At 44.7% G+C, this 144179-nt stretch overlaps 1 protein-coding gene and 1 pseudogene across 1 annotated transcript; one reads left to right on the forward strand and one right to left on the reverse strand.

Moving 5' to 3' along the window:
- Window positions 1–2960: 2960 nt before the first annotated feature.
- Window positions 2961–86256, reverse strand: TSPAN18 (tetraspanin 18). Its single transcript, XM_072618133.1, has 9 exons — window positions 86137–86256; window positions 38275–38362; window positions 29108–29183; window positions 25923–26117; window positions 20203–20277; window positions 15680–15778; window positions 13549–13731; window positions 8491–8574; window positions 2961–5456 (listed from the first exon to the last, which is right to left on the reverse strand). Exons 3-9 carry the CDS (start codon window positions 29168–29170, stop codon window positions 5409–5411), a joined length of 747 nt encoding a protein of 248 aa, XP_072474234.1. The 5' UTR covers window positions 29171–29183; window positions 38275–38362; window positions 86137–86256; the 3' UTR covers window positions 2961–5408.
- A 3057-nt stretch (window positions 86257–89313) lies between these two features.
- Window positions 89314–90830, forward strand: LOC140509967 (adenosylhomocysteinase pseudogene; annotated as a pseudogene).
- The last annotated feature ends 53349 nt before the right edge of the window (window positions 90831–144179 follow it).

Genomic DNA, 144179 nt, shown 5'->3' on the forward strand with positions numbered 1-144179 from the left:
ACACACACACACACACACACACACACACTTGCCCAAATACACATATGTATACAAAGAAGGCATAGGAGTAATTCTTTATTGTAGAACATAGATTCTCAGAGCTGGAAAGGACTTTGGAACACCGAATATCAGAACTAGGAACCTGTAACATAGAATGCCAATTAGAAAGAATCATACAAGATCAAAGATCAGAACTGGAACCTTAGAACATATTGGAAAGGATCCTAGAACATAGAATACTAGAACTAGGAACATGTAATATAGAATGCGAATTAGAAACAACCATAGAAGATAAAACATCTGAATGTCAGCATTGGAAAGAATCCTAGAATATGGAATGTTAGACTTGGAATACACTTTAAAATACAGCATGTTATACCTTAGGTATAATAACGTGGGGACCTTAGAAATGTGGAACATAGAACGTCAGAGCCAAAACTTTAGAAGAGACTATTAGAGTTGAAAGAGATCTTAGAATGCAGAATGTCAGAACCGGGACTTTGGAACACAGAACCGGGACTTTGGAACACAGAATGTCAGACCTGGAGTAAGCTTTAGAATACAGAATGTTATACCTGGACTGGGACCTTAGAAACACAGAACACAGAATGTCTGAACTGGGCACGATCTTAGAGCACCTAGAAGAAACCTTATAACATGATGAGGAAACTGAGGTCCAGAAAGGGAAAGGGATAAGGAATGAATCAATATCAGAGTCAGGACATGAACCCAGGTAATCCGAGTCCAGTTTTTATCACCATAACATATTCAGCTTGACCACACATTTTTACCCCCACTCCCATGACATGCTGCTATTTTTGTAGCCATGAAAAGAAAAGCTTTCCCATGGAACTTGAGAGATGATCCAATCCAAAGTCCTCATGGGAAGTGGTCTTCCTTTCCATTGCCCCAAGGGCAGTTACTGCTCTGCCTCTTAACTAACTTAATTAACCTTGGGCAAGTCAAAGTCAATGTCTCTGAGTCTCTCAAGTCAATTTCTCTGACCTCAGATTCTTCTGTAAAAATGTAATAGTTGAACTGTATTACTTTGGGGATCTCTTCCATTTCTCGATCTATGACTCTGTGTCATCTGCTTTAAAAGCCAGGACTCTTTGCCAGGAACCCAAGCTGCTTGGATACAAACATTTGTGGGAACTTTTGGATGGGTTCATGAGGATCTTCCAGCTTTGCAGGAACTAGTGGGGTAACAATGGTCCAACCTTATGAGTAGAGGGAGGAAGGGGCAAATATTCCCACCAATGGATCCCTTTGCCTTCCAAACAAGTTCACAACCCTAAATGCACTCTTCCAACATTCCTTTAGAGACACCAAAGGCCTTTTCCATAAATAGAACATCGTCTGGGACAGGAATTGTGAAAGTTGCTCCTTGTCCCCCCTCATCCCCTATCTCATGGGATTAGTCGATCACATAAGCTCCAGTCACCCCTCAAGGCATTAAGGGGATGGGACACAGCAATTTGGTAAGAAGAACCTTGGACTGGAAGACAAGAGATTGAGTTTACACAGCCTTGGGCAAATCAATTTATCTCATCATTCTTCAGTTTCCTCAGTAAAATTAGGGGGTCAGACGGGACAGATTTCAAAGTCTCTTCTGACCTTTAGTGTTCTAGCTTCTCAGATTGCTTCTAGCTCTAATATCATATTTTTGTTCTAAAGTCCCCTCCAGCAATGACATTTCATGTTCTATATTCTCAAGTCCTTTCCAGATCTGACCTCCTATGTTGGTAAAGTCTCTTTGGGTTCTAGCATTTCTATGTTCTAAGATCTCCCTCTGGCTCTAACGTTCCACGTTCAATGTTGTAAAGTCCCTCCCATTTTGAATATTCTTTATAGTTAGGCACCTTCTAGCTCTGACATTCTGTGTTCTAAGTAGGGGTTCTTCGTCTGGGGTCCATGGACTTACCAAGGGCTCAGTGGATAGACTTCAAGGGCATCTATGAACTTGGATGTAAAAAAACCAATTACATCTTTATTTCTATGTATTATCTCTTTATGTATATTTCTACATATTATTGGTTTCCTTTGTAATACTACTTAAAAACATTATTCAGAGAAGGCTTTACAGACTGCCCAGGATGTCCTTGACCCTAGAACCCTTGCCCTAAGGTCTCTTCTACTGCTAACATTCAATGTTCCAAGATCCTCTCCATGTGATACATTCTGTATTCTGTAGTTTAAGCTCTATCTCAACTGTAACATTCCATTTTCTGTATTGTAAAGCTTCTTCCATTTGGCCTACTCTGTGTTAGAAGGTTCCTTTCAGTTCCGACATACTTTCTTCTATCTGCTAAGGTCTCTTAGGGGTCTGACATTTTATGCTCTAAGGACCTTTCCAGCTTCTCCATTCCATGTTCTAACATCTTTTCCAACTCTGACATTCTCTATTTTAAGGAATTTTCCAGTTTTGCCATTCCATATTCTAAGTTCCTTCTCAGATGTAACATTCCATGTTCTAAGCTTCCTCTCAGATCTGACATTTCGTGTTCTAAAGACCCTTTCAGATCTGACATTTCATGTTCTAAACTCCCTCTCAGATCTGACATTCTGTGTTCTAAGGACCCTTCCAGATCTGACATTTCATGTTCTAAGGACGCTTCTAGCTCTAACAACCTATGTTCTAAGGTCCCTTATAGCTCAGGCATTTTGTTCTAAAGACCTTTCTGGGAGGTTTCATAGGATTGCAGATTTAGAACTGGAAGAGGTCTCACAGGCCATTTATATCATTTTGCAGATGGAGAAACTGAGGTCTAGAGGGATTAAGTCTTTTGCTCAAGGACCCACAGGTCAGTCACAAGAGACCATCAGGGTAAAGCCAGTGCTCTTTCTTGTTTCCCCTTGCCTCCTGTTTCTAGCTTGCAGGACAGTCCCTCCTACTCTCTGCTTTCCACCCCCTCCTTTCCAAGACTCCCAATCAAAAGCAGCCTGATTCATGGTCACCATTTATGTATGCAGTTATTCATTTATTTATTTTGTAAGAAACCGACACAAAGACCAGTGCAGAACATTCAATGCATGTTCTGTTTTATATTACAAAAAAAACTCCCCAATATAAAAAAAGCCAGATGGGAGGGAATGCATGATAAATTAGCTCTGCTATCTACTCCAAGGAACATTTACAGTTTTCAAAATAGACTTTCAACGTATTTCACACGGCAGGAGACTGGGCTGGGGAAGGCAAGTCAGGAGGGCCCCATGGCACTCAATCTCTAGGGCCTCCAAACAGACAATGACAGAGAGAAGGGAAAAGGGGCAAGTCAGGACTTGGGGGGAGAGGGGGATGATTACTAAAAACAAGCAGCAGCAGTAGCTCCAGCTCCGGGCCTGGTGGGGACTCCAGAGCCTGCCCCCACCCTTCCCGCCAATGTGTTCTATCTTTCTCCAAAGAGTCAGTAGCTTCTGAAATGGGCACTGGTTTCTAACACAATCAGTAGCCTACGCTTGGATGAAATCTCCCACCAACCCCACTTTCTCATCCTCGACTTCCATTCCCCTTTGGATAGGACTGGGTAAAGGCTCATTTGAGTAAGGGAAGAGGTGGAAGGAGAGGAGAAAAGCCTCCCACTTGCCCCACTCTGAGTCTGGTCTAGATAGTACGCCACCATCCCCCCAACTCCACCCTGTGCCTGAGAGAGGAGCTGTCCCGGCTTATTCTAGGGTCTCATCCTCCCTATTTCCTCAAAACAAAGGCTTTTGGGTGCTCCTGTAGCCTCTGCTGAAAGCTGCTCCTTTTCTTTGCTTGTCAGGGTCCTTGGAGGGGGGATTGTTTTCACTTCTTGGGCCTGGATGACATCCCCACAGGGGCCCTCTTGGACACAGCCTTTTCCTCTAGCCTTATCAGGAGGAGGGCAGTTGAATGGACAGTCCATGGGGAAAGCGAACCCAAAGGAAGCAGGCAGAACCTCAGTGCACATTTTTACCTGTGGCAGGAGGGGAGATGTACATGCACCCTGAGGTTTCTACCCTGCTGGGAGTAAGACTTCTGAGGGCAAAAAAAGCCCAGTGTTGTTGCTGTGAGGACCAGAGCAGAGTATGTGCCTGGGAGGGAGGTCAACAGTGACCGCCATCGCCATTGCTTCCAGAGATGGGGTGGACAGGCCAATGTGTGTCCCCAGGAAGGTGATGTGGTCATTTCTAAACTGTGGAGCAAAGCCTAGTCTTAGCTCTGGAGGGAGGAAGTGAGAAGGGAGAGGAAATACTCTTCTGATTTCACTTCCTCTAGAGCAAAGCTGATGTGGGAGGGAGGATGTAGGGGACTTGAGGGTGGAAGGAGGCAGTAAAGAGAACTGAGGACACTTCTGTGGGTGCCCTCGGGACCCACTGCTCCAAGCCTTGGTGGCTGGCTAGTTTTGTTTATGACCTCCAGTAAGAGAACCATGGGATAGAGTCAAAGAGACAGAGATTTCAGATCAAGTCTGTGTGATCTTGGGTAAAGCACCCAGTGGCCCTGAGCTTCATCTGCACAAGCTGGTCTTCCATCTCCCGACCCATGATCCTATCAACTGCTTTCCCCAACACTGTGAGAGAACTGGGGGTGATGGGGTGGCCAGAAGTAAGGTGGTGATAATTATCAACCCAGGGCTCTTTCTTAGAAGTAACAGAGACTAACTCCAGTTTCTTCTATCTAAAGATCCTCAAAAATCCCTTCCTTAAGACATGTCCTTCTCCTTCGATCCCTACCCCCTGCCTCCTGTCCAATCCCTCCTCCCCAGGTGAGTTCCAATTTGAACTTTCTATATGACACAGTATTTCCAAGATTTCCTGGTTTTAGCGTCTTCCCAGAAGGGCAGAGTTTTTGTGGGCCTTCTCAGCTTCCCTCCTTCTACTTCCTGCCTTGGGGCATAAGACCCATCCATTGCTTCTGCCCCTTGCTATTTCCTAGGCCCCAGTTCCAAAGATATCTTGCCTCCTCTTGGCCTGGTCAAATGTGGTGGCTGTGGTCCACAAGACTGGCCCTGAGGGGTGGTCATGGGGTCTAGCTGTACAAGGAGAAGGAACACTGGGAGATACTTCCCCACCACCATGCTGCCAACACTCCTTTGGTCTTCAGTGCAATCCACACCTGGTTGGCTTCTGGCTCCTGGTCCTTGGACAGGGTGCCCTTAGGGAAAAACCCGGTGTTCACGTCCAGTGCGCAGCACATTTGATTCTGGGCTATTTCCTTGGCCAAGTATATGTTACAACAATCTTTTCTTTTCATTTCTTCATTTCTTCTTGTTAAAAAAAAATAGCTATTTACTGCCTGACTTCTTCTCACCATCCCCACCACCTGCCCCCTGCCAGTTTTGCTTTGTCTGGATCAGGCAGGCAGGCAGGGGTGGGGACCGAAGGGAGGGGAGGAGGCAAGGCAGGGTTAGCAATCACCAGGAATGGGAAGGGTAGGATCCTCTTTACTGGATCCCTCGGAAGAGGCACATGGCAAAGATCATGGCAAACAGCTGTGAAAAAGAAAGCAGGAGACAGTCAGGCTTTGGCTACTGTCGAGCCAGAGCCCAGAGCCACCTCTATGTGAAAGTGGAGGAAGGATTTGGAGGTTGTGTCCTTTGCCCCATCACTCCATATTCCATATCATATATGAGATATCCTCATTATCCACCCAGTATAAGCTCTTAGAGGCAGGAACACTTTCATTTTATTCTGGGTCCCCACACTCAGCACAGTGCTAGCACACATGAGATCTATTATAAATGTTTGTGAAATCGTATTGAGTGGAATGTGCTAGAATGAGAAAATTTCCTGAATGTGAATTTCTCAACTGCCTTATTTTGCTAGGGACCATCCTCTGCTCTGGATGAGAAGTTGTCAGCTAAGGCAATAGGATACAATGGAGAGTGAATTGGCTCAAAAGTCAGAGGGCCTGGGTTCAAATCTTGCCTCTGACACTCACTATCTATGTAATCTTGGACAAGTCACTTAAGTTCCCTGGGCCTCAGTTTCCTCCCCTGTAAAATGAGAAGGTAGCTCTTTGATCTCCTGGTTCTGTGCTGCTCTCATCTCTGGGCACCAAGAGATCTCAGGTTAGTCCTTCCCAGAATAAGTGGAGCAGAGGGAGGTCGCATGGATCTCTAACAAGCATTGTCAAGCCTTGGTTGGATTACCTGATGAAGGAAGCTTTGGGGGACAACAGCAGACAGTGGAAACTGATTGATGGTCTTCCTGAGGCCAAATTTGGGGAAACTTGAATTTTTCCATTTCCTTGAATAGCAATTTGAAAGTGTGAGCTACAAGCTGTACTGTTGCCGCTCACTAAATCTGACAGCTTTGGAGACTGGGCATTCTCTTTCCAAAAACTACTGGATGATATTTCTTGATTAAAAAACAAATTGAAGTGAATTCACACTGATATTGCCTGCTTAGAGGGTTTTACACCACTGCCTGGAAAGACTGAGAATGCACAGGGAGTGGCTTGGTGAAGGTTAGGTATCACTACTCTGGTTATTACTCTGGTTAGATATCACTACTCTGGTTATTTGCTCTGCCAGGCTATGGCTCCCCTGGGCCTTTGGGCCTGCCAAAGTAATAGTTTTTCAATGATCTGGATCCCCTTCTCTTGCCTCCAAGGCCAACAAGCTGAGAGGGAAGAAGAAGGGAGGAAGGTAGTTCCACTGATAGAGACTTCATCTGACAGATAACATTACACGTACAGGCCAGATTCACTTAGTCCTTTTGAAGGGGAATATTTAGCCTTGTGGACAGGATCTGATAGAGACTCACCTCTTAGTCAAGAGCAGAGGCAAAGAAACCAAGTTTCTTGGGCATGTCGAACTAGCTTTAACAAACAACTATTGAATCTACTCAGTGTTCTAATGGCCCAGGCATCAAAATAAGGTAAGGGTAAGAACAAAACATTCAGGGCAAGAGCCATAGAAACCTCCTGGGAATGGCTGCGATGGGAGAGATGGCAAGCCAGGGTAGGCTGGCCTAAGCCCAAGAGTAGAATCTCTGAGTCTCAGACATGGGCAATGCGAAACACACGGGGTTTGGGAGTCAAGAGACCTGGATTGGGACCCCAGCTCTGACAATGACTGCCTGCAGCATTTAACTTCTCTGAAACTTGATTAATTTATCTGTAAAATGGGAATACTAATATCATGCCTCTCTCGTCAGTCCATGGTAGGGTAAGCACCTTGTAAACCTTAAAGTCTCTAGAAAGGACCATTGTAATCCTATTTCTTTATTCTGGTAGAAAAGGGAAATGGTAATGGGGACCAGGGCGCCTTTGAGTCAGCCATGCCTGCCAACAGATGAAGCCAAATTATAGTGACAAGGAAAGCCCTGCCAGTTATATACACCAACCTCTCCCAGGGGCATTAGAAAAAAATGCTTTTGTAAGCCTCAAAGCTCCATGGGTATGTGAATTGCTAATATGATTAATAATGATTATTATCTCAACAATAACCATTATTAACTCCATCAGAAAGATGGGAAGAGTGAGAGAATAATGATGTGACAGCTTCACTCTGCCTCCCTTCCTACAAAAGCCCTGAGAGGCTAAAGTTTCAGCTGGAAGGGATCTTAGAGGTCTAGAGGGCAACACCCTTATTTTACAGATAAGAAGACTGAGGCCAAGAGGAGGCATGACTTGCCTAGGATCATACAAGTGACAAATAGCAAAACTGCTGAGTTCTTACAACTTCAAGTTGAGATCTCTTACACCATATGGGAACTGAGATCCAGAGGTGTCATGAGTAGGCATTGAATAAAGGGATGCAAGCTTTTATCCATCTCTAGGTCAGGAGAGTCTGGAGGAATCCCTCAGGTCAAGTGAGGGTTGGTGGTAGCTACTGTCCCAAAGAACACTGGGGTCCTGGGGACCTAGAGAGAAGAATATCTCAAGAAGGATGAGGGGGGCTCAGCCTAAAAGATCGTTGGCTCTCTTTTCCTATGGGGAAGTCTTTTTTTTTTTTTGATGGGCCTCTACTTGCATGAAGCTCTGTCCCAGCCACACCTTGGGGTGGCATATGGAAGACTCAAGTTCAAATCCAGCCTCAGACATTTAACTTGCTTCATGATCCTGGGCAAATCACTTAAGCCTTGTTTGCCTCTGTTTCCTCATCTGTAAGACAGAGGCAAGAACAGCCCGCACCTCCCAGGATTGTTTGGAGGATCAAATGAGCCAATGTTTGGTACATGGTAAGCACTATATAAATCTAGCTATCACTAATCTGTTATTATCTTAGAGGCCACTGAACGCAACCCCCTTATTTTACCAATAAGGACAAGGGGTCAGAGAAGTGACTTGCCCGGGGTCACTTAGTTAAGGAGTATCAGGAAGTCTTTGAATTCTTCTGATCACACCATCTATTTGCCACTTAGGCGCTGGAGGGAGGGACAGGTGCCATGGTGGTCTTGGGAAAGGAAATCATGAGGGCAACAGGGTAGGAAGGCCCAAAGCTCCTGTTGAGTGGGCACAGGGTGTGTGTGGGCGGTGCCACCTGGACACAGAGGCACGTTGACGTTGACACTGCTTACCTCAATAGCCAACACTCCGATGGCAAGAGCTCCAGCAAGATATACATACGTCTCAAAGGAATTGAGGATCACAGTGTAACAGCCCTAGGAGGAAAAAAACAACAGGGTGAAGTCAGCCCTGGCTCTAGAAAACTCTGTTTTTCATTGAAGAATGAATGACCCCAGACTAAGGATCTCTCCAGCCTCAGGAGCTGCATTGAAGGCAGAGGCCCAGAAGCTGGCAAATGCTGCCTAGAAAGCTGCTGACTAGATTCACACAGGCAGAGGTAGAGTGGGAAGGGCCCTACCTTAGGGGCCACATAACTCAACCCTACCAGAGCACACTGGACAAGTCACTGTCTGGGCTCTGCCTGCAGATCCCCAGGGAGGGAGCACCCACCGCCTCTGGAGGCTGCCCACTGACCATCTGACCAGCTCTGATCATTACAAAGTCTTTCCTGACATCAAGCCCCAACTGTCCTCTTGCAGCTTTTGCTTTTCAGAACAAACTGAACACACTGAATCCCTCTCTCATCAGTCAGCTCTTCAAATAAGTGAATATAGTTACCATGTCTTCCCCTCCTCCAGTCTTCACTCCAAGTTAATTATTCCCAGTTTATTCAAACAATCCTCCAATCCATGGATGCCAAGATCTTTCCCCATCTTGGCCGACCTCCTAGGGATAACCCCCAGCTTAGCAATATCTGTCTTAAACCATAGCTCCCAGAACTGAACACAGTAGTGCAGGTGAGGTCTGATCAGGGCAGAGTAGAGTGGGAGCCCACCCAGCACTTTATCAAGGAATACCCACTAACACAAGGTGTAGGGGAGGGTAAGGAGCACAGAGACAGGGCCACAGGAGAGACCAATGAAAACAATCAGATGCCCCAAGCTGACTACTGGGGCACAAAGTAACCTCACTTGGATCCTTTCATTAGAATGGCGTGACCATCAAAACAATCACCTTTCTACTCTAAGGGCTAGACTAGAACCACCATGGGCTAATTCTGCCTTTTTTGGTAAGAAGTTGGTGACAAGAATACAGGTCATTCTCCAATTGGTAAATGGTCAAAAAATATGAACAGGCAGTTTTCAGAGGAAGATATGAAAGATATCTGTAGTCATACAAAAAAATGCTCTAAATTACTTTTGATTAGAAAGATGCAAATCAAAACAAGTCTGAGATGCATCACACCTATCAGATGGGCTAACATGACAAAACAGGAAGATGACAAATGTTGGAGAAGATGTGGGAGAGTTGGAACACCAATTCATTGTTGCTGGAGCTGTGAGAAGATCCAACCATCCAGGAGAGCAATTTGGAACTATGCCCAAAGGGCTACAAAAATGTACATATCCTTCAACCCAGTAATACCGCTTCTAGGATTGGATCCCCAAGAGATTATAGAAATGGGAAAGGGTCCCACATGTACAAAAATATTTACAACAGCTCTCTTTGTGGTGGCCAAAAACTGGAAATCAAGAGGATGCCCAACAATTGGGGAATGGCTGGATAAATTATGGTATATGAATGTAATGGAATACTATTGCGCCATATGAAATGATGAACAGGAAGACTTCAGAGAGACCTGGAAAGACTTACATGATCTGATGCTGAGCAAAAGGAGCAGAACCAGGAGAACTTTGTGCACAGCAATGACCACAGTGTGTGAGAGATTTTTCTGGTAAACTTGGAACTTCATAGCAATGCAAGGACTTAAAAAAAATTCTCAATGGTCTTTTAAGGCAAAATGCTTTCCACATCCAGAGAAAGAACTTTGAAATTCAATCGCAGAACGTAGCAGATCATTTTCTTTTGTTTTACGTTTTGGTTTGTTATATGATTTCCCCCATTCATTTTAATTCTTCTACACAATGTAACTATAGTGAAAATGTATTTAATAGGAATGTATATGTAGAACCTATATAAAATTGTATGCCATCTCAGGGACAGAGGGGGGAGGTAGGGGAAAAATAATCTAAGTTATATGGTAGTGATTGTAGAATACTGAAAAAAAATAAAATTAATATTAAAAAAAAAGCTGGTGACAAGCAATTTTGGATGGGGAGAGACAGGTGCCCTCCTCTGGGACACTGGCAGCACCTGCTGCCTTCTTACTCCATAGCTCCAACTGCCCTGCCTTCTTACTTGTGGCAAGAGCAGGTCTGTCTTCTCATCATTCCCCAACATCACAGATGTTCTTCTAGAGGAAACCTCTCCCAATCTCTTTTCATTCTGGTGTCTTCCCTTGGTGTAGTTTTTCCAGTCATATAGTTTATTTGTATGTAACTGTATTTGTTACATACAAATGGGAGCTCCCATTAGATAGATGTCTTTCTTTGCATCACCAGGGCTAGGCACAGTGCCTGGCACACAGTAGGTAATTAATAAATGTTTGTGGACTGATCGAGTGAGATGCAACCCCTAATCAAGGCAGCAGTGGAAACTGGCATGGAGGTGGCAGGAGGGACTCTTCAAGGCTCTTCACAGGTGGCACATTAAATGAGGAGGGAGGCCTAGAGTCAGATAGCAACATGACTTGTGCCAGCTTGTCCACTGTGCAGACCAGACTAAGCTGAGTTTGAGTGACCCTGGGCAGTAGGGAGCAGGCAGACAAGCTGTTCTCCAGTTGCTGAGTCCCCACCCACAGCTTGGTCTTCCCTCCAAGACTCTTAGGCTTGGTCCCTCCCCCAACTCCTAAATCCCCTCCAAAACATCTGTTTAAAAGGCTGAGGTCTTGGGTGTGGCCCTTCTTAGTGCCATGGCAATCCAGTCCCCAGAGTAACTGAAAAAGAAAAACAACAGTCCTCTATTTTCCTGAAGGAAGACAGAGGGGTTGGTAGTTTCTGGGCTATGCTCTGGGGTCCTGGATGTAGTTAAATCTAGAGGCTGTGATTAGGCTGGGGGGAAGGGAGAGGGAACAGGGCTATGTCTCCTCTTTGAGATCTTAAGATCTAAAGTTAGAAGGGACATTAGAGTCTGTCTATGGAAAGAGACCCAGATTTGGATGTCAAAAGAGCTGGATTCAGGTCTAGTGAGTGTCAGGGTGACCTTGAACAAGTCGCTACCTCTCTGGGCATCTGTTTTCCTCAACTGTAAAATGAGGAGTTGGACTAAATGACTCTAGGGTCCTTCTTTAGCTGCTAGCATTTATAGACCTCTTTAAGGGTTGCAAAGTCCTTCTCTATATTATCCCAATAGAGGAAGGAGGGAGGGAGACAGAGAGAGAGAGAGAGAGAGAGAGAGAGAGAGAGAGAGAGAGAGAGAGAGAGAGAGAGAGAGAGAGAGAGAGAGAGAGAAAGGAGACGAGAAATAGAAAGAGATAAACAGAGAGTCAGAGGGAGAGATAGAGAGAAACAGAAAGAAAGAAAAAAAACCAAGATGGACAATGTGGGTAGGGTTGGGGTGGGTGGTGAGGAGGGAAAAAAAAAACTCCACAGGCTTGGTTTCTAAATAAAGACTAGAAATTCCCATTTCATTTGTTTGTTTAGACAAACACAGCTGGTATGGCCCCAGTGCCTGGTCCCGGTACACTGGAATTTTGTTCCACAAAGCATGAGGGCCTAGCTGGTTGAAGGGTTGGGCAAGATAGGAAAAAGCAGCCAGAGCACAAGAGAGGGAGCATTGGCTTAGAAACCAGAAACCCTGGGTTGAATCCTGCCATCACTCCCCATTCAACCTTCAGGCAGGCACTCTCTCTCTCTTGGGTTTTGATTTCCTAGCAGCACAATGAGAGAGCTTCAGGTAGAGCAGGAGCTTTGAGCCTTTTCTTGTGCCATGAACTTCTTTCAGTCTGGTGCAGTCTGGACTCTTCTCAGAAGAAAGCTTTTACATAATTGAAGGAAATGCTAACTCATTGGAGACTAGTGAAAATAAAGACACATGTCTTTTCCTGTTAAGTTCATGTACCCTTTGAAAGCCATCCACAGATCATTTGTGAGTGGTCTAAGTTAGATGCCCTCACCAGTCCCCTCCAGTTCTCATGTTCCAAGTCCATGTGCCAATATTCTATTAGAGCGATTCCAAAATGGAACAGACTTCTGGAAGGGCAGCAAGTTCCTTCTTAGTGGAGGCCTTCAAGGAAAGGCTGGATGGCCACTTTCCTTTAAGAGAATTCTTTTTCAAATATGAGTCAGACTAGACAGCTAACGAGAGTCGGACATGATTCTGACAACAGCCAGCAGACAGATAAAAAGACTAGTCCCTATTCCTAATAAATCCATGAAGCACGTACTAATTGTTGTGTCCCCACTTTAAAGATGAGGAAACTGAGACTGGAAGAATTAAACTGTGCTGACTTATAGTCACACAGCTAGCAGGTTTGTGAGACTGGATTCAAACTCAGGTCTTCCTGATTCCAAGACCAGGAGTCCAAACGATTCTTGTTCAGGTAGTGAGTTGTAGTGCAGAGTTACCAAAATCTCTTCCAACTCAAAGATTCTGATTCTTTGAAAGTTTAAGTACATTGTTTAAATTCACTGATTCTTATGTGCAAGAATGTTTACCCCGGGGGGAGAACTCTACCTTTACTCTGTGGAGAACAAGGAAAGCTGCCAGGATCTTACAAGTCTGAGATCAAAGGTTCTGTTCCTTATCTCAGTGTCTGGATTGTATAGAGTTCAGATCTTTTCTAAGGTCTAGGTTAGATTAGACGGCTCCCAAAGTTGGTGGCTTCAGTTATCCCTGAAATTCGAGGGTGTTGTGAGCAATCAGGTGTGATTTCCCTTAAAGAAAATGTGTCCCTTCCAATGAGTTTGGTCATGTTCATGATCAGTTTCACTAGCCTGCCTAGTATGAAAGTGGGACACACTGTACCTCCACTTTCCAAGGTCTCTCCTACCCCATTATAAACTGGAGTCCCTGAAGCAGTTCAGTATCTCTTTGGCACACTGGATGTCTGCACACATAGCTTCTACATTGGGTCCAATAGCTTCATATTTTCACCTGGTCACTGCTTCAATATTTTTTGTCATTTGCATACTCCCAGCTTCAGGCATTTAAAGAGATACCATCTGTCTCTCCTGGCCCCTGCCCCCCCTTCGTTTTTCTTCCCAGCTGTGAGAACCTGTCTGTTCTACCTGTTTGTTCAAGGAATGATCTCTTCCCAAGAAGCACTCCTCCCTGTTGACCAGGAGGCCATCCCGGCTCTGGGGCTCTCTCCGGCAGCAGGCCTCTGGGACCTCATCCCCATTAAAATTCAGGAGGCGGTAAACTGGGGCAGCCTTAAAGTCTTCGGGTCCATTGACCCCACAGCAACCAAACTAAACACACACAGAAAACAAGGAGATAGTTTATTTGGTGGAGACTCAAGAATGAACACCAAAACACCCAACATTTATTAAATGCTCAGTCTACAAGTTCTTACACCTTTCAGGGGAGAGAGCAATAAGTTATCTCTTTCATGAGAGAGGGTGGAGTCTTAAGACCTGAGTTCAAATTCCGACATGACTACTTACTACCTGGGTAATTTTGTGTAAGTCTTTCCCCTTCTCTGAGGCTCACTTTCCTTCTCTGTAAAATGAAGGTTCTAGATGATGATTTCTGAGAATCCAATCAGTTCCAAAATTCACAATATTTTTCTGAGGCAGAATTGGAGAGTCTAGGGGAGGATGGAAATACAAAAACTGGCACATCTCAGGGATGCATTTAAGCACCAAACCCCAGGAGAGTAGCCATTATCTTACAAATCTGAGTTCCCAGGCCTTTTTCCTTACCTCTGTGTTCAGGTTGCACGTCATTTAATCTCTTTGGGCCTCAATTTCTTCCTTTCTAAACTGAAGTCATTGTACTAGGGGACGTCTAAGGTCCTTTCCAGCTTGGCTAACACTCATCACTTGAATTTAGATGGTACTTTAAGGTTTGCAAAGCTCCTTACAAATAGCATTCGTTTGATCCTCGCTACAACCCTGGGAATGAGATGATAATACTATCCCCACTGTACAGATGAGGAGATGGAGACATAGACTAAGTGCCTTGTCTAGACTCACACAACTAATCAGAGTCTGAGGTCAAATTTGAACTCTGGTCTTCTTGACTCTGGGTACCAAATGCTATCCATTGCACCAACTGGCTGATAAAAATATGAAATGGATTTGGTCTCTGAAATTGATGCTAATACAGGACAAGATAAGAGAAAGTGAAAAGGAGTTAGTGCTTAACTGGAGGAGAGAGTCAAACTTTTCTTTGTTGATTGGATCTCCATAAATCTTTCCTTTCATATCTAGGGGTTGTGGAGATAGGGTCCCCCTTTTGGTTCTTCCTCTAAGTTGACAAGTGAGAGAAAATGCTCAGCATGGGAGCAAAGGATTTGGAGCCGACAGGGTCCCTAGAGACCATTTCCTCCAACCTCCATAACTGCATTAGAAAACTAAGGCTTAGCTACTTGCTTAAATCACCCAGCAAGTAAGGAGCAGAGGTGGTGTTTCCAATGAGGTCTTCTGACTCCAAATCCCAGCATCCCTACAATACCATGAGTGCTGCTGGTCCTCTGAACCCACCCCAGGATCCACATGGAGGGGGCAAAGTGACAATAATCTGAGCAACTACATAAACTGGAGAAGTTGGGGAGAAACAGCATGGGTGGTGGCTATGGGAAGGGGGAATTGAGGACCTACAACAGCTATCCCAAGGGAAGAGACTCAGAAAGTGATGAAGCGGAAGATGAATCAAACAAAGACATTCTCTGCATTAAGAAGAGCCCAAGAGGAAACTCTAAGAGATGAAAATAACTGCACATTAATTACAAGGAAAACCCAAGAAAAAAGAAGAAATTAACCACAAAGACACCAAGAGTGAATGGAGTGCCAATGAATAGATATGAGGAAAGAGAAAAAGGAGTAATAAAAGAGAGTAAAAAAATGAAATTGGAGCTTGTGAGGAAAAAAAACTAGGAAGGAGAATCCATGGTTTAGAGCAGAAACGTCAGACTCATTGGCCACAAGCACAGTAAACTGCCCAGTGAAGGTCAGCCAGATTACAGTGTAATTGGGAAATGCTTAACAAAATACATAGAAATAGAATACAACATAGGTAATGTCAGTTTGTGGTTTTCTAAGTCAATATTTAGCATCCAGGGATCCCTTTCTATTTGATTTTGGTACCACTGACTTGAAGGACAACCCCCAAAACCTTATTAAGAGTAGCAGATGCCCAGGGGGCATACTGCTCCACACTGCTACAGATGCAGCCATATCTTCTTAAGAGACTCACGGTGATCATGACTGAGTTCCAGGTAACGGAGAAGACGTCTGTCTCGTTGCTTCCCTGATAATGCTTGGTAAGCTCCTTGGTGAAGAACTCTCTTGTTAGCTAAGAAATAGAAGGAGAACAGGAGATGAAGACCCCCCAGACCCATGCCCAAAGTCCTCACTATGCCTGAGCTCTCCCTGTCTCTCCTGCCTCTCTCAATCTGCAAGCGCAGGTAGACACTGAGGCAGGAAACTTCTGCTCCTCTGGGGAATTGGACTGATTCAGTTCAATAAATGAAATGCATTATTAAGCACCTGCTGTTTGCCAGCCACTATCCTAGGCACTGGGGATATGAAAACAAAAGACTTTCTGCTCTTAAGAAATTTATGTTCTTTCTAGTCAAGAGAATCTGAGGTAAGGCTTCTTGGGTCTCTAAGATGACAATTTGGGGTGTTGTCTCTCCCAGCCTCATAAGATAATTGCTTTAAATCCAGAAGGGACTTAAAAAGCCATGTAGTAAAATGAGTAGTCTTATTTTACAGGTAAGGAAACTGAGGCCTGTGGAGAGTAAATGACTGGCCCAAGGTCATACAACCAGTAAATATTAAAGGTGATTTAAAAGCAGGTCCCCTGACTCTAGGACCAGTGCATTATTCATTAGGCACAAACCTAGCACCTGACTCTACCCTCCCTATAAGGCTGGGAAGGTTTGTCTGGGAGGGGACGGACCTGGTCATAGGTTTTCATGAATAAAGCAATCAACGAGCCAGCATTGGCTAAATGCCCCCTGTGTGCACAGCCCCATGTAGGGCCTGGGGGATAAACCCTCAGATGACCTCCTATCTGGTAAGGGGACAGGCATCAGGGTTGCTCTCCTGCAGAGAGTCAAGCACATCTCCAGGTCCCCTCCAACCCAGGTCTGAAAGAAACCAGGCTACAGAAGAGCTGGGGACCAAACTTCCTCAGGAATTTCACTGGGCACCTTGTCTGTACATGGTCTACACTTCCTTCACTAATGCATTTATCATGTAAAGTTCGTGCCTTTTTCTACAAGAGTTCACCTTTAATGCCTCATCATGATGTTGGGGTGACCCTGGAGGATTGGAGATTTGACTGGGGGAATACAAGCTTTGGCAGGGGCTACCAAACCAGAAGGACCTCAAGGACATGCTAGGTTAGTCTGTGAGGCGAGAATGAGGTTCTTTCCTTCCTTTTCTCTCTTGCCCCCTCCCTTTTTTCCTTCTCTCTCTTTCTCTCTCTCCCTTCCTTCCCTTCTTCCCCTTCCTTCCTTCCACATGGTCACAAGTGTTTGTGAATATCTTCCAAAGTACATATGTATGTGTTAGCTTGTTTATTGAAATGGGTATAACCCTAGAACTTGTGAAATTGTCCTAGACTTCGGGAACCATAGAGCATAAGCCCCTTGATGGTTGGGTTCTGATTTCCCCTTGTATTTGTACCACCAGTGTCTGAGATAATGAGTTATTTGAAGTCTGTCACATGGAAAAGGGAATAGACTTATTCTGTTTGGCCTCAGGGGACAGAAGCATGAGCGACCTCCACCAATGGGAATCAGAGCTGGGAGCTGTGGCTCAAAAGAACAATGGGACAAGAGCCTGGCTGGGCAATATAATCAATATAGGGAACTCTCTCCACCAATGTCTCTAGCTGTAGGGAGGTGCCCAGAACATTTCGAAGTTATGATGTGCCCAGGGACAATGTCATTCCATGTCAGGCAGGGCTAGAACCTGGGTCTTTCTTGCTTCAAGGATGGCTCACTGTCTTCTACAATCCTTGTTTCTCTCAGTAACAGGAAAAAAACCCTCCTAACAATTTCGAGTCATCCCAAAGTAGAGTGGGCTGCCTGGAAGAGCGGTAGGCTCCCCCATGACTAAGGTCTTCGAGGGGAGACTGTGTGATCACTTATCATGCCTATTGAAAAGTTGATTTCTGTTCAGTTAAAGCACTGAGGAGGAAGGAAAGAAATGGCGTTTTTAAAGCACCTACTACGTGCCAGGACTGGATGTCTTCCCAGGTCCTTCCACATCTGAAATCTGGGAGATTCTTAAAATGATATAAAAACCTGAGCAACTATTGCTTGTAATGACCACGGTGACAGAGGAAAGCTAACAGGATGTGGTTTAAATCAGCCCCTGGAGCTCACTGATTGAGTGGTCACGGGCTGGTCCCTTCACCTCTTAGGCTTCCCAAGTGTGTCTGCACTTGGAGGAGCTGCAGATCTACAGTGGGGGGAGAGTTTTCTTACTGGGACGTCTTTACACAGTTCCAGATAATAATATAAATACCTACAATTTTTTTAAAAGTATGAGACAGGGTTTGAACAAGGGTCCTGCCCTCAAGCCCAGGACTCTTCCTATAACAATAGACTGAAGAAATGCTTGAATGGGACCACAGAAGTCATCTACTCCAATCACCCTTCTTATACAGGTGAGGAAACTGAGGCCCAGGTAGGTTAGGTGCCTTGTCCAAGGTTACTCAGGCAGGAAATGTCAGGTTTTGAACCTTGATCCCCTAATTGTGAAGCCATACTGTACTGGCAAACACTCAGGACAGAGAACCAGAGCCACAGGCAAAACTTCAGGACTTTCTTCTAGTCTGAGGGTTCTGTGAACTTGCAAAAAACATTTTATAAATACTTCAAAATCATTGCTTTTCTCTGTAATACTGTTTTATTTCACGCATTAAAAAAAAAAAGTCTGAGCAGGAGAACATAGGTTTTAACAAACTGCCAAAGGGGTCTAGGGCACACTCACACACACACACACACTCACACACACGCACACTCACACACACACACACTCACACACACACACACTCACACTCACACACACACATGCACACTCACACACACACACTCCTATAGTAATTTCTCACATCCCCCAACCTGTTTTTCAATCTGGCTGTCCTTGGAAACCCTCACTTCACCCTCTCTACCTGGGGTGGGGGGTGGGGGTGGGGGTGGGGGTCTCCTGTTGGCCCTAGTCCCTAAATTAGCCACCAGGTGGCACTGTCTGAGCATGGCAGCCCCATCTAGGGCTAGGGAAAGGGTCAGTCTCATGGACAAGATTTTAGGTCCCATCCCCTTCAGTATCCAAATCAGCCTTTAAAGTTGCAGTGCCCTGACTTCGAGTGGCATTGTACTCCTGGCTTCTCATTCACCCAAGCACCCGGGACAGGAGAAAGGGCACCTGTCAAATCCTTAGCATTTGTGCCTGGTCCCCTCACTGTCCACTAGATGGCTATCCATGGCTGCCAAATGTGGACACGGGGAAACCACCAATCTACTCACTCCTCTGACAAAGAATCTGATTTCTGAGTGATTCAGATCCAGTCCCCCTCAGCCTTCATAGACTTTCAGTGTTCCAGTGGGGGAGGAGGGAGGAAGGGAATGTTCCCACTCTGCCTGGGCTTTTGTTTCTCTTTTTGGTCTGTCTCCTAGGTTGCCCTAACTCTTCAGAATCTGATTTTAGATGGAGCAGGTATGGGATGAGAGATAGCCTGGTAGAGTGGACAGAAAGCTGGCCTCGGAATCAGGAGGTCCCGAGCTCCCGTCCCATCCCTGACACACACACTGCCTGGGGAAATGACAATTTGTCAGAGCCCCAGGTGGCTCTCCAGACTAAAACCTGCCAAGCAGCTGCCGCTCTCCATCAGGAGAGGAAAGGGGGCTCCTTACACTAATGAAATCATAGGTCTTGACCAAAAAAAAATGCTATGAATCTTTTATTTCATTGCTATAATTAAAAAAATCTCACATTTCTAGATAACCTCAAGGTGTACCAAACTGTTTTTTTCCCTATAATAATCCAATGAGGTAAGTAGTTCACAGACGAGTCTGGTACAGTGAATAAAATGCTGGGCTGATATAGTTAGGAAGGCTCGGATTCAAATCCTGCCTAGGACACCATGTGGGCAAATCATTGAACCTGGGTTTGATTTTTCTTGTCTGTAAAATGGAGATAATAATATCTGCTGTAAAGATATTGTTATTATAGTATGGGTTCCCAAACTTTTTTTTTGCTCATGGCCATAGTATTGTTCTTTGCCACAGGGAATTCTGGCCCAGCTCTGAAGGGAGAGGAGGGAAATTCTCATTCTCTCTCTCTCTCTCTCTCTCTCTCACACACACACACACACACACACACACACACACACACACACACACACACACCCATCCGAAGATTTGAGGTATGATTTCCACAAACTCTGTGGCATCTTCCCCCCCCCCCCCGCCCAAGAAATAGCTAATGCCCAGGGTGGTTATGAAGCACAGAGGAGATCATGTGTACAAAGTGCTACGTGAATGTGAGCATTATTCCCATCTTATAGAGGAGGAGGCTCAGACAGGCTAAGTCAAACAGCTAACACGACACCTGAGAGATTCAATCCCAGGTTCCCCTCAGCCTCTGGTCCGTTACTCCATGATGCCCTGCTGGGTCAACCCATGTTTCTGGGGAAGAAAGAGGCAGCCTCTGGGGGTGTGGGGGGATACATTCACATGAGGAACCCTGCACAGTACTTACGTTTTCTCTGAAGATGAAGGCTAGGATGGCTGCTGAGAGCTCTGCCAGGAATATTAACAAGATGAACAGGAAAAACTGGAAAGATGAGAGAAGAAAAGCCAGGTGAGCTGCCAGCCAGAGAGGAGCGAGGGTGCACCAAGGCCAAGGTGAATGACACCAGCTTAGCACTTAGCTCTCCTCAGGCCTGGAATGACTCCCCCCTCCCCCCGCTTTGTCCCCTGATTCCCTGATTCCCCTGGTTCCCACCTTCTGCTGGAGCCTTGGCCTCCCCCCTTCCCTTTGTGGGCACTCTTCCACTTAGCCCGTTGTAGGACCATGGCTATTTGCTCGTTATTTTCCCCTTAGGAAGTGAGCTCCTTGAGGGTACACCTCAGTGCTTGGCACAGCATCTGGCATATAATGGGCACCAAATTAGTGGGAGTTGACCGCTTGACAGATGCAAGGGACCTCAAAAATCCTTTAGTCCAACCTCACCTGGTTTTACAGGTGAGAAAACTGAGGCCCAGAAATGTTAGATGTTTTGCCCAAAGTCACAAAACTGGAAGAATTAAGATTGTGCAAACCCATGTCCTCTGACTTCAAGCCCTCATTCCATCGTACCATATGAACTCTGGATCAGCAGAGAGAGATAGAAACAACAAATGGAATTTGAAATCCAGGATAAGTGAGAAGACAATAGGAAAACACCCAACTGATACTTCAGTTAAGGGGAAACCCACTGACACCTGAGGCTAGTACTCCATTCTACTTTAGGGTGGGTGACTGAATTATTAGTTCAAGCCACCAAGCTCCAAGGAGCTCCACTGTAGTATAATGACAGAGATGGCAGGTGTGATCAACGATTTAACATTAATGATCTTTGATGGAATGTTGAGAATAGGAGGGGTAGTGTAAGACTGGAGAAGGGCAAATATCTTGATTTTTTTAAAAAAATGTACATTATAGGACAGTAGACTAGTCTTTGAATCCATGCAAACTCTGCTATATATTATTAAAGAGGTGGTTAGTAAACACTTAGGAAAGGAAAAAGAAGAGGTCAAGTTCACGTAAGGGGTAGCTTCCTGATAGAAATATCCCAAAATGGAATGATTTGTCTTTGGAGATAGTGGATCCATTTCTTTCCTCACTCTTGCCCCTGTTAGAAATCTCCCCATGGAAGTTGAATGATCACTCATCAGAGATACTGTGGAGATGGTTTTTCAGGTCTCCTTCTGGTTATGATATTCTGCAAGTTATTGCTTCAGAAGTAGCCAGTGTCAGAGGCAGATATCTCTCCATCAAGAAGGTTTAAGAGGTTGAGTGCTCTTGCCTCCTTTCCTCTCCAATCAAAAGGCTTCTCTGACCATATATTCATCAGGATGACTGGAGATGACCCAGGATGAGGCAATTGGGGTTAGGTTACTTGCCTAAGGTCACACAGCTAGTGAGTGTCAAGTGTCTGAGGTGAGATTTGAACTAGGGTCCTCCTGACTCCTGCACTGGTGCTCTCTCCACTGTACCACCTAGCTGCCCTTAACGAGGTGTATAGAAAATATATACAGAGCTTAGTCAAATTTATAAGAAATACAAGCCATTCCCCAGCTGTTAAATGATCAGAGAATAGGAACAGGCAGTTTTCAGATGAAGAAATAAACGTTATCTATAGACATATGAAAAAGTGCTCTAAATGACTATTGATTAGAGAAATGCAAATTAAAACACCTCTGAGGTACCACCAAACACCTATCTGATTGACTAATATGACAAGAAAGGAAAATGATAAATTTTCAAGAGGATGTAGAAAAAATTGCAGCACTAATGCACTGTTGGTGGAGTTGTGAAATGATCCAACTGTTGAGAGCAATTTGGAACTATACCCAAAGGGCAGCCAAACTGTGTATACACAGAGAGCATAAAAAGGGAAAAGTACCTACATGTGCAAAAATATTTATAGCAACTCTTTTCATGGTGTCAAAATATTGGGAATTGAGAGGATGCCCATCTGCTGGGTTATATGGATGTAAAGCAATACTATTGTGCAATAAGAAATGATGAACAGGCAAATTTCAGAAAAATCTGGAAAGACTTATATGAACTGATGCAAAGTGAAATGAGTAGAACCAGGAAAACACCGTACACAGTATCAGCAACACTGTATAATGAGCAACTAGGAATGACTCAGCTCTTCTCAGTAACACAGTGATCCAAGACAAGCACAAAAGACTCAGAAAGGAAAATGTTATCCATATCCAGATAAAGAACTGAAGTGTTTGAATACAGATTGAAGCATATTTTTTCACTTACTTTATTCTTCATCATGGGTTTTTTTTTCTTTTGATCTATTTCTTTCACAACTGTAACTAATATTGAGATATGTTTACATAATAATACATGTATAAACTATATAAAACTGCCTTAGAAGAGGGGAGAGAAGGAAAGGAAGGGAGGAAGAAAAATTTGGAACTCAAAAATCTTGTAAAAATAAATAATAAAAATTTTCTTGAGATGTAACTGGGGAAAAATAAAATACTATCAATTTCAAAAAAGAAAAACAAAACAAAACAAAAGGCTTCTCAGTCACTTTTCTCTTTGTCTTTTGAGATCTTCCTCCTGCCCCCTCCCTTCAGGTATATTTGCCTTACACTGGTATACTTTGACTCCCGTTAAGACTGAGGTTGCCCCTAGCAACCAGCAGATTTTCCTCTCTTCCCTTTGGATACAAGCTGTATGAGAAATAAAGTGCCTCAGAAATGACTATTTAAAAAAGCTTGTGTCCCTATTGGAGCAAGGCAATATTTTAAGACAAGATTAAGTGTAAAAGTTCAGATGTATTTAGAACAGATTTCTGATAGCTACACTCAGAGCCAAAGAAATGGAAGAGAAGCACTTTAAATATCAACTAATCACCTGCCTTCCCAGAGTTGATGAGGCTCCCTGAGTCTTTAGGTGGGACACATGGATGGTATAAGGCACGGGATCCTGGTTGCACACTGTGCTTCCTCCAGGGCTTCAGACTGATATCACTCTGGTCTGTCCAGAATAATCACTTCCAGTTGATGACCAAAGAACTTTGCTCCTGTGCACTTCTGGTCTGACCATAGGGTTTCCAGACTCTGAGAATCTGAGTGTGAGGTCTGAAAGCTGCTAAGCTGTCAAAGTCCAGCTGTTCCCGGTACTGTCAACAGCTGAATTAACACATGCTACACCTATACTCAGATGTTCTTCAAAAGAAGCAGTATGGCATGGTGGATAGAGCCCTACACGTGCAGTCAGGAAGACCTGGGTCAGACAGTTGTGTGGCCTTGATTTAATTTTTCTCCTCCTCAGCTGTAAAATAAGAATAGGACCTCCTTCCCAGGATTGTTTGGGGGATCAAATGAGACAATGCACGAGCAGTAGTATGGGAAAGTTTACTGGATTTGGTACTGAGTTCAAATGCTGCCTCTGACACTTGCCACTTGCATGCCTATGATTGTCTACTTTTCTGAACCTCAGTTTCCTCATCTGTAAAATATAAGACTTGTACTGGATGACCTTGAACAAGTTGCCTTTCTTCTCTGGACCTTAGTTTCCTCATCTGTAAAATAAGAGGGTCGAGCTAGATGACACCTAAAGTCCCTATAAGCTCTAAAGTTCTGTCATTCTATGGTTCTGGTATATGTAGCAGGTATGTCCTAGTGAATTGGGAGCTGACCTCAGAGCCAGGATAACCTGGGTTCAGGTCGTGCCTCTGATATACACTGACTTTGTGATTTGAGGTGACCTGTGTTAGCAGGACAGAAGGAAGGAGAGTGACCTCCTGACCTTCCCGAGTACACAATTATCCAGTAATGATGCTTTGTATCTCACTCACACCACCCTAGATCTCTTCCTCCTTCCAGTGTTAGAGAGGAATCCTCATGAACTTTCTCCTCTGCAGCCACTGACTGACTCTGCCATGAGGCTGTCCCGGAACACTCAATTTTGTATTGATGTATTATTGATCTATCTGATTTCACACAGCATGGGTAGGGCATGTTTTCAGTTCACTCTGTTCAGAGGTTGGCAAATGCTTGAAGGACATTGGCCCAGAAATGTTTTATGAGCTCTTGGCCACCTAAAATGACTCTCTCTTCCCCATTGGCTCAAAGACCAAGGCCAACAAAAACTTCCATCAATGCTTCATGAAGCACTGAATGGTGCCCTCAGGGCTGCGGAGGTGGCATCTGACCAAAATGAGGGGGGCCCTCATTCCACACCTTCTCTTCCCAAATTTCCTCAGTTTTCAAGCTCTAAGATTCAGGTTTCTTTATGGCAGTGTCCTTGTTGATCAATGTATTGGTGTAATACAGTGGAAAGAGTACCTGGGAATTGGAAGATGGAGGGCTTGAGGTCACATCAAGACCGAGCCTTTGAGGTCTGGCACATACAGGGCATTGTGACCTGGAAAAGTCACTTGATGTCTCAATGTTCTAGGTAACTCTAAGCCCAGAAACTGCAGAGCAGGTGCCCATCTGCACTGGTAGAGGGAGTTTTTAAAAGACCAGAAGGGACCTTAATCCAACCCCTTCATTTTACAGTCAAGGCAACAGAGATGTAAGGGGAGGATGGGACTTGCCCTAAGATACACTGGCACATAGCAGTGGAACTCAGAACAGACATCAGGTTCTCTGACTTCCGGGCCAAGGTTGCAGTCCCAGTTAGCTTGGCTCAGTGCCATGGCTAGAGGCCACATTCATGACTCCAGTCAGCTGTCTTTCAAATGTGGGCTATTAGCTACAAAAAAGGTGAGAAAAGAGAGTGAAACATCTTCCATAAACTGATGGAAAAAACCGCTCTAAGACCAGGGTTGAGTCCTAGCTCAGAAACAGCTATGCAGCCTTGGACGAACTATTTCCTCTTTCTAAGCCTCAGTTTCCCCATATGTAAAATAGGACTTGAGCAGCTAGGCAGTACAATGCAGGGAGTGTCAGACCTAGAGTCAGGAGGACCTGAGTTCAAATGTGCCACCCTGGACAAGTCATTTCACCTTGTTTCCCTCAGTTCCTCATCTGTAAAATGAGCCAGAGAAGGAAATAGCAAACCATTCCAGCATCTTTGCCAAGAAAACCCCAAATGGGGTCGCAATCAGACACAACTGACTGATTACACAACAACAAAAAATAGGATTAAAAATGCCGGACAAATTTGTGGTGGTGCTCAGAAAAATAATAACACATATATCTGTGCAAACATATTACATGTAAGGAGAGAGTATGACATAAATGTGACTTATTATTTTTCACAGGCCTGTGATTTCATCAGTATAAGGATCTCCCAGTGGAAAATGTTCTCTTGTAATACAAATCATCATCTTCTCTGGCATTTAGAGTCTTAGAAGAGGTCTGCATCACTGAGAGGTCCCACAACCGTCTGGGATCGAACAGCCAGTGGGACAGAGGCAAGACATTGATCAAAGGCTGCTTCCTCTGGGAATCCCAGACTGGGAAGCCAATGGCACACAACCTGGTGAGGGATGAAAGGGAAGATGGAGCTCATACTCCTTCCATCTTCCATGGAGCCCAGTGGCACTGATTATAACCTAACCTCTGCAATGAATGGCAAAACCTAGTAAGTGAGAGGCAGACACTGAGTCTCCAACCCCAAGTCCAGGATGCTTCCCATTCTACCATGATTTCCTTCAGGCTCACAGGTGCCTGGAGATGGAGGGGAGGATTTGAGGATTAACAAGGAGGGTGGATGTCAAAGGGGCTCATACTTACAAAGAGTAGTAAACACTTGTTTTCCCGGATGGCTCCACAACAGCCTAGGAAACCGAGTAGGAAAAGCAGGGCCCCCATGGCCAGCAGGATGTAGGCACCCGTGAAGAGGAGGGGGTTAGCGGCCACAATCTCTCGAAATCCAGTGGGATCCACCATGACCCAGATCCCGACGCCCAGCAGGCAGGCACCCCCCAGCTGCTCCAGGGCCCAGCAGAGAGGAGGAAGGGGCAGGGGAGGGACAGAGATAGAAAAGAGGTGGGGGGGAAGAAAAGGATGCAAAGTTTAAACATTCTGCTCGTGACTCCTAGGACCGTGCTTTCCTGCTGGGGAGCCAGATGGGTTAGTTAGCAAGAGGGGCCCACATCCTGAGTGGCGGATAAATTAGGAACATGGTTTATTAGGCAGAAATTCAATTTGCACCAGGAGTCTATTTCCCCAAGGTGTTCTCTGTTACTTTCTTTTCTGTCTTCTTTTTCAAATAGCTACGGTAATTTGGGGCTTTTAACACCTACCTTAAATAAAGCACCTACCCTTGAAATGCAAGCTGTGTGCTGTGATCTCCTCCTGCAGCTCCAATGGGAGCTGTTCTCCTTTAAATGGCCTAGCACCTTCCTTCCTGCGATGACTGTGGGTCTTCATTATCACATGAAAGTACTAGGGAGAGCTCGGTTGCTGCCCTCTTCTTTTAGGAGGGTGATGGAGGGCTACGGTTTAACTGTCTTAGGAAACTCCTAGGAGTCAAGCCAGCCATGCAGATGGGCACCTGCTCCACACCTGAGAATCAGTTTCCTGGGGGCATTGAGAAGTGAATGTTCGCCTAGAGTCGCACAGCCAATGTCTGCCAGAGGCAGAATCTGAACTCAGATATTTCTAACTGAGAGCATCTTGGGGGCACAGGGGAGAGAGCACCAGGCTTGGAGTCAGGGGGACCTTGACTCAAATTCAGCCTTAGACATTTACTAGCTGTGTGACCCTGGGCAAGTCACTTCACCCTGCTTGCCTTAGTTTCCTTATCTATAAAATAAACTGGAGAAGGAAATGGCAAACATCTCCAGTGTCTTTGCCAAGAAAATCCCATACAGGGTCATGGAGACCTGGACGCAACTAAATGGAATGATATTTCTAACTGAGATCGACTCTCTATTCATTGAAACACAGATGCCTCCTTGTCTTTTTCAATTCAATTCATTACTGGCAAAATATCTACTTCATGTAAGGCACTGTGACATGTCAAGAATGCAAAGATGAAATGACATAGACCCTGTCCTCAAAAAGCTTATATTCTATTGGGGAAGGGGGTATGTCTGACGTATAGAGGGGCAAGAGAAATACAAGGTAGGGAGTGATGAGAGAAAGGAGAGACTCAAAGTCCTTTAGGGTCATTTGGGGAGGGAGAGGTCACTTGTAGCTGAAGGGGTCAAGGAAGGTTTCATGGATGAGATGGAGAGGATTCCCCAAAATGGAGATGATGACAAAGTGTTGTTTCGAACACATAACAGGCACTGCAGCTCTCCTCCAGGATTTTGCCCAATGGCTGGAGTGCACTCCCTTCTCACTTCCACCTTGCCCCCTTCTTCTTTAGGTTCCCTTAAAGTCCTGGCCAAGTTGTACCTTCTACATAAACCCTTTTTTGCTTTCCCTAGGTGAATACCAGATGAAGACCTTGTGTTTTTTTTTACCCTAGAGGCAACAGAGGAGTGGCATAGAAGGTTTCAGAGCAGGGCGACGATATAGTGAGATCTGTGCCTTAGGAAGAAAACTTTGGCATCCATGCAAAGTGTGCTGGTAAACATTTAAGAACCAGTTTCTCCAAAAATGTAGCAGGACTTATTTTGAAATTTAGTGTGCAATATGAACAATTTCTCCCCCACTTTCTTATCTCTAAATAATCAACAAATCATTAAAGCAAGTCCTTATTTGTAACATCTGCTGATTTCTGAGGTACACTTGCTCACACAGAACATTTGACAATCATCTCTCCTGCACCTCTCTGAGGCGGTTCCAGCACATGCCTGGATTTTTCTAGGACACTTGAGGATCTCTCTCCCCAGTTGGACTTTAAGCTTCATGAGAGCAAGGACTGTAAGCTATTCATCTTTGTATTCCTCATTACACCCTCTACCCATGTCGGCTGCAAATGATGATGATGATTTACAGTTTTAAAAGCTTATCTTCTTTCTCATAGCATCTTCTCCCACTACTAAGCTCTGGACCCCCCAAATCCCAGTCACCTCAACTGGGGCCAGATCTGGGGCCATTTTGTTTCCTTCTGGGAGAAGAAGGATATGGTAGGAGGAGTTGCCTGAATGTTCAATGGCCCAGTTCCTGTAAGCATTCTGTGATGACTGATCATTGAATCTAACTGAATGTAGAGCTTGAAGGAACCCTAGAATATGGAACACAGAAGGTGAGTGCTCAGGGGGCCTTTATGGAGATCATGGAGTCCAGCCATTGTACAGATGAAGAAAATGGAGGGAAGGGAAGGGGGAAGGAGAGGGAAAGGAAGGGGAGGGGAGAGAAGAGTAGGAGAAGGGAGGGGAGGATCTTATCAAGGTCCACAGCTAGAACTCAGATCTCTACTTTCTTGAATGTTCTTTACACAGAATATGGGTAACTGCTGCCTATCTCTCCCTCAGAGACTGCCTCTTCCCCTGGTGAGGGCTTTCTCCAAGATGGTCCTGAATCCCAGCCTTGATAGCTTGAGGATCTGTGACTATTTGTTATCTGCCAGTCTAGTTCTTGGACAAGGAAGCTCTAGGTTGAATCCCAATTCTGCTGCTTAGAATGATAGAATCACAGATTTGAAAGAGACCATACTGGTTGTTCCAGCTCTCATTTTGTAGATTTGGAACCTGAGGTCAAGGGAAGTGAGGTGATTTACCCAAGGTTGCTTATGTGACTTTGGACAAATTGCATTACTTCCTTGGGGCTCAGTTTCCTCACTTGTAAAATGGAACATTTGGACCAGATGAGTTCTGAGGTCCTTTCAGGTCTCAATCTATGATCCTATTATCTGCTTCCAGCACAGAAGTCCCTAGTTCCTTGGCCCCGTTGGCTCCCACCACTGGGGAATAAAAGAATCCCAAGTTCCTTCAAACATGAATATTTTAAGAGAATCGCTTGTTCTGAAAGCCTGGAAGAGACAGAGGGAAAGCGATCGAGGGGAGGGTTCCTGGAATACTCACAAATATGAAGAAATTAAAAACAAACATCAGATACTTCATGCAGCTCAGGCAGTCGCCCTCCATGGTGCTCCTCCGCCTGCAAAACATCAAGGCAGCCCTTGTGGCTCTGTCTGTCTGCTCCTCCCCAGCGCCCCTCCCTTCCCTCCTCCATGATGCCCTCAAAGGAGAGAGAATGAGGCCTGGTGGGACTCCTGGCCCTGAGGATGCAAGGCAGGGCCAGACCCCAGGCGAGAAACTGGGAGAGCTGGAAGGGACCTTAGGAGGAACAGAACATGGCATGTTCTAGCTGGGAGGGAGCTTAGAATATGGAACACACAAAACTATGTTCGTTCCAAACACAGCACTTCCTGTACATTATTTCATTTGAACCTTAAAATGAACCTGTGGGATAAGCACTGTTATTGTTCTCATTTTACAGATGAGGAAACTGAAGCTCTACAGAGGTTAAGTGACTTGCCTAGGGTCCCATAGCTAGTCAAACCCAGGTCTCCCTGACTCCAACGCCAGGTATGTCAAAGCTGAGAGGGGCCTTTACAAATCATCAGGTCCTTATTTTTACAAATGAGGGAACCCTTTGATATCCTTACCAGCACCCAACTTAACTGTTCTGAAGCCCTCTAAACACTCAGAGGGACTCTGTAAACCCGGGCAGCAGGTCCTACGCATTGCATGTGCAAACCAACACACACAGAGACACATTCACGGACACACATATGCACAGACACACGCACAGACACACACATGCACAGATATACACACAGACACACGTATAGACAGACACTTGCAGACACAAAGACACACACACACAGACACACACAGACGCATGTATTTTGGCTGCACATTCCTAATGAAAAGGCAGCATGGGGTATACACTTCTCCATCCCTCTCCCCTCCCTTCGGCAGCGTTTCCCACCCCAGACTGCATCCAATTACATGCTAAATTAAGGGGGGGAGGAATTTGCACTCGATTCAAGCAAAACCCCCATTCTAGGCGGCAGCATCAGAGCCTGGGGATTGATCCTCTCGGTGCCTTGCCTTCATTGTTTCTGCTAATGCACTGGGTGCTTGTCCAGCCGCCCTCGGGGGCTGCTCGTGGCCATGGTAACTGCTCAGTTTTCAAGACGCCGCCAGGCTGCCCGGCTCTTCAGAAACCCACTTGGGGGGAGCCGGCTGAATCAGGTGAAGGCTCCATGCTCTAATTTGGGGGTTGGTCCGTTGCACGGCAACCCTGGGTCTGGCTGCCTGTTTCATTCTCCTCTCAATGAACCTTTCCAGTCTTTATTTTTCCCCTCTGAAAGATGTTGGGGAAGGGAGGAGAGGGGAGGGACGTAAGTGTTGGTACAATCTTGGCTATGGGGCTCAGAGAACTACAAAGGGGGAGGGCAAGGTGTTGAACCCAGGCATTCTGACTCTGGGTTTGATGTTTTCTTTCTATTATGACAATTGTGCAAAAATCTAGCTGATGATGTACCTCAGTCTTAACCCCTTTTTAAGGACCGTTGTAGTGCTTGCTTTGGCTACACAGCTTCCCTTAGTTAAGACATTTTACTACCTAGTGTGTGTAATTGACCCCTATGTGTAATTCATTTAACCAGCCTTGGTCTCAGTTTCCATGTCCATAAAATGAGGAAGATGGACTAAGTTCTTTCTAGGTCCAAAATCACATCGTCCAACCCCTATCTGCCGAATAGAGGGTCTGGTCTGGTGAGTATAAGCAGCGGACCCATATGGATGTTGCTCCAGGCTGTTTCTGGAAGGATGTGAGGATGGAGAATGGAGGGGGTCAGCTCTGCACAGTAATCATGCAGATTTTCTGGGTCTGCTTCCTGTCCACTTACTGTGTGGTGAAGAGGGGCCTTTTGGATGCTGGCTAAGTCAGAGATGAGAGCACATTCAAAGGCTTACTTGAACTTCCTTGTTCCTATGGAAGTAAGGTGGAAGGTGAACTCTGAACTTTGGAAGGCTGATAGGGGCAGGGCCATCTCAGGGCAGCCTGTGTCTGCTCTGGGGGCTGCCTCCTGCTTGGAGTTCCTTTCCTTTGCTTACAGGGACTCATGACACTTTTCAAAGTCTAGGAACTGAAAACCATAATAGACTGCTGGCAGCTGAGTCTGGTGCAAAGGGCAGCCCTGAGGGACGACAGCCCAGGAGATGTTCCACTCTGCAGCAAGGGAGTACCTCCAGCCATCAGCTAGGCCTCATCCAGAAGTGAACTTGGTGGGATAATTGCTTTGTATGAGCACACCATCCTGTGTAGGAGTTCCTCCACCAGACCTGACAAATGGTTGACACTCTATGACCCTATGATTTTCCTTAGGTCATCTGATCCAACCCCCTGCCTTGGGGCAGGGCCCAAAAAGTACCTGGAAATGACTGATGCCTGATCCCACAATTACCTAAAGTGGCCACAGTTCATGATGTCCTTGTCTCTAGGTATTTAGCCCAGGGGTCCTAGAGTTCTGCCATTTTTGAGAGCGTGTGTGTGTGTGTGTGTGTGTGTGTGTGTATGTGTGTGTTCGTTCTTTGTTGCTGAAGAAGACCATGCCATCAGAGAAATGATGACATGACTTGCCCTTGACTTTGTTTTGAGTGAGGGAGGGCTGTGCAGGTCACCAGCCTCACTTCTCCTCCAGAGCCATCTGAATCCAGTGACCAGATATTCATCAGGATGACTGGAGATGACCCAGGGTGAGGCAGTTGGGGTTAAGTGACTTGCCCAACGTCACACAACCAGTGAGTGTCAAGTGTCTGAAGTGACATTTGAATTCAGGTCCTCCTGACTCCTGCCCTGGTGCTCTATCCACTGCACCACCTAGCTGCCCCTTTTTGAGAGCAGGTATTGAATGACACCCAGAGAAGGTGATGGCAGACCACACCAGCATCTCTGCCAAAAACAAACAAAAAACCAAAACAAACAAACAAACAAAAACCCCAAAGAGTCTGACATGACTGAAATGAGTAAACAACATTGAATGAAACAAAGCTTCCATGGGTGGAAGTGTGCAGGAGGACTTTGTGAATAAGGGCCCCTCAGCTGCTGAGAGTGTTGGTGGCTGTTCACCAGGACTCTGGGGGCAAAAATGGTGGTTCTTGGCAGAGCTAGGAAAAGGTGTTGAAGTCTCTCACTAGTAGGTATCAACTAGCTCAGGAATAGATCACTGTACTCTTAAACCTGGCAAAGGAAGGGCAGTGCAGAGTGGGACAGTGTCCAAAGAAGGACCATCAGCATATTTAAAGGATTGGAGATCATGTCATGGGAGGATCAGCTGAAGGAAGTGGGGATGTCCAGCCTAGGTAAGAGAAGACCCAAGGGAGACATAATAGTTGTCATCAAGTGTCTAAAGGACTGTCCTATGGAAGAAGAATTAGCTTGATCTTCTTGACCTCAAAGGGAAAAACTGGGAAGAAGGGGTGGAAGGTGGAGAAGGGCAAGTTTAGGGTTGATATAAGGAAAGATTTCCTAAGAAGGAGAGCTGTCACCAGGGGGCATGGGCTGCCTTGAGAGAGAGAGGAATTTCCACATGACTGCAGGGCTTTGAGCAAAGACTAGACCACTCACCCAGGATGCTATCAAGGGGCAGCTTGGGTTCAACGGCAGCCAACGTCCCCATTTTACTCTTAGATTCTGAGTTTCTGTAATTTTTACCTAAGTGCCCACGGTACAAGAGTAACTAAAACCCTGGCAATTCATCCATCTATCCATTCATCTATCCATCCATACATATATACATCTATACATCCATCCATCCATCTACCTATCCATCCATCCATCCACCTACCCATCTATCCATCCATTATCCATCCATCCATCCATCCATCTAGCTATCCACCCATCCATCCGTCCACCCACCCATCTATCCATCCATTATCCATCCATCCACCCATCTATCTATCCATCCATCCATCCACCCATCTATCCATCCACCCATTCATCCATCCACCCATTCATCTATCCATCCATCTATTCACTTTAGTTCAGCTGTTTATCACTTCTTCTCACAACCGTTTTAATTTTTTCCTAATTGTTCTCCCTGGGGCAACTAAGTGACTCATTGGCTAGAACACTGGCCTCAAATCAGGAAGACTCACTTAACCCTGTTTGTCTCAGTTTTCTCATCTGTAAAATGAATTGGAGAAGGACATGGCAATTGCCATTTCAGTATCTTGGCCAAGAACACCCCAAATGGGGTCAGGGAGAGTCAGACTTGACTGAAAATGACTAAACAACAATTGTTCTACCTGCATCTAGCCTCTCCCTCCTCTAATCCATCCTTCACACACCTGCCAACGGGATATTCCTAAAACAGAAATCTGACCATGTCCTTCCCCAGTTCAAGCACTTCCAGTGGCTTGAGCTATGGCCTCCAGGATCAAAAACAAACACCTGCGTTTGCGTTTAAAACTCTTCACAACCTGACTCTGGCCTGCCTTTCCAGGGAGCATAGTGCTCCCTTTCAGGTGTTCTTGCACACCTAGAATTCCATCTCCCTTCTCCATGTCTACACACAGGCAGCCTTTCAAGTTTGGAATTCACTCACTCGTCATCTCTGTCCTTTGGAATGCCTCACTTCCTTCAAAGTACAGTATCAACTCCTCAGTACAAGACACTTTTCCTGATCCTCTTCCTTCTTCCCCTCTTCCTACAACTGCCAATGTCTCCTCCCCAATTTACCTTCCATTTACTTTGTATGTATTTTCTATGTTATTATATGGCTTTACTTATAGAATATAAGTTCCTTGAGGGCAAGATCTGTTTCCCTTTTATGTTTTTATTTCGAGAACCCAGCTTAATAAGTGGCACATAGTAAGTGTTTATTAAATGCTTATTGATTAAGCTATCCATATTCTGTGCAATATGGGCCTACTATGTATAATCTACTCCACAGAGTTCAGGAGGGAGATACAAGGATGAATAAGGGATAGTTCCCGCCTCTTCTATGACAGATATAAGCTATGGATGCAGAAAAATATCTGTTGTGATCAAGGTTCTTTGTAAATAAATTTGAAACAGAGCCATGTGTTATCATCAGACTCAGGAAAGGTGTCCCTGAAGGACCCATGCTGCTCTGTCTGGCTCCTTTATCTGTGCCATTGAAGACAGCCAGGGCCTTATTTGCAGGTCCAATGGACATATGCTGTGTCTTTCCTAGGAAGCACATGGTGTTTCTGATATAGAGATCAATTAATCAATTAGTAAGTGTTTGCACAGGGCACAAGACACTGAGCTTGGCACTGGAAAAAAATAAAGGACAAGCATCTCCTAACACTCCCTGACTCCATAGATCTTACATTTTATTAGGAGACATGGTAACTTTTTAGTAGAGATGAGGTGGGTGAGAGAGAAGGAAGAACTCTGGCTCTCTGAAAGGGAAAATTGTGGTTTCTCCTGGATAATCCTGTCTTGGCTTGAACCCAATAACCCAGTACTACTGGCTAGTCAGGGTTGGAGGGGCTAGAGGAGGGAGGGACATCTGGAAGTATTAGATGGGAAGTCCAAAATTATTTTTGTTAGACCACCACGCCTTTCCTCTAAGGGTCATTCCACCCCTCACTCCATAACTGATTAGGCGAAAATAGGGGATTTCTGGTGGGGACCCGCTGACATCTTCCTTGTTTCTTGTAAGAGGAACCTTTTCATTTATTAATTTATCCTTAAAGAGAGAGGTTTTGTTTTATGAAAGGCTGTGTGTGTGTGTGTGTGTGTGTGTATGTGTGTGTGTGTGTGTGTGTGTGTGTGTGTGTGTGGGTGGGTGTGTGTGGGTGTGTGTGGGTGTGTGTGTGGGTGTGGGTGTGTGTGGGGGGGGGGTGTTGGGTTTTAGCTCAGTTTAGAGTAAGGAGCCAAGAGCTTTATCTTCCCTGGTGGGAATTACAAGTTCCCTCCTTTCCCGTCCCTTCCCTCACTTTTAAGTAACCCTGGACCCTTGGAGCTATTGCCAGAGAATTAAAGGCCATTTAGTGCTCCCTCTTTAAATAAACCCTGGCAGCTTTTGTTTTTTCCTCTTCTAAAAATAAAAGAATATGAGTCCAGTGGGGAGAGGAGGGAAGGAAGTAGAGGGGTTCAGATATACAGGAAAGACAAAGCCTGAAGGAGGAGGCCCACAGACTTAAAATGGGGAGAGGCATTCTAATGTCCTCTAGCTGGTCTCCTTGACCCTGGAAAGCACATTCAGTCCACCCAGAATGGATCAAAGATGGGTTCAAGTTTTAAGAATTTTTGTCTAAAGTGACCAGAGTGGGCATTTAAAGTTATGCTGGGCAGGAAGGGTGGGTGGGCATGCCCCTGTTTACTTAGTATGGCATGAAGTTTTATCTCATGTAAATCCTTTTCCTTCAACTCCAGAATCAAACCATTGGCATTTTAGAGTTTCTCATCCTGGAAAATGGTATTTGGGAAAGAACACTGAATTTGGAGGCAGCCGACCTGAGCTTGAATCCCGACTTGGGCAAGCCTCAGTTTTCTCATCTATAAAAGACAAGATGATCTGTAAGCATGCATCTGGCTCTGCCATTCTTAAAGTGTCTTCAAGCTCTGAAATTCTGGGTTCCACATGCAGTTGTCAAACTGATATTCCCTTGAAACCCAGCTCAAGAAGTTCTCAATAGCTCTTTCTTGCCTTTATGATCAAATACAAACATCTCTGTGGGGTACTTAAAGCTGTTCACAAACTGACTTCATTGTCTCTTTCCCATCTTCTTGCTCCCCCACCCTGCCTCATGCATTTGGTGCTCTAACCAAAAGGGTCTATTTGCTGTTTCCCCACATAGAACATTCCTTTGGTCATCTCCATGCTCAGCCTCTTCACCTCTGCGTCTTGGAACAAGTAGCTTCCCTTCAGATCTAACTCCAGCGCCCACCCCTCTTTTCCTGGGCCCCTAGAAGCTGGCGCCTCCCTCTCAGAACTGCCTTACATTTTATATCCTATCTCCTTGTTGACACATATCGGGTTCTGGAGTAGAATGGAAACCCCATGAGGTCAAGGTCTATCTTGTTTCGTTCTCTGTGTCCTCAGTGCTAGGCACAGAGTAAGGAGATGCTTAAATAAATGCTCACAGATTTTAAATGAATTAAAAATTCTAACAACAGTCAAGTAGGTGATTCTCGTCAACCTTCCATACACAGAGTAAATGAGCTGTCCCCCAGCAGTCTTGGCTGAGCAAAGGAACCTCTGAGAACTTTCTAACTGCATGCCTTGGTAGCCTGCTTCTTCTGTGCCAGCCTGGGCCAAACCACTCTACACACAATGCAAGGAATCGCTTTCCCCCACTTACACACACTTAACAATAGAAAGGCATAATAAACACTGAGCTATACAAATCCACCCCCCGTATTTAGTACGTATTGCATTTATTAGAGGGGCCACTTCCTTTTTAGCATCTGGGCTCACTGACTGGGGTAATAAAAGATCTCACACAGAAGTTTTTCACGAATCATAGGAAGGTAGGGTGGATTGGTGGATGAGGTGGCCTAAGAGGCAGTGGGGCAGTAAGGATGCCTGAGTCTTGCCCTCTCTCCCTTCTAGGAACTTTGCCTTTCAGGGTCTTGCTTTCTTCTTCTTGAAAATGGCCTGCTCTTTTAAGGGGCACATTGGGAGGAGATTATAAGGAAACCGTAAAGTAAATAGTCTGAAGGTTTTGGATAAAAGGGGTTTGGGGGAGAGGAAGGGCTAGCTAAAAAGGAGAGGCACCATCTTCTGGGCCAAAAAAACAAGTCATTCCTAGGTTTCCTCCCCTGTACTTTGATTTCATAGAACCAGAAGAGGTCAGCAGTGAGCTAACTCTCCAAGTTCAGGCTCTATTATGGGGGTGTTAGGGGTGGGTAGGAAGTGTTGAAAAGGATTATGGGAATCTGTGACAGAATTATAGGATGTAAGAGTGGGCAGAGAACTTTGCCATTCATTTGTGTTTTCATTTGATCCCTCTTATTTTTACCTTAGGCAGTTAGATGGTGCAGTGGATGGAGTGTAGGACCTGGAGTCAGGAAGACCTGAGTTCAAATCTGACCTCATTCACTAGTTGTGGGCAAGTTACTTTTAACCTTGTTTGCCTCAGTTTCCTCATCTGTAAAATGAGCTGGAGAAGGAAATGACAAACCCCTCCAGCATCTTTGCCAAGAAAAAAATCAAATGAGGCCACGAAGAGTCAGACATGACCAAACAGCAATTCTGACTTCAAGTTCATTCCAAATATCTTCCTCTCCAGCTCAACCTAAAGAAGTTTAGATTACAGAACACCAGAGCTAGAAAGAACCCTTAAAATACGTAACATGGAATGTCAGAGGTAAGAAGATCTTTAGAATTTAGGATATAGGGTTATAAGGAAACTTTGTAATACATAATATCAGAGTTGGAAGAGAACTTGAAACAGAATATCAGAACTGGAAGGGGTATGAGAACACAGAGCTCACAAAGTCAGAGGTGTAAGGGCTTTAGGACATAGAATGTTGGAACTGGAAAGGATCTTAGTGTATACAACATAGAATGTCAGACTATGACAGAGCAGACTGAGTTGGAAAAGGAAGCTAGAACATAGCCTATCAGAACCAAGATTTAGATCCCAGAACACAGAATGTCAGAGTAGAGTAGAACATAAACGTTTAGGCTGCTGGAATTGGGCAGGATTTTAGAATATCGATTGTCAGAGCTGGGGGAAGCCTTTTGGGCACAGAATGTCAGAACTGGGACAGACTCTAGAATACAGAATTTTCTGGGCTGGGAGCCTCTTAGAACACAGAATACAGAATGTCAAGGTAGGGATAGACTTTAGAAAACAGAACATAGGATTTCATAGATGGGACAGATTTCAGAATACAAAATACATACTGCTAGATTTGTGTGGGGTCTTAGGACACAGATTGTCAGAGGTGAGAAACTCCATAGAACATAATATATTAGAGCTGGGACAGACTTTAGAATATAGAACATAGGATATCAGGGCTAGGAGAGACTTTAAAACTTACTGTATAGACTGTTAGAGCTGAGTGGGGTTCTAGAATATAGAATGTCAGAGTTAGGAGGAATTTTAGAATACAGAACATAGCAGGGACCAGCAGAACTGGGAATTCAACCCAGTATGCTAGACTCAGGTCAGTTTTCTTTCCACTAGACAATGCTGTCATGTTGAAGGAAGGAAAAATAAGTAAAATAAGTTAAAAAAATCAGAGAACCCACCTTTAGAATGCTTGAGGCTTCAATGAGACAGTTGACTCTAAAGGGTCCAAAGGATTCTGGTCTATTTCTATTATTAGCCAACCTTGACCTAGGAGAGAAAATATTCAGTTACAATAGAAATTTAATAAAGGGTCATTGTGTTCAATACAGTTTATGAAAACCTCCCTTAGCACTAATAAAAAGCTGTCAGCATCTAGTGGTCCAGGAGCCCACCATTCCAGACCAGGAGCTGATACCATAGGCCAAGTGCTGGATGAATCACCCCATCTTCTTGTGAAGAATTGGGGCATCATTACAAAATTGTAACCTACTGTGACATGACTATACAAAATAGACAAGAGAGGAAGAAGAGAGAGGAAGGTAAGGGTCATGGGTTTCAGAAATGTAAGAAATCCAAAGCAAGTCTGAAAAGCTATCTGAGGTTGATAGGTAAAACCACAATCCCAGGTCAGAGACCAAAAGGGTTTCAAGCTTCACTCTCCTGCCTGTTGGTGCAATGAAAGTGGGTCTCATATTTTTAACTTTTAGCAAACCTCTGTATGGTAGCTAGGTAGCACAGTGGATAGAAAGCCGGGCCTGGAGTCAGGAAGATTCATCTTCCTGAGTGCAAATCTGGCTTCAGACACTTACTAGCTGATTGACCCTGGGCAAGTCACTTAACCTTGTTTGGCTCAGTTTCCTCATCTGTACAATGAACTGGAGAAGGAAATGACAAACTGCTCCAGTATCCTTGCCAAAACACCACAAAATGAAGAGCCGAACAGGACCGAAATGATTCACTAATGAAACAAAAAACAAATTCTGTGCCTCAGGTAAAATTCCCTCTTACTTATCTACTAAGCCATAGACTGGATGCATGATCTGTGTCATTTATTCTATCTAGGACCCTGCAGGGACTTTCTCTATGGGGAGTCTGGGCTATGAAATCACAGACACTTGATGCATTCATGTATCGTTACTATTGTGCTGCTTTATAGTGTCGTGGAGGGAACACTGCATCTATAACCCTTCTGTGTGGGAGTAATATTGATCCTTGCCTAACTGACCTCAGGTATTGTTAGGATCAGATGAAACAAGAGATGTGAAAGCTTTGTAAACCACTAAAGGACTATTTAAATGCATTGGTTCCGATGATTGTGGAGTTTCCCTGGAGCCCAGGCGTCTTTCTCCAGACTCCCTGAGAAGTTTCTATTCTTTTTTCATTTCCTGGTCTGAGCACAGTATGTGCCCTCCAGAAGTCTGTCTTCTTGCTCATTCCACCCATCTTCTGAACTGACTTCTTGTTTTGTACTCTGTCCATGCAGTAACACCCAGCTTCCAGGTCCAGATCCCTGGATTCTCTTTGTTCATCACGTAAGGGGAGGCAGCAACATGCAGTTCTCTCCACAGTATGGAAAAGATGGCTTGTCACCCTATTTCCCCAGGTCACAGCCCCCATTAGAAAGGGAACAGAAGGAAGGCACATACTTCACGTAGTCAATCTCTGTATCAAGGGACCAAAGGGAGAGGCAGACAGTGACAGCAGCAGAAGACAAAAGGCAGGAACTCTGGGTAAGCTTGGGAGAGACTGAGTTCGTCCACTATGTTTCTTCAGACTCATTCCAATCAAACCCCAGGTCCAATTCATTCAACAAACATTTTTTGATACAGTCTTATGTATAGAATATTATGCCAGATGCCAGGCGAGATAAAAAGTTTGGATAAGATGTGGCTTCTATACATGACAATAATAAACAGCAACATTGATAATAACAACAAAGTGCTTTACATGTCATTTCATTTCATCCTCACAATAATCCTGGTTATTATCTCCATTTTACAGATAAGGAAACTAAGGCAAAGGGAGATCAAGTAACTGATTTGCCCAGGGTCATAGAGCTAGGGAATGTCTGAAGCCAGACTTGAACTTAGGTCTTCCTGACTCCAAGTCCAGTGCTCTCCATACCATGCTACAAGCAGAGAGACAGGACAAGAACATAGATCCCTATAACAAATGTTAGTACATGATAACAGCATTATAGATGGACAAAATTGTTGGGCTTGGAACTAGTAAAATTCATCTTCAGGATTTCAAATCTAGCTTCAGACACTTAATAGCTGTGTGACCCTGGGCAAGTCATTCAACCCTATTTGCCTCAGTCATCTGTAAAATGAGCTGGAGAAGAAAACTGCAAACCACTCCAGTATCTCTGCCAAGAAAACCCTAAATGGGGTCAGGAAGAGTCAGACAGGACTGAAGCAACTCAACAACCCAAAAGGACAGTGTGCTAGGTGTGCTAGGCTCAGGTTCCAGTCAGGTCTGTTTCCTCATCTGCACAATGTCTAGAAAATCATTGTAGCACCTACCTCATTGGGTTGTTGTCAGGCCAAATAAGATAATATCCCCCAAGGCTCTGTCCTGGGCCCCCTTCTCTTCCTCCTCTACATTGCTTCACTTAGTGATCTCATCAGCTCCCAGGGATTCAATTATCATCTCTCTGCTGATGATTCTCATACCTACTTATCCATCCCTAATCTCTCTAGTGACCTCCAGTCTTGCATATCCAACTATCTATTGGACATCTCCAGCCAGATGTTCCATAGACATCTCAAATTCAACATGTCTAAAACCGAACTCATTAGCTTTCCTCTCAAGTCCTCTCATGTCTGTAACTTCCCTCCTACTGCCAGGGGTCTCATCATCCTCCAGTCTGTCAGGTTTACAAGCTAAATGTCATCCTAGACTCTTCACTCTCCCACCCTCCATATCCAACTAGTTGCCAAACCCCATTGATTCTAACTTCACATTTTTCATCGACTCTCCATTCTGTCCTGTGACACTGCCACTACCTTTGGTACAGGCCTTTATGACTTCATGCCTGAAATACTGCAATGGCTGTTGGTGGGGCTGCTGCCTCAGGTCTCTCCCCACCCCAGTTCATCCTCCATTTAGCTGTCAAACTGATCATCCTTACACATGCTTCTGAACACCTAACCCCCTCATTCAGTGAACTCCAGTGGCTCCCTGTTACCTCTGGGATCAAATATCAATCCTCCATTTGTCTTTTACAGCCTTTCACAGTGTGACCCCTTCCTACCTTTCCAATCTTCTTACATCTTTCTCCCCTGCCCCTACTCCATGATCCACCATCATTGACCTCCTTGCTGTTCCCTGCATGGAACAAGCCGCCACAATTTCCAGGCATTTTCACTGGCTGTCTCCCACACCTCGAACATTCTCCTTCTCCTTCCTCATCTCCATCCCTTAGCTACCTTCGGGTTTCAGTTCTGACCCTCCTCGGTGTCCATGCCTTCTCTCTGTGCTTGTCTCTGATTTCTCCTCTATTTCTCTCATCTCTACATCTTTATATATGTACATATACATACATAGATATGTATGTCTATGAGATAGCATGTTGTTGTCTGCATGTTATCTCCTTCACTAGACTGTGAAACCCTTGAGAGCAAATATTGAGTTTTTTCCTTCCTTTTTGTCCCTGGTGTTTCGTCAGTATCTGGCATCTGCTGGTTTTGCCGGTGCTATTATTATTATTATCATAATTTTATTATTATTTTTATTATTAATTATCATAATTAAGAAGCAATGGCGGGGTGATGATGGAAAGCTGGACTCAGAACCATAAAGACCATTGAGTTCAAGAGTCTTATGTGTCTCTGACGTGTAATAGCAGTGTGACCCTGGGTAAGTCACTTCATCTCTCACTGCTCTAAACAGCTAAGACTGTAAATTGTGAAGAAATATCAACTCTCTTTGCAAAGGAAATCCCTCACCTGAAAGGTCCCTTTCCCAGGGAAGTCACATGACCACCATTATGATCATTACATGAAGTGTGAAGGGAAGGTCATTTCCGACCTGCCATTAACAAGTCAGGGGACTGTGCCTGATTGTGATACAGGTAAGTCAGTACTTTTGACTGTCACCTCCAGAGGGGCCTGAAAGGATTTTGGAAGGGATGGTTGGCCCAATACCTGCACCCAGGCTGAGATCATGGGAAAAGAGGCAGATTTCCTAGCCTAGAGAACACAACGCACAACATTTTGCTAGTCACATCAAATGTCAAAGAATGTCAGAGCCAGAACGGACTTTAGAACATAGAAGGTCAGGCCTGAGAAGAACCTTAGAACATAGAATATTAGAGCTGGGAGGGACCTTAGAAAATAGAATGTCTGAGTTAGAAGGGAATTTAGAACATTGCATATCTGAGCTGGAAGGGACCTTAGGCCACAGAATGTCAGAGCAGGGAGGGAAATCCGAGACCTTCCAGTCCAGGTGCCATAGATTCAAATCTGGGCTATGTTTGGCCCAGCTGTGCTACTTTTTCAAGTGACTCCAATTCTTGTACCCTCAGTTGCTCCATCTGTGAAAGGAGGGGCTTGAACTCCAGCTCCCTAAAGACCTGCCAGCTCCATCAATGCTTGGGCCATTCAAGGCCCCAGAGGTGCAAGGCCATGCCTGGGTCACACAGGGAGTTCCCAGCAGGAACGCTTGACAGTTTTATTTATCTCTCCTCCTCCCTTCTTCCTCAGCCTCATCTGCAGTGAGCTGGGGAGGGAAGGCACAGGAGGGGTCCTTTGATTAAGATGACACAGCTAGGCTCATAAATCACTTCCTTTTATTTTTCTTTCCCCTCCCAGGTCCCCTGCAGGACCCTTTTTGCAGAGAGCCAAAGAAAAACAGGCAGGTGGAACTGGGGAGATGGGGATGGGGGAAGGATATGTTTGGGTAGGGGCTTCAAGGAAAGGCAGTCAGCTTTTAGTCAGGCCTGGGGGGCTTGAAGCATCCAGCAGAGAAAACCAAAATCTTTTGGAGAAATAAGTCCTGAGGAGAGAAGTGTAGCTGGCCAGCTCTACCACCCCATGCCCCTCAGCTAGTGGGCAAAGAGCAGAACACAGGCAGGAGAGTGATGGTGTGGTCTCCAAGCAGGAAGCCTTGCCAGCTGAGAGACCTATGCATTATCTTATGAGAGGCAGGCACGTAAACGGGCAATTCCTCCCCACAACCCATCCCCAAATCCAGCCGTGCAGACACGGTGACATGGACACATGTCTGCATGGTAGAAAAACCACAATTAGGCTCCTGAGGAGTCAGCATCCGCAGGGATGGCCATGGCAGAGCTAAGCTAAAGGGGCTTCACTAGTGTGTGTAATAAGATCCCAAATGACATAGCCTCATTGAAATGGTAATGCCGCAGGAGGACCAGCTGTCCGCCTGGAGTTTCCCATGGAAGGCTCCGTCACATGGAGTGGATGCCTACCTGGGCTGGAGGAGAATCAGCTTTCATGAGCTCTAACATCCTTCCTGGCCTGGGGACTTCAAAGGGACCATAGTTTTCGATCTATGTGTGCGTGGTCAAATGTATTCTGTACACCCAGGGCCTAGTGGAGGGCAGGGCACATGGTGCTCAATAAATACTTATTGAATAGAACCACGGAGATCACAGGGACTTTGAAACACAGAACACGCAAGTACCAGAGATGCTAGAACTGTAAATGTCAGCTGGAAACAATTTTAGAAGGTACATTTATTGTTGTTCAGTTGTTTTCAGTCATGTCTGACTCTTCTTGACCCCATTGGGTTTTCTTGGCTAAGATACTGGAGTGGTTTGCCATGTCCTTCTCTAGCTCATTTTACAGATGAGGAAACCGAGGCAAAAAGGGTGAAGTGACTTGCCCAGGGTCATACAGCTAATGCATGTCAGAGGTTGGATTTGAACTCACATCTTCTTGATTCCAGTGTGTTGTCTTCTGCAGCAGGTAGGCTGCCCTTAGAACTTATACACAGGTTAAAGCTAGAAAGGATAATATAATGGAGACTATAAAATACTGGCACTTAAAGTGATCTTAGATGCTAGAAAGGAGGATGTTAGAGATGAAAGGATTCTTAAAGGATAGGCTGCGAAAGCTGAGGAGACTTTAGGGAATGAAACAGAGTTGTAAAGGGCTTAGATCATTAGACAGAGTTGACAGATACCTTGGAACATAAATACAGGATGTCAAAGCTGGAATGGACCTAAAACTATACTACACAAATGGTGAGACCTATAAAGGAGCCTGGAATATAGAACATAAAAGGTTAGACCTAGAAGGGACCTCAGAACAGAGCCTAGAATGTCAGAGCTCAGAGGAACCTTAGAACACAGAAGGTCAGAGCTGGGAGGTACCTTAGAACACAGAAGGTCAGGCTGGGAGGTACCTTAGGGGTGGCCCAGTTACATGTGGGCAGGTTCACAGAATTTTAGGAGCTAGAACAGAACTCTGAGGTCATCTAGGCTAACTAATAAATTCCCCTCCCCCCATTTGTCATCCCAAACAAGTGACCACAGAGCCTGTACTTGAAGACCTTCAAATAACAGTGAACTCACTATGTCACAGAGACACTGAATCCATTCTGGACAGCTCTAATTAATAATATCTCCGACATTGAGCTCATGTTTGCTTCTACATGTGACTTCTACATATTCATTATTAAGAGGCAATGGGGCATATGAGAGAAGATATGGGACCAGCTGAGTCAGAAGACACAGCCTGGAGTCTTGGCTTTGTGAGACTGCCCCTGAAAGGTTTGGACCAGAGAATGTAGGAGGTCCCTCATAACACTGACTTTTGATATTCCTTGGTCTCTTCCAGTTCTAATATTCTTTGTTTTATGCTCTAAGGTCTGTCCCAGTTCTAGCATTCTGTCTTCTATGGTCCTTTCCAAGTTCAATGTTCTGTGATTAGACATTCTGTGTTCTAAGGTCCTTCGTGTTCTTCACTCCCATGATTCTCTATCTCTTGAATAGCTCCCAGCACAGCCCTGAGTATGCACTAGGAGGTCAATGAATCCTTGATGATTAACATTTGACACTCAGGTGGTGACAAATCAAGGACCAAGGTGTGATTTGAGTAGATGAAAAAATGAATAAATGAATGAAGCAAAAACATTTAAGTGCCCACCATAGGCCAAGCACTGGGGAGATAAGTAAAAAGTCAGAGCTTCTTCCTACCCTTGAGGAGCTTATTTGTAATAGATAAATTTTTAAAGTGCTTGTAATTAGAACTACCTAAAAGTAAAACAGATTGCCTTGTCAGGAAGTGAGCTCCCTGTCATCAGAGAGTTTTAAGGGTGAGTGACCAATGTTGGGGATGTTGTAGAGGGAGGATATGGATCAATGTTCCGGTATGGGGTAAACTAGCTGACCCCCCCCCCCCAGGGTCTTTCCCACCCAAAGACTCGAAGGTTCTGTGGACAAGAATCATTCCCTCTTTGTCTGAAACAGAGACAGGCACAGTCTGCATGAGGCTCCCTCAGACCACATCCTTTCATAATAATATTACCAAGCTCTTTTGAGACACTAACTCATCTGATCCTCACAATAACCCTTATAAGGCAGGTGCTATTATTATCCTCATTTTACAGATGAGGAAAGAAAGGTCATCAACAAGTATTTATTAATCAAGAGAACTTAATTGATTTGTTCTGGGTCTCCCACGTGGTAAGTAGCAGTGGTGGCATATGAACCCAGGTCTTCCTTATTCCAAGTCTGCCTAGCTATCCTGTATAATATCTCACTAGACATCACATTTTTGCCAAGCCAATTAAAACTAGTTGAGTGTCCCTGTTTGGACTCAGGTGGGAAACAATAATGTAATCAACTTTGGGGAAGGTCTTTGGCAAATTTGGCTACGCCATTAACTTGCTGTGCAACCTCAGGAAAATGACTTCCCTTGTAAAGGAGAAGATTGGACTAACTCTGACCTTCTAGATTCTAGAATTTCTTTTTTCTGACTTTCTTGATTCTATATTTTAAGTCCCTTTCTAGCATTGACCTTATATGTTCTAGCATTCTATGCTCTCTGCTCTAAGGACTTTGCCAGCTCTGACCTTTCATGTTCTGTGTTTGAAAGTCCCTCCAGCAGTGATCTGGCCCATGGTCAGGAGTATGCTGGTAAATGCCTGACAACTGGCTCTCTGGAAAAAAAATGTAAGCATGACACCCTTTTAAGTCTAATCTATCATTAATATTTTCCCTATCACTTTCTCAAGTCTACTCTTAGACAATCAACAAAACAATAAATCCAGTCCTGATTTATAGTGTTTGCCAATATCTGAGGCAGAAGTGTTCACATTGAAGTTTTAACAACCAGTTCTCGCAAAGCTGGTCAGAGCTGGTTCCAGCATGCTCTTATTTATGCTATAAGACCTTTTCTAGCTTTAACCTGTATTCTATGTTCTAAGTCCCTAAATAGTTTGTACCTTCTAGGTTCTAAGAGGCTTTACAACTCTAATATTCTATAACCCATATTTTAAGACACTTTCTAAAGATGACCTTTGTTCTGTGTTGTAAGATCCTTCCTAGCTCTAGCATTCTCTGAATTTGTTATCCTTAGGAAAAATGAGTTGAACAGTGGTAGCTTCTGCTTTTTACCCTCATGTACTCATAATTCATCCCCCCCCTTGACCTAGAACAACTGCCAAAGTCCCTCAGCTGCTGCTCCAAGAGACTGAGTGAAAGGTGCAATAATCCATCCTAAAATATGTTGCGATGTTGCCATGGTAACCTTGCCCACCGCAGACCATGGATTTAAATATTTAATGACTTTATGGATATTAGCCGGGGTCTGAAAAGAGATGGTGGATGGAAGGTGGAAGGAAGGGCACTTGTCTTTTTGGCAGACGGTTCTGGGCTACAACATAATGCCTTTGAACCAACTTTCTGCCTGTGGAGCTCTGATGGTCCCATAGGTGGGGCCTAGGGATGACCTGGCTGGAGGTTAAGAAGACTCCCTGAGGTGCACAGACCTGCTTTCTGGAAGGAAGAGGGAGTGCATGGGACCCAGGGCAGTGAGAACATTCAGGAGTTTGTTTGTATTTATTTTACTTGGGGTGACAGGAAGAAAGAGCACAGATTAAAGCTAAAAGGGATGAAAGAGATAATTGGGGCCACACCCTCCTCCATTTTATTTTATCTATTTTTAATTTTGTATTGATATGCTTTCTTTTAATATCCCCTTCATTTTAAAAACACATTTCCCCTTGCTTTCTAATGCAGAAAGTCAGCCCTTAGAATGAGCATGTTTAAAAGCAGTTCTGCAAAACCAGCCTATACATCAACTGTGTCTGTCAGTATATGCAGCATTCTGCATCCATAGCCCTTCCCAGTCACCCTTTCCCCTGCCAAGAAAGAGCAAAGTCTTAGCATCATAGTTCTTGGGCTAGAAAGGGGCTTGGTCCAACCTTCTCACATTAAGGATGACAAAACGAGGAGACGGAGAGTAACTTGCCCAAGATCACAAAGGTAGGGGCTTTCAGGGACAGCATTTGAGCCTAGATCCCTCCTTGACTTGAGAAACCATCTTTTCCCCACTCTGCCACACAGGTACCTCTTGTAACAAAGAGGAAAAAGGAAAAATAGCCATTCAGCTAAAGCATCCACCACCTTCAGGGAGTCTGCTGCTACTCGATGGGGCTCCCCTGCACAGGAGCGAGCGAGGGGCAGGTCTTCCAAGACGGAGCATTATAACTGTCCAGCCTTTACTGTCTTTCCCCTTGTCACTGCTGTTCTTTCTGCTTGCACGGTGGTTGTCACTGGGTGTAATACTCTTCAGGTTCTACTTCAGAGTGCATCCATTCATGCAAATCTTTCCGTGCTTCTCTGGACTTATCCTTATCATTTCTTACAGAGGAGTAATATTCCATTGCATTCCTGCACAGAATTCGTTTAGCTATGGCCTGATGTCAGAACCACAGAAACTTGAGAGCTGGAAGGGACCTCAAGGGCCATCTAGTGCACTACATACCTGAAAGGAATCCCTGTCCCAACATCTCCAACAAGGGGTCATGAGAGATGGCCTGAAGACCACTGAGAGGCCACGTAGCCATTCTCCAGGCAGCTCGTTCCACTTAGGGACAGCTAAGACATCCACCCACACACACACACACACACACACACATACATACACAAGTGTGTATATTATACAAACATATGTGTATATAGGTGTGTACACACACGCATATATATACATGTTTATACATACATAAACACATACATATTTTGCCTACCACACGTCTAGATCTTCTCCCACATCTGAGCCCTCCAAATTCTTGAAGACATCTCTAGCTTCCTCTGTGAATCTTCTCCAGAAAGAAGTGCCCATTTCTTTCCACTGATCTCGCCTAACTTTCTTGCTAACACGTACACACACACACTGCTGCAATGAACATTTTAGTATGTAAAAGATCTTGATTTCTACCTTTAACATCACTGAGAATCCATTCCTACCAGTGAAATCTCTGGGTCAAAGGGCAAGCTAACCCACTAATTTTACAGAAGAAACAACTGAGGCCCAGAAAGACTGGCTCATAGGCTTAATGGGGTTTAAAACCAGAAGGCGCCTGAGATATTACTGAGGTCAAATGCCTCATTTTACAGAGGGGGAAACTGAGGCCCAGAGAGGACTGCTTTTACTTGTGTCTCTGAGTGGCGTAATGGAAAAGAGAACCAGAATGACCTGAGGCCCAGTCCCACTTCTGACAACTGCTGACTGTATGGCCCTGGACAAGCCACTTAACCTCTGAGCTCTCTAGGCAACTCTCTTAAGATTAGGTGTTGTAGAGATCGCTATGAAACTGGCCGAGTTTCTGTGCCAATAAAATCATCCATCTGGTTCGGATCCCCTGTGCCTAGCCAGGCTCAGGAACTGGCAAGTGCTTTACAAACGCCCTTTGAACTGAATTCAACTGCCCAAGATCACAGATAGCAGTCAGAATTTGAACCCAGATTTTGTGACTTTAAAGATAGTGATCTTTCCATTATGTCATGATTGACGTAATAGAATTCTCCATCCTCTCTCAAAAAAATAGAAAAAATTAACTCCATGAGACCCAGCTAGCTGTTGGGATTCCCACAGTATCCTCCCGGAGGGGTCATTTCCTTACTGGGCTCCTCCATCTTTCAGGATTTATTCCTATCCCCAAAGGAGGTAGGGGTAATTTGTAAGCCTGGAAATTTATTCAAGTCCCACTGAAGTGTCCAGACATGTAAGAGCTAATTTTTCCAGAGACTGAATAATAAGGAACAAACACAAGCTTTGGACTCAGTATTCCTTGCCGGAGATGTGGCTGGTCTGGGTTCAGACATCCATAAACCTAAGCAAGATATGGATCATCTTCAGGTTGCTTCACACCTCCCACCCTGTGGGTCAATAGGACACTCACCTCTACTGCCCCCATGACAAGGAGTCTGGCTTTGCTCCCCTGATTTTAACACTTATGTTCACTTTGACTCTTTCTTGCTTTCCATTCTACACCATGACCCCTTTGGGCTCATGACCTTGCAAATCCTTGACATGATTTTCTTGATTCCAGTTCCCTATCCTTCTCCCACAATGCACTTCTGACCACATGTTGGTATGACACTTGGATAACAATGATGCTACCTCACCTACTCACAGATTGTCTGAGCTGGAAGAGACTTTAAAATGTCAGAGTCAGGGGGAACTTAGAACACAGAATGTCAGAGCAGGAAGACTTTAGAATATAGAATATCAATGGTACCTTAGAACATAGATAATCCAAGCAAGAAAAGACTTTAAAGGGATGTCAAAGCTGGGAGGAAGGAAGAATAGACATCAGAGCCAGGAAGGACCTTAGAACATAGGAAGTCAGAGGTAGGAGGGATCTGATATTTTCATTCATTTTTTTTTCCAGTTTTCAGCACTCACTTTTATAAGATTTGGAGTTCCAAATTTTTTCCTCCTCCCTCCCTTCCCCCTCCCAAGATGGCATGCAATCTGATCTAGGCTGTACATGTACAATCATGTTAAACATATTTCCACATTAGTCATGTTGTGGAAGAAGAATCAGAACAAAAGGGAAAAACCACAAGAAAAGAAAAAAGAGAGGGAAATAGCCTGCTTCCATCTACATCCAGAATCCACAGCTCTTTCTCTGGGTGTGAACGGCACTTTCCATCATGAGTCTTTAGGAGTTGCCCCAGATCATCGCATTGCTGAAAGGAGATAAGTGTATCAAAGCTGGCCATCATACCATGCTGTTGTGACTGCGTACAACGCTCTAGGAGGGATCTTAGAACATGAGATGTCAGAGCTGGGAGGAAATTAGAACAGGGAGGGAACTTAGAGCACAGAATGTCAGAGCTGGGAAGGGCCTTAGAACATAGAAAGTCAGAGTTGAGAGGAAATTAGAACTGAGGATGTCCCAGCGGAAAGAACCTTAGAATAGAAATGAGTGACTTTGAAGATCCCCCTGTTTTTTTTATAGAGCTGGACATGCCAGCCCAGAGACACTGTAACTTGTCCTCATTTGCTGCAGAGCTGGGATCCCTCGCTTCTAATCTAGGGTTATTCTGATGGCACAGCCCTGGCTCTGGGCTGGCCCAGAGGCCTTCTCCAGCAGATTCCTCAGCCCAGGGCAGGACACAAACCATTTGGGGCAGACTAAAGCAGGCTTCGCCTTCCTCAAGCACTCTGCAGGACTCCGTTGCAATCAGTGTTTCTATAATGATCTCCAAGTGCATTAGTAAGGGTGAAGTGGTCACTTAGGATGAAGTGGCTAGATCTCAATGTATAATCACTCCCTGCTCTGGAAAGTGATGGCCAATGCCAAGAATGAGGCAGGTGGAGGCTGAGCATAGAGGCCTGCCAAGGTACTAGAGTGGGAAGCAGGGAGAAAGGCACAGGGAGGAACCTCAGAGGTATCAGGGTCAAGAAACCATGTGTCTAAGGAAATTCATGGACTCAGAAAGGCAGCCTCATCAATCAATCATTCAACATTTTTTAAGTGTATATGTGCCAGATATGCTAGAGAAGTACAAATAGCACTGATTCTAGAATTCCAGGACCTGAGTTTTAATCCCAGATCTTTGAAGTACTAGCTATGTTTCCTCGGATAAGTTGTTTCCCCACTTGGTGCTTCATTCATCCTTAAAAAGGGGGGCAGGGGGTTGGGCAAGATAGTCTTTCTGGTCTCCCCCCATCTCTAAATCTAGGATCCTATAACCACAGCTAGAAAGGACCTCAGAAATCATCTGGTCAAACACTTTGATTTTACAGATGAGTAAATGGAACCCTATAGAGACAAGTTCTCTGATTCTAAATCCAGTGTTTCTTCTCATACACCCAATGAACCAAAAGCATATGAGAGCTCTACGGAGAAAGAACTAAGGTGAAGCCGCCTGAGATTAGCTTCAGGGCACTGATATTTAGAGGATGCTGGCAGTACTTAATACTCCTTCAGCAGGTAGGAATGAGAAAGGTTAGCAGTTAATTAGCAATAGTATCTGGGAAAGGGGATGGGGGCACAAATCAGCTCTTTGATTTCATCTGTGTAGTCTCTATACTTCACCTACACTGTAGGGTACTCCCAAAGAGGAACCTCCCTTCACTGATGCTAATTAACATCTGTTCTCCAATGTACAGTTTTCCTACAGTCTTAGAGCATTGCCTTGGGGTTGAGAGGTTAAAGATAATTAGTTAAAATAGGAGTCTCACTGGCAAGCACCTCCCAGTCTGCTCCCACCCGGTTGCTTCACCCCGGTAGCATCAGCAGCATCCTGGATTCTTTTTCTCATGGGCCTAGGGCAGGAGTGGGGAACCTGTGGCTTTGAGACCACATGTGGCCTTCTAGGTCCTCAGGTGCAGCCTTTTGACTGGATCCATACCTCACAGAACAAATCTCCTTCATAAAAGGATTTGTTGTGTAAAACTTGGACTCAGTCAAAGGGCTGCACTTAAGGACCTAGAGGGCCATGTGTGACCTCGAGGCTGCAGGTTCCCCACCCCTGGCCTAGGGTTTCTCATCCATACTAAGCACCAGATGTTTTCTTTTAAAAAGCTGATTTGCTGCCTGCCCTGGACCTGGCCCTGGGGCCAGAGTGACTAGTTCCAGTCCTACTTTCCTGGAGTGAGGAGACAACCAAACCACCCCATCTGGCGTTTCTGAAGAGCCCATCAGTAACTCTAATTCACTGGATCTCAGGATTGAAAAGCACAGTCAGAAGTCATGAGATCTGTTGTCTCCAGATACTGCTGTTTCTTGGCATCCCTGACTGGTGGGGTGTCCATCATGGGGAGGGCGCACCTACATCTTTAGGCTGATACATCTGGTACGTTATGAAGAAGGGTGTTCTTGACATGTACCTTACTTTGGCTTTGAATATCCTCAACATCCATCCATTCAGGCAGTCACTCAAAAATCCAGTGAGCAAAGCACTATTCTAGGCACAGTGGAGGGACAGGAGACTTCCAAATGCTGGCACCCGCCTTGGTTATTAGTTTTGTTTAATTCTTATTTTCTTTTTTTTCTTCTGTTTTTAAGGGTGGCTGTCTTTGAGAAGGCAGGGGAGAGATACAGGGAGAAATCTCAGTGATGGAGTAAGATATCAATGCAAATCTGTTTGGTTTTTTTAATTCCTCCTAGTATCATCTTCCATGAAGACCAGATCTGAATGACACATGTAGTCTCCTCTCAGGTCTCTAAGCATCTGGAACTAGGAGGGGCCTTGGAAGTCATCAGATCCAACCTTTCGGTTTTATAAATTAGAAAACAAAGGCCTAGGAATATTGGCCCAAAGTCACATAGAAAGTGAGGAGCAGAGCTTAGCTGTGAACTCAGTCCCTCTGATTCCAGATGCCTTTCCCACTGTTACCACATCGCTTCCTCTTCATCACTGAAATAAATCCTGGTTGTCTCAAGGATCATCAACTGCAGATGGGGAGCTGGAAGGTACATTCAACGTCCTACAGTCTAGCCTCCTCATTTTACAGGTGAGGAAATTCAAACTTACAAAGTAATTTATACACAACGTCCCATTTGATGCTCACAATGCCTGGAGGTTGGGTGATGGATCGTTATCTCCATGCTACAGATGAGGATCAGAGATGGGAAGAGACTGGTCTAAGGTCACCCAGACAGCCAGTGATGGAGCTAAGACTTGGATATATCTCTCTGGGCACTGCCCTCTACTTCCTCTCCCTCTGTGTCACACTACAGGCCCCTGACCAGATGACTGCCAAGATTAATCAGCCCTTACAGACCAACAGGCTGGAGAAATTGAATTAGGCAAGTCTCAGAATTTAGTGTCAGGGATGTCCCGGCATCCCAGACCTAAAGACAGAGACTGTACAGGTGCCTATTTCCATCTAATCTTGGAAGCTAAGGAGGGTTGGCCCTGTTTGGGACTGAAATGAAAGTCCACCTGGGAATGCTGGGCACTCTATATTTTGAGAGACAACGTGGCACAGTGGATTGGGTGCTGGACTTGAGGGTCAGAAAGACGTGGGTTCAAAGCCCTTCTCAGACACTGGCATGTGACCTTGAGTCTCTTCTATAGGACTCAGTTTCCTCATCTGCAAAATGGGAGGGGTTGGACCTGATAACATCCAAGGTCCTTTTCAGTTCTAAATCTATCATCCTATGATCTAAGCCTCAAGCACAAATCAACCACAAAATAGACAAGGGGAGTTTGCCTTCCTCTCACCACCCTACCCCACCTAACTCCAGGATGCTTCTCCTTGAAATTTGCTCAGTAATAAACAGTGGAGACAAAAGGTTTTGCGGGGCAACGGCAATTGATTCTTGTCACCTGGGCTGAATTAGCCAAGGCCACAACCCTGTCCCAGAAGAGGATTTACTACAGGTATCTCCCTCTCGTGTCACGCAAGATAAATAAGAAAAGAGATAACCATTACCAGAGTCCCCTGCACAGCCCCTCAAAACCTCTCAAGGCAATGATTGGAGGAAACATGCAGAGGCCCTGAACTGGATGGATGGCTGAGCAGAGTCCATGATACTGCTTTCCTTCTCTTCCCCAGGAGACATCTTCTCTGCCCATGGAAATAGAGCTGGACCAGACCACCTGACCTCGGGGCTCCAAAGGGAGGCAGGCTGGACATTAATGACCTCAGGCAAGTCACTGAACCTCCTTCAGAAAATGGGGAGAAGAACAGAATCCCCACTCTAGGACTGTCGAGAGGATCAAATGAGATGAAATTTAGAGGTACTGTTGAACTTTTCACCTAAGCTGTAATTGGAGACTGGCTGCTAAATATGGTAAACTCACAACAAGTGGTTTGTTAAAAAAAATTATTTCAATCTTAAAAAAAAGAAAATGCTTTGCTAACAATAAAAGTAACATATACATGCTACCTGTCAGTTACTATTATTATTGTTACCAGTTATTATTTTTATCATTAGTGGTGGTAGTAGTAGTAGTAGTAGTAGTAGTAGTAATAGGAGCGGTAGTAGTAGTAGCAGTAGTAGTAGTAGTATGCATATATTAGAATGCATGGCCAGTTCTGGCAGTAGGAGGCTGTTGGGTTGTCTGTCTTCTCATAGAAACTTGAAGAGGCTGACTAAGAAACTGCCAAGGGAATAGAGGCTCCTCCTACCCCAGGAGGATTGCATGAAGAGCAGGGGATGGGCTTCTCTCTCAAGGTTAGTCCCTGCAAAGAAACGAAGAATGACTGAACAAGCCCAGGAGAATTCATGTGGCGCACAGTGAAATAGCCACCAGGCTTAAGTCAGGGGACCTGGATTTGAATATTATCTCTAAAGCTTAGAGACCATGAGCATGTAATTTAACCATTCTGGGTCTCATTTTGCTTATCTGTAAAATTGGTATAAATCTGCTTTCATGATCTACCTTATGGGACATTGTAGTGGAAAGTTCTTAGTGACCCCTAAAGGGCTACATGAAATGAATTATTAAATGACTAAAATGGGTAGGGATCTCCTGCTACCAACACAAATTATAACCCTTCTACAACAGAAGAGATAGAACTGGCTTCTATAGAGAGTTGGCTTTAGAGTCAGGAAGACTTGTGCTCAAGACTTTTGACACATGCTGGCGATGTGACTCTGGGCAAGTCACTTAACCTCAGTTAACTTCCCTTCTATCACACCCCTCCCTTCCCTTATCCTCACCTTCTCTCTTTTCTTGTATGGCAAGATTGATTTCTATACCACATTACCTGTATTTCTTACTTCCTAATTGTATGCAAAAACAATTCTCAACAAGACTGTTGGTTGCAAAGAAGTTGCCAACTTGCACTGGTGGAGGGAATTTCCTCCTCTGAGACTTCCCTCTGCCTATAGAATCACACTATGGTCTAGTCCATAACCCCACCTGACGACTTAGCAGGTACGTCCTAGTAAACTAACGGACGTCTCTGTGAGGGTTTCTCTGCGAGGAAGGAGGTGCATTCACTCTCTGCATTCACTGGACCTGTCTAGAAACTTTCTTCCTCACTCCCACTTCCCTGATTCCTTCCAGGCTCAGTTCAAGGGCCACTGCTTCCTGACCCTCCCTAGAATTCACTGGAGAATTCTATTTTGTATAAATTTTGAATAAAGCTGTTTATATAACTGTGCCTCTCTTGCAGTAAAATGTAAACTTTTTGTGAACAGAGATTGTTTTATTCTCTGTACTTGTACCCCCGGGTCCTAGAGCATAGTAGGTGCTTAACTAATGCTAGCGATTGAATGATTGCAATCTTCTGTTTGGTGTTAAAAGCCTGCATGGAACCTCGCCCCTTCCCAGCTTTCTGGTCTTCTTACCCCAAGTACTCTTCAATGAGGTAACACCAGCTTCCTGACTCTTCCTTGCACAAGGCGCTTGTGACTCTCCTGGCTATGGGCATGCTGTCTGGCTGCTGACCCCCGCACTTGGAAGGCTCTCCCTCTTCATCCCCATTTCCTGATTTTCTAAAAAGCCCATCCCTGCTAAAAGCCCACCTTTCACAGGAAGTCATTCCCAATCCCCCGTATTTCTAATGCTTTTCCTCTGCTGATTATTTCCAGCTTATCCTATATGGGATATATATCCTCTAGCATAGCATATATGAGTGTCATGTATCCTGTGTGTACAGAGTTGTTTGAATGTTATCTCCCCCATTAGACTACAAGTTCCTTGAAGGCAGGGGCTGTCTTTTGCCTTTCTTGGCATCCCCAGTGCTTAGCTAACCACCTGGTACGTATTAGGTGCTTAATACATGTTTATTGATGATAGGCTGATTAAATGAAAGACTTCAATGCAAGGTCTTCCTGATTGGTCCAGCACACTATCAACGATGTCATGAGGATGATGGTGATGATGATGATGATGTAAATCTGAATCTGTTAATCTGAATTTGGACCACTTGAGAAACATATCCTTGTTCAGTTATCTTTATTTCCGGTATGAAAAGTAGTCCCTGTTTCTGATCCAAGAACTACCTGGCAGAAGGATTTGTGTAGAAGGTCATTGTCCAGGGCTGGGGAACAGCTGATCTCCACAGCAGCTGCTGCTGTGTCGAGGACATTAAAATAGGATGGGGATTACTGAAATAAGTCCTGTTTTCCCCATGCTCCTGATGGCTCCTCCCCGCCCCTCCATCTCCTTCTCACTGTTCATTCCCTCTCTGAGGCTGTAATGGTTACAAATGAACCCACTCAACACATATTAAAACCTGGGAAAGAGGTCTGTGACTGACATATTGTTCACAGAAGTCTGTCTCCAATGGGAGCTGGGACAGTCCAGTGGCCATGAAGACATGCTGGTTGTCTGAAGATTAGGATGGTGGAATAAAAGAGCTATCTGGGTTCTCTCAAGCCCCACTGTAGGTATGTGTGCAGTCAAAAAATATGGGGCCAGATTTTAGCTCTACTCTCCTTCCGCTTGAGTGACTTTGATGATACCCCCATTCTGAGTTTCAGTTCCTCATCTGCAGAATGAGGGGTTTAGACCCAAGGTTTGTTCTCCATATGTATCCATGGATTCATTTTTTCCTCATTTTTGACAAATTAAATTTTGAGAGACAGTGTGATGTGCTTGGTAGAAACCTAGACTTGAAGTCAGGAAGACCTGGGTTCAAATTCTGCCTCAAACACCAGCTGTTTGGCCCTGGACAAGTCACTTAACCTGCCTGAGTCTCAATTTCCTCATCTATAAAATGACTGACTGCCTTTTGCAGAATACTATTTCTTTTTTTTTTATTTTTTTTTATTTTTTATTATTATTTTTTAATGTTTAACAATCACTGCCATACAATTGAGATTTTATCCCCCCCACACCTACCCTCCACTACCCCCCTCCCTCCCCACGACTGCATACAATTCTGTATAGATTCTACATATACTTTCCTATTGAGTATATTTTCATTATAGTCATGCTATGTAGTCAGACTAAAATAAATGAAAGAAATCGTATAACAAATCAGAACATGATACACAAACACATACACATACACAAACATGATCTGCTACATTTTGCGAGTGACTTCCATATTTCTTTCTCTGAGTGTGGAAGACATTTTGCCTTGAGAACCACCTTTGGGATTTTTTTTTTTATAAGAAGTTTTTGCGTTATTACAAAATTCCAAGTCTACCAGAAAAAACTCTCGCACACTGTGGTCGTTGCTGTGCACAAAGTTCTCCTGGTTCTGCTCCTTTCACTCAGCATCAGGTCATATAAGTCCTTCCAGGCCTCTCTGAAGTCTTCTTGTTCATCATTTCTTATGGCACAATAGTACTCCATTACATTCATATACCATAATTTATTCAGCCATTCCCCAATTGATGGACATCCCCTTGACTTCCAGTTTTTGGCAACTACATAGAGTGCTGCTATAAATATTTTTGTACATGTGGGACCCTTTCCCATTTTTATGATCTCTTGGGGATATAGTCCTAGTAGCGATATTGCTGGGTCAAAGGGTATGCACATTTTTGTAGCCCTTTGGGCATAGTTCCAAATTGCTCTCCAGAATGGTTGGATGCGCTTGCAGCTCCACCAACAATGCAGAATACTATTTCAAGAAAGCCCCTCCCATGCTTCCCTTTGTTCTCTCCTCTCTTGCTACTACTTTTACTACCTCCTTGCCAATCAACACACTGACTGACATATACCAAGCACTTAAAAGTTTTCATTCTTTCATTCATTCACCCATCCTTCCATCCATCCATCCATCCATCCGACAGTCATAGGGCCTGACTGTTAGACCTTGTTCAGCACCTTCCTACCTATGCAACTTTGAGCAATGAACTCGTTCTCTGAATCTGTCTGTCCCTCTGCAAAATGAAATAATTAGACAAAAAGATCATGAAAACTGGTCCATCCCACTTCTCACTTCTATTTTCCTGTGATTTATGGCCTGAGTAAGACTTCAGACTAGTGCCCTTGAGAAGAAAATGATAGCTAAAACCCCTGTGACTTAGGTGGGCAAGGAGGAAAGGAAAGTCACGTCATGGCTGAAGGGCAAACAGTGACCCTTATTTTCTGGGATCTGATTAACTTAAGATTCTATAATCTCTCTGCTCAGGAGAAACTAGATGTCGAGTGGAAAGAGTGCCTCACCTGGAGTCAGGAACACTCATCTTCCTGAGTTCAAATCTAGCCTCAGGTACTTACTAGCTGTGTGACTCTGGGGAAGTCATGTAACACTAGTTGCCTCAGTTTCCTCACCTGTAAAATGAACTGGAGAGGAAAATGGCAAACCACTCCAATATCTCTGCCAAGAAAAGCTCAAATGGAGTCATGAAGAGTCAGACAGGACTGAAAAACAACTGAACAACTATCTCTGCTTGATTCACTTGATTATACAAGATGGGGGCTAAGTGATTCTGAGAACAGCTGGGGGTTAGTAAATGCCTGAGGCAAGATTTGAACTTGGGTCTTCCTGTTTGCAAGTACAGCATTCTGTCATATATACTGCCTAGAAGCTTAAAGTGCCACCTGAGAATGTAAATCCATACATAGAGCACTCTGTAAATATTGAAGCTAAGTACTTGTTGCTATTATTGCTGCTGTCGTCAGTTGTAGTAGTAGTAGTAGTAGCGGTAGTAATGGTAGTAGTAGTAGTGGTAGTAGTAGTAGTAGTAGCAGCAGCAGCAGTAGTAGTAGTAGTAGTAGTAGTAGTAGTAGTAGCAGCAGTAGTACTGGTGGTGGTGGTAGTAGTATCACCATCCTCTTTTGACCGATCTCTGATTTCTAGATGTGAGCTCTGATGTTCATACACAGATTTCATCAGAAAGCAGTCCACTAGAATGTCTACATTCATCTGCTGTTCGATCATATCTCAGACACAGATTAGACTATTGTAAGAACATGTGAGTTCCATGGCATCCATTTGTGATTGGTAAGGACCAAGGTACTGTATTTCCGCAAGCTAAATAACCACACAGTCTAAAGAGTTAACAAAAGATCACCATTTTTAGTTGTTTTCCCCCTTAAAAATGGTGTATAGGGTGTATAACACCCTACCCCCTGGAATAAAAGGGGGTCACAGTGAAATAAAAGGGTCAGAACCTGAGAGGTCTCCAACGAACCAGGAATTCCAGGCAAACCAGGGGCAGAACTTCTCTAATGTCAAATCACAGTTATTGTCAGATTCTAATAACGAAGGGTGGCTGGCTGTCATTGCTGTGAATGACAACTAAGGTCACACACACACACACACGATCAGCTGGGTTCTGTCTTAAGAAGACACAATAGAGAGGCGTTGGACTAGGGGGTCTCAAAGGGCCCTTTCAGCTTTAAAGCTCGGGAACCTACATAATATAATAATAATGCCTATTGTCAGACCAGATTGATAGCTGTGAGTCAAGGAATACTGTGATCTCTGCAGAACTTAATCTAAAGCTCACCCCAGGGGCCAGAGAAAGGTGCACAGTGGGCATGTGCAGACTACAGAACATTGTAAACATGGAATCACGAGGGAGCCACTGAGCAAAGGATGTCATTAAATAAATGTATGAGTGAAAAAGACATGGGACTGACCACAAGGGAGGACTGAGGGACACAGAATTTTAATAATGTTCGGTTTTTTTCCTGTGAAAAGTATTTGCCCAAACCGTTTTTCTGGATTCAATTAACAACTCACAACAAGCATTCTCTGGAATCCAAAGAGTTCTCTAATTAAGAGCCACAGCCTTATACTGCAGAGCTGGGAAGGGACCTCAGAAACCATTTAGTCTAATCAGCCCATTTTACAGAGGAGTTTCACAGAGGGCACAGATCATTTGTGTCTGAGCACAAAAAGAAGGGACTTCATCTAGTCCAAGCCACCACTGAACAGTTGTCTGTTTGACAATAGGGACCCATCTCACCTTTTCTGGGACAGCTAGAGTGAGGGGGGACTTACTGTCAGGGGGAGATGATTCCTGGGCCTTTGGGTCACCAAACTAAAGTACTTGGGGAGAACTGCCAAAGGTCATTGGATCCTAGGATGGTAGACATAGAGCCCACTTAGGCTAAACCTTTCTTTTTATAAATAAGAAAACTGTAGCCCAGAGAAGAAGGCCATGCAGGTAGTAAGTGGCAGGGGCTGGATTTGAACTCAGGTCCTGAGCCTCCATACCTTTAGATTTGTATTGTGAGGAGGTAAAGGAAAGGAATAGGAAGGTAGTATGATAAAAAGAAAACATTGGCTCTGGGTTCAAATGACCTGGGTTCAGGTTCTGTCTTTGATGTTTACACCTGTGCTATTTTGAGAGTCACAACTTCCCCAGCCTTCAGTTTCCTCAACTTATGAACTTAGGGTTTGTGTTAGGATCAAATGACACGGTGCCTGACATACAGCAGGTACTGAATAAATGCCTGATAGCCTCTGAGGGAGTCCTTCAGGAAACAGCCCTGTCATTTGGACAGTGGTTTGGAATTCTGATCTTCCCAATTCATTAGCTAAATGACCTTGGTCAAGTCAAGTCCACACATATCCTTGAAGCTGCTATGTTCATGGAGCCTCAGCTTTCTCATCTGTAAAACAGAGAGGTTGGACCAGTTGACCTCTGAGGCTCATTCTAACCATGGTTCCCATGATCCTATTATACCTGAACCCTTGGCCAGACTTTCTGGACCAAAAGACTTATTTAGGGGGCTGGTTACTATCAGTACTCCTACCCTTGATGCAACACTTGGCAACCAGAAGCATTAAAAACTTCTGAGGAGGAAGAAAGCTGGGAGCTCCTTCAGTTCCAAATCTTCCTGCCAAAGAATAAAGATAAAGGGTGTTTATCGAGAGCTGATTAGAGTCCTGTTTCTTTCTTTAGCATGGAGTTCAGAAATTATTTCTCAAACTTTATCAGAGACAAAATGAAATCCTGTCTGGCTGTACCTCAAATGGCCTCATGGCTGGCTTTGAGGAGAAGGAAGGCATACCTCAGATAGGGACTGCAAGCTTGTAGCCCTCAGGAGAGTCAGTAGAAGCCATGTGCCAAAGAGAGGCTGCCTGGACACAGAAAGGAGCACTGGGCTTGAAGTCAGAGGGTCCAGCAGAATTCACCTACCTCTGATTCTTTGGACATTCCATGTGAGCTCAGGCAAACTACTTATGCCTCAGTTTTCTTCCCTGGAAAATGAAAACTGTATGGTCTCTAAAGATCTGTCTAGCCCTAAATCAGCAGAAGTTAGTGTGGAGGGGACAGTAAGAGACCTGGAGAACCTGACCCCTACTAGCTCTGTCTCTGTTCTGTGTTCGAAAGTCCTTCCCATCTTTGGCTTCAATTTCTGGGTTCCTTTCAGCTGACATCCTGTATTCTATGCTCTAAGACAGATCCCTTCTAGCTCTAACCAGTGTTCTAAAGTCCTTCCCATCTCTGACATTCTACATTCCAAGGTTCTTCCAGAGTCAACATTTTACATTCTGTTCCAAGTTGTGTATTAGCACTGACTTTCTATGGCTCTGTTTCCATTCTTTGCCTTCCCCCCTTTCCCAACTGGATGCACTTTCTTGGCTGTTTTGCAGACCTTTGAAGACTCTGGGACTTTCTAGTACCCATTCGGTGGGCTTGGATCATTAGCAGGGATTTCCACGCCTTGAACAGCAGGCATCTGTTTTGTTGGCAATTACCCAACTGGACAAATCCACTCCAGAGGGGCTTTTGGTCTAATAAACACGGGGGCTGGGATCATACACCTTCTTGCTATTCTGGGAGAATTACTTTATAAACATTTGAGTTCATTTAAAGACCACAGGGGTGGGATTGGGGTTTATGAAGCCCAGTTAGAGTTACCCTGCCCTCCTCAGGACATACTAGCAATAAATACATTATGGGAAGAGTTTGATCGAGTCCAGTGGATACACGTGCATACACACACACACACACACACACACACACACACACACAACTGCCACTACTAATAACACCAACGCAACACCAAGAACAGCAATGGAAATCGGGAAAGTGGAAATAGCTTATTGTTTCCAAGGGGTTCAGGGCCATGGGGGGAGGGGGAGGAGTAAAGGGCAGAGACTACCCCAGGAATCATAGTCTCCATGTCCCAGTTATGGAATCTCCCTTCCCTAGCTGTACCACTAGAGGCAGGTTCTGCCAATGGCCATCATGCCACCAGGATCCATTATAATCTGAAAGGGGTCCTCCAATGAGCAGTTGAAAGGGGGAGAGCCAATGGCAGAGTTTAACCACCATAGGCTCAGCTTCAGAATCCCACCTCACTCCCTCAGGAGCCAATCTTTCACTTTGCATGAGTGACCAATGAGGGAACCCAAGTGCTCTCTGGCCTGCCTAAGTTGGGTTTCCTTCATACTTCTGGGGAACTGAGGTTCAGAAGGACAATAATAGTCATGAATTTAAAGAGTGTTTGAGGGTTTACAAAGCACAGTGTCTGGCACTTCATCATTGCCTGTTGTCTTGACCACAACCCTGTGAGGTAGGTAGTAAAATTATCCCCATTTGGCAGATAAGAAAACTGAGGCACAGAGAGTTACATGACTGGTCCAAGGTCACAAAGCTAGTAAGTCAAAAGTTCAAACTCAAGTCGTCTTGAGTCTAAGAGGAGTACTTACACCACACAGTCTGTCAAAGTACCTTTCAACTCTGAAATTATGTCCTCTGCTCTAAGATTCTTTCCAACCCTGATAATTCTATATGCCATGTTCTAAGATCTCTTCTACCTCTAACATTCTATGTTTTAAAGCTCCTTCCACCTCCATCATCTGTGTTCTAAGATCTCTCCCAGCTCTGACATTCTAGGTTTTCTTTTCTATGTTCCATTCCATTTTAATACTGAGAATTTATGGTCCTCCAGCTCCAACAGTCAATGGATATGATATGAATATTTTGAAGAGTCTCTTGGGGACCACTTGGATGAGGGCTCTAAAAGCAGGACGTGTGAGGACGCTCTTAGTTTTTGCACACATAAATGGCGACTCAGTCCTGCTCCCAACATGTTATGTCCACAGAGGAGCATCCCTGGCAGCTGGAGCCACCCTGCTGGGGCCTCTCCAGATGGCCCTGCTGCCAGGTAACCTCCCTTAGCACTCTGGACCACGATGCTGGGCCTCATTACCATAATACTCCCACTCCTGGAGCCCCAGTGGCTCATGCATTACCCCTCCTGGAGAAATGGGCCCAACCCTGTGAGCAGGAATAAAAGGTGCATCATTACAAGTGCTCAGATGCAGCTCTCGTTCGAACACTTAATGGCTTGTTAATAAAGTCTAATTTGGGGAGCCTGGTGCATGGCTCTGGGGGAAGGGCAAGCTCTGGTGATAGGAAGCAGGGGAGCTGGAGCCACTGCCTTAAGCCTGCCTGGCCTTTGGTGCTTTCATTGGAAAGTGACAACTTAATCCACAAAGGAAAAGACAGAGGGCACAGTGTGGGGGATGGGGGTGGGATGAGAGGATAACCTGTCCATGCCAGCATGTGTGAGCAGGAGTGCAGGAGAGATGTGTGCACACTTGGGTGTGTATTTGGGGGGATGGTTTGTAACTGTGGAGTGTTATAGGATGGCTATATGCATGTGTATATGTAGGAAGGGTGTACACACCTGGAATATGTATCTGTGTACTCTGGGTGACTGCGTGTGGGAGGGGGAGGACAGGAAGTGGTCACTTTTAATTTTTAATGTCATATATAATGTTAATACTATTAAATTAATTATTAATTAATATGATTAACATTGTTAATATTATTAAATTTATTCATTATTAGTTTTCAGCATTAGCAAGTGACTTATTATTGGCATGTAGATGTTTGGGGTTCCAGTGTGTGTGTGTGTGTATGTGTGTGTGTGTGTGTGAGTGTGTGTGTGTGTGTGAGTGTGTGTGTGAGTGAGTGTGTGTGTGTGTATGTGTGTGTGAGTGTGTATGTGTGTGAGTGTGTGAGTGTGTATGTGTGTGAGTGTGTGTATGTGTGTGTGAGTGTGTGTGTGAGTGTGTGTGTATGTGTGTGAGTGTGTATGTGTATGTGTGTATGTGTGTGTGAGTATGTGTGTGAGTGTGTGTGTATGTGTGTGAGTGTGTATGTGTATGTGTGTATGTGTGTGTGTATGTGTGTGTGTGAGTGTGTGTGTGTGTGAGTGTGTGTGTGAGTGTGTATGTGTATTTGTGTGAGTGTGTATGTGTGTGTGTCAGTGTGTGTATGTGTATGTGTGTGAGTGTGTATGTGTGTGTGTCAGTGTGTGTATGTGTGTGTGAGTGTATGTGTGTGTGTATGTGTGTGTAAGAGAGGAAGAGACAGAGACAGACGAGAGAGAAAGAGGAAGAGGGAGAAGAATCGTAAGATTTTAAGCTAGAGGTGACTTTAGAGCACAGAATATAGAATGACAGATATGAGAGGCACCAGAGAACATAGAGGGTCAGAGTTGGTAAAATCCTTGGAATGGAGAATGTCAGAGCTAGAAAGGACCTTAGAACACAGGATATAAAATGTCAGAGCTCAGAGAGATCTTACAGGGAAACCTGTGGTTCTGGGGTGTGGCCTTCTAGGTCCTTGGGTTTGGTGTTTTGACTGAGTCCAAGTTTTACAGAACAAATCCTTTCATGAAGAGGATTTGGTCTGTGGAGTTTGAATCAGTCAAAGGGCTATACTTTTCCCTATGCATAACAGAGAATATCAGAACTGGGAGGGACCTTAGAACATAGAAAAATTGCTTGAGGTACTAAGGAGTTAAGTATCCAGGGTCACACAGACACTGCATGTCAAAAGCAGTTATATATGTATACATACATAGAGAAGCAGAGCTATGACTGTACATATGGTAACACGGAATATGTTATGAAGTAATACAATAATATTACATGTATAAATTCAACATAACATATAGGAACACAATCATTTAAATATAGTAGGAAGAGAAAAAAAGGGAACAATCATTTTATTAAGTTCCTATCACATGCCAAGCTCTGTGTTAATCACTTTACAACTATTATCTCATTTGATCTTCAAAACAATCCTGTGGGGGTAGGTGCTGCTATTATGCCCATTTTACAGGTGAGAAAACTGAGGCAGATAGAAATTACGTGACTTCCTAGAACTGACTTGGGCTAGATTAGAACTCAGGTCTTGCTGACTCCAGGCTGTGCACTCTCTCCACTGCACCACCCAGATGCCTCTAACAGGGTGCTATATAATAATATGCTATAAATGGCAATAAATATTATACTACTTTAACTCCAGTATTATATTAGATGTATGTTTTATGGTGCTGCTTCTGACGCAGGGACTGTGTGATCCAGGACAAGTCAATTAACCACTCAGCACCCCAAGCAATTCTCTGACCTGCTTTACTGAGAGATCTTACTGGGAACTTCCCACCCCAGTGAAATCTTAAGGCTGATCAGGCAAAAAAAAATCACACACACACACACACACACACACACACACACACACACATGCGCGCGTGTGCAAAAGAAAATTTCAGGGTTTCAGTGGCACCATTTAGATTTGACTTTGATAGCCTTTGGAGAACACTTTCTGCCATTATGGGTGACTGGGGATGGAGGTCTTAAGAAGGGAGAAGAAAGGATGATAAGACCAAGAAGTTCCATTTTTATAAGCCTTTCCAAGTTGACTAAGGGCTTTCCCCAGGACCCTGTTGAGAAACAACCTAGATCTCTGGATCCTAGATCCAGAGCTAGAAGAGACTTCAGAGATAAGTAAGTTGACCCTTTCATTTTACAGAAGAGGAAACTGAGGCACAGGGGTGGGGTCAGGTATGAAGTGACTTTCCCAAAGTCTTATAGTTAGTAAGTAGCAGCTGGGCTGAGATTCAAACCCAAGCTGATACCTGTAATTATCTTCATTTTATGGATGAATATACTGAGACTCAGCGTTGAAGTGACTTGCTCAGGGTCACTTAACTAGTTAGTGTCAGAGTCAGAATCTGAATTCACTGCACACAAGACTGTGGATTTAAATCTGGAAGAGACCTCAAAGTCCAATTCCCTTATCTTACAGATGAGGAAACTGAGGCCCAGAGAGGGCAAGTAAGGGATTTGCCCACATTTATGAAGACTCAGGATTCGAACCCAGGTCCCCCAACCCCAAAGCCAGCTCTCTTTCTTTCTGTATCTGAGCAAAATCCCCTCCCTTGGAAGTGGGGTTCAGGAGCTTCCCTTAGTCCTCCCAGAAGCGGGGAAGGAGACCTTTGCTCCAAATCTCCAATCCCTCAGACTGGACTCTCACTCTCCTTGAAGAAGGTCCCTCCCCAGCCCCTGCATCAGGGCCTACCACCAATACTGAGGCCTCTGAGCCTCTCACCCCCAACATGTACAAAAGGTCCCCTCCCAAGCCATGGGATGCTGACTTGGCCCCACGATTCCTCCCAAGTCCCCATTAGGATGAATCATTCTTCAATTACCACACTGAGAATAAATGAGATTACAGTGCTGACTTCAGTTACCCTTATTAAAGCTTATTAACACCCTCCCCTTTCACCGCCCCTCCCCACCAACACACTGCGTGCCATATTCCCAAAATGGACTGATTAAGAAACCATTACACCTTTAAATCAGAACAGTGCCATTGCCCTGCATTGGCTGAGCTGGCCCAAAGATGCGACTTTTCTGGGGCCCTGGATCAGCTGGGGCAGGGGGTAGAGCTTCATATCGACAGGGCCTGAAGATATCAGGGGAGCCCTTCCCAGCTAGGGGCCCAGGGGTGAGCAGTGCTGCCCTGCCCTCCGCCTTCTCTCTGGCCCTTGCCCCTCCCTCTCTCTCCTCTTTCTCTCCTCCCTCTGTTTCTTCCTTTTTCTTCTCTCCTCTCTCGCCTTTTCTCCTTTTTCTCCCCCTTGCTCTTATATTTCTCTTCCCTTGCCCCTCTCTTCCTTCCCTCTCTCCTTTTTTCAGTCTTTCTTCTCCCTTCTTTTCCTCTCTCTTCTTTCCTCTCCCTTATTTCTCTTCTCCTCTCTTCTTTTCCCTTTATCTTTCCTTTCTTCTCCCTTTCCTCTCCCTTCTCTCTTCTCTCCCCTATTTTTCTCCCTTTTCTTTCCCTCCTCTCTCTCTTATCCTCTCTTCTCTCTTTCTCCACCCTCTCCCTTTCCCCATTTAATTTCCCTTCCATCTCTGTTTTGTCTTCCTCTTTCTCTCCTCTCCCCCTCATTCTTCTTCACTCTCACCCTTTCCCTTCCTCTATCTCCTTCTTTTTCCTATCTATACCTCACCATTTCTTTTTTCTCTTACTGTCTTTTCCTCTTTCTCCCCCAGTCTCCTTCTCTTACCTTCCTCCAAGGCAGAGAATGCCTATCTTTCTCACACAATTCTGGGGTTGAAGGGGCTGTTGAATGACCTGCAGTTGAATAGGATTTATGAGGCTCAGGGCCCCAGGTCAATAACTCACTATTTCCCCTGAGCTGATCTCAGGACCCAAGGGACTCTACCGGGGAGGGTCTGGCCAGATGTAAGGTTAAGGTGGACCCCAGAGCTAAGTTTCCGGAAGGCAGATGTGGGCTCAGCAGCTCAGGAAGGACTTCCTAACCATCTGAACTTTCCAAAAACAGAGTGGGCTGCCTTGGGAGGAAGTGAGCGCCCCGTAAAGTGAAGCTCTGCAAGCAGGATGTCAAAGGATATCACAGAAGGGCCTTTCTACTTCTGGCTATAAAGGGCTTCCAGAATCATCATGCCTTCAGGTTGGAAGAGACTTCAGAGCTCCCCAGTCTAACTCCTAAGCACCCCCTCTATACCTTCTCCAGCAGCTAGATATTTGCCTTTCTCTTCAAGACATCCCCTGAGGGGACTCATGGATCCTCAGCACAGTCCTTTTAGACAGCTTGGATGGTGAGGAAGATTAGCTTTATATCAAATGAAAGTCTGCTTCCCTCTGCCCTCTACCCCTTGCTCCTGCTTCTAGTCTCTGCAGTCAAGCAGCCTCAGTTTAATTCCTCTTTCTACATAACAGGAAATTCTAAGAGAAGTAAGGGTTATAGAGCTAGAGCTAAGATGAGCTTCTGAGGTTATCTATTCCACCCACCCTCATTTTACAGATAAGGAAAATGAGGCCTAAGGTTAAGTGACTTGCCCAAGGTCACACAGTTGGTAATGATCAGAGATGGACCTTGAACCTAGGTGTGCTGAGCTGGAATATGTATCTTCTACAGCCATCATGCTCCTCCCAGCCTCATCTTCTCCAGGCTAAATATTTCCAATTTCTTCAACAAATTTTCATATGCATATGCATTCCCACACATCCTTTCACATACATCCCTTCATGTAACATACACCATAGAATGTCAGAACTGAAAGGGACCTTAGAACATAGGACGAAGAATGTCACAGCCAGAAGGATCACAGAATGTTAGAGTTGGAAGTCCCTTAGACTGTAGAATATCAGAGCTAAGAAGGAGCTTCGAAATAATATAGAACTTGGCCCACCCCGTTTAAATGCATCATTTTACAGATGGGGAAACTGAGGTCTCCAAGAGGTGAAATGATTTTCTAGGTGACATCATAGTTGCTGGAGCCCTGGGCCTAGAGTCAGGAAGACTCATCTTCCTGAGTTCAAGTCCAGCCTCAAATACTTACTAGCTGTGTGACCCTGGGCAAGTCACTTAACCCTGTTTACTTCAGTTTCCTCATCTGTCAAATGAGCTTGAGAAGGAAGTGGCAAACCACTCCAGTACCTTTGCCAAGAAAACCCCAAATGGGGTCAAATGGGGACAGGACTGAAGAACAAAAATATGTAATTAATGAATTCCATATAATAATTAATATATTATAGGACATATAATTAAGACGAGATTGGATCGTGATAATATTGATTTATTGTGATAATAAATAATAATTATTTTTCTCATTTTACAGATGAGGCAGAGAGATAACAGGACTTGCTCAGGGCCTCACAGTGTCAAGAACTGGTAAGTAAGGAGGAGAACTGAATTGTAGGCTTAGAGGTGGAAGCGACCTTAGAGGTCATCAGCTCCACCTATCTAATTTGACAGATAAAGAAACTGAGGCGAACAGAGGTTAAGTGACTTGCCCAGGGTCAAACTGCATTATACGTCTGAGGTGGAGCGTGAGCTCAGGTCTTCCTGACTCCAAGGCCAGTGACCTACACAGTTTCTCTTGCCTCAGTACCAAACCCTGTCACCTCCTAGGGAAGCTTTCTTGAGCCTCCCCTCCGCCCTACATCCTGGTCCGGTTTAGATCTAATTCTCTTGTTTGGAGAAGAGGCAGCCCAGAGTGTAATAATGGCCCCTCCGTCTAGACCCCTGCCCAGCCCACCCACCCCCATTCCACACTTGCTCTGGAGCAGCCCTATCCTCGGTGGCCGCCCCTGGCCTTTCCGGGGTGCTGCTGCAGCTGCTGAAGATGTGAGGCTTTCTGGGGGAGGCAGGCACAATGCTTCCCTTCCCTTTGCCAGGGGCCAGAAAGCCTTCTCTCAAGCAGAGCCTTCCGGGGCAGTCTGGTCTGGCTGGCAACCTCCCTGCCATCTTTAATTAAAGAGACATGGGGGAAAAAGAAGATGGGGGGTAGAAATGGGGGTGGAGTGGGATGGAAAAATGCCTTGTGTAAGTTGCAACCTTGTTGGCTCCTCTAAAAGCATCTGCAGAACCTTTCTTGGGGCACAAGGCACCGGGAGCCACCTCCCTCCCCTCACCAGGGGTTTGGAGAAACAGTGCAGGACTGGTATCCAGGCAACAGGTTTGGGAAATGGATCTCAAAACCCACTCAATTCACATTAGTACAAGTCAGGGCAGATCTCCCTGCAGACCCCAGCAAGGTGGTTAATTTTCAGTTTTCCAGCATGAAATAAAACTAAGTAAAATAAAAGAAGGCACATTATTCGACTCCCCACAGGGACGTGTGTTGGGGGTGGGAGGTGTTTTTTTCTATCCTCTCCTTTTCATAGGGGCTCCTCTTGATCCCCTCGAAATCCCATCAAAACTACTTCTACTACAGTGAATCTTCCTTTAATATTAGTTTCCCCAATCAAGCCTGTTCCCTTCCGGGGGACGGTTTCTTCCTTACACAGCTAATATTGATTATGACATCACACGTGTTAACTGAGCATTTACTCATTTACAAAACACTTCTTGAATAGGAATCCTGTGGGGGAGGTAGGAAAAGCATCATTATCCCCATTTTATAAACCGAGTCCTACACAGGGGAAGGGAATGCTCTAAGGTCATACAGCTGGCCAGTTCTATTGACTTCATGTCTACGATACTTACTGATCTACAGGAATAACCCCTGCTTCGGTGAACCATCACGTTGACAAGGCACTGGTATGCCCCGTGACTGTTAATAGTTGCTTAATGAACATGTATTGATTGATCGAGGCAGCCCAGGTGTTATAGTGGATACCAGCACCAGATTTGAGGTCCCAAAGACTTGAGTAAAATTTCCATCTTAGGCATTTACTAGCTGTGTAACCCTGGGCAAGTCACTTAACCACTTTCCATCTTAGCTTCCTCGTCTGCAGGATGATGAGATGAATGAGGATGTCCTTTTCCAGCTCTAAATCTATAACACGAGGTCACTGCATCAACCAGCAAGAATTATCATCGTCTCCACCACCACCATCTTCATTTTATTTGAAGTATTAACTTGCTGTCATCGTTGTGGAGCAGACAGAAATTTAAGACTATCATTCTTCCTGGACCAATTTGTAATTTGGGGGGAGACTGTTGAGTTGGTATCATTTGAAGAGTTCCTGAAAGGACTCCTGCCCGATATCTCCACACAGACTCTCCTAAACGAGTGAGATCTAAAAATCTTGCCATTAGATATTTGCTAGCCATGTGACCCTGGATTTCCTCAGTTGTAGATTTAGGATTGATTCAACCCCATCCTTTTACCGAGTCAGGATTCCGACCCAGGTCCACTGATTCTTTCCAGTATATTTTTTGTTAGTTTTTTAGTAAGCCCTGTGATTTCATTGACATTGTTGCTCTGGGGGAGGGGGAAGATTTTTTTTCTACCAAAGCAGACCAATATCTGCTGGGCAGCAACCTTAAGAGTCTTTCCAACTTGCCTCATATCATGGAGAGATTAAATGATTGCCCAGATCACAGTCAATCTATGTCAGAGAGAAGATCTGAACCCAAATCTTTCATCCTCCAAGGTCAGCTCTCTGGTATATCACACTGCTGCATCTCTCATATGAGAAGAATGATGCTTGCACTCCCTGCCTCTCAGAACTACTATAAAGAATGTACCTGTAACCAAAGGAATATGGAAATTCATTGACACAGGGAATTCTTGAGTGGGGACAGTCCCTTTACCCACCCAAGTCACCACCTGTTAGTCTAGCCCAGAGTACTTAGAGGTTGGGTGACTTGCCCAGGGTCACACGGTCCTTCCTGGCCCTGAGGCTGGCTCACTGTGGGCTCCACCGCTGTTGCCCTATTCTTTCTGTAAATCTTGCAGCCTTGTGGAAAAGCCTGTTATTGGTCACATTTGAGATGACTTTCCCCACAAACAAACCTCCAAGAGAGAGAAGACAACTCTACTCATTTTACAGATAAGGAAACAGAGGCCTGCCCAGGTTCCCACGGCTAACAAGCATCAGAGCTCCAATTCAAACCCAGGTCTCTTGACTCCAAACCCATTGCTTTTTGCATTGCACTCTGTTGTCTGGCACAGAACTGGGAGTCATGTCTTAGATACCGAGGCCTGTGTGTGATCTCATCATCTTCATGGGTACTTAATTCCCTGGCACAAGCTAAGCCCTTCCTTATCTCTGTCTCCTTTGGGACCGGATGTCTGCCCTCTTTTTCCCTTTTGGTGAATGGGATCATTATGATCTTCAGTTGGGATTATCCTGCTTTTGTACCCTCTCATCAAGATGCAAACACTCCTGGAAGGGGTACAAATGATGCTTTCATAGGCCGTTAATACCGTACCTTGGATTAGTTTGTCCTATAAGCTGGGTGCACTGAAGGGCTACAAGGGAACGGAAAGAGGATGGTAAGTTTGGATTAGTGGGGGCTGTGGAGACAGAGTGTGACACATGTGTGACATTTGGGACTCCGACTGGGAGGGGGCAGATTTCCAGGGACAGTTTTCCAGCATCAGGGTGCTAGAAGGTGGCACCTGGGGGCAGGAGGAAGGGCAGTCTTCTGCTTCCCCATTTTATCTCTGGCCAGCCCCTGGGGGGAATTAGCAGTCAAGTAAGAGAAGTCAGTTCTGATTCATGTCAACAAGGCCATGAATACCGATGTCCAAATGGATCCCAGGAAGGCCCAGGAGCAGGGAGAATCTGTCACATCAGCAAATGCCCCGAAAGAATGGGGAAGGCCTGGGGAAAGGAAGGGGGGCCCAGCCTGAGGCCATCGCTGCTTTTCATTTCTCATTTCTCAGGTCTTGTGGCCTTCGGGAGCTCTGGCGTTTCCTTGTTCCTTTTTCCCTTTCTTTCCCTTCTAACTGTGAGCAAATTAAACGAGCCAGCCCGCTAACATTATTTAAACACTGAGGTTACAAATTCAAACTGCCATCCCTGGTGGGGGTGGGGGACAAAGCGGTTTGGGGAGTGAGAGTGAATCACTGATGCTGCCCAGATGTTGGGCTGGCTTCAGGCCACCTCCTCCATGGACTGCTTTATGTCCAGTTGTGGGGGGGAGGGGGAAGCGGGAAGGCCCCAGACAGATACTCCCAAATCCTAGGAGAGCCCGCAGGCAGAGTCAAAGCGAGGGAGAGCCTGTCTTCTGGGAGCTGTGATCTCTACGAATGACTCCCTAGTCACTTTAAATCGTTGAAGATGGTTTAAAAAAATAAAATTGAATATTTCATTCTATTATTTCACCAATTTTCTAACAGAGAACACACCTAGGCAAGTGCTAACCAGTCCTTGGTCATCGCCCTGGCCAGCAGGAAAACAAGAAATTCGTGAATAGGGGAAGGGGGAAGGAAGGTGGTAATAATCACCTTTTCTGATAGAAAGGAGAAGCAATTCGGCTTAGGCCCGAACTGGAAGTCAGAAGGATTCAGTTCAAATTTCACCACTGATACTTGCTGAGTGATCCTACATATGTTACTGAGCGAGGCTCCCTTTCCTCTTCTATAACAGAGATAACCTGTAGGGCCTTGCTCACAGAGCTGTTACGAGGCTCAAGTGAGATAACGTAGCAAGCCTTTGCAAGCCTTAAAATTCCCTGTAAACTTAATTTCTTATTTTAATAAAATCACTGAGGCTTAAAGAGAGAGGAAGATTTAGATATCACCTGGTCCAGTCCAGCTGTGAAGTAGGATTCCCTTTTTGTTAATATCCTCCATGAGTAGTTGATTCGCCCTGGATGGGGACATTTCTAGGGATGGGGAGCTCATTACCCCATCAGGCAATCTATCCCACTCGAACTAAGGGGTTTTGTTCAGATTTTCTCCCTATACTAAGCTGAACTTGGCCTGCCTGTCACTTTCATCCTCACCCTTACCCTCATTCTGAGACTGTACTGAGATGAAAGGGTTCCTGTAGGACAAATGGACCTGGTCTGACAGTCAGACCTGTGCTGATGTCTGACTATATGGCCACATAGTGAGGCAAGCTGCTTCAGGTTTCTGGACCTCAGTTCCCTTACCTGTCAAATGAGGGGGTTGGGTTCTATGATTCCTAAGGTCCCTCCCAGCTCTGACATTCTATGTTCCAAGGTCCCCTCTACTCTGATGTACTATGTTCTAAGGTTCCCTTCCAACCCTGACATTCTATGTTCTAAAGTTCCAGCTCTGACAGGCTGCAATTCCACACTTCTCTGCATCCTCCACAGCTCCTAGGTCCATATTCAACATGGCACATACAGTTAGTGCCCAAAAAATCCTTACCAATTAACGTAGGAGACCAATGTGGTGATACAGTGAAGCCTAGGGAATAGTTAGCCCAAGGGCACTCCCTGCTCTTCCTCCCCAACCCCTATGTCTGCAGCAAAGGAAACTGAGTATAATACAGAGAGGCCTTGACTCCAAGCCAAAGTCTTAGGTTTGAATCCAGGCCCTGCTACTACTACTTATATGACTTTAAACAAATCCCTTCTTGGGGTCTGTAGAATTAAGGGGGTTGGAGCAGCTGGACCAGTGACCTCTACGGTCACTCATGGCTCTGAGTCTATGGGCCTCTCGTCTTTAAAGCCCCTGCCAGCTTTAAATGCGGGGCTCCTGTGACCTTTGCTGAAGCCCACATCTGGAGGGGCTGGCATCACCAGGACCAGCCGTGATCGCCAGGACCACAAGGCTGGCTGGCTCAGGCCTCCTCTCTGCATTCTCTCTGTACACCACAAACCACTTCTGATTGCTGGTTACAGCTAAACTTGATACTGTAATACCCACTGTGCGAGGGGCGGGCTTCTTTAGGAAGCCAAGAAGAAGGCCTGGCATTTGGAAAGTCTGGGCAGTCGTAACTCAATTCTGAATCTACGCACAGGCCAACAGATCCCACTGTTTGGGCCTCAAGACATTCAGAATCATAGGAACCACAGTGGAAAGAAACCTCAGAAGTCATGAACTCCAGCTCCGTGGACTTGTTGGTGGTCAAGGACCAAAGAGGGAAGAAGACACATACATACAAAACCTGACACACAGAGTTAGGCCTCCTGGATTTCAAAACCTACACTCCCACCTCATTCTCCTCCACCGATCCCCTGCTTTGGCCATTAGTCATCTGGTCTTTCCCTGCCCCACCCGATCGTAGAACATCAGTGTCCACTGGTACAGCTGTACAAACAAAAGAATCTTTTCTCCAAGAGACAGGGAGTCTAGAGACAAGAAAACTCGAGTTCAAGCCCAGCTTCAGGTTCTTATGAACTGTGTGATCTTGGGAGAGTCACATTCTCTGCCTGCCTCACTTTCCTCACCTCTTCATCTTATAGATAATGAAAATGAGACAAAGAGAGATTAAGTGATATGCCTAGGTCATTTGGCTAGGAAGTCCAGGTCTGAACCTGGGTCTCCCTGCTTCCAAATCCAGTGCCCTTCCCGTTATGCCACACTGCCTCTCAAGGGTATGACAATGGCCTGCCTGCCCTGTGGATACACTCACTATAACTGACTCCCCAGACCCAAGCTCCCTGCCCTAGCTACCACTTTTCTCTGCTATTTCTTCCTAAAAGGAGAAAAGTTCCTTGAGCACAGACATTGCCTTTCCTTTGTATCCATCTTCTCCATGCATAGCTCACAGCTTGGCACACAGTCAGTGCTTAATAAGTGTTTTTTCTTTCATTAATTGGTTAATTAATTCAAACATCTCTCCCTCTATAATGCCTGTGCTATGAGAGGAATCCTGCTTGGGTTATGGCTGTACTTCCCAGCTGGCCTCTCAGCCTCTAGCCTGTCCAGGGCTCTAGCTCATACTATACACGGCTATGGGGCCAGCCTTCTGAAAGCTCTGTCATCGCTTACAAACTCCTAATTACGATTTCCCAGCTCCAAGCATGATTCACTCACTGCAATGACATCAACTCAAGCTAATTCTACAAGTATTTGTCATGTACCTGCCCCTAACCACTGGAAGGCATTGAGAGCTCTTGGTGCATGGAATTCCCAAAGGAATCGCCAGCCCTGTGCTCATCTCTACCTCTGGGGTTTATGTGGCAGGGTCAGGTCAGGAGTTCAGGGGTCCCTCCAGGCCTGCACCTTTTTCCTCAAGCTGTCTCCCTCCACCCAGAGAGCAGCTGGGATAGGATGAAATCAGACGCCCAGTATGGTCAGAAAATCCCTCAAGCTGGGAGAGCCCCTCAGGAACCATCATCACTAATATGGAAATGTTTTACATAATAGGACATGTGTAATCTCTATCTGATTGCTTACCATCTTAGGGAAGGGGGAGAAAAGGAGGAAGGGGAATGAGGGAGGGAGGGATAGAATTCGGAACTCAAACCTTCAAATAAAAATGTTTACAAAATTGAAGAAAAAAGAAGTGATCACCCGTCCTTCCAGAAGCCCACCTGGGAGTGGCAGCTGCTACTTTCCCCTTTTCACCAGCTGTAGTTCTGAAGACAGGCAGCTAAGTGGTGCTGCCGTAGATAGAGCTCTGGGCCTGAAGTCAGGAAGACGTGAGTTCAAATCAGGGCTTAGATACTCACTAACTGTGTGACCCTGGGCAAGTCACTTAATGCTGTTTGCCTCACTTTCCTCATCTGTGAAATGTCTGGAGAAGGAAACGGCAAACCACTCCAGTATCTTTGCCATCTTCCTTGCTGTTGTTAAGTCATTTCAGTTATGTACAACCTTTCATGGGTTTTTTTGTCAATGGGATCATGGAGAGTTGGCCATGACTGGACAACAATGGTTCTTGACAGTTTTCATTAGGTAGAGTCAAATCTGCCTCCAAAATTCCTCCTGGTCCAGCACTCCCTGCCCACCCCAATCCCCATTATCTTTGTTCTGTCCTCAGGAGCCAATCAGAACTAAGCCTCCTTCTGCATTATAACCCTTCAAACCCTTATAGGAAAGCAGTACAGGAGGAGTGTAGAGGTGTCCAGTCTCTAGAAGATACAGAATGCTAGACCCAGAATTAGGGAGGTCTGAGTTGAAATCCTTCCCCAGAACCAGACAAGTCACTTAATCACACTAGGAATCAGTTGTCCTTATCTACGAAATAAGAAGTCTGGATTCAGTGACCTTTCAAACCCTGATATACTTGGAGTCAAGAACCTTAAATTTCAGGCAGCTGGGTTAGGAGTATGGCGTTAGTGCGGTGGAGCCATCATGACCTAAATTCAAACACTGCCTCTGATGCTAGCTCCATGACCCTGGGCAAGTCACTTAACCTCAGTCTGCCTCAGTTTCCTCATTTGCAAAATGGGGACAATAACTGCTTCACAGGTAATCAAATTTCAAGCCTAGATTCCTAGGCTCACACAGCTAGTAAATATCTGAGGTCTGATATGAACTCAGGTCTTCCTGACTCCAGACCCAGAGCTCTATCCACTGCAGCACCATTTACCTACCCTGTCCTCAGAACTGGAGCTGCTGAAAAGGGGAACGGGCTACCTTGGAAAGGAGCCCCAGGTGGTCTGCTAGAAGAAACTGATGCCCACTTCTTTTTTTCAATTCTGTAAACGTAGATTTTTCAACCCCTTTATTTTTCAGATGAGAAAACTGAAGCCCAGAAAGGTTTTGTTTTGCCTCTGGTCACACAGGTAGTAAGCATCAGGGGTGAGATTTGAACCGAGAGTTTCGGACCCCAGAGAGTTAGCTTTTTTTTTTCTGAAGCAAATAGAGTTAAATGACTTGCCCAGGGTCACATAGCTAGTAAGTGTCTGAGGTCAAATTTAAGCTCAGGTCCTCTTACCTCCAGGGCTGCTGTGACACTTAGCTACCCTTAAAGCCTAAGTTAAAGCACACACACACACACACACACACACACACACACACACACACACACACACACACACACAGAAAGCAAAACAAAACCATCCCTGCCTATTTACTATGAAAACGTTCTATTCACACCAAGGTGTCTGGAACATTAACTCTCACTGAGGATAAAGACACCCCTAAGGGCACATTAATTCCACTCCAGTTCCCAGGCATTCCATTGGCTCATTGGCTGGGTAGATAAACTGAGCACATACCAGTCCCCTCACAGGAGGACACCCAGTCTGTTCATCTTATCTCTTTACACACAGACACACACACACATACACACACACACACACACACACACACACACACACACACACACACCCCTACATTTCCATTGGCTCTGACCCACTCCCGGGATCCAGCAAAGAGTGACCCACAAGAACTCTAGTACAAACTAATCATGGAAATCATTATTTATACTTCGAATGATAGATCTTCATGTCATTAGTCAACCACTGGGGACTTTGGCAGAAGTGTTCATGTCACAGACCCCATCAAGAGCCTTTGAGGCTGCAAAGTCTACAGAACACCTGACCACCAGCAATTAGTGGGCAGTCCTGTCGCCAGGACTGGCCCGGGCAGACGTCCCTGCTGACAGCAGAAGACTCAGAGAAGTCATGCTGGGCAGCTTTCTCGGGATGTGTGCAGACTACAAATGCTGCTCTGCCTTCGGGGGATGCTCAGAATCACACTGGATTCTGGTGTGAAGATGAGCTATCCAAAAGAAGGAGAGAAATACAGCCATCCTTGTTCTGTTTGAGTGACACTGAGTTCATTGTGAAGCGGACATGGAGGGTGGCACATGACCTCCTGACCTGTCTGACTTGGGGGGGGGGAGGTGAGTACCCCAGAGGTGCACATGTGGGCAAGCATTGGCTCCAAGGGCACCTAGGTGCAGGCTCCTTCGAAGTATTAGTGTACAAAGGTGTTCACTAGAGCAAACAAGCCACTGGGTCACAGGTATGACAGATAGATAATCTCTCATTCCAGTATTGTAGCAATGAGGTTGGTTGCTCCCTACTGTTTGGAGGTAACCAAATCCTCTCATCTCTGTTTAAACCTGCTGGAGGCTTGTCTATCAGGGTTCACATTTCCTCCCTTTGTCTTCTACCCATGAATCAGGAATACTTGGTATGATGTGGCTTTTAACCTCACTTTCACGTACAATTCTAGAGGGACTGACTAGCCTGGGGTCACAAAATAAGAGGAAAGGGACTTTAGAATACAAGACACTGAACTCAGAATGATAGCACAAGAAGAGACCTTAGAACGCAGAATGTCAGACAGGGAAGGGACCATTAAATAGAAAATAGAAAAATGGCAAAGCTTGCGATGATCTTAGAACATGGAGTCATGAAATTTCTGAGTTGGAAGAGATCTCAGCAGTCATATAATCCAACCCATCTTCAAAAGGAAGTCCCAGTATAACAGCCTTTGCTTGAGGATCTTGGAAGAGGGAGAGCCCTTGGCCATCCAGGACAGCTCAGAATGTCAGGAAGTTTTCCCCTGACATCAAATCTCAATCTTGCAACTTCACACATTTTTGGACTTTTGTGCCCATTGCAATCTGTGCCCCTGGCTTCTGGTTCTGTGTTGTGGCACCACCCTGACAAGTCAGTTACATCTTTCACATGACAGCTCTTCATCTGCCTGAAGGCAGTCATTCTTTCCCCCTGCGTTGCTTTTTTTCCCTCCGGTTTAAGTACCTTCAGTTCTCTCCAAAGACTCTTCTGTGACCCCACCTCTACCATCCTGTCTACCCTCCTCTGGACACTCTCCAGCTGGTTGATGTCCTTCCTGAAGTGTTGTATCCAGAACTGAACACAATACCCTAGAAATGAACTGTCAGAAGTGGAAGGGACCTTGGAACAGAGAAGGTCAGCAGTAGAAGGAACGTAGAACATAGAATGGCAGAGAAAGAAATGATCTTTGAATAAAGAGGGGCAATATGGTACAATGAAATATGGCACTGGACTTGCAGTCAGAAAAATATGGGTTCAAATCCTAAGTTCAGCACTTACTAGCAAATCACTTAAACTTTAATTGCCTCAGTTAGCTCATCTGTAAAATGAAGGTATTGTACTAGGTGATTTCTGGAGTCCCTATCAGCTCTAGATTTATGACCCTAAGAGTGCACAGAATATTAGAACTGGGAAAGTCATCAGAACACAGATGTCAGAATGGGAAAACTGAGGACTGTAGAGGTCAGGTGACTTGCTAGAGGTCAGGCAGAACATGACAGGGTCAGGACTAGAGCCCCAGTCTCTGAACTCACTTTCCTCATTACAAAGCGTTGAAGTAGAAAGTGTTCATGTTATCCCCATTTTACAGATGAGGAAACTGAGGACTGGAAAGGTTTAGGAAGTGACTTACCCATGGTCACAGAGCTAGTCAGTGGCAGGGTTGGGTTTGGACTCAGTTCTTCTGACCGGAAGCTTTTATTCCCTTGATGCAATGCCACAGTGCCTGTATCATCCTCCCTCTCTCCAAGTCCCTAATGTAACTTCCTTCCTGGAGGTACACACTCTCCCGGCCTGCCTTCACAACAGGATGGTGATGGGTGGTGGCCAATATTTGGATAACACCTCTAGGTGAGCTCACTAGGGCTGGGTAGGGTGAAGTTTCAACCAGATAAAGGAAAGTGCTGAACTCCTACCTGCAACTGCCTTTTTTGAAGACAGAAGGGATATCCCTGAGAACCAACCCCCTTCGGGGCTCAAGGGCCAAATTCTATAGTAGAATATTTCCAATTCTCCCCAGCTGCTGGTGCCATTTACTTTATATGCAGGGGGTAGCAGAAAGGGCATTGAGCCTAGGATGAGAAGCCTAGCTACAAGTCATGTGATTTTGGGTAAGTCCCTTCACTTCTCTGAGACACCAATAAAATGGTGATTACAATCTTTATCCTTCATAGGGATCTTTTGAGGGAAGATTTCCCTAAACCCTAGTGTGCTAGAGAAGTGTGAGTTACTAGGACAAATTCTGGCTGTTTTCCAAGAATGCTGGTTCTGGGTTCTACTTCCAGCCTGGCCATTACTAGTTGGGCAAATTGAATCCCCCAGTTTCCCTATCTGTAAAACAAGGTGAGGGGGTAGAATGAGAGGATCTCTTAAGGCCTCTTCTGAATCCTAGGCTACTCAGCAGTCTGGAAGCATTTTGAACTTAGGAGGCAGTGTTTCTCGGGGCTTGGCCCTCCCCCCTCCCCCAACACTGGTAAACCCCCAAAGCAGACTCTCTGCTGATGTCAACGTTTTACGAGAGGGAAATGAAGGAAGCATGAACACAGCAGGGGAAACAGTGATGCATGTGATTACACCCAGAGAGCTTATTGGAAACATTTGCTGCGGATACGGCCCCAGCCTCTCTCCTGGGAGATCATCTAGATGCTGACCTCCGGGTCTCTCTCAGCTGAGTCCTTCGTCCAGATGCTAACTCAGCACAGCAGAGCAGCCATCTGCCCTTGCTTGCTTCAGCTCACTCTTACTTCTGCCTTTGGCCAGGAGAGATAGAGAAGCCAGGCTCAGGAGTACCCAGACCTAGACCTGGGATGAGAAGTTCAGGGTTCTGGTCCACCCTCCACCACTTTCTAGCTGTGAGGCTCTGGACAAGTCTTTTCATCCCTCAGAGTCTCACTTTACTCATCTGTAAAATGGGTACAACAAGGTTTGGGTTGCCAAATGAAGAAAAGTGCTACGTAAACCTGAAGGTGCCATAGACAAAGGATGGCTGGAGTGCACTCTCGAGTTCCTCTCCCCCGATCCCCATCTCTTAGGACCCATTCTTTCCTTCCAAGGCTCATCTCAAGCACCAACTTTCCTATGAGAAGTCTGTCCTCATCTTCCAAGGGGTAGTGCCCTCAATTACATCATATGTATACAATACAAATATGACATCATAGGCTTAGGACACACAATGTACAGTAGTTATAATTACATTGTATTTGTGCAACACATATGACTAACTACTCTATTTTGGGCGTCATGTATACTGCATATACCTTTGTCCCTTCCGTCTTTCCCCAATATAATGACGATTTGTAGTGCCTGCAATTTATGTTTATATGTAATGTCTATATGCAATAATTTACATGACGTGTTTATGTGTAATACACTCTATGTACCATAAGTGATACTGATCCATAACCATTTGCATACGTCATATATAATACTTTTTGTGTTGATCAGGGATTCAGTCGTGCCCTACTCTCTGTGACCCTGTTCGGGATTTTCTTGGCAAAGCTATTGGGGAGGTTTGCCATTTTCTTCTCTGGCTCCTTTTACAGATGAAGAAACTGAGGCAAATGGGGTGAAATGACTTGCTCAGGGTCATCCGGGTGGGAAGTGTCTGAGGTCCAATTTGAAGTCAGGTCTCAGCGCGCTTTCTCCGCCTGCACCCCCACCCCCACCCCTGCCCACATACAATGATAATACAGCTTAATGCTAGCACAGCACGTGAAGCTTTGCCAAGCACTTTACACATGTGATTTCACTTGAGATTATAGAGAACATGAGCTCCCTGAGGGCAGGGGCAAGTAGTAGGTGCTTAATAAATGCTTATTGATTAATTGATTTGGAGTCAGAAAACTACCGCTCCTCCTCTGCCCTTTTGTGCCTTAGTGACCCTGGGCATGTCATTTAACCTCCCTAGGTCTCAGTTTTCTAATCCATGAAATGAGGCAGTTGGACCAGATTGCCTCTAAAGTCCCTTCCAGTAATCGAGCTGAGAGCCCCTAGTCTCACCCAGGTCTGAGATTCCTCATTTGTCAAAGGAGAACTCGAAAGCCCTTTTCAGTGGAAAGAGAAATAAAGTTGGAGTCACCAGGCGTGGGTTTGAATCTCAGCTCTGCTGTTGGCTAGCTACATGACCTTGGATAAGTCACTGAACCTCTTTGGGCCTCAGCTTCCTCAGCTGTAAAATGAGGGACTGGAAGAGAGGAGAATTATAAGGGCCCTTCCAGTGAAAAGAATACTGAACTTACTATCACAACTGTATCTCCCCTTGGTTGCTAATGGAAGCTTAGATATGGCACTTCGTGTCCTTGGGCACAGTGAGGGGTTGGCCTGGATGGCTCCTGAGGTCACTTCCAGATCTATATTGGGGATTCTGTTCAATGAGGACAGAAGCAAACCCCTGACTTGGGAAACTCTGACTGCAGTCCCTATTGACCCAAGGGCCGGCTTTCGGGATGGGCCTGGTGAATTTGGCCTTTTGAAGGGTTGACAGCAGCTGGCTTCTGCCTGCTGCTACAGGGCCTGCCATGCCTTCGTTATCCTGGAAGAGTGTTGGAAACTAGGGGTGGGGGGAGTCTGGTGTGTGAAGGGAGGAAGTCACTGGGGCAGATGTTGCCAGATCAGCAGATGTTACTTCCCAGGCTCTATCATCTTTCCAAAATTAAAAAAAAAAATTTGCAGACTCCGTTCAGGACACAAATCAGTCAGGCAGTGAAAAGGGGCCTTGAACTAAGGAAACATGGCTCCAGAGCACTTTTGGTCAAAAAGGAAATCCAATTTTCCTCTCCAAACTCACTCCATTTGTGTAAATCCCAAGGCCCAGATCCGGTGATAGTCCAGTCAGGAGTGCTGGGGTGAAGATCAGTTTTACAGACCAGAGTAACTCATCTGAATCATGGCACACTTTGGTGGATTGGATAGTGGATTGGACCCCAGATCACAAGCCCAGGATGGGAAGATAAGAAAGGGAGACTTCTAATCACTACAGACACAGCCTCATATAAAGGAAGGATTGCAAGGTTTGAAGTTAAAGGTCCTGAGTTCAAATCTAAACTCTGCCACTCGTTCTCCATATGACTTTGGATAAGAGATTTTCCTCTCTAGGCCTCAGTTTCCTTATGTGTAGAATGAAGTAGTGGGACTAGTAGAAATCCAAGGGTCCTTCCAATTTTGAATTTGGGGATCCTGCAACGTCCTGAAGTGAATGAGTCTGAGAAGGGGAGTGAGGAACAAAGGGGAAAAGGGGGCCAAGTTATCCCCGTAGCTCCAGCTGGCACCAGTGAGCCCCTCCCAACGGATGCCTCCTGTCGCAGCCCAACGGTGGAGAGTGCCAGAGGATCTCAGCCGGCAAACAGAGGCTGGCCCCTGAATGGCATATGGGTGGGCACGAGAGCTTCTTGATCAATGCCAGGAGGATGAATGGCTGCTCTATACCCATTGGGGGAGGGGCTGAGGTAATGTGGGATGCATGAACCCTGGGGGTTCTCAGGCCCAGGCCAGACTTCCCTGCTTTCTAGGATGAATCCCAATGACCTCTTGTTTGGAATTTTCCCAGTAGATTTTAGACCTGGGATAGAATAGAAATTTTAAAGCCAGCCGGGATCTTAGAAATGATCTAACACAACCCTTTCCTTTTTATCTTGTATATAACTTGATTTCATATTTTGCACATTGTCTTCCCCCATAAATTGTGAGTTTCTTAAGTGCTGAGACTGCCTTTTGCCTTTCTTTGTATCCCCAGAACTTAGCATCATGCCTGGCACATAGATGTTCAGTCATTTCAGTTATTTCTAATTCTCAGTGAACCCATTTGAGGATTTCTTGGCAAAGATATCCTTCTCCAGCTCATTTTACAGATGAGGAAACTGAGGAAAATAGGATTCAGTGACTTGTCCAGGGTCAGACAGCTAGTAAGTGTCTTAGGCTAGATTTGAACTTGCACTCTGTGCACTATGGTGCTACTTAGCTGTCCTGACTGGATCACAGTAGGATCACAGTAGGAGCTTAATAAGTGCTGATTGGCAAAAGAAGGAACCAAAGGTTCAGAATGCTTAATTGGCTTGAGCACAGTCACACAACCAGTAAATGACCAAACTGGGATCCCAGCATTCCAGGACAGGGGCTCAAGGTGGCCTTACCAACTCCAATTCTTTCATTTAACAGATGGGGAGACCAAGTCTCAAAGACAAGAAGCAACTTGTTGTAGTTCCCAGAAGAAGAAGGGTGCAAAGATGGGATTTAAGCCCAAGGCTCCTTACTCCAGGTCAAGCTTTCTTTCCTCTGCACCAGCTGGTTGCTCCTCCCTGCAGGGCATTTGGGAGACTGGGCAATGAGCCTTGGAGAGCTGTAATGTACCATTCATACCACAGAGCACACAGGGCACCAGGCATTAGACTTGGCGGGGGGGGGGGGGGGGGGGGGGGGGGGGGGGGGCTGGATACAAGTCTTGATTTTGCCACTTACTACCCATGTGATCTTGGCCAAATCACCCTCTTTGTGCCTCAGTTTCCTTATTTGCAATTTGAGGGAGTTGGACCAGATGGCCTCTAAGGTATCTTGCAGCTCTAAATCTCTGATCCTGTCAGAAAATTACTCTTAGTCCCCACAATTCTGAGAGATCCAATGGCTATCCAAAATAATATTTCCCTAAAGGGGAAGAGGGAGAGAGCAGTCCCACACTATTTAGAGTTGCATCAAAATGACCACACTAGCAGTATTATGGCATGAATGTCCATGGCCTAGATACTATGTATTTCTAAAAGGTAACACTTATTTTTGGAAATTAAATCCTACTTCAAAGATGTACACCATCTAGGCAGCTAGGAGCACAGTGAATAGAGAGGTGGACCTGGAGTCGGGAAGACTTGTCTTCATGAGTTCAAATCCAGGCTCAGACATTTACTAGCTGTGTGGCCATGGAAATGTCATGTAACCCTGTTGGCCTCAGTTTCCTCATCTGTAAAATGAGCTGGAGAAGGAAACGGCAAACCACCCCGGTATGTCCATCCAAAACAAAACCCTAAATGGGGTCACAAAGAGTCAGATGCAAATGTAACAACTGACCAACCACAACACACTATTTAAAGCAATTCAAGGTATTGCATTGCAAAATTCTAATAAACTTATGAACTAATGCAGAGCCAAGTCAGGAAAAGCAGGAGGATAATTTATTATTAACCACAATAATATAAAGGAAAACCACCTTGAAAGACTTCAGATCCCTGAACAATGGTGTTCAATCACGACTTTAGTGACCTGATGGCAAAAATGTTCCCCGTCTTTCTGCAAAGAGGCAGCGGTCTTATAGTTATAGAGAGAGGCATACGTGGCTATATGTGCTCAGTGTGGGAAGTTACAAAAGAGTATTCAATAAGGGTAGGAGGTAGTCTCTGAGTAGGGACAGTGATATAAGAAAAACATTTTTTTTAAAAAAAGTAATTCAATGCAATACTTTTTGAAAAGTGAAGAATCACTTTTGTGAGTGTGTACATTAGCTCTCTTAGTGTGGAATATCCCTATGGAAGAGTGCCATCTTTGTGGATCTGGTAGAGGATCTCTGGGCAAAGTTCCAGCATTTTGACCAGGTCAAATCTGACAGAGTCTGACTGAGGTCCTTCCTTACCTGCACAGCCAACGAGGCACTCCAGACAGAAGGTCAGCGCTTTCCCAGGAGTTCAGTTCAGGGGCTCTCAATCAGGATCTCTGATTAGGCCAGCTCCCAGGTGATCCAAAGCAAATTCACCTGTTGGGCACAAGCAAAGTCGACACTGAACCTTCCTCTATAATGTAAAGAGGACTCCCAAGTTCTGTGATCCTTTAGGTAAAGCAATGAATGTCGGAAGGGAGCAGGGGGAAGGAGGGACACACACACAGTGATGACAGGGCAAGAGGAAAATGAGAGGGAGAGAGAAAGAGAGAGAGACAGACAGAGAGACACAGAGACAGAGACAGAAAGAGACAGAGAGACAGAAAGAGATAAGAGAAAGACAGAGACTGAGACAGACAGAAATAAAGAGAGACAGACAGACAGACAAAAGACAGACAGAGAGAGACGGCTCCTCCAATCCAAACCCAGGTGTTTCCCAGTCCTTTCTGTTGACCTCGAAGTCTATGCCAAGTAGGATCGTTTGTGATGTTGAGTGTGAAGACAAGAACATACTGGAGAACACCATAGCTATAAATCCTGAAAGGGTCATCCCCTGAAGAAGAATCCAGCCATGGATTTCTGCTTGGCTCCAGAGAGAAGAACCAGAGGCCCTAGCTGGAGGTAACAATTAGTATGATCGAAATAGATGACCCAGTTGTTATTCCTCAGGTTGTGTGTGTGTGTGTGTGTGGTATACTTGATGAGGTCCAGTATGAATCAGATGACAATTTCCAACTCAGATTCTGGACTTTAAACTGTTAGTGAGTTTCAGACTCTTGCTCATTTCACTGGTTCTCCGATGCCCATCCACTTCAGCTGCCCTATATCTCCCCACGTCCTCGTTCTCAGTCTAATTCAGTTTCTCCCCTCCTCCTTTCCCTCTATGCTTGAAATCATATCTTGGGTATGGGGAAGCTGTGCCTGACCCAGCAACTAAACCAGTGACATAGTGTTAGACACCCCTTATGTCAAAAAGACAAGGTTCAGAAACAAAAATGCCAGCTCTCCGCTGACTAGCTGATCCATCCCCACCCTCCAAGAGGCTGGGCAAGGGACTGAATCAGGGGTGCCCGGAGCTCCGCCTCCTCCCTTCTCTCCCCACTTCTCCCTCCTGGGCTCTGATCCCTGCAGGGAAGGAGCCAACCCCTGCCAGGGAAGTACTTGTTCCACTAGCCAGCAAAATGCAAATGTGATTAGCATGCCCAAGCTGGCGGGCGCTAATGTCACACCAGACGGCATGGAATGAGGATCCTGTCAGGCAGATTGGGAGAAGTATCTCCTCCAGCTCCCAGCTCATCCCCCAGAGAAGTGTGATTTCAGGATTTTTCTCCCAAAAAGCTAAATAAATAAATAAATGAGTACGGAGAGTTAAGTTATAAAAGCTAAGACTGTGCTAATATCGCCGTGACTGACACCTGTCACATCTTCCCCGTGCTAGTGTTCTCTCCCTCTGCCTACCGTCTACCTCCCTCCTTCTCTCTCTCTCTCTCTCTCTCCTCTCTCCTTCTCTCTCTCTCTCTCTCTCTCTCCTCCCTCCTTCCCTCTCTCTCCCAATTTCTCTCTCTGTGTCTCTCTTAGTCTCTATCTCCATCTCCCTTCCTCCTTCTCTCTCTCTCTCTCTCTCTCTCTCTCTCTCTCTCTCTCTCTCTCTCTCTCTCTCTCTCTCTCCTCCCTCCTTCCCTCTCTCTCCCAATTTCTCTCTGTGTGTCTCTCTTAGTCTCTATCTCCATCTCCCTGCCTCCTTCAATCTCTCTGTCTCTCTCATTTTCCTCCCACCTTGTCATCACTGTCTGTCTGCGTGTCCCTCCTTCCACCTCCCCCTCTTCAACACTCATTGCTTCACCTCAAGGATCACAGAAGTATTGGGCTTAGATCCTCAGAGGGACTTGCAGGTCACTCGGTACAATCCCTTCATTTTACAATTTTACAGGGGAGGAAATTGAGACCTGGAGAGGGGAAGCTGCTTGCCCAAGATAAGTGGCAGAATCAGGATTCCAATCTAGATGTCCTGATTCTTTCCACTCCATCCTACTGCCTCAGGTCAGTGTCTTGGTACGGTAGATAGAAAGCTGAATGGGTAGATCACTGGAGTCAGAATTCTGGCTCTGCTTTCTATTCCCTGTATCACAATGGGCAAGTCATTTTTACTGTCTGGGACTCAGTTTCCCCACCTGTGAAATAAAGAGAGTTGAACTAAGTGATTCCCTAAATCCCATGTTGGTGAGTATGGTAGCTAGGATTCCAATAGCATCCCTCACTTGCGGCTCCAGTCTTTCAGATACCACACTGCTCTGACCTGGGCCTGTTATTTGCTTCTATTGCTAGTTCTTGCCCATGAAGGACATTACATCTGTGGCTTCTGTAACTTTGCACAGGGTGTCTCTCATGCCAGCAATGTCCACCCTCTTCACCTTTGCCTCTAAGAATCCCTACTTTCCTTCAATGCTCCCTTCAGGTCCCACCTTTCCTGTGCCCCTGTGTTCAGAGCCCATCTCTCCATCCCCAGTATAGAGAGGTAGAGTTTTTTGACTGGGCTTGGGATTTTGTAAGCGTACAGGACTCCTACGGGAAACTTTCTTCTCTCATCACAGATGGGCACCTTCTCGAAAACTTAGCACCTTAGACAGCTGCCAGGGACACAGAGGAGGTAAAGTGAGTTACCTAGCATCACCCAGTCCTTCTGTACCAGAAGCAGGTTGAACTCCATCCTCCCTGACCATGATAGAAGCAGCCTTCTATCTATTCTGTCTGACCACACCTTCGTATACATTTTGTATTCAACTACCTGTGTATATCCCTTAATAGAATGTGCAGTCCTCTTAGGCTGAGAGGGTTTTGTTTTTGTTCTTACATCCCCAGCACCTAATTCAGTGCCCCACACACAGAAGGGGGTTCCTAAGTGCTGAATGAATCTTCCATCACAGAAATTCAAAGCAGGTAGGATTTCATAGGCACCTGTTATACTGACTTAACAGGCACATTTCTCTCCCCAAAGGGGAAAAGAAAGGTGGAGGTTCTGCCAAGAAACAGGACAGCCCCTCCTGGTGCTACCTGCCACCTGCCTTGTCCTTTTTGAGGCCCTGTCACCCCTATCCCTGAAGTCTCTGCACTGTGGTCTCTAAGTCATTAAGTAACTGCAGATGAGACTGCAACATGTCTGACAAATTGCCCTACAAGGTCGCTGACATCAGCCTGGCTGCCTGGGGACGCAAGGCCCTGGACAGAGCAGAGAATGAGATGCCTGGCCTGATGAAACTTCGAGAGATGTACTCAGCCTCCAAGCTACTGAAGGGTGCCCAGATTGCTGGCTGCCTTCACATGACTGTGGAAACAGCTGTTCTTATTGAGACACTGGTGGCCCTGGGAACTGAGGTACAGTGGTCCAGTTGCAATATTTTCTCTACCCAGGACCATGCAGCAGCTGCCACTGCCAAAACTGGCATTCCTGTATACGCTTGGAAGGGGGAGACTGATGAGGAATACCTCTGGTGCATTGAGCAGACCCTCTATTTCAAGGATGGGCAGCCCCTCAACATGATCCTGGACGATGGTGGGGACCTTACCAACCTCGTTCACACCAAATACCCTGAGCTCCTGAAGGGTATCAGAGGCATCTCAGAGGAAACCACCACAGGAATCCATAGTCTATACAAGATGAAACTCAATGGAGTTCTGAAAGTGCCAGCTATCAATGTGAATGATTCTGTTACCAAGGGCAAGTTTGACAACCTGTGTGGCTGCCGTGAGTCCCTCATTGATGGCATCAAATGAGCCACAGATGTGATGATTGTAGGCAAGGTGACTGTGGTGGCAGGCTATGGTGATGTGGGCAAGGGCTGTGCTCAGGCCTTTCTGGGCTTTCGTGCCCGAGTCATCATCACAGAGATAGACCCCATCAGTGCACTGCAGGCCTCTGTGGAGGGCTATCAGGTGACTCCCATGGATGAGGCCTGCAAAGAGGGAAACATCTTTGTCACCACCACAGGATGCGTGGACATCATCTTGGGCAGGCACTTTGAGCAGATGAAGGACGACGCCATAGTATATAACATTGGCCACTTTGACGTGGAAATAGATGTAAAATCAAAATTCTGTGGAGAAGGTGAATGTGAAGCCTCAGGTGGACCATTATAAGCTGAAGAATGGGCGGCGGATCATACTGCTGGCAGAAGGCCGCCTCGTCAGCCTGGGCTGTGCTATGGGCCATCCCACCTTTGTGATGAGCAATCCTTCAGCAGCCAAGAGCTGTGGACCCCCCCAGACAAGGACCCTGTGGAGTGCACTTCCTTCCCAAGACACCGAATGAAGCTGTTGCTGAGGCCCACCTTGGCAAACTGAATGTGAAGCTGACCAAACAGACAGAAAACCAGTCCCAGTACCTGCGCCTGCCCAGAGAGGGCCCCTTCAAACCTGACCACTACCGGTGCTGAGTCCTGCCCAGCTCAAATACTCCAGATGGCCAACCACATTTTCTCGCCTTTCCAACCTTTCCTGCACAGAGTAATAAATAGTATCAAGGTTTGGTTGGGCAAAAAAAAGAAAGAAAGAAAGAAAGAAAGAAAAGAAAGAAAGAAAGAAAGAAAGAAAGAAAGAAAGAAAGAAAGAAAGAAAGAAAGAAAGAAAGAAAGAAAGAAAGAAAGGAAGGAAGAAAGAAAGAAAGAAAGAAAGAAAGGAAGGAAGGAAGGAAGGAAGGAAGGAAGGAAGGAAGGAAGGAAGGAAGGAAGGAAGGAAGAAAGAAAGAAAGAAAGAAAGAAAGAAAGAAACAGGACAGTTGTGATGAGAAACATTCCAATGTCATGACCCAAGAATGCAGACCCAATTAGCTCAGCCTGGCTCAAGTCAAGCCTCAGCCTGGGCACCTTGTGGGAACCACAGACTAGCTTGGGCACTGTCAGAAGAAATATCCTCTTCAACCTCTGTTCCAAACCCCACTCCATAACCCAATAGATTTCTCTACCAGGGAATTGTCCCCTGATATTCTGCCCTGTTTTCCTTGGCATTCTTTCATTTCATTATTCCTTCTGGCTCTAAATGAGCTCAAGAAGTCATCCCCCCACCCCCAGTCCCTGGAGATGGGTAAAGTGGGGGAGGTCTTGTAGATGTATTCATTTTGGGAAGGCATTGGCCTTTAAGCACCACCTACCAAAAAAAAAATACGTTAGGTACTTCAGCTAAAGCCTGGATGAAGAAATGGTCTGACTAAGAAAAACAACTTCTATTCCTGGAGAGATTTAACTGTACAAAGTATTTTCTTACCATAATCCTCTGTGTAAGCAGTATGAGGATTATTTTCCCCATTTTATAGAGGAGGAAACTGAGGATCAGCTAAAGTGAAGTGACTTACTAGGACTCACACAGCTAGAAGTGTCAGAGCCGAGACTGAAAGCCAGCTTTTCTTGATCCCAGCCAAGCACTATCACTTACTTCCTCCCCAGATTTTTCTGTATGGGATGGGGCATGGCTGGGCTAGACCAATCCTATCATGTCATAGCTGTGGACACATCCCAGTGAGGATCTCTTCTCCCAGTCTACACTGGTCCTTGCAAGGTCACACAGTGAACAGAGTGTTGCATTTGGAGTTAGGGAGACCTGAGTTCAAATGCTGCTTCAGGTACTTACGAGCTGTGTGACCCTGGGCAAGTCACTTAAGCTCTATCTGCCTCGGTATTTTTTTCATTTATAAAATAAGGATAGCAACCTCATCTACCTTCCAGGCTTGTTGTGAGCATCAACTGAGATAATCTACATGAGGTGCTTTGCAAACCTTAAGCCCTACGTAAATGTTAGCAGTTGTTAGAATTTTAGCTGCTTGGGACATTGAGAGGATGAGGGACTTACTCAGGGTCATATACCTGGGTAAGTATGAGGTAGAGGGGAGACTTGAATTCAGGTTTTTGTGACCGGGTATGTATATCTCATGCCACATTTTAAGGCTAAGGAATTTAGCCCTAGAAGAGATCTCAGAGATCCCCTAAAGAGGCATAATGGAAAGAATGGATGAGTCAGGAAGGATTTGGATTCAATACTTAACTCTGACATTTGGTAACTCGTTGTCCAGTTACCTTCAGAACTCAGGGCAGTTTTCTCATTTGTAAAATGAGGATACTGATACTTGTACTCTCTCTATCAAAAGGTTTTTGTGGAGAGACTTTGTTAACCTTAGGGTGCTTTTATAAAAAGGCAATTTTTAAAATCTAGCCCAACCTTATCAATCAATCGATCAATTGAGATTTTTAAGCACCTACTGTGTCAGACACTGTGCTAAAGGCTGGATCATTATAGGTGGTGGTAAATACCATTTTTGTAAGTTGTAGGTAGGGTTTGAATTAGATCCTCTACCTCCAAATTAATCATTTGAGGGACTCTGCACTGCTCATGATTGCCTGAGTGGGCAAAGTCGGGCTCCACAAACCAGGATGTAGGACAAAGAAACTTTGATGCCAGGTTAATTAGCAGCCCATGCCTTACCAGGGAGCAAGAATGAATTCAGAGACATCCCGGCTAAGGCTTACCCCATTCTCTAAAAGGAAGCACAAATCTTTCCTGTAGGACTCCCATCCTGTCTGGAATCTCTTCTCTTTCTTATTAGATTCACGAGAAAAATCTCTTGCATTTATATGACGTTACACAGTCACAGAATGCCCCACACTTCCTTCCTTATGTCTGTCACAGCCATAAACTCAAGACACCTAAGAATTCATTGCTGAGTCAATAGTGAAAACCAGCATAGTGGACACAAGAATGTTGGGCTGGTTTTTAGGAGACCTGGGTTCTAGACCCAACTGCTCTAGAAAAAAGACAGAAGGTCATAGCATCCCCCTGCCTCCTCCCCACATTGTGAAAGCCCTTCCCAAAAGGTTCGCACAACAAAAATACTTCATCTCTTACTTCCAGGAAGAATCCCTGGCTTCCTTCAAGACTTGGCTAAAATGCCTGCTTCTACAGCTGATCTTTCCCACACTCTCTACTCCCACTCCCAACTGCTGAGGCTGTCCTTCCCTTGTTAAGATGCTGTGCATCCACTTTGTGTGTCTCCTGTATGTTCTTATCTACATACAGTTAGAATCCAAGTTTCTTAAGAGCAAGGGCTGTCACTTTTGATATTTTATCCCTAGCACTTAACATAGTATCTTGCACATAGTAGGCACTTAAGAGAAGCTTGATTGGCAGCTTATAGAGTTCAAAATTCTGATGCCAACTCTGAGGAGGCTGTTTTAGATGTAATCATGAAGAGAAAGAAGAGAAAGGCACCTTAGAAGATGGAAGACCAAAACTAAAAGGTACCTTAGAAGTTAGAGTAGAATGTCAAAGCCAGAAGGGACTTTGGGACCCAGGCCATCAAATCTGGAAGGGAATCCTAGAATGCTGAATGGGGCAACTTGGAAGTACCTTAGAACACCTCATTTTAGAGCTGAGAGGACTGCAGAATACAGAGAGAGCTGGACGAGACTTTAGAACACAAGGTATTAAGACTCCAAATGTTAGGGCTGGGAGAGACTTTAAAAAGGAGAATGCTGACGTTGGAAGGGAACTCAGAACATTGACAACTGAACACCTGAGCTGAGAGGAACCTTAGAGCGGAGAACATGGAAGTTCGGAAGGACTTTAAATTACAGAATGTCAGATTTGGAAGGGATCTTAGGTCATGTGCCAGCATTTAGGGGAAACTTAGAACACAGAATGTCAGAGCTGGAAGAGATTATAGAACACATGTCACCACTGTGAACATCAAATATCAGGTAGAAAGGAGCTTAGAACAAGGGATATTAGAACTTAGAATATTAATACTGGAAAGTATCTCAGAACAAAGAATGTTGAAGTTAGAAGAGAACTCAGAACAATGAAACTTGAATCCTATAGCTGAAAGAGATCTTTCAATAGAGAATGTTTGGAACTAGAAGGAGCCTAGAACATAGACTGTCAGAGATGGGAGGGGATCTTGAGTATCTCCTAGACTGTCTCCTTCATTTATTGACTGAGTCTCAGTGAAGGGAAAGGAAGACTCCCAGTCACAGCAGCATTACATGGCAAAGTCAGGATTCCAACTCATAGCCTCTAACACCACATCTGGTTCTATTCCATTATAGCCCACTGGAGCCCAGTGAAGCCAGGCCCTGCACACCATCTCCATCTTCAGCTTTCTGGCCCTCTTGTTCCAGGCTGCATCCTGGACTTGGAGTCAAGGGGACCCCCTCAGGGCCTCAGTTTCCTACTGGCTATAACAAAGCTATACTACATACCACACAGAGCTCTGGCATGTCAGAGAAATGTGGGATATTATCATATTTTCATGATTCTTGGGATGTTACAAGGGTAAGAGTGGAGTCTCACCAATACAAGTCAAACCAAAGTCAAAGGCAGATTTTCTTCTATAAGAAGTGTCATTGATTAAGAGGCAAAAGCAAAAAGAAGTCAAACTCCCAATGAACCAACCCTTAGGTATATATGCGGCATAGCTCAGAAGCTGGCTTTGGGCTGTATTCATAATGAAGAGAGAGGGAAGAGAAGGAGGAGAAGGAGGAAGGGGAGGAGGAGAGGAGGGAAAGAAATGGGGAGGAGAGGAGGAAAGGAAAGACAAAAGCAAAAGAAAGCCAAAGAGGAAGAGAAGCAGACCCCTGAGGGCAAACAGAGACTTGGGCAGGATCTGATGAGCCCCCACACTTGCCTCCAGGACCAGATAACCACCTTGGCTCCATCAAGCCTGGCAGCTTCCAGGGAAGACAGCAGCAGGAGGGAGGCGTGGGCACTCTCTGAGCTTGGGCCACAGGAGTCCAGAGCTTGGGGAAGGAGGATAGGCAGAGCAGGCTCCTTCACTGGGCTGCTGGGGAGCCCAGGGAGGGGCCAGGAAGTTCCTGGCTGGGCTAGCAACAAGCTTGGGGGTGGGGAAATCACCTGAGGATGGGGTATCCTTCCACAGGCACCAGGACAGAAGCTGTGGCCCTTTTTTCTACCTCTTCCTGCCAAGGACTACCAAAATGTCAGCAACAACGACTAACATAAACAAAGCACTACAGCCTAGAGGGGCGATCCCTGTGCTGGCAGTCAACGCAGCTAAGTCCACATCTCCTACTTACACCATGACCGTGAACAAGTCATTTACCCTCCCTCTGGCCTTTGGTTTGCTCATCTGCCCAAAGAAAGGTTCACCCTACGGACGATTCCTGAGATCCCTTCTGATTCTAAATCCTATGATCCTATATTTTTAATTATTATTTTTGGCAGGGAAATGAGTACTTACTTATTATTGAAAACTTGACTGCCAGATGACCCCTATCACCAAGCTGTCTGGAGGTAAGCAGTGCTGAACAGCAGGAGCAGATTATCAGCCACAGTCAGACCCAGCCTGCCCACTGACCCCTCACTTGCTGGGTATTAGCCCAAGTCCATTGGGTCCTTGCCATCCCCAGTCCAACGCTGTGCTGAATCACCACATTTTGATCCTCCCAGACAGCAGGGTCAGAGACAGGGTAGCTAGAAGCCAAGGTCAAGGAACGAGAAGTTCTAAATGAAAGCAAACTTCCTGTCCAGTCACCCTCCACAGGGCAGGGTACTGGATTCTTGCAGCACCCAGTATAGGAAACACTCAGATTCAATAGGACACACTTGACTTTTTGGTCTGTCTCCCTTGTGTAAAGCAATTCTAGTGTTCTAGCACGGTACAGTGTAAAGACTAAACTGAATTCTGAGTCATGGCCCTTGAGTTCAAATGCCCCCGCTGACACTTGTTAGCTGTGTGACCTTGGGCAAGTCACTTAACTTCAGGCTCTCCCTCTTTAAAATGAAAGGGTTAGACCAGATGGCCCCTGAGGTCCCTTCTACCTCTAAATCTATGCTCCTAGGAGTCCATGGCTAGTACTTGGTCTATCCAATATTCCAAATTGCCTCCCAGGATAATTGTCAGGTGGCAATAGTCATCTCTCAGGGCTCTCCAGACTCTTTCTATATCTCCCCATTTCAAGGATGGCTGAGGAGGCAAAAAAGACATGAATATCTGCCCAAACTACTTTCTGAGCCAGAGATAAAGCATAACCTATAGATGAGGAGTCCTGGTTTACTCCTGTGCAGGTCAGCTCATCAGCTTGCCCTCCCCCTAAACAGACACATGGAAATTAACTGTCTTCATGGGTCACTGCAAGTCTATCTGAGCTTCTGGACTCACTTGCTCACCAAGCAGATGCTTAATTATAACCCAGGCATTATTAATCAACACGATTAATACACATACCATACCAGGTAATTAGTTTGCGATTACACTGAAGCAAAAGATTTTATTGCCAAGTGTTTGCTAATTAGTCAGCCTTTCCAGAGGACAGGTAAAATTGAAGGCAATTTTTCTTTCTTTCAAAACAAAATACCCAAAACCTCTTTCCCCTGTCTTCTCATTAATCTCCAGGGCCTACTTTTCCAGTTGAAGGGAGATTCCAGGGAGCAGCCAGAGGAGGTATTTCCCTGAGGTCCATCTTCTCCCCTCCCCATCCCCACAGATGGGCCTTTTAATATGAATTCTAATTAGTTTAGGCTCCTGTTGGGTGCTTTATGCTATAAATTTTCCCTGTGGCTCCTTCCTCTCCCCTCTTGTTTCCTTGTAGGAGATATATTCACTCTTGGCAGAGATAAAGACGCGCCCTTTCTTCCCCAATTTAGGAACTTCTATACAGTGTATTAGAAACAGCCCTGAAGTGACATGTCAAAGGAGCTGGATTAAGATCCTAGGCTCAGCTACTATCTTGGTGACCTTGGACAAATACTTTCACCTCTCTTGCCCTCAGTTTCCTCAGCTGTTAAATGACAAGGTTGCCCTAGATGTCTTCTGACACTCCTTATAGCTCTTGATCTCTGATCCCTTTCTACCATATGCAGGCATCATGCTAAGTGTTTCATATCTTGTGGCTATATTATCTCACTGGGTTCTCACGACAGCCTTGAGAGGTGGTGCTAATATTATCCTCATTTTCCAGTTGAGGAAAGAGAAGGCTTTGAACCAGATGAATTCTGGGGTTCCTTCCTGTTCACAACACTATGGTCTATCTTTAAAAAATATCTAGGTTGAATCGATATATTTTGTTTTTACATCTTAAGTATTTCTGGATTTAAAAAATGAACCCTCCTTTATAACAACAACAAAAGTAAGCTAAGCAAAATCAGCCAACTGAAGGAAGTGGTGGCATCGTTTCGTGCCTCTCATCCCCCACCTCCACCAAAAAGAAGGAGGTGCTTCCTCATCCTCGACCCAAGGCCAAGATCTACCATCACAAGCCCTCAGCACACTGTCTCATTTGGGTGCTCTTTTCATTTACATTACAATAGCTAGTTCAGCTCTCTTCTCTTTGCATTAGTCCATGTAAGTTTTCCTATATTTCTCTGAACTCCTGACATCTCCTGTTTCTTATGGTGTCGTACAAAGATGAGGAATATTTTTGTATGCACACAAGTCCCACTAATCCATCTTACAAAGTCACTCTCAGCATCCCACATACAGATGCTACCAGCACCTTTCCCTCGAGCAGCTGCAGAGCTGAAGAGTCAGGGAAGGGAAGGAGCAGTTATTAAACACCTGCATATGCAGGCATTATATGAAATGCCTTATATCTTGCAGCCACATTATCTCATTTGGTTCTCATGACAACCTTGAGAGGTAGGTGCTAATATTATCCCCATTTTCCAGATGCAAAAATGAAGGCACAGATAGGCCAAGGGACTTGCTCAGTGTCAAGATACTAGAAAATGTCTGAGAAACTCTTCTCCCTGACTCCAAATAGACACTTGAACTCTTTCTTTCCTTCTTTGACCCCTAAAACCTGGCAGGCCTCAGTTTCCTTGCTGACCCGTTGACTCCTAGGCTTTCTTTTCACTTTCAACTATGGCCAACAGTTGAACATCTTGGCTTTGTCTTGACCTCCTGGTCCCTTGGGTGGTGCTGGGCATCTGTCCTGCTACTGCCTAGCAAGATGCCCCATGTGACAATCCCTGAGTAGCTGGATCTGATCTATCCTTTTTGGCTTGACCTCTGAGGAGCTGATGGGAGCAAGAAGGCTTTAGAGCCAAGGGAACGTTCTCCAATCCTTCATGTCTCTTCAAGGCTCTCTTAGGATATGTGGCTTCACTCTCAGTCTATTGCTTGAAGGTCCTTTAGACCCCCTCCTAATCAGCCCAGGCATATGCTAATCTTCACTAAACATTTTCTTCTTTAGAATCATAACATATTTTTGGATACAACATGTTCTTATCATACAGACTAGTTATGTTATACACAGATTTATGAAAAAGTCAGATTGCTGACTGAGTGCCAGGAGAAATGGTCTTAGAAGTACTCCCTGGGCTATAAAAATTGGAGAGGGATCCCAGATGTACATTTCTACCAACCCAACATTGGTTTTAACCAACAAAGGCTTGTGTGTGAGCAGGTTACAACCTGAGGCCCGGAGGGAAACCAGAACAATTATCAAGGAATTACAGGATAGATAAGCTGGTCATGTGACTTGCAGGGTGTGTCAGAGGCCGAATTTGAACCTAGGCTTTGCACCCTAAAGGACAGGACTCCCTATCCACTTGGCCTCACTGCCTCTCAACAAATGCTTATCAAATTGAATTGAATTAAATCATATTGAAAGACAGGGTGATAGTAGTAGATTGAGTACAACATAGGGGGTTAGGAAGACCTGAACTGAATCCTGCCCCAGACATTTACTAGCTTTGTGACACTGGGCAAATAATTTTACTTTTGTATGCCTCAGTTTCCTCATCTATAAAATGAGGTGATCTGATGACCTCAAAAGTCCCTCCCAGCTCTAAGTCAATGATTTTAGGCTAGGTCTGGCTTTGTTGTTATGAGGTACATTACATTCGTCAGCTCACTAAAGCCACATGAGGTAGGCAGTGGAAATCTTAGTCTCCCCATGGTACAGATGAGGAAACTGAGGCTTGGAAGGAGGGAATAACTTGGTCAAGTTTACACAGCTGCTAAGGGTAGAGCTTGGGTCTCTGATTGTCTCTAGGCCACCTAGTCTAGCTCCTCATCTATTGTTTACAGTAAGCAGTGCTCCAGGGACTTCCTTTAAGACCCAAACCAAGTCTTCCATTGGTCGCCCAGGACAAAGCCTGCTTTTGCAGCCTTCCTCTGCATTGCTTCCATTTCCACACTCTGTTCCTGCAAGTCAGCCTTCCCGCTGGTGCTCACACGTGACACTCCATACATCAGTCTTTACCTGGGCTGCCCCCAAAAGTGGAATGCACCTCCCAGCTCACCTCTGTCTCAGGCTCTCTTGTTTCCTGCAAAACTCAGCTCAGGTCTTATCTTCTACACAGCTTCCTTCAACAACTGGGGATACAAAGTTACAAGGAAAAGCATGGCCTTCCCTCAAGAAGCTTACATTAAGAGAGGAGGGGACAGGAAAGGCAGCATGACAGATATATCCATAAAATTAAGAAAAAGACATTTTGGGTGGGGGGTAGATGCAAGGGTGAGAAGGGAATGCTAGGGAGAATCAAGAGACATTTCACGGAAGGGCGGGGACTGGGCTGAACCTAGAAAGGGGCCAGTGTTTCTATCAATTCCCCTTCTGGGGAGCCTGAAAGACAAAAGCCCTTTCTAAAATGTCCAATGGTCCCTCTCGGGGACCCCTTACACATCTGGTGGGATCCTGCTTGTGATATGAAAAATAATCACTTTACAAAACTAATGCAAACACTTTCCAGATGAGAGGTCACCCCAGCTGAGGTAGGCAGGTCAAGAGCAGACGCCATCTCCCATCTTGCCCAACCTGCAAAAAATCCTACCTGTTGTCTCAAAGGTGGGGGGATGGGAGGGTTGGAGAAGAGCCATGTGCAAGTCTGAAACAATCCATCCTGCACCTGGCTACTTCAATCCATCTTCCTAAAGCATGGTTTCCAGCATGTTCCGCCTCTCCTCAAGAGCCTGCACTGGCTCTCCACTGTCTACAGGATAAAACTGAAATTCCTCTGCCAAGGACCCTATAAAACCTTCCCCAAATTTGTTGTCATTATCCCTAAACCAGGATGGAGTCTGCTCCTGTGCCCTGACATGAACAGAAACTGTGGCACTACTGTCTCTGTTCATGTTGAGCCAACTCCAGGGAGACACCAAAGCTGGCATTTATTTTGCATTTCCAGGCTAAAAAAACAACATAACCTCAACTGATTCTCAAAAGAACCCTATGAGGTAGGTACTGGGGAATTCCTATATCCCCATTTTACAGATGAAGAAATTGAGGCATAGACAGGTTAGCCAGGTAGGCCTGTGTGCACCTGCATGACAGATCCCAGACAAACAACAGACTCTCCCAATTACCCTTGTTTACATTCTATAGGCTTATAAGTACGTATTTAAATACATACGAAGAAAGCATAGCCTTATAATGGGCTGGAAGAACTAGAACTGAGCTTTGAGGGAAACTCGCGATTTTAAGAGGACAGGAGGAAGTATTGGGAAATGGTCAGGATTCCAACCTAGGTCTTTCTTAACTGAGCATCCAGCAGTCCTCCTTCCATCCTACCAAAAGACTTGACTTTCTAGGCAACCAGATGGTGGAGAGCATAAAATGATGAACCTGGAATCAAGACCTGAGTTTAAATCTGGCCTCAGTCACCTATGAGCTCTATGACCCTGAGTAAGTCACTTAAATGCTCTGTGCCTCAGTTTCTTCATTTGCAAAATTGGGCTAATAATACCAAGGGTTATTGTGAGGATCAAATGGGATAGTTGTAGAGAGTTTTACAACTTTAAAGCATTCTTTAAAGACTAGCCAGCACAATCATTATTATTTCCGCTTGTTCCTCTGCCAAAGACCACTCATGTCCTACCTCCTCTTAACATTGGTCCATAATAATATAAAACTCCCTTCTCCTGTACTGGGGTGTCATTCAAGGTTATTTTACACTTAATCATGGACTGACCTGCAGTTTTCTTTCTTGTTCATGTGAGTGTACAGCTTCCCTTCTCCCAACGAGTCTGTAAGATTCTGCAGGGGCCATGTCCTCAAGGTGCATTGCTGAAAGGACCCTTGGGGGTCATCTAGCTGAACCCCTCTCATTTAACAGAAGAGCATACTGAGAGGGCCAGGCCAGTGAAGCTACATGTCCCAAATCATACAGGGGACGATGGTGGAGCAGGGACTCAAACCCTAGTGCCTAACTCCAATCCCAAAGGGCTTTGCCACCCTCACCCCTGTATCCCATCTATTACCTAGCACAGGACAGGCACAGAGGGGGCATGTATGAAATTCTTGGTGAATGGATGGATGCATGGGGAACTGCAGCCAACCTCTGAGGGAGATGGTAAAGGAGGCAGCGGGTATTTATGGGGTGACGCGCTTATTAAGGCCCTGGAATGTATCAGATGCTAGAGATACAAAGAAAAAGCAAATACAATCCCGCCTTCCAGAAACTTCCAACGGGGGAAGCAATGTGTACATTCACATGGGTATGTGTCTTTATATAGGCACACAATGTATATATTATATAGGCATATTTATACATAGGTATAGTATATGTACACATATGTTATATAGGCATACAATGCATACATTATACAGACGTATCTATACACAAGTATACTGCATGTATACATATATTATATGGGCATACACAGGCACACACATCCTGGGTGCTACGGGCATGATGTCCCTCCCCAATCTGGAAAACCAGTGTAAAACTTTTTGGCCCTCCCTTTGTACCAAAGGAGTCTGAATTCTTATGGCATTAAAAGGCACCATATTATATACAATACTACACACGTATTTTATGCATTTCTGAGTTTCTAAACTTCTTTCTGTCATCTGCAGCTTCTGTAACCCCCTCAAAAAAATTTCCATTTAATTTCTCACACCAACTTGCGAGACAGCAGAATCACAGTAGAGAAAGTTGTGATGTAAAAAGGGAAAACCATATTTCTATAATAATTACGCAATGCATGCACTTACAGAAGGATATATTCACACATAGGTGTACAATGTATACATTCATACAGGTATGTATTTACACATGGCCATAAAATGTATACATGATACAGGTACATGCTTATACATAGTATACAACACATATATTTATATACAAAACATCCAAGGCACCCTTGGGAGGGGCAGGTACAGGGACAGCACCAGCCTTTTGGAGGATGGGGAGGGGAAGACCTTTTGCAGAAGTTGGAGCTGAAGCCGAGTGTCCAAGGAAACTCTGAATTTCTTGAGGTGGAGGCAGCCCCATTCTGCAGGGGTTTAGAGATGTGGGGGCCGTTCCTCCAGGAGCACAGAGAAACCTTTTACTCCAAAAAGCCCTCACCCTCTCGGTGCTTTTACCCGCTGAAGTCCTGTGGCCCAGCGCCAACCTGAAGGTTTCACAGCTTCAGACGGAAGCCTTCTGAGGTCAGCGGACAGGGGGCTTGCCAAGTACTCAGCAAAGAGGAAGCGCATTCCTTAAGGTGGGCAAGGGAAGAGACGAGCAGCCACGCCTCGGTTTGTTTTGGATTTGTTTCCACTAGGGGTTGGCTGGGGCCTTTCTCTGTTGGACTCAGATCTAAGACTATATATGGTGAAAGGGACAGAGGAGATAAACTCCACCCCCCCTTGCCTGTCCTCCCCTCCCCCTAAACATGTGCATGAGCTCACACACACATACAGGCATACAGAGCACATTCTGGTCTAATGAGAGAAGGATTCAGATGTAGGGTATGGAGTCAAGAAGACCTGGGTTCTCGTCTTCGCTTTCCTACTAACTCTCAGTATGACCTTGGGCAAGTCAGTTCCCTGTCTCTAGATGTCAAGCCTCTGTAAAATGAAGACGTGAGATGAGGACAAGTGAAATGCTTTGTAAACCCTGAAGCATGATAGCAATTTAAGTATTAGCTCATAATAATTGGCTACTTATTATAATCATAACAATTTATTATGATTTCCAAAGTCCGTCCCAGTCCCAGATGTCAGATTCCATGACTTGTCACTTACTACCTGGGTGATACTGTGAGCAAATCATTTCACCTTTGCATGCCTCAATTCCTTTATCTGTCGAAAGGTTATGGAACAAGGAAAGAGGTCAGAATTTGGAGTCAGAGGACTTGAATTCAAACCTGAGCTCTTCCACTTGCCATCTAACAGACCCTAGGCAAGTCAATTCAATTCTGTGGTCCTCAGCTTCCCCATCTATTACATCAGTAGGTTGAAGTCAATAATTTGGTGCATTGGATAAGGATGGCCACCAGGGTAACCAATGATGGGTTGATGAGATCTGACCACACTCCAGAATATGTAAAGGTGAGAATAATGGGGGTATTCTAAGGGCTCTCCAATGCCATAAAAAAAATCCCTCTCCTTCCCCCTGCCTGTCCCCTCCCCATACTTGCAAAGGGACTCATACTAGCTCCCCATTTACAGGGGGAACTTTGAGGCTGACTTGGCCCAGGAACATCTCCCATGGATGAGGCAGAAGCTTGCTCCTCATTCGTCTATAACACTAGCAGGCCCAGCTTTAAAAGGAAATGTTTCAGGCCCCACTCCACCCAGAGGCAGAAAATTGCTTCAGTGAGCTATCCAATTCCCCAAGAAAGCCACAAGGCTGAGCTGACCCTGCCAGGTTCTGGAAGAGGCCAGCAGGGGAGCTGTCAGGGTTTTAATAAAAAAGAGGAAGATGGCTGGAAAGAAGAGAATCTCCAAGTCCTTGGGCTGGAGCCCCTGTTAGCTGGGACTTTCAGAAGTCACCCTGCTGCTTCCAGGAAGGAACTGACAAACCAACATAAACTGGTACAAATTTGCCCTGCTCAAAGAACGCTGTAGCATCACAGCTAGAACTGTGAGATCTCAGGGACCTTAGAGGCAAACCCTCATTTCACAGATGAGGAAACCGAGGTCCAGGGAGATTGAATTACACAGACAGTAAATATCAGAAAAGATTAGGATCAAGGTTCTCTGACTCCAGAGCCAGCATTATTTCTACTACACTATACTGTCTCTAGGGATGGAAGAACAGAGGGAGCGAGAGAGAGAAAGAGAGAGAGAGAGAGAGAGAGTCCAAGACAGAGAGACAGAGATGATAGAGGTAGGTATGTAAATGCAGAGAAGAGAGAGAATTCTTCTTAATCACTTACTATGTGCCAAACATCACATTTTGCAGGAGCTGGAAGGGCCCCTAGAAAGAAGAATGTTAGACTGGAATCACATTTGCCATCTTTAGCTCTAGGGTTTACAAGAAGCTGTCCTCCAAAAAGCCCTGTAAGCTAGGTAGCACCATTCCACCCACAAGGAAACTGGGGCTCAGAGAGTTATTTTCAGAGTGATTTTTCCTGGCTATTTGCCTGCTGACATACCTCATAAATGAAAGGCACTCAAATTTCTTTAGTGAGATGACTCCTGATTTATTTGCCTATAGACACAAAGTCAAGATTTGAATCCAGATCTGCTGACTCCAAATCCTATGGTCTTTCCTTTGGATGACCATAGAATATAGAACCAAGGGTGCTAAACCTGAAATGGTGGTGATGATGTCAGAAAAGTGTTCATATAATTTTAGAGATGTGTATGAAGTGAATGTCACAGCTGGAATGGGAATGCTAGAGTTGTAAAGGGTCTTAGGATATAGAACACAGGATGTCAGAGCTAGGAGGAGACCTTAGGATATAGAACACTGAATGTAAGAGCTAGAAGGGACCTTACATGGAATGCCAGACCTGGGAAGGAACTTAGAACATGGAATGTCAGAGCTGAGAAGGACCTTAGAATATAGAACATTACAGCTGGAAGGAGCCTTAGAACACAGAATGTCAGAGGTAGTAGGAAACCTTGGCTATAGAACACCCGATGTCAGAGCTGGGAGGGACCTTACATAGAATATCAGAGCTGGGAGGGGATTTAGAACATGGAATATTAGAGCTAGGAGGAACTTAGAACAGAGAACACCAGAGCTGGAAGGAACTTTGATGCCCGTCTTGTCTGATGTTCTTATCTAACAGTTGAGGAAACTGAGACCAGAGAATAGTCATGCCTTGCTCAAATTCAACCAGGCTAAAAAGAGCAGAACCAGAATTTTAGGCCTGGTCAGGGAAGTACCTTGGGCAAAGATCACAGCTATTCAGGGGTGGAAATGGGACTAGGTGCTGAGTCTGCTGCCTCCTGGGTCAGTGCTCTTTCCAGCAGAGGGGCATAAGCTCCCCATCCCATGGGATGATGAATCCAGAGGTCATCTAATCCAACTTCGTTTTACAAAGGAAACTGAAATGGCAGCGGGGGCAGGAGGTATATGTGTGATGTGGCTTGCCCCAGATCATGCAGCAGAGTCAGCAGCAAGAATGCTCCTTCCCTGGCCCCTAGATTGCACTAACCCTGGGCTGTCACCCTTCCCTCTCCCCACTGGTTCCTCCTCTGACATCCCAGGGCAGCAGAGAGGCTAGCGAGAGAGCAGCAGAGCCAGGAGGAAGGAGTTGGAAAATCTCCCACTGACTCCCCCCCACACACACACACATCCTATTCTCTCCCCTCCCACAGCAGCATTTATGTGGAATTCCTCCAAAGTTTTCATTCACACAGATCAGAGACTCCTCTTATGGCTTTCCTCAAATGTTTTTCATTACCGCTGTTCCCTCGCCTGCACCCCAGCTCCCCCAATCCTCTTTTCAGTTGCAGAGTTCGCAGCTTGGGCTGATGTGAAGAATGGCAAATGAGAATTTTTTTTACCTGCTAATTTGGTTTCTGACCCCCTGCTGTCTGCCCAGACTGAACCGCCTGCTTGCAGGAGAGGTAGGGTGGGTGAGAGAGAGGGGGAAGGGAGATGATGGAAAGCCAGGCAGCCGGCAGCCAGCTCCCATTCATTGGCCCTAGAAGGGAAAATGCAGGCTAGTTGTGAGTGTAACACAGGTGCCAGGGTATAGGAGGCTGGGTGATTCAGCATGGATGGAACAGAGCGGAAGAGACACAGGGGCGGGGACACCAGCAAAAATCCATCAACACTCGCCACCTTTGCTTCCTTTCCTCTCATTCTCTTTTTCATCCTGGGCAATCTGGCTTCCAGTCTCATCATTCAGCCCAGACTGCTCTCTCCAAAGTCACCAACGATCTCTTAATTGCCAAATTGAATGGCCTTTTCCCAATCTAATTTCCTTCTTCACCTCTCTGCAGCATGCAACACTGCTGACTTCTCTCGTCTCCTGATACATCCTCTCTCCTCTGCTTTCGTGACATTGTTTTCTCTTGGTCCCATTCTTTGTTGGACTGCTCTTCTTCATTTGCTGGATCTTAATCCAAGTTACATATATTGAACATGGGTCGAGTCGAGTCATCAAGCACTTATGAAGCACCTACTGCGTTCCCCTCACTATGGTAAGCACTGAGGATACAAAGAAAGGCAAAAGATGGTTTCCGTTTTCAAGGAACTCACAAGGTAGTGGGAGAGACAACCTGCCAACACCTGTACCCAGACAAGAGATATCCAGGATAAATCAGAGAGAAGCAAAGAAAGAGACTACGTGCATTAAGGCGATGTCTCCCGAGGCTCTGTCCTGGGCTTTCCTCTCCTCTTCCTTTATATCACCTTACTCAGTGATCTCCTTAACTCCCATGAAGATAACTGTCAGCTCTATGCAGGTCTACATACCGGAATAACTTGGTCTGTTGTACTTTGCTTTATTTCTCTTTGCAGATGTTGCGTTTATTACAAATGGAGGGTTTGGGGCAACCCTGTGTCAAGTCTATCAGCACTGTTTTTCCAACAGCACATGTTCACCTCGTGTCTCCGTGTCCCATTTTGGTAATTCTCCCAATATTGTAGACTTTTTCATTATTATCATATATGTTATGTTGATATGTGATCAGGGATCTTGGATGTCATTCTGTGATTGTTTGGGGATGCCATGCACCACACCCACATGAGCCCGTGCATTTAATTTATAAAGATTGTGTGTTCTCTATTGGCTCCACTGACCAGTCGCTTCCAAGCTCTCTCCCTCTCCTTGGGCTTCCCTATTCCGAGACACAACAATGTCAAAATCAGGCCAGTTAATAAACCGACAATGGCCTCTAAGGGCTCGAGAGAATAGAAGAGTTAGTCGCTACAGCAAACTTCATTGTTGTCTTTTTAAAGACATTGCCACATCCCAACCTTCAGCAGCCACCGCCCTAACCAGTCAGCAGCCATCAACATCCAGGCAAGACCCTCCACCAGCAAAAGATTACGGCTTACTCAAGCCTCAGATGAGGGTTAGCGTTTTGTTTTGTTTTTTAGCAATAATGCATTTTAAATTAAGATATGTAGATTGTTTTTTTCAGACGTAATGCTATTGAACATTTAATAGACTAGTGTAAACATAACTTTTATATGCACTGGGAGATCAAAAAATTTGCGTTGACTTGCTTTATTGTGGTGGTCTGGAACCCAACCTGCAATATCTCCAAAGTATGCCTCTATCCAGCCGTAGACCGTCTCCTGAGCTACAGTCCCACATCACCCACTGCCTATTGGACATCTTCAGCTAGACTTCTTGAAGGCATTTTCAAACTCAACATTCCCAAAACAGAATTCATCATCTTTCCTTCTTCTGTATTCTCTTATCACCCCCTCCTGACAGTCATCTGAGTATATAACTTCAGTGTCATCCTTAATACCTCATTCACACCCTGCCCCACACATATCCAGTCTGTTGTCAAATCTTGTAATTTTTGCTTTCACAGAATCTCTTGTACATGTCTGCTTCTCTTCCCTCACATTGCTACTACTCTAGTAAAGACCCTCATCACCTACCCCAGGGCTATTGCCTTCTAACTGGTCTCCCTATCTGAAGTCTTTTCCTACTCCAATCTATCCTCCATTCAACTGTTAAGAAAATTTTTGTCTTGTAAAGTCTGATCTTCTCTCTCTCTCTCTCTTTCTCTCTTTCTCTCTGTCTCTCTCTCTCTGTTTGTCTTTCACACACACACACACACACACACACACACACACACACACACACACACACACAAACCCAACTCAGTGACTTTAGAGTCTCTTTCTTACCTTCTGGATCAAATCGTCTTCTTACACTTTAATCCCACCACCCACCCAAGCACTCTCCCTTCTAGCCACCCTAGCTCACTATCACATCTCAATGCAAATGACTTTCAGATCAATATATCCAACTTCAGTATCTCCCCTGAGATTCAGTCCCACTTCACTAATTGCTTACTGGCACTTCATACTAGGTATCCCAGAGGCAACTCAAAGTCAACATGTCTAAAACTGAACTCATTACTCTTTCCCATAAGCACCCCCCTGGCCCCCAACTTTGCCAAATTTCTCTGTTTCTATTGAAGGCATCACCACCACCCTTTCAGTATTTTCATTTCATACTCTTGGCATGTCTTGGACTCCTCATATCCAGTTAGTTGTCAAGTCTTATTATTTCTAAGTTCACATCTTTCACAGCTGTGGCCTTAATTCAGACCCTCACTTAGATTACAGCAGCAGCTTAATTGGGCCTCCCTGCCTCAAGTCTCTCCCTACTCCAGTCAATCATACACATGGCTATCGAAGTGACTTTACTTAATAAATACATGTTGATTGATAGATTAATATCCAAAGGAGAATTAGGCTATGGTAGAGAGATCTTAGCATAAAACTGTAAATGCTTTAGGATTGGATCATCATGGAATGTCTGGGGGAGCTGGAAGCTAGAAAAGCATCCAGGATTATGAGGCAGAAGACGTTCTACTACCCTATGCCTGAGTCAACCTACATCTGGTCTACTGTATTCTATCTAAGGTACCAGACCCTTCTTATCTGTGTAGCTTTGGTTAAAGTATTTAACTCTTTTATGCCTCAATTTCCTAATCTGTGAAACTGGAGTCTCACACTTTCTGCCTCCATTCTACATAAGCAGAAACTATGATGCAAAGAGAAGAGATTAAACCACAGTGGCACTAGTCGACATTGGAATGGGGACTCAAGATCATCTCATCCAACATCAAGACCCATGTGCCCTTTCCATTATGCTACATGGACTCTCCAACCTCTCTATGTCTCTGTTCCCTCATCTGTAAAATGAGGAGGACTAGACTAGTTTCTCTTTAGTGTTCTATTCATATCAGAAAATTTAAGAATCTGAGTGTAAGAAAAAATATAACACTTAGTGCTTGTTAATACGTTGTCTCAGTTGCCAGTGATGGCACTTGATTCTCACACTCGGTGAAAGGTAGCTAGACAGAGAGACCTACTTTACCAAGGAGGAGCAGTGACATGGCTCCTAGCCCCCCAGGGCAGGAATTTTCTTCCTTCTAAAGCTTTGGTCAACTGATAGAAGACAGATGACTTTGGAAGGAAGGCAGAGGGTGGGTCCCAAGCAAGATCCAGATTTCTGAAACCCAGGTTCAAGTCAGTTCATCTTCTTGCTCAAGTCAGTGTGAAAGCAATACAATGCAGTAGGTAAGGCTCTGTATTCTAATTCTGAGGACCTAGGTTCAAATTCTGTAGCTTATACCAACCTCAGGCAAATCCTCTCAAAGCACCCTATTTCCTTCCAGCAAAATGAAGGGGCTGGATTAGACAGTCTCCAAGGGTCCATCTAGTTATAAATCCTGGTAGCCTACATGGGCAAGCCCCTCACAGCTGGAGAGGAGGAATGCTTCCTTTATAACCTGAGTCCCTGACTTCAAAAGGACCAGGTGTCTGGCCCAGCATGGCTCAGGACCAGTAAATGCTGCTATGATGCCAACTAATGTTTCCCCAAGTCCTCCTCTGAGGACACACAAGATTAAATGTAGCAGATCTCAGCAGAGGGGCTATGCAAGCCTGCTATGTCCTGATTTCACAGTGATGTCATGGTGTCTGTAGGTTATGGGGGAAGAGGGTGCTTGGTTGGGGGGCTGGGAGTGGAGAAGGCTGTCCTTGGTGCTGAGGAGAGGGAGGGCTCCAAAATCAATGCTACCCTTCTAGAAAACTTAAGTCATCTTCTGGGAGCTCCTCAGATTGCCTTGAATATCTGTGCATTAATAATAACAGCTAACTGACATTTATACCATGCTTTAAGGCCTGAGAAGTACCCTTATTTAGTTCCTATTGTGTGCCTAGTACTGTGCTCAGCACTGGCAATGTAAGTCCGAACCAGGTCCTGCCCACAAGGAGTTGACTATCCATCTGGGAAAACAGAAAAAATTGGAGTCAGGAAGACCTAGGTTTGGTTCAGACTCTCACACTTAATAGCTGTGTGTGATGCTGGGCAGGGCATTTAGCCTTAGTTTCCTCATCCATAAAACGAAAAGTTGTGATTTGATGGTTTCTAGGGTTTCCAAATCCTATGTCCTGAAGGCCTGTGCTAAACATTGTATGTGTGTGCATGCTCGTGTGTATGTGTGTGTGTGTGCATTCGTGTGTGTGTGTGCTGGGGATAGGAGAGTGGGGGTGATGGTGGAAAGCAGAGTGGATTACGAAATGGGATACAAGAGAACAGTAGCATCCCTCCCTGTAGCAGGGTTCTACATAGATAACTCTTGTTTGATTCTTATAGCAACCCTGTGAGACAGGTGTTATTATTTATCTGCATTTAACAGATGAGGGAAACTGAGGCTCAGAGAAAGGCCCCACACAACTAGAAGTGTGAGAGATGGGATCTTCCAGAATCCAATTCAAGCAGTTTATTCACTATGCCAGTCAGCCAGAGCTTGCTCCCTGCTGGGAAGGAAACTTCTCTAGCAAGGGGCTGCCCCCGGGGGACAGAGTAATGGGCTGGCCTTCCTGCTTGACTTTGAGACTCTGTGTTGTTTATGAATTACTTTCCTGGGTTGTTTTTATTAAAAAAGGGAAAAAAATCCAGGCAGCCAGCAGGGTGAGTGATTAACATCCATTGGTTTCACTCATAAGGCCCCAGGGCCCCACAATCTATCTGGAATTGTAGCGGGGATTCTGCCTGGTGGAAGACATAATGTTCCTGTCTCTGGGCAGGGCAACTTTTACAGAACAAGCAGGGGAGAAGGAGAACCTCTGGGATGCTCAAGGTCAAGATCTTTTCCACCCTGGCCTGAAGCTTTGCAAATCATGCACCTATGTCGAGACTGTGGGCAGCTGATTGACCAAAGTCAACCACTTTTCGTGCCAACCTTTTGAAATGATAGAAGTTGAAGGTTAAGAAGAGCCTGGGAAGGTCATCCATTCTCATCTCTCCCTCCATCTGTTCGGAAGACAGATTAGCCTTGTCCCAGAGGGAGTAGAGTACAGGATGGACAGTACAGAAAAACAGCTAGAAGCTTGATCCTTCCAACTAGGGCATTTCCAAAGGGAATGGGTTGCCTTGGGAGGCAATGGGCTTAGCCTCTTTCACTTGAGGTCTTGGGCCCAAGGTCAGGTAATTGTTTGCCATTTATGGTATAGACAGGAGGCTGATTCAGGTATAGACTGGATCTGATGGCATTTCAGGTCAAATTGAGCCAAAAAAGCATGAGAATGGATGGGCAGAGGAGCAGGGAATAAGCATTTACTAAGCACATGCCAGGCACTGTGCTAATCACTTTACAAACATTATCTCATTGGATTCTCACAACAATCCTGTGCATATTTAACAAGGCTTGTCCGTGTTTCAGAGATGAGGAGTCTAAAGCTCAGCACAGTAAAGCGACTTTCTAGAAGTCACACAGCTAGGGATTGGGTTTTGGGGTCTTTCAACTGAGCCTACTCTACACGGTACCAAGAAGATAACACATTTAATAAATGCTTTTTGACTTGACTTGAGATGCCATCAGATCCAATCTAGACCTGCATAAGCATCTTCTCAGCAACATGACACACAATTATGATTCCCATTTTACAGTTGAAGAAACAGAGGCAGGCAGATGATAGGGTCACACAAGTAGTAAGTGTCTGAGACTGGATTTGAACCCAGGACTTCCTGACTCTAAGTCTATCTACTGCACCAAACAGCTGCACTGATCTAAAAAATATCTTTTTAAAAATAAAATCCTGGAATACCTAAATGTCAGCTATTATAAAAATGTCCAGGGGCTCCCCTATTGCCTGCCAACTAAAGTATGAACTCCTTTTCCTGGCATTCAAGATCTCTCACAATTCTGCATCTTCACCTTTAAATCATTCATTCACACTCATTTTCTATTCACCCATCCAGCCAAACCAGACAGCTTTCTACCCACCCACCCTCAATTTGATCTTGCCTCCCCAGCTGTGCTAACACAGTGCCTCTCCTCCCATTACTTGATAAACTCAAAACCATTCCAAAGAGTGCAACTAAAATGCTGCCTCCTCCAGGAAGCCTCCCTTGGTCACTGATCCCCTCCCCAGCAACTTTCTTTAACAGACCTTACATCACAGATTTTTCTACACTTCTCTAATGTACTTGTCAGATAATATTGTCTCTAATATTGGTGTCTGCATCTCCCCATCCCCCTCCTCTATTCTCCATTCCATTATACTGTGAGGTCTCTGAGTATAGGGCCTGGACCTGATCTAAATTCTGTATTTACCTTAGCACAGATCATGGTACCTAGTATAGAGAGCATTTAACAAGCTTTTGTTGAATGAATACTATTGTTGCAAAACACATTCCAGAAACTGGCCTGAAACATCTCCGGGGTCCAAAGATGTGCCTGTGAAGTCAGCCCAGCCCTTGGTAACAATGATGGATTGGCATTTTTTTCTTATACATAGCCTAAATCTATGCTGCTTTTACCATTTCTACCTTCAGTGGGCTCACTTGTTTTCTTTTTTATAACTCATAATAATAACGCTATTTCTAAGCTTGAGAGGCAGCATGCCATAAGATATAGGGTACTAGATCTAAGAGGTAGTTAGACCTGGGATCCAATACCACTTCAAACCCCTTCATCTCTCTGTGTCTCAGCTTCCTCATCTGCAAATTGAAGGGATTAGATTTGATGGCCCTAAGGTCCCTTCCATCCTTAAGTCTATGACATAAAAACCTGTTCCCTCATCACCTGTTAAATTTCTACACATCCTTTAAAGTCCAACTCAAATGCCACCATGTCCAGGAAGCCTCCATTGTTTGGGTGGTACTGACCTTCCCTCTCAGGAGTCACACAGACTTTTGCTTTATCTCTCAAATTCCTTCACCATGCAACACTATGGTTTTCTGTCTTTGTTCTTGTTTTGAGGTGATCCGGGTTAAGTGGCTTGCCCAGGGTCTCACAGCTAGTGTCTAAGGCTGGATTTAAACTCAGGTCCTCCTGGCTCCAGAGCCACTGCACTATCCACTGCATCACCCAGCTGCCTCTACACTGTGTTTTAAATGCATCTGGGTTTGTTTTTGTGTTTTGTCTGCCTCCTAGACAGAGCTCCATAGGGGGAGGAATTGTGTAAACTTTCTAGCTCGGCATATAGAAGGGACCAGAAAACTTCTCTGAAGGAATGAGATCAGATAAGTTTTTTTTCCCAGCTTTGCAGATGAGGAAACTGAGGCTCAGAGAGGCATGTTGGACCTGGGGATATGCACTCTGTTGTGATGGTTCTAATACTGGTGCTCTTTTAGTTGCACAATGGTGCCTGTGATAACATGGAAAGAGGGTGTCTGCACTCAGAGACGATGGCTTTGGGACAGACACACAGATCCTCCGGAGACTCACTGAGACTGCATTAAGTAAGAAAAGCAGCCTCTCTGCTCCCACTGGCAGGCAAGGCTTGTCTGATATGTCACCCATTTGTTCTGCAATGGAATGAAAGTGGGCTGAACTCATATCCTGGGAAGATACATTGAGGGTGAGGGGCTCTGCTCAGAAATCACCAGTTGAACAAACCTGACTGGACTAGAACTGATGTGGAAGGGACCCAGTGGAGGCAGGCGGGCTGGAGCATCAGAAAGGCCTAATGAAGTTTGTAAATAAGATTAATGCCTCTGGAAGCAACCAGGCAGGAGGAGGGAGAAGGAGGGGAGAGGTCATTGCAAAGAATGGGAGAACAAGCATTTGGGTACAGGGTAAATACAAACATCTACACACCCAAACACACACACACACACACACACACACACACACTAAACCTGATGTGGCTTACATGCCAGATTGTGTGTGTGTGTATGTGTGTGTGTGTGCGTGTGTGTGCGTGTGTGCGTGCGTGTGTGTGTGTGTGTGTGCGTGTGTACCACATCCTGACACAAGCCGCCTAGCTAAATGTAATTGAATTACATGAAGTCTTGGCCAGGTTCCTGCAGGAGAGCACACACTTACGATTCACACCCCCAGAAATTCTTCCCATGGGGTCAATGATCAAAGGCTCCTTCAGTGGCCAAGCAGTCCCCAAACTCCTTCTCCTGTTTAATTTTAAAGCAAATGGACAGAGCTGTTTGGAAACCACATACCCATATTTCATGCTCTCTTCCAAGCTCCCAGAGAGTCAAGCCAGGTTCCAGAAAGGGATTCAAAGAGATGAGTGACAGAGGGAAAGTAGGGAAAGAGATGGAGAGATTCATTCACAGTCACAGAACCCTTCAGAATTGGAACAGAGGTCATCTTGTCCAGACTTTAAGAATCAAAAGATAACAGATTTAAGCTGAAAAGGAACTTAGTTTTCCTTTGTCCTTAGAGTCCAACTCCCTCGTTTTTACAAGTGAGTAAAATGAGGCCCCACTCAATGAGGTTAAGTCACTTGCCTAAGGTCATAAGTAAACAGCAAGTAGGAGAGATCAAATTTGAACCATGCCCTCAGACTCTAGATTGGGAGCTCTTTTCCACTGTACCACCCCCAATCTATCACTGAAACAAACAGAACATCCTCTACAACATTCCCAGTAGGGGCTCATCCTCTTCCAGTCTACTCTTGAAGATTCCAGGTGATGGGACATTCATGACCTCCAGAGGCAGTCCATTATACATCTATCTGGGTAGTTCAAATGATTAGGAAAGATTTTCTTTGGAGGTACTAAAACTTGCTGCTCTGTAATTTCCCCATGTCGCTCCATGTTCTGCCTCCCAGAGACCACGACTACCAATAACATTTATTATCATACCCATTTTACATATGAGGAAACTAAGGCTACATCAGGTTAAGTGACTTGCCCAGAGCCACTTACATAGTGTCAGAGTCAGGGTTTGAACTCAGGTCTTCCTAATGTCCAGCACCCTAGCTGCTGTAACAATACTCAACAGGAATCTGTTCAACAATATTCCCTAACAACCCTTTCTTGAAGTCCCCTAGCACAGTGGTCTCACAACTTTTGAGATCTTAAACCCTTATCAACAAAAAAAAGTATGAGCATGTGCCCTTCCGTGCTTCGGGTTACTTATTATAAACTATATATATACTGCTATGCTGATAATCATGTATATTATAGAATTTCAAAGATGGCATAAAATATTTTTTAAAATAATACATTTATTAAAATAAGCTTTTGTTCTTGTTAAATTTATTAATGATGGTATTTTAAGCAAGAGTACTGTGATCAAATATGCTTCATTTTAAAAATCTTGAGTAAATATGTTTGTGATACAGCAGTTCCAAGGTCTGGTTCTAAGCTCAGTCTATTTTGATCCTTGATGTTAACACCTGTCAAAGCTGAAAAAGATACCTCACAGTGATTTCTAGGAGCAAGAAGAAGCCCATCATCGGCGAACTTGCTGAATTACGACACTCATTTTTTTTTCAATCTATTCCACCAATTATGCAAAGAGTTTTGCTAAAATTCAGCTAGTAAATTTCCATTTCCCCCAATGTCAATCAGTTGTTCTTGCCAACTAATTGGAAGGTGTTATATTTTTATACTTTTAACAAAGAGGTTCAAAACCCTCTGAAATTCTTTGTTTGGAAGATTTTTAAACAAGTTCAAGAACTTCATTTCCAAGATTTTCAAGTATGCAGACATGATCATTTTTTATAGGTGGCAAATACTGGTTTTCAGGAATCCAGAGAGAAGCTTCCTCCAGGGACCTGAATCTTTTGCTTCTTTGCTATTCCAGGCTAATAGCAAGCCAGGATCAGTAACACTAGAACCATGTGCTAGCGTTCAGCCCACACCCTCAGCCTCCACATGCTCAGTTCCCTTTTCATGTCTGTGGCTCAACCTGAAGGTCAATCCAGGGGAAAACCAAAAAATTCGACTCTGAGTTCTGGAGACTCTCTTACGATTGAAGGACAACATCAAAAGTTCAGATACCAATGTGAATGAATGAATGAAAAGTTATTTATTAAGTAAAGTAAGTACTTACTATGGTTTAAGTACTTGTTAAGATCTGGAGATAGCAATACAAAGAAAAAAGCAAGATGGTTCCTGTTCTATCCATTTGGCCACACATATAGAAGAAGGAAGAGGGAGAAGGGGTGAAGAGGTAGGTTGATCTGGGGAATCACAGGGATGGCGACTGAAGCCATAACATCATTGGCCAATGCGCCCTTTCCAAGAAGGCTAGTGTTGATTTCATCACTGCTCTGAGTCTACAGATGGGAAGCAAGAGAAGGAGATCCAAGAGGCAGCACAGGATGAAGATGTCCAGGGTGCACAAGGTAGGTGGAGATTCTGGGCAAGAACCAGACATGGTGAATGTTCATCAATCAGAAGACCAAGATCCCAGGATGACAGCTGGAGGCAGAAACTCCAGAGGATGGGAGCCTGAGGGTGGCTAAGAAACAAGCATACTCGGTTTGGGTCAGGGATGGATGTGATGATTCCATGGATGGAATGGGTGTCCTTAGGCAAATCATTACCCATTTCAAAGGATTTTAGAGCCGGAAGTCAGACAGCCTTGTTCCTAATCCTATCAGAGACATCAACTCCAACTGTCATTTTGGGCATCCTGGGTCTCAGTTTCCTCCTCTACTCCATGAGGGGAGAGTAGGCATAGACTGGAGCAGTGTTATCAAACTCAAATAAAAATGGGGCCAAGAAACCATTGGTGAAGATCCCTTTGGGTCACGTGGTGATTAAGGAAACTACATACTAACACTATCTATATTCCATTTTATTTTTATTCATTTATTTAAATATTTCCCAATTAGATTTTAATCTGGTTCTGATTGAACTGTGGAAGGGACTCCATATTGGATACTTCTGGATGAGAGAACCTTGGAAGTCCATAGCATCCCTCTGTTGAGAAAATAGATTAATATTCAAAATCAAATGGGGTCGTGTATGTGTGTGTGTGTGTGTGTGTGTGTGTGTGTGTGTGTGTGTGTTTGTGTGTATAAATCACACTAAAACAAAAATCCAAAGAACTAGAGAGACTAGGTAGATCAGCCCTGGCTCTTGAGCTAGAGGAATAGGACCCAGTCTTCCTCGGAAACTGAGTGAATACCTAGGTAGTTTTGGGCAAGTTCTTGGCATCTTAGCTAGTCCAAAAGAGTCATTCAATCTAATCCTCTCATTTGACAGAAGGGAAACTAATGCCTGAAGAGATGTGTCCCTTACTCAGGGCCATACAGGTATCACATGAATGTACAGTTGCAAGTCACCTCAGAGGCCTTCTATGCAAAACCCCTCATTTCACAATCAGTAAACTGAGGCCCAGGAAGGTTGTGACTTGCCTGATGTCAAATAGTTGTTAAATATGAAAGGTGAGATTTGAACTCAGGTGCTGTGGCCCCACAATCAGAGCTCTTGTAACTGTGACTTAAATGACTTATCATAGAGTCATAGATTTAGAACTGAAAAGGACCTTGGAAGTTCAGCTTCCTCTTCTCCCTTTTTCTAAAAATAAATTCAGTCCCAGAGAAGTTAATTGTCTTACTCAGGGTCACATAGCCAGTAAGTATCTGATGTAGAATTTGAATTCAAGTCTTCCTGACTCTAAATTCAATATTTAGAGTTGCTAAGCAACCACGATTTGAATCCAGGTGTACTTCTTAGGGTCCTAGGAAGTAGAGCTAAAAGGGACCTTGGAGATCAACTAATCCAAACTCCCACCACCTCCACTACCATTTCGCAGATGAGAAGTGTTTGGTTGGCATCTACCTGTACTTATTATCTGTATAGACATGTTGCTTCCAGTGGAATATAAGTGCCATGAAGGTAGGAATACACACTCTCTCTCTCTCTCTGTGTATACATATATTTATGTATATCGGCTTTGAAACCCTAGTGTTTATCAAAAGTACCTGATTCCCCTAGCTGCTAGTGCCTTCCAAGAGTAGTAGCTACTCTGTGTATATTTATTTTAATATTGCCTTCCTTTTACAATGTAAGATTATGGAGGGTACAAGTTGCTTTTGCCATTTGTTCCTGGTATTCAGTAAGCACTTAATATGTGCTTGCTCACTGAATAGCACATAGTAGGTGTTTAATAAATGTTTGTTGAGCTGAACTGGAATGGAATTAGGGGATCATAGATTTAGACCTTAGAGATTAAGGCCATTTTTCAGGTGAGGAAAATGAGTCCTAGAGCCCAGGTCACTTGCCCAATGTCACCTAAGGGTCCTTAGGAACAAAGCCTAGACCCAAACCCAGATCCACTGACTCCACATTTGGAGTTCCTCTCCCTTCTCACTGTTTCTTCTTTTGTCTGTCCCAAGGGGTGAGCAAAGTCCAGCTCATTCAAGCAGCTGGGAGGGCCTGAGGGTAGGGTGGAGTGGGTTTGGGAAGGAAAGTAAGGCTTTAATAGAGGCAAGGCTGAGTGAACACACCCCAGGGGCCCTATAGCTTCCTGAAAGCTAAGAAAAGCTAGGCTCTTCGTTTGCCAAAACTAGCCCACAGAGATCTAACCTGTTAGACTTTCCCCCGGAGCAAAGATTCCTTTTCTTTTTTTCCTCTTTTCTCTCTCCCTCCCTTTCTTTCTTTTTCTCTTTCCCTCTCTCCTTTCCTTCTTTCTTTCCCTCCCTCCTTCCTTCTCTCTCTCTGTCTCTTTTTTCCCATCCTTCCTTCCTTCTTTTTCTCCTTCTCTTCCTTCTTTCCTTCCTTCCTTCCTTTTCTTCTTCCATCCTCCCCCTTCCAAAACATCTCAGTGACTCTGTCTTCTTGGAGCCCATCCCTCCTTCCTCTCCAGGCTCCTGGACTGTATCTTGTTCCCTATGGGGGAACGGACCCCAGAAGACTAAGAAGAGGCAAGCATTTCTCTGCTTCCAGAGGGCTTGGCTTTACATATTGGAAAGATGCTAATAACTTCCTTCTTTTTGCCCTCCCTACCTCCTCTTCTCCCAGTTCCCTGTGGGTCTATTTAAGACAGAAAAGAAAATGAATAATAAAGACACACCCGGCTTCTTTCATTAATGTCTCCGCAAACTCACATCCTGCCTGGTCTTTAAAGCATCCAAAAACAAGCCCAGCTCTTCCCCTCCTGAAGGGCGATCAACGCGAGGCTCCTCAGCACTGGGGATGTGAAGGGGGCATCTAATTAATTCATTATTTCCCAGCCTCCATTAGGAATTCCTTTTCAAATGGGATCACTGCACACACATGATATTTAGCTTCTCAGTGGGCCTTCTTTCAGGCAGGTTAATCGGCTCCACATTATACAGATATGAAAAGGCGGCACCAGGGTAGCCCACCTAATCCCCCCTGCTTGTAAGGAATTTGTTTCTCTGCCTGGCTGCCTCTTTGTTCTCAGACACAACCCAATATCCCATGGCTCCTGGGAGCTGCTTTGGAAAGGAAAAGAAAATCAAGGCCTCATCAGGCCCAGTAACTAAATGCAAGAAGGAGAGAAGCCAGACAGTCTCTCTAGACTCAGAGATCTGGGGCCAGATACCAACAATTGGGATGAATCACCTCTGGGCCAATTCTGCGGGAGGATTAAGGGGATACTTAGAACAGTAGCTGAATTGAGAGTCAGAGGGTCTGGGGTCTGTCTGCTTTGGACATTCTGTGCTCTTGATTTAATTAGTAGAAGATGGAAAAAGTACCTACTATGTGCTGGGCATTATGTTGGCACCTAGCAACATGAAAACTAAAATGAAGCTGACCCTGGCCTCAGGGAACTTCCATTCCACATTTTAAGATACCTTTTAGTGCTGATATTCCATGTTCTAAGCTTCCTCCCAGCTGTACTATCATAGAAATCCTATTGTGGAATCCCAGGTCAATGGCCCTATTTTCCATTAAAAAATCTAAGAAAGGGTAGTATTCTGGGAAGGACCCTGGACTTGGACTGAAATCAACAGAATCTGAGTCTTGGCTCTTCCATTTACTAGCTATGTAGCCTATGGGTGGATTACTTTATCTCTTTCATTTGTAAAATGGACACAGTTATACTTGCTTCTTTTCTTTCCCAGGGAAACTGGGAAAAACAGTATCAAGTAGGTCTTAAAGTAAGAGTCAGACCTGACCTCAGAGCCAGGAAGGTCTGAACTTTAGCCCTGCCTCTGACACACACCTCAGCATCTCAGGAAAATTTCTAAGATGATAAATTTGGGGAATAATTGCATGTCTACATTGCTGGTGAGAGATAATTCACTGGGGCTTCCCTTTATCTGTAAAATCACAAGCTTGGTCCAGAAAGCCCTCAAATTAAAAGTACCATAAAAATGGTGGCTAGAATGTTCATTAAGAAGACATGAAAACAGATGTGCTTAGATCTTTGTTTTGTTTTAGATTCCAGTGGCTTCCTATTGCCCCTAGGATAAAATACTTACTCCTCATTTAAAGTTCTTCCCTGTCTAGTTCCAACTTCACTTTCTAATCTGATTTCACAGTATTCCCCAAATACAATCTAGATTTCAGTCAAACTGGTCAACTTGCCATTCCCCAAACATGTCATTCCATCTCTTGCCTCAATATCTTGGGTCAAGTTGTCTCCTCACGCCTAGCATGCTCTCACATGTCCCTTGTCCATCCACTCACTCTTCCAATTTCTGTCCCCTATCTTCACCAGTTACCTGGAGAAACCTCTGCCCTGAGGCCCTACTTTGCTCATTGGTGACTCCTTGGCCTGCACCACAATTTCCCAAAGGACCTGGCCATGCTTCACCTCACTCATGCTTCACCTCACTCATGCTTCACCTCACTCATGCTTCACCTAACGCTCTGGACATCCTCCCTCTGTCACCAAATGCCTTGACCCTGTGGGTATTCCTTAGAATGTTCCCCAGTAGAAGATAAGCTCAGTGAGGGGAGGGACCGTTCATTCATTCATTTATTTATGTTTATGCCCCAGTACTTAGTACAATGTATACAGTATGTATATTTATTATATTATATTTATAGAAATATGGTATATTATTTAATAAATTCTGTCTCTATTTTTCCATGTTGATCATCTATCATCTATTTATCCATCACCTATCTATCTATCTACCTGACTGGGCAGCTAGGTGGTGTAGTGGATAGAGCACCAGTGCAGGAGTCAGGAGGACCTGAGCTCAAACCTCACCTCAGACACTTGACACTCACTAGTTGTGTGACCTTGGGCAAGTCACTTAACCCCAATTGCCTCATCCTGGGTCATCTCCAGTCATCCTGATGAATATCTGGTCACTGGATTCAGATGGCTCTGGAGGAGAAGTGAGGCTGGTGACCTGCACAGCCCTCCCTCAGTCAAAACAAAGTCAAGTGCAAGTCATGTCATCATTTTTCTAATGGCATGGTCTTCTTTGGCAATGAAGGACGAACACACACACACACACACACCTGTCTAATTATGAGTCATCTGTCAATCTATCATCTATTTATCTATCTATTTATCCATCTAGCACCTGTCTCTTTTCATCCCCCTCTCTTTAAACCTTTAGCTTCATTTAAAGTTTAATTCAAATTCAGACTTTCTCACACCTTCCCTGATCCCCACAATCACTAGCATTTGCCCCATCCTAGTGTTTCCTTCGGCAGCTAGGTGGCGCCATAGTGGATAGAATGCTAAATTTGGAGTCAGGAAGATTCATCTTCGTGAGTTCAAATCTGGCCTCAGATACTTACTAGCTTTGTGACCCTGGACAAGCCACTTCACTCTGTTTGCCTCAGTTTCTCTTCTGTAAAATGAGCTGGAGAAGGAATGGGTTTTCTACAAGAGGAACTGGAGAGACTCTCAATGAGAGAGAAAGAAAAGGAAAGAAAAAAGAGGAGAAAGAAGGAAGGGAAAGAGAGAGGGAGAGAGAGAGAGAGAGGAAGAGACAGAAAGACAGAAACAGAGAAAGAAAGAAAAAGAGGAAAGAAGGAGGGAGGAAAACAGGAAGGAAGGAAAGAGAAGGAGGGAGGCAAGAGGAAGGAAGCATGAATGAATAAAAGAAAAGAGAGAAAGAAAGGAGAGAAGTAAGGAAGAGAAAGAAAGGAAGGAATGAAAAAAGAAAGAAGGAAAAAAGAAAGAGAGAGTATGAGGCAGAGAAGGAGAAAAGGGGGAGGAAGGAAGGAAAGAAAAAAGGAAGGAAAGAAAGGAAGAAAGAAGGAAAGAAAGGAAGGAAGGAAGGAGAGAAAGAAAGAAAGAAAGAGAGAGAAAGAAAGAAAGAAAGGGAGGAAGGAAGGAAGGAAGGAAGGAAGGGAGGGAGGGAGGGAGGAAGGAAGGAAGGAAAGAAGGAAGGAAGGAAGGAAGGAAGGAAGAAGGAAAGGAAAGAAAGAAGGAAAGGAAAGAAAGAGAGAAAGAAAGAAAGAAAGAAAGAAAGAAAGAAAGAAAGAAAGAAAGAAAGAAAGAAAGAAGGAAAGAAAGAAAGAAGGAAAGAAAGAAAGAAAGAAAAGAAAGAAAGAAATATGGCCCTTTGCCATCCTGGGAGATTTGGGAGGGGTGGTGCAGCCTTCTGGGATGATGGTGACAGGACAGAATGTGTCTATGGCTGCCAGGAAGGATTAATTGGGCCTTTGGCTCACTGTTATAGAAGGCTCCGGAATGAAATCCTCCTAGGGTCCCCCCTCCCAACAAAAGAGGCTAGAGGACAAGCTGCCTTTCTTCTGAAGGCAGGAAAGAAGCTTCTGGCTCTGCTGAACCCCTCCAACACACACTCCAAAGTCAGGGGTGGGGAGGGGGTGTAGAGGGGGAGATTATGGAGGAGATCTAATTTATGCAAAAGGCATGTAAAATTATGCACACACTCCAACAGTTCCCCTGACCACAGCTGACATTAGCCCTGCTCCCGGGTTGCGCATGCGTGTGTTTATTTACATGGCGTACATATGGTATATACACATACACTCCTACACACGTGTGCCCAGATACAATGTAAATATGGTAAACCAAATGTACAGCATATGTTTACGGGTCAGTGTCTCCATGTGCGTAAATCTGCTAACAGGAAACACATAAACACACACAAACAGAGAAACCCCCTGGGAAGCCTCAGAGAGCAAAGGAAGCAGGAAAAGCAAGCAGATAATCATGGAAAGGAGACTGACGTTGAAAGGTATCAGAGTGCTTAATAGTGACGAACTGTGAGGAGGAAGCATCTCCCCACTCTTGGTTGGGGTTTGAAATGAAGCATACTCTGTCAGACATGGCCAATGGCTTGTTTTGCTGAGCCCAAGTTCTTTCAGACCAATTAAAAGTGGTATTGACAAGCATCAGAGAGTCTAAAGGAAGGCGCAGAAGACCGTGAGGTGTCTGAAAGCCAGGACAAATAAATCACTGGAGGGAAACGGGAGTGTTTATCCTGGAGAGGAGAAGGTTTGGAGGGAAACAATCTTTAGATTCAAATTCATCCGTATGAGGCTATATTCTATATTGGTTACCAGGGTGGTTGGTTGAATACTGAGAAGGGATAGTGATTGTTTTTAAGAGTATCAATGAAACATTTTTTTAAGTCTCAGAAAACAAAAAGAGAAAGTCTGAGAATTAATAAGAAACTATTTCTTTTAGACTAAGAGGTATCAGTGTTTTGAAACCAGAAAATTCCTTTCAAATGCACTTCTCATCAGGAGTGTAATACCAGCTGCATAGCAGCCTGAAACCCTTAATGAGACAGAACAGTGGCATTGATGCTGGATTGGACAGTGCCTGGCAGGATTATTCTCACTTCTCAAACGGGATGGCAGCCGATCATCCCAGAGCCACCCACCCAAGAGGTAAACATCACACTTGGGAATTTCAGAGCCAGGCCCATGTTAAACTGTGGAAGAGCCCAAATCCAATTCAATCCCCCAAACATGTATTAAGTGATGTCTCCACAGAGCCCTAGGTACCAGGGACTCAAAGACAGGATGAGTAACAGCTCCTGGCCTGGAGAAGTTTACATTCTACTTCAGGCTAAAGGAGGTTTACTGGAAGGAAGAAAAGCCCACTGGGATGATTTGAGGCAGAAGGGCATTGGGGGATGCAGCTGTCCTCCCCCTCTACCAACACAGAGCCTGAAGTCACCCTTAACTGACTCTTTCTTTGTTGTGTCATTCGGTTGTTTTTCAGTTGTGTGTGACTTTACGACACCATTTGGGATTTTCTTGGCAAAGATACGGGAGTGGTTTGCTATTTTCTTCTCCAGTTTATTTTACAGATGGAGAAGTTGAGACTAACAGGGTGAAGTGACCTGCCCAGGGTCACCTAGCTACAAACGTTGTTGTTATTATTGTTTTTAAACTAACAAAGCTTACAGAAGAGAAGGGACTTAGCACCAAAGCCATGCTTAAAAATTCTTACAGCAGGAGCCCGGAGGAGGGCAAAGCAAGAGAGGGGTGAGCATGACCTTCAGAAGGTCCAGCCCCAGCCCTTGGGGGTGAGAGGAGGAAAGTCAACCCCAAGGGGCACTACAGTGATAGAACCTACGTGTGGGAATTGCCCCATGAGCAGCTGCACCAAAATACATGAGATGGAAATTGATGGCCTGAAATCAGAGCCCGGGGACAAAGCCCTGACTGCCCCACTTTGGTTATAGCTTCCTTGCCTGCCAGGATCACATAGTTAAATTTGAATAGAGAGAGAGATGGGGAGGCTGCCAAGAAACAAGAGAATATAAACCCTGTCCTCAGGGAATTTACCATTCAATCAGCGCAGAGAAGACTCCAATGCATGTGAAAGAAACACAGATCGGGAAGCCAAGCACAGGTACAAAGGTAGTTAGAGGAGCCTCACTTTATGCAGTGGAAGGCTCTACAAGAGGTGAAAGGAGGACAAGAGATGTGCAAATGGAATTTCTCCAAACTGAATCATCTTTGGAAACCCATTAGGGAACCATTGAAGGCAAACTCTCACTTGTGGTGATCTAAGACCCCAATTTCTCTCTGGGATCAGGTGTAGCCTTGCTCCTCAGGTACTTCCCTATGACAGCAGGGAACTACTTTCTTGTAGCCACAGGAAGACCCAGACACTCGGGTCCCCAGAAGGGAGTCCAAGAGTGGGCCTAAGGGGTCAAAAATAGTGTTAAAGCGCACTTGAGTCTCCAGAATGGGGAAGAAGTCCTGAGGCCTCGGGACTCTTGGAGAGATGCTCCTGGTGCCCAAACACCCCTCAAATAGCTGAAACAATCGGAATCATAAAAGCAACAATCAAAATAACAAGAGCATTCCTTCCAGCTGCCTTCCAGGAAATCCTCCACAGTTTGCACCAAAGGCCCCGTATCCCTGTGGTGTGAAAAGCTGACCAATAATCAGGTCCAGACTTTATCTCACTCCTTCCTCTTTCCTCTCATTGTTGCTCCCTCACTTCCTCCAGACTCCAGCCAAGGGCCTGGCTTTGTTTTCTTGCTGGGAGGCACCAGGCTAGCTCTTTCAGACATATAATGGAATAAAGAAGAAAACCCTCTTCCCACTTTGGGAAATGAAATACACCTTTCTGCTTTTACCAGTGGAACATTCCTCCCACCCCATAAAACTGGGGAGGGGGGCTCTCTCCACCTCCCTATTTCACCAATCCCCAACCAGGGCTTTCTGCCCAAAAACTGGCAAGGGTTCACCCAAAGAAACTGGACATTAACATCATAAAACTTCTTCCAAAAAAAAAAAAAAGATCAAGAGATGTGAAGATTGACCCCATTATGAAGCCAGTTGAGTGGGAAGGTTGAGGCATTTGAGCTAAAAGAGGCCAAAATCACTCAAAGGCATGAGATCTCTCAGCTCTTGACTTGAAAGAATTAAACAAATTAAATGACTTGAAATGATGGAAACTATAAGTCTGTTAGTGATAGGAGGGATCTTACAACCCGGAAAACCAGAGAGAGATCAAAGGCACCTTCCTTAGAAGATAGAATGCCAGATCTGAAAGGGGCTTTAGAGCAAAGCCCATGGACCTTAGCACTTAGAACGCAGGATGTCAGAACTGGAATAAATCTAGAACACAGAATTCAAAAAATGAGTGTTCCAAGAAACTCTGTAACATACAGTTTAAAGTGTCATATGTACTCTTAAAACATGAAACATAAAATATCAGAACTTTGGTGCAGAATCTCACAAATAGAAGTGGCCTTGGAGCATAGAGCATCAGAGACAAACAAGATCCAAGTCACACAGAATGATGGCAGGAGGAGGAAGCTTAGGAGTCAATTAGTCCATATCCTTTTGTAATAAAATATCCTGAGGTTCATCGTCTGAGAGAAAGGATAGCTAAGAGTACAAGTTACAGAGGGCGAATTTCAGCTCAGTCATAAAGAATATAACTGAAATGAAAATTACATTTAGCATAGGATGTTACATGTAGTAGGCACTTAGTAAATACTTGTTGACATGAATGAGCCTCCTTTTTAGGTAGTGAGTTTCTGATCACTAAAAGTCATAGGATTCAGAGGTAGGAGCAATAAGGAAGCAAAGGGACATTGCTGTCGAGCTAAAGCCCTCAGAGCCTTGCCAGCTGTGTGACCTTGGACAGATCACCTGGCTTCTCTGGGCCTCAGTTTTCCCATCTGTAAAAGGAAAAGTTTGCACTGGATGACGTGTAAGGTCTCTCCCCTCTCGACATCAACAGTCCCATAATAACGCTAACAGTGATAGCTAACATTTATATGGTGCTCACCATGCACTACGTACCGCATACCATGCTCACTATATAGTTATCTACTGATGCATCAGATGAGGTTCTTGAAGTATCTCATTCTTTCAGGGTGATATGAGGATAATATACTCAAAAGGAGGGCATAGACAAAGATATAAAATATTTTCTAATTAAAGTAGTAAATTTTGAGAAACAACAGGATTAGACTGTTTTCTCTAAGAAATAAAAGATATAGATACATATATATAAAAGCTATTTGTATATATGCATATGCATAGATGTACAGGTATGCAAAGATACATACATATACATGCAGATAGGTGATATGGTGGATAGAATGCCAAGGCTGAAGTCAGGGATACTCATCTTCCTGAGTTCAAATCTGGCTTCAGATACCTACTAGTTGAGTGACCCTGAACAAGTCACTTCACCCTGTTTGCCTCAGTTTTCTTGTCTCTGAAATGAGCTGGAGAAGGAAATGGCAAACCGTTCCAGTATCTGTGCCAAGAGAATGCTAGATGGAGTCAAGAAGAATCAGGTAGAACTGAAAACAACTCAACAACAACAAATAAACACCAGTATGTGCCAGGTACTCTGCTAAGTGCTTTACAATTTTTATGTCCTTTGATCCTCACAACAAACCTGTGAGGTAGGTGCTGTTATTATCCTGATTTTACAGATGAGGGAATTAAGCCAAACAGAGATTAAATGACTCACCCAGGGTCACATAGCTAGTGGGTGTTGAAGGCTGAATTTGAACTCAGGTCTTCATGACTCTAACTTCAGTGCTCTATCCGCTATACCATTGAGGCTCTATGATCCTTGATTTTATGGAGGATGGAACTGAGGCCAAGAGAGCAGTAGTTTGCTCATGGTCACATAGGGAGAGCTCGGATTAGAATCCAGGTCCTCTTGATGCCAAAAGGATAATATACATTGGAACCAAGGCTGGAAGATTATCTGTCTAGCATCTGTGTTGGGGATTCCCACATAGGTTGAATGGTTGGGCTGGTGGACCCCTAAGATCCCACATTACTCTGGAACTAGAGAAGATTCCTTCTGATAGTATCCTAAGTACCCATTGCTGTAAGACTTCATCAAGGGGCTCCCCTAGACCCAGCTCAGCCCCTCCTCCCTTCAGATTGGTCCTAATTAAGGCATCTGAAAACCAAAAGTGAGATCAAAGGGGTTAGGGAGGAGGGCAACCATTCTCAGTTTTCACCAGATTCACAGAACTGCAGATTAGAAAAACCAAACCAAACCAAATCAAACTATCCTCTTCTCCCCGCTGGGAGATGGCACAAGTCAAGCAATCACTTTGGAGATAACAAATGGTAGGGGGGCCAAGCAGTCAGGCTTTGATGTTGGGGCTGTGGTTGCAATAATAAGCTCCAAGGCTGCCTACCCCCTCCCAATCCCCTCCACGGTCCCATCCTCCCTCTTGCCCTCCTCAACCCAGAAGAAACTGGTTTCTTTTATTTTCTCTACTTGCCCCAAGTATCCTTCATCAATCACTGAGGCTTGGCAGCTTAATCCTACTTGGGGTCTCTGATCTTACTAGTGGCAAATGGGGTCTATCCCCCTATCCTGAACACTGGGCAGAGCTGGAAACATCAGTTTCACATTCATGGCATTGGAGGGGGGGAATCAGGAGGAATCTTGAGGCTGGGGGATCCCTTGGTGTCATGAACAGAGCACAGTCCCAGAACCAGGGACACATGGCTTCTCATCCCCATCGTGGCCATTTGTAACTTTGGCCAAGTTGTTTGGTTTGGATTTTCTTTGTTTATTTGTTTATTTTTCACTTCTCTGAGACTCTGTTTTCCCCATCTGTAACAAGAGAGGGTTGGACTCAAATTCTTTCCAACTCCAACCATTCACATCCTACATCCTGAAGTTCTTTCCAGCTCTGACAATTTATTTTCAGCATCCTTAACACCTGTCTCTCCCTAACACACTCTGATCAACATGCTCAGAACTCTTCCAGCTCTAACGTTCTACATTCTACATTCCAAGGTCTCTTCCATAACTAACACTATGAGGTCAGAACGTTTCCATCTTGAACATTCGAGAGACTACAGTTATCCCTTCCACATCTCAACTTTCCCCATCAAGGTTTCCATGCATTGAGAGTTGACATAAGAAATTTAATGGGAATTTTGGGGGAGTTTGTGGAAGCTACAGACAACACAGAACCTGTGACCAAATACCTAACTGACATTTTATGAATAAGTTCCTATAAAAATTCCATAAAAGAAAAAGAAAAAAAATCAGACTTCTTCTCTGGTACTAAGGGAGGGCCAAAACATTTTACTGGACTTTCCAGAGTACAGCAGCGTTTTGCCCATAACACCTGGGATGTGGAAGGACTAACCGTATTTTCTAAGGTTCCTCCATCTCTGACATTCTAAGTTCTGTGTTCTAAGGATCCCTCCTGCTCTACATCATAGGATTCTCTTACAGCAGTTCTAAAGATCCTTCCAGATTATTTCTCATATTTTACTGGAAGTATGTATATCATACAACTTTTAATAAGTGGGCCCACAGGTAAGGGCAGGGTTTTTTTATAATATAGAGAGAGATTTTTCACTATTGTACCATCTACCACAATCAAATTTGTGTGGTGCTTGGAGCTGCAGACCCAGAAAGGGAAATTTTCCATGTGTCAGCACTGCCTCCAGCTTACTATTTAGGTAAAAAGGAAAAGTGCCGAATGGAAGGTTGGGGATGGTGGGGAGAAACAAGTCAATTAGAGCCTTCCAATTACTTCAGTGCAGTGCCCCGAGGGCGTCGAGAACACGGCTTAATTAGGAGTTCCATGTTGATGGTGGCCCTTTGACTACTGCCAAGCTGCAAGTGTTTGCAGTAACAATATTTTTCCCAGAGAGCAAACCTGTGAAAATATTTTCACCCAGACAATTAGCAATTTTAAAACATTTTCCTTTCTTTCTTTTAAAAAAAGCTACCTGATCCCCTAGCCTCCCTAATGTGGAGGTTAGCATAGAAGACAGGCCTTTTTTTTTAATTTTATCAACCAACATTCTTATCATACTGAATATCCACTGGATCCTTCAGTCATATACTCAACAATTTCAGAGTCATCCAAATCGTTCATTAACACTAATTGATGTCTGTGAAGCCCGGAACAAAGAGACATTAGAGGATGGTCTTGGCATAGGACTCCTGTGAAGAATCCTATAACTGTGTAGATGAAAGGGACTTCCCAGAGAACTGCTGTCATACACTCCTGTGCTCAATGACTTTCAATGGCTCCCTGTTACTTATAGGATATACTCTAAATTCCTTTGATTAACAGTCAGGCTTCAACACATCTTTCTAGTCTTATTTTATACCTCATCCTTTGCTGTCCCAAAGTAGTCTGCTGGTTGTTCCCTAGCTTTGTCATCTTCTCCCTCCTGCACCTATTGTCAACAACCTTTTCCCAACTTACACCCCTCCAACCCTATCCAGGTCAGGAATTCTTAACCTTTTTTGTGCCATAGACTCTTTTAGTTATTTAGTGAAGACTGTGGTCCCCTTCTTAGAATCATGTTTGTAAGTGTATAAAACAACATGTATCAGCTCACAAAGGAAGCCAATCATGCTGCAATATAGCATTTCAAACATTTTTTAAAGACGAGTTCCTGGGACCCAGGTTTAGAATCTTTGGTTTAACGCAGTGATATCAAACTCAACTTAGTTTCCTATTGGCTTAGAAAGCCACAAATTGACATCATCAATGTAAGACTGTACATTTATTTATTTTGTCCAACATTTTCCCAACAATATTTTAATCTGGGTGGATGGTGGGATACAGAAGAACAAGCAGAGCAAGACAGGAACTCTAACATGACTACACCCCCAGCTGGGATTCTGTGGCCCAGGGTGAGAGGTCTGGGGAGAGAAAGGATTCATCTCTCCAGGGAATGGCTGCTGGTCTGCTTGGCAAGTTGGGAGGGAAGAATAAGGCAGAGGGAGGGAAACGACGTGGCCAGACCCAGCCCTCAACACAGCGACAGCTGGCTGGTCCCAGAACTGAACAGGAGTAGAATGGTTGGATTACCTTGGGGAAATGGCTGAACTATTTTTACCTCGCTTCTTCCTGAAATGAAAGCCTGTCTTTTTAGGACCCAATCGTCCTCGTGTGGCATAATTTCTAGTCATGGAACACTGCTGCAGAGCCTAAAGCATTAGCTAGACATGAGCTATGACTAAATCGTATATCACCTTAGCTGGTGGTGGGGCTGTTCTCCCATGAGCTGGACCAGAACTGGCCTTCCTACCTGAGGAACACCAACAACAAAGGCACCCAGACAACAAACACTCCTGTGGAACTCAAACTGATCTTCAATGTGTGAGCCCTGAAATGTGCCTGCAAATCATCACAACGTGAAAGAAGCTTGCCCAGAGCCGGGGCCAGGAGCCAGGAAATCCTGAGCACTTGTTTCAGATGGGATAATATATGTCACAGCAGCCATGGAGAGGAATTACCCAGAACATGAAACTCAGGATAAAGAGGCTGGTTTCCTGGAGGATATATAGAAATAGGTCTTGTCGCTTTAGGGAGTGCATCATGTGTCCAGGCCCAGGGAGGGAAATGATGTTTTCCTGCCCTTTAACTTGGTTCAAGAATTTTCCAGGTGCTCACTTTTTCACTGAAACCGTAAGCCTTGTCCTCATTGGATGGGATCTTGGAATGAAGACTGCCAAAGCTGACAGGGGCTTGGGAACATAGGATGAGAGATTTAGAGCTGGAAGAGACAAGCTTCTTCTCATTTTATAGAAGAGGGATTTGAGGCTAAGTGATGAGGCTGAGGTCACACAGGCAGGAAATTACCAAGGCAGGATTTCAGCTCCAGTCTCGGGACACTGGGGTTATTCTTCATTCTACTCGTTGCATCCTGTTGCCTAATCTCAATGTTTGAGCTAGAAGGGACCTTAGAACATTGGCTATAGGATGTCAGGGTTGGAGGAGACCTCTGGACACGACATATAGAATGTCACAGCTGGAAAGGAACTTAGAAAATAGAATAGATATAATCTAGAATATCAGAGTTAAAAGAACAGAGACAGAAGAAAGAAAACCAGAACAGATAGGGTCTTTAAAACATAGATGTTCAAGCTAGTATGTGTGCTTCAGAATGTCAAAACTGGAAGAGACCTTAGAACACAGGACACAGAATGCAGTAAAGTGTTTAAGGTGGAAAGTAATTTAGAATACACAATATAGAATGTTAAAATTGGAAAGAACCTTAGAACATAGAATATAGAATATCAGAGATAGAAGGGCCATAGAACACAAAATGTTCAATTTGGAAGGGATCTTTGGACCCAGGATTAAGAATGTTAGAGGTGGAAGAGGTTATAAAACACAAGATGTAGACTAGCAGAGGTAGAAAAGCCTTAAAACATAAAATGGTTAAGCTAGAAAGGGTCTTTATACAGAGAACAGGGCTGTCAAAGGTAGAAAGGATTTTAGAAGACATGTAGAATATCGTAGCTGAAAGGGACCTTAGAACATGGACGTCAGCACCACAAGGAAATCTTGAAACGTAGAACCCAAGAAGAAAACTTGGAACTTGAAAACCCAAGGTCTGAGAACATGAAATGTACTAAGCTATATGGGAGATCATAGAGGGTCAGAGAAGAAATAGTCTTGAGAAACCAGATCATTGAATGTTAGAGCTTGATATGAATTTATAGATGCCCAGGTCACCTCTTTCATTTGACAGGTATATCGACTAAAGCTCTAAGAGGTTAATTGCCTTTTTTTCCCCTCCAAGGACAGATAGAGATCCAGTGGTCAAAGCTGAACCAGAACTTGATTCCCCATCCAGTACTGATAACTACTCCAGCAGTGATTGTTACTTGTCCTTCATTTTCAAAGAGATGACACCATGGGTCTTGACTTGTGCACATGAGTCCAACCGAGGAAAATAAACTGGTGAGATGCTCATCAAGGCTTAAAATGAAAGGGCACTGATTAAGACACCTGATCCTCCAGCCTTTAACTTCTCCATAATGAAACTAGTATCTGATCAACCTTTTCAGATCACATGCTCCCTGGTAAAGGTTGCAAATTCTGGATCTGAGACAAAGGCTTCACAGGTTGAGAAGGTGCTGATGCTCATGGTTTCCATATGCAGTGTCCATGCTTACCTGGGCTAGATATCTTGCCAGGGGGAGCTCATTCCTGTCTCATTTTTTCCTTGGATCGTTAATTACAGCAAAGATAAATGGAAGCAGGCCAACAAAGTCTCGGAACAGAAAGAAACCAAACAGTCTTTCATTGGCTATTGTTGTTGTCACTCTTGTCTTTCCAGAGCGGGCCACCATGGCTGCATCCAGCCAAGCCATTCCAGTAAAGCAAGATTAACTTGTTTTTTGAGGCAAAAGAACTGGAGACAGAGGGACTTAAGGAGATTATAAGGGAACCCAGGGAGGCAAGCAATCAGAGATTGATTTCTTGGCTGGTTCTTTCTTGAAATGATCTTACATGAAGGCACAATGTCCAAGCGTGTTGAAAAGCAAATGGAGTAGAAAGTCACAGCTGGAAAGGACAATTGAAGAGAGAATGATAAAAGGGGGGAAGGACCTTGGGATGGAGAATGTTGGGTACTGGAGGGCCCTTAGATAAGAGTGCTTTAAAAAATAAATTTCAACTTTTTATTGTTGTCTTATACTCAACAAACAATTATCTTTCACCCCAAACCCTCCTTTCTGTCCAGCTTCCCTCATTGAAACCCCATCATCCTCCCAGTAAGTCAGCTGAATTTACAGCCTGAGTGTTATTCTGGAGTCTTTCCTCACACTGACCAACATATCCATCTGTTGTGAAATATTGCCATTCCTTCTTTCACATCTCCTGAAGATGCCCCTTCTTTCACTCACACAGCTGCCACCCTAATGTAGGACCATCTCCCCTCTCACCTGGACTACTGCAATAGCTTGCTGGTCTCCCTGTCCCACTTTATCCCATTGTCCAATCAGCTGCCAAAGTGACATTCCTAAAGCATGGGTCCATCCATGGCATTCCCTACTCAGTCAGCTCTAGCAACTCATTATCTTCAGAATCAAATGTAAAGTCATCTGTTGGCATTGAAAGCCCTTCAAACAGAACCTTTACTTACCTTTCCAGGCTCCTTGTACTTTATTCCCTTCTCTACTTGATGATGCCCCAGGGTTGCCCTCTTTTCCCCTCTTTCATCCTGTTTTACAGCCCTCCTGTATGTTTTGTCTTCCTCTATTAGAATGTAAGCCCACTGAGAGTAGGGACAATCTTGTTTCCTTATGTGTGTGTCCACAACAATTTGTACGGTGCCTAGAATACCGTAAACATTTAATAAGTGTTCTCTCTGTCTCTGTTTCTCTGTCCTGACTCTTTCTCTATCTCTTTCCACCTACCCATCTAATCTATCTACTTATCTACTTACCTGTCAAACTATCCATCTATCTATCATCTACCTGTCATCTATCCATCCATCCATCCAACCATACAGCTATCATCTACCTATCTGTTATCTGTTTATCTATCTACTAGTCTGTCTATCCATTCATCTACCTATCAATCTATCATCTATCTACCTGTCTGTCTGTCTGTTGATCTACCGATTACTCTGTCTATCCATCTATCAATCTGTCATTTACCTGGCATCTATCTATCTGTCTGTCCATTTGTCTGTCTCTGTCTTTCTGCTTGTCTGTTGATCTGTCTATTCATCGATCTGTCTGTCTGTCTGTCATCTATCTGCCTCCAACCAGAGAATATGCAATATTACAGCTAGAAAGACTAGAATTGTTGCCCACTTCAACCCCTTCATTTTGCAGACAAATACGCTAAGCTCAGAGATGGAAAGTGATTTGTGGAAGGTAATCCCACTAGTTTGAGACTATAATTTAAGTCTCCTGACTCCCCATCTAGGGCACTCATAACTTTAATCTTTAATCTAAAGCAGATGTCCCAGACAAACTATTAGTATCCATCAATACAATTTTCGTAAAACGTTTCCAAAGACATACACTTGAATAGCACAGAATTACAACTCTGCCCGATGATGATACCTTGAGTGAGTGACATCTTAAATGAAAACTCTATGTAGGGGATTTTAAGGCTACCATCTTTCTCTTTCTTCTCTATAATTCATCAAGGCTGGTGCCTAGGCCTGTGCTCTGTGTCTAGTCAGTGGGCAGTACATGAGTTTTGACTGAATGCTTTTAGTACTCAGAGAAGGATATACAAATTCTCAGGACTGCCTCATTTTTATCTTTGTGTGCCTGGCAGCCAAGCACAACACCTTGCAAAAAGGGATCCTCACATTTACTCCAAGTAGATGAGATAAAGGTTTCAGGAAACCTCTGGGATACAAGGTAAATATGCATTTTCCCTTCCCCCACACATTTCCCCATCAACTTGCACAACTGTCTTTAATATCCTCTCCCTCAGAAGGTACTTTTTAAAGTCCTCTATTGCAATTATCATGTAATCATGGGAATTAAAGTTATTCAGATTCATGACTCTAAGCCCTCTGAGGACAAGAACTGTGTCTTTTCTAAACCATGATCTCGAGACCTCTACAGACAGGAAGCCAGCACTCACTAGACAGTCACTGCCGGATCCCACAGAAACTCTGCTGTTCTTTGCTCTCCACCACCCCCAGTCTGCAGCAATGGACAATGAGAAAGTCAGTAACTCATCACCCAAGATGGGGTTGCATCCTGGTTTCTGACTCAGTGGTCTCTCCCTCCCCACTGAACAGCCCTCTCCTAACTGGGAGACAGATGGATGACTAACTTGTGGCATTTCCAAACCTGAAATTCCCCTTCCACTCATCCCCAAGGATCTTTTAGGAGAAAGGATGGATTTCTTTGGGGAAAAGTCATCACTTTCTTGCAGTCCTGTTCGCTCTTGACATTTTCCGCAAGCCACAGCCCTTTCTTTTAAATTTGGAGGGAGGGCCATCCTGGGGCCATCCAGAATTATGAGAAGAATCTCAGCTGCTAATGTTCACTCCTCACATGATACAGTTTGCTTAGTCCCCACAGGGGCAGAAGGGGGCAGGGATGGGAGTGTAGCAAGAGCTACCCTTGTTCAAAATTCACCATTGTTGGTGTAGAAGATCATGATGATCACAATAAACGGAGTTTCTGTTTTCTTCTGCTTAACTGAGGCAGCTAAGGGACTCAGCGGATAGAGCACTAGACCTGGAACAAACATTGATTAAGCACCTACTATGGGTCAGGCACTTCACTGAATGCTGAGGATATAAAAAATGGCAAAAGGCAGTCCCTGTGAGAGGCTTGCAACTTCAGACAACTATTAGCTGTATGACCCTGGGCAGGTCACTTAATCCTTGATTTCCTCAACTATGAAATGTGAATAATTCTTTGTAGAGTTGTGAGGATCAAATACAATAATATTTGTGAGCGTGGTGGGTGATCTATAAATACTTCTTCTCATTCCCTAACCCTACACAAAAGGAAGATGGTATTTCTATCACCAGCTTCATGGGGTGATTGTGAGGCTGTAGGGATATTATAGGCAAATACTTTGCAAAAGGAGTAACAGTATTCAAGATGTGGGCACCAAGAGCTTGAGGCCTATGACCATCTTGAAGTGTCGTCATGGGGAAGTCACATCCCTAGCTCTGGTCTTAGTCCCTATCAGCTTCAACATTCTATGCCTCCAACAAGTTTGTCAACCGACTCACAAAAACATTGATATATGGACTCTTAATAGGTCTAATTTACTCTACGTATGTCTAGAGCTGGAAGTCATCCATGTCCAATCCCTGTCCTTGACAGAAAAGGAAACTGAGACCCAGCAAGAGAAAACAGCTTGGTGTAATTGAAAAAGAACTGGATTTGGTGACATAAGAACTGGGTTCCAATATTGGCTCAGGTATTGACTACCTATGTGACCTTAGGCAAGTCACTTGACTTTCTTCATCTATACAGTAGGGGAGGGGGAGTTGGAATAGACGGTCTCAAAGGTATCTTCCAGTTCTAAATTTAATGAGTATATCTTCTATTTTCTATCAATCATTCAATACACATTTATTAAGAACCTACTATGTACCAGGTGCTCTGCTAAGGGTCAAGAATACAAGAAAAGACACAAAGCCTCAGTTCTCAAAGAGCTTATGTTTGAGGAGTGAGAACAATTCTGCACAGACAAGATCTCTATTGGATAAATTCCCTGGAGAAGTGAGTGGCATAGGTTGCCACCATTAATATGGAGTGGAGCCAGAATCTGAACCCAGGGGGATCCAATTGGGAACTATTTCTACTCAAGCAAGCTGTGTGTCTGTTTGGTTAGTACATGCCCTTTTTTAATCTATGAGGACTTTGGTTCCCCCAAAGGTAGAAATGGGAATCCTCAAAACCACAGCTCGTTCATCAGCCATGGGAGAGATGGCTAAAATCTAGATAACCTACCTTAAGTCTGCATGATTCTGGTGGTGTGGATGTGGTTTCTCCTAACTTCCCCAATATTTCCCAAATTACATTCCACAGTAGTTACTAAACCTGGGGGAGCAATCGCCATTTCTGAACTCTTGTTTCAGGATCCTTTCAGATGGTATCATGTCGTCTCCAGGGCCCTGAATTCTGGTGGACCTAATCCATCTTTAGGATGTTGTAGAACCAAATGAGTAATGCAACCAGGTGATAATCCTCAGGTCGATTTCTCTATGAAGACAGATGGCCTAAAGCTTCCAAGCCTGAAAGGGATTCCTTTGGAAAAGAAAGCTACTCTAAGGTTTCTTTGTACTCCAGAATGCGGTATTCTCTGGTGTGTTTCCAATCAATCCTTCCTTCTCCTTGTTCCAGTCTTTCATCTGCGGGTCCAGCAGACTGTGTCTCCTCCCAGAGGTAATCCCCAGTGATGGGGCCTGTGTCCTAGGATGTGTCCCAGGTGCAGAAATACTGTTTGGACTACTACCCTCGAAAATTGCTCTCTGACACTTTCCAAAAGCCCAGACTTTGGTAGGCGAAGGCTCTATGTTGGATCCCATCCAAACATCACCATAACAGCTGACATTTATATAAGACTTTGTGGTTACCAAGGGCTTGACAAACACAGGCTTATTTGATCCTCGTAACCACCCTGGGTAGGAGGCAACTCAAATACAATTAACCCCATTTTCTAGATGAGTCAAATGATACCCAGAGAGAGGATGAAAGTAGAGTAGATCACACAACTGGGAACTGAAAGAATTGGGTAGGACACACAGGACTTCAATCCCCCCATGCCACTGGCTACAGATTTCCTTGTATTTACTCAGCGGTTCATTATTTATGGTCATGTTGTTTCCTGATAAAACACTTACATTCATACTCCTGTACCTAGCACACAGCAGATAATAAATGCTTATTGTCTGACCTTGACTCCTTAGTCAGGGCTCCCAGAGAATTTAGTTTATCAATTAACAATAAGGATATATCAACTATAGGGGACCCCAAAAATGGTATTAACCGTTACACTTCAAACTATAAAAAAAGCTTGTATTTTTCTTAGGAAAAATTCCAAAATTTGAAAGACATTCATTTAGAAGTTTGTAAACCCAATTCACAATTAAACAAATATTTATTAACATGCCTATTATTATACTATCCCAGATTCTAAAGATATCCTAGAGGTTGCCTAGTCTGACTGCCTCCTGTTACAGGTGTGAAAACTGAGGCTCAGATTAGTGAAATGCTTTGCCCAAGGTCACAGAAGTAGTAAATGGCAGAGCTGGAATTCGAACTCTGGTCCCATGGCCAGAGTTTCCATTTTCTAATGGAAATTCTTTCCATTAGATTGTATTATCTCATTTGCTCTGGGTCCCATCACTCATCAGATGCAGCTGGGACTCAAGACCTACATATGCCTCCTTTCTTAAGGTTCTTTCTAGCACAATCCTAGAATTTCCTTTCCAGAAATGACTGGATAGAACAGTAAGAACTAGGGGAGATTTTCTTCTCCTAAGATTCTCTTCTCAGCTCTGCTAAAGCCACAGGATGGGACATCAGGAAGGCCCCTATTACCTTCCTTGCCCCGAGTTTTCCCATCTGCAAACGTATCTCTTAAATCCCTGCCTCCATGGAGGAGGGTGGAGAGAACAGGCAAGAAGTATAATCGGGGGAGTGCTACATGAAATGAGCTGGGCAAGCTGGATGTCTTCCAGAGATGGAGATCTCCATCCCTCCCCACATACCGTTTTAGAGGGGAGCTCTTATCAGGGGTTTGGGGGCCTCTGGAGCCTCACAGGCCCATTGATCAGAGCCTCTGTTTATGAAAAGTCCTAACAAGAGAGCTGCTTTTTCTGGGTGCTGTCCAACCCTGAATAGCGATGTTACAGTCTGTGGTTATAGGGATCCGGTATCTACTAATAACAAGGTGGCAGACTTCAGCCCTGCCAGACAGGCACTCCCAACCCTCCCCCTAGGGCCGTGGTGGTTTCATTGTTAAATGGACTAGGCCTGGAGAAAGTCTATTATTTCTGTATAAACTGATTTCTTCCCCTCCTGTTTCCCAAGGAACTCCCTCTGGGCTTGCCTCATTGCGTGCCCCCATTTAAACAACACTCTCTGTTTTTATAGCTCTAACCTCGATTATAGAAATCATTAGCGGTAGGAAGGCTTCAGCAGCGTTCTCAGCCTCCATCGCTGAAATGCAATCCTGTTGTTTGGGTCTGTGATCTAAATGCTTTTTAACTTGAAGGCAAAATTTAGACCTAAACCCTAACAAATAAGAAGGCCGTGATGAGTGCTTCAAGAAGAAATCCCATCAGTGAGCCTTGGGAGCCTTGCAGAGAACCAACACCTCCTCCTCATCTTCTTACCTCTCTGGTAAGACACATGAACAATGCTGAAAGGGAAACCATGAGGGATGGAGGCAGATTAAGGAACATGTCAAGGTGGCTTAGTTTATCTTAGTTTAATTTTCAAGGCTTCCCTAACAGGAAAGGGGGATGGTGCAGGCAAGGAGAAAAAAAAAGAAAGGAAATGAAAGAATGGATGAGAGGAAGAAAAGAAAGGAGGGAAGGAAGGAATGAAAGGAGGAAAAAGAGAGAAAGGAAGGAAGGAAGAAAACAAGGAAGAAAAAGAAAAGAGAAAGAAAGAAAGAAAGACAGAAAAAAGAAAGAAAGAAAGAAAAAGAAAGGAAGAAAGAAAGAAAAAAGAAAGAAAGAAAGGAAGGAAGGAAGGAAAAAAGGAAGGAAGAAAGAAAGAAAGGAAGAAAGAAAGAAAGAAAGAGAAAGAAAGAAAAAGTATAAGTGGGTTCATCTCTAGTCACTTTCAGAGAGAAAGCTTCTGGGACATAGAACACAGAATACAGGCTGTTAGAATTGGAAGGACCCTTAGAACCTACAGCGTGAAGGCTGTGAGGGTCTTAGCAGAAAGCACAAGAAAAACTCAGTACTAGAAGATACCTAAGAGATCATCTTGTTCAATCTTCCTATTTTACTGAAGACAAAACTGAGACTAGAGAGAAAATGGTCTATCCAAGACCAGAAGACTACTTCACAGCAGAGCTGGGACTGGAGTCCAGGGTTTGAGATTCCCAGCCTAGGCATTAGTCTATTATATTACCCTGACTTGGATAAAAAAGAAAGGAAACAAAAAACCTGAGACAGGAATAACAGTCTAGCCTACAGACTGCTCAGGCTGAGAGTCAGGGGATGCGAGTTTGAATCCTGGATTTTGCCCCTCACCTGGCAGCATAAACTGAGGCGAATCCCTTAGTCTTCACTGAACCTTGGTTTCCTCACCCATGGTACACGCATAATAATGACACTCTCTGCTCCATCGTAAGAAGACCGTGCTTGCAAAGTACTTTCTGATTGAAAAGCTATAAATGTGACTTACTAATTTTCACCTTCCCTCTATGACTCCTCACTCATCTATCCTTCAAACTCCCTACTATAAAGAACTCTGGGATAGTTTGGCAGGTGTGCATGTTGGCGTATGGGTGTGCTAATGACAAGACCACTCGAGCATGCATGTGCACTGTTAATAACAAAGCATTGATTAGCATTTACTATGTCCAGATATTGGGCTCAGTGCTGGAAATCACATTTAAAAGGAAAAGAAAATTAGGATATTTGAGTAGATACTGGGAGACCTCACTCATTTAAATTTGCCATTCACAAAATATATCTCAGAGTAGAACAGGACACCTCGGCAGTGGAAGTCTCCCAGTGAAGACCAACAAATGGTCTGTTGGGTACTTGTAGACAGACCTCTCATTCAGGTATGACGACCTAGAGAGCCATTACGGTTCCTTCCAGTTGCCAAAATCTTGTGATTCTCTGATAGCCATCAGTGTTCCAGCCATTTTTCCACAAAACAGAGAAGAAAGAACATTAGATTTAGAAATAAAAACTCCATCTTATTTCAAACCTTGACTCTACTATTTCAAACTGTACAATCCTGGACAAATCACTTAATCTCTCTGGCCTCAGTTTCCTCATCTATAAAAAGAGGGGGCTGGGCTATCTGAATGATCTCTAAGGCTTCCTCAGGCTCTAATATTCTAAAGTCCTACAGTGCCCTGGGTTCTGACTTCAGAAGAGAGGAATTTTCCTTTTCCTGTCTCAGCTCAGATCAATAATCTATTTTAGCTGCTTCAAAGACAAGTGACAGTCTCCTGCCCAACGCCCACAGGCAAGTCCTCCTGGCAAAGACCCTCCTCTCTCCTTTTCTAGAGAATCCAGTCCTTTGAGGGTGACTATTTCTGTTTATGCTTATATGCCCACAGTCTCTGCCCTCAAGGAACTCCCATTATAATGGGGAGAGATAACACTTAAATAAATGGGTATACATAAGATATATACAGATAGATGGAAGGCAGTCTCATAGGGGAAGGCCCTAGCAGCTGGGGAGCCTAGATATATCTAGATATTCCATACGTAGCTTATTATATATACTATACATAAGATATATATATATACATATATACTTATATGTATGCACACACACATATATATGTGTGTGTACATATCATGAAGTTTTTCATATTATGTATTTCATATACACACATTTTTATTTTATTGGTATGAGAAACTCCCACTGAGGAGTAGCCCTCCACAGTGATGATCAGTACCCACTTTGCTATTGAGAGGTTAAGGGACTGACCTGGGCTTCCCCAGTCAGTGGCAGAGGCAGAACCCAAGCCATCAATCAACAAAGCTTTATTACAATTCTTCTCCCTCCAAGGCCAGCACTCGATACACTGAACACACCTGCCTTCATGCCATTATGTCTATCTAAACACACGACTTGGCTCCAATGTCTGGATGGGGTTTTGGGCAAGCCCACTCTTCCACCAAAAGCAGACTGAGGCAGAGAACTGTTCGGAAACGGTCAGACATCACACAGGGGCACTAGTTCAGGGCCCAAATCAGAACACTAAGGTCACAAAGTTCCAGATTGGCACCTCTCTCTTGGCCCAGGCTGTAGCCCAGGGACATGGAAGGTTTGTTGTGTATGCTTGGGGCAGCCTGCATTCCTTCCCTCCTGGAGTCAGGGAGGCATTGCACCTCTTTAGTGGAATGGGCCAAGGAGATTAGCCAGGATTTATGGCTCTGGCTGAATGTTTTTCCTAAGAGGAGACAGGCAGCCTTGAGCTACTGCTCTTCCCCTCCCCCCAGAAGAGAGTCAGGAAATAAGCCTATTGCCACCCAGCCAACCAGCCAGGGAGTTCTCTGAGCAAGGGACCTTGAGAGAGGGTAGAGAGCCAGAGTCTGCCCCCACATACAGAGAGAGGAAACCTAGTAAATTCCTCTAGCCTCCAGGTCCAAAATACACAAGCAAAAATAAAGAGGGGCAGAGACAGAGAGAGACAGAGACAGAGAGAGACAGAGAGAGACAGAGACAGAGAGAGAGAGAGAGAGAGAGAGAGAGAGAAGAAAAGAAATAAAAAGAAAGAAAAAAGAATCCTACTCAATGTTTTTTAGAACTGCTACACAAGTATAAGGCATTGTTGGTTATTAAATAAGAAGAAAAACCACCTCCCTCATTTTACAGGCAGGCCTCCAGGGAATTTGTTTCCACAGAAGTTAAGGATGGAACGGACCTCTGAGTTCACCTACTTCAAGCCCTTCATTTACAATTAGGGAAACTGAGACCTAGAAGGGGGGAACGATTTGCCCAAGGTCACATAGCTTAATGGTGGCAGAGTCAGAACCGGAGTGTGAGCCCTCTGAATCTTTGGACACTAAAGGTAAGTTGCCTCAGCTGCCTCATCTGTAAAATGAAGGAACTGGACTCAATTATGTATCAGGTCTCTTCTGATTCTGAACTTATGCTGCAGTGATCCTAGAAAGTACAATGTTCTTCCCACTACTGTGTATCCCAGCAGTGCCCAATCCATAACATCAGTTATTGGTGCTCCAGGTACACAAATAGCCATCCCTACTTGTCCTGCCTCTTTCCCACTGAACCCCTATTATTACTGATATATACATACATATGTATGTATGCATGCATATATAGCTACACATATGTGTATATGTATGTACATATGCACACAGATATATAGAGATATATTTCCTACCCTTAAAGAGATTCCAGTCTAGCAGGAACAGTGAAGACTTATCCACAAGTGAAAATACTTATAATTCTGAAAAGCCAATCGTACACATGAGCAATCATATATTCACCCAAGCAGCTGGAGGAGGGGTTCAGGGAATATTTATACAGATAGGGAAATCAAGGCAAGCTCCAAGGGAGAGGTGCGCCTGGAAGGAGTAGAAATATTTAAGTCGAATCATGATAGGGATGGCTTTGCCGTCAGAAGAGCTGGTTTTAAATCCCAGGCTCTGGTCCTTGCTATCTATGTAACCTTGAACAAGGTTTATGTTTCTTCTGCTGTTTGACCTGATGACCCTAAGAGCTTTTCAGTTCAAATTCCTCCCAATATTTGAAGTCCTAGATTTTAAGATTCCTTCCAAGTCTGACAGTCTATGTTCGAGGTCATGTTGCAAGGTTCCATTCGGCTCTGGTGGTGCTCACAGGAAGTCTCCCCTGCGTTCTGTGCTTCAATTATTTGCTATATTCATACAGATATTCTGGGAGCAGCAGCCTCATGTACAACTTAGAGGACAGCCAGACCCAGGTGTGGGCTGTCTCAGAGGTTGGCTCCGGGGGGTGGGGGGGGGGTGGGGGGGGGGGAGAACCTATATCATTCTCAGCTTTCTAAGATGCTGAGGGTTAAGATGGTCTTAGGCAAGCCAATGGAATGCAGTCCTGGGCCAGGGGAGGGCACAAGGGGTCCACTGTATCAGCAGTAGGCCCTTCAACAGGGCCATTAATATTGGCCAGGAGCTTATCTCTTGAGAACCCCTCTCCAACTATCGGGAGGGG

The sequence above is a fragment of the Notamacropus eugenii genome, chromosome 6 (genome assembly GCF_028372415.1).
Source record: "Notamacropus eugenii isolate mMacEug1 chromosome 6, mMacEug1.pri_v2, whole genome shotgun sequence".
Classification (NCBI taxonomy): Eukaryota; Metazoa; Chordata; class Mammalia; order Diprotodontia; family Macropodidae; genus Notamacropus; species Notamacropus eugenii.

What these genes read in the sequence shown, in the direction of transcription:
- TSPAN18 (XM_072618133.1), bottom strand. Translation starts at nt 29,170, where the DNA reads ATGGAGGGCGACTGCCTGAGCTGCATGAAGTATCTGATGTTTGTTTTT. An exon ending in GGAACTCAGTCATGATCACC is followed by an intron (nt 13,732 to 15,679) that starts GTGAGTCTCTTA and finishes GTGTGTGTTTAG; the next exon opens with TTTGGTTGCTGTGGGGTCAA. An exon ending in TCGGAGTGTTGGCTATTGAG is followed by an intron (nt 5,457 to 8,490) that starts GTAAGCAGTGTC and finishes TCTTTTTCACAG; the next exon opens with CTGTTTGCCATGATCTTTGC.